The sequence below is a fragment of the Mytilus trossulus genome, chromosome 4 (assembly GCF_036588685.1).
Source record: "Mytilus trossulus isolate FHL-02 chromosome 4, PNRI_Mtr1.1.1.hap1, whole genome shotgun sequence".
NCBI classification, from domain to species: Eukaryota; Metazoa; Mollusca; class Bivalvia; order Mytilida; family Mytilidae; genus Mytilus; species Mytilus trossulus.
In genome coordinates, this window is record NC_086376.1 from 60,485,194 (window position 1) to 60,588,991 (window position 103,798).

The 103,798-nt window shown below is 31.7% G+C and overlaps 2 protein-coding genes and 1 long non-coding RNA gene across 3 annotated transcripts in view; 1 reads left to right on the plus strand and 2 right to left on the minus strand.

Moving 5' to 3' along the window:
* Positions 1–19,253: 19,253 nt before the first annotated feature.
* On the minus strand, positions 19,254–23,525 carry LOC134716712 (uncharacterized). The gene is made up of 2 exons (XM_063579716.1): positions 22,590–23,525; positions 19,254–20,332 (listed from the first exon to the last, which is right to left on the minus strand). The coding sequence occupies exons 1-2, from the start codon at positions 23,200–23,202 to the stop codon at positions 19,254–19,256; spliced, it is 1,692 nt and encodes a 563-aa protein (XP_063435786.1). The 5' UTR covers positions 23,203–23,525.
* Positions 23,526–25,897: 2,372 nt separating this feature from the next.
* Positions 25,898–73,968, minus strand: LOC134715669 (zwei Ig domain protein zig-8-like). The gene is made up of 7 exons (XM_063578005.1): positions 73,405–73,968; positions 37,379–37,512; positions 35,345–35,558; positions 31,324–31,359; positions 29,430–29,717; positions 28,444–28,467; positions 25,898–27,597 (listed from the first exon to the last, which is right to left on the minus strand). Exons 1-7 carry the CDS (start codon positions 73,493–73,495, stop codon positions 27,458–27,460), a joined length of 927 nt encoding a protein of 308 aa, XP_063434075.1. The 5' UTR covers positions 73,496–73,968; the 3' UTR covers positions 25,898–27,457.
* A 29,222-nt stretch (positions 73,969–103,190) lies between these two features.
* Positions 103,191–103,798, plus strand: part of LOC134714045 (uncharacterized) — a 6,837-nt gene continuing 6,229 nt past the window's right edge. Inside the window, exon 1 of the long non-coding RNA XR_010106478.1 lies at positions 103,191–103,455. This is a non-coding gene — a long non-coding RNA (uncharacterized LOC134714045). The remainder of the gene's footprint in view (positions 103,456–103,798) is intronic.

Consider the following 103,798-nt stretch of genomic DNA (forward strand, 5'->3'; position numbering starts at 1 on the left):
TACATTGAGGCAAATGCCTCAAAATCTGGAATAAGCAACTAACTTGAGGACCCTCACCAATATATATATAATATATATTTAAGTACGTCTGTATATACATATAACTCATCTCCAATCAAGTTCAGCCCAACAATGTTAGTACTTCGATTCTGGAAATTTGCTTTCGCGATGTGTCCTCGATCATTTATTCCAATATCAGTGCAATAACTTTATATTGCACGGCTGGGTGTTTTAGTTTGATCTGTAGTATAGAGAATCATAGAAAGTATAGAGTAGTATACTACTCGAATGTTATATTTTGTACATTATTGTACGTAGTATAAAAGTTTACTCCGCTGACCGTTTGAAATCGGAAGAAAACCAAATAGGCCTGCTTCAGTGGTTGTCGTTTGTTGTTGTGTTATAATACATAATTATTTGTTTTTCATACATTTGTTTTTGTACATTAATTAGGCAGGTATTTTCTCGTATGAATTTTTCATTTCGAGATCTTTTATAGCTGACTTTGCGGTATGGGCTTTGCCTATAGTTAAAGGTCGTACGATGACCTATAGTTGTTAATGTCTGTATTATTTAGTCTCTTGTGAAGAGTTGTTTCATTGGAAATCATACCACATTTTCTTTTTTATATTGTTATGCCCGAACATCCTTCAGCTAATCAGAAAAACGAAATATTAATACGTTTTAGTCAATTTTAAACGAAACAATTTTATTTGAATTTTTTACTTTACATATTCGACTTTTGCCGGGGTTCGTGTCGCTCAAGCCTTCGTTTTCTTTGTAGGGTATTGTAGACGTTTGTTTGTCTTTCGATTGTCTTTCGTATGTTTGCCTTTACACTTTACTGTATGTTCGTTTTCTCTTCATGTGTTTCGCTATTCCATTGGTATCTTCCACCTTGCTTTTATATTGTTCTTTGAAGATGAAATGCCATGACTGGTGTCTAGCAGTCATGATTGATTTAATAAATAAAGCATAAAGCCTAAATGTTTTCAGTGTTCCTATTAAATTGTTAACTCCTTATATATTGACAGTAAAATTTCTTTATGAACTTGAAAGGCCATTTTCAATTATTGGATGTCTCAAACTTAGACGTCGGATAAAATTAAGTTACCTGGCTACTTTTCATTCTTATGATATGGGAACAAAAATCAAATAAAATTTAGAAAGGAAATGGGGAATGTGTCAAAGCGATAACAACCCGCCCATAGAGCAGACAACAGCCGAAGGCCACCAATGGGTCGTCAATGTAGCGAGAAAATCCCGCACCCGTAGGCGTTCTTCAGCTGGTCCTTTAAAAATATGTATACTAGTACAGTGATAAAGGACGTTATACTAAACTCCGAATTATACATAAGAAACTAAAATTAAAAATCATATAAAACTAAGAAAGGCCAGAGGCTCCTGACTTGGGACAGGTGCAAAATTGCGGCGGGGTTAAACATGTTTATGAGATCTCAACCCTCCCTCTATACAATACGCACAAAGACATTTTAATATAGTTGTAGGACGTGGGAAAGAAACGTTCTTCGAATACAAGCTGAATAAAACAGTCAGTTTTTTGTTTTTCGATAATTCAGTGTATGATCGATTACTGGTGGCTACAGTAGAAATCGTTCATTAATATTTTGATATCTGAGCTTGGCTGAGTTTCTATGGTTTCGCCCATGTGTCTCAATGGGAACAATTTATACATATTCTTGCAAAAGACACACCCTGACCCATATAATTGCTTGTATTTAAAGAGATTTGCCATATTCACAGAAGCTACCGTACCAAAAGTTTTTAGCTGTAAAGTTAAAGTATATAGTCTTTGAAATTGTTCTGAGAATCATCATTGCTTTTTTTAAAAGTTATTGGAGAATAATGATAAAATAAATATAGTAACAGTTCACTCTAATATATAACACTCATAGATTTATTAATGATGAGGGAAAATATTGATGAAATTTATATAGTTATATGAAAGCTCATCATAAAAAAATATTGAAAAGAAAATTGTTATATCCTGTGGGATGTAATTTCAATAAGACAAATAGCAGCATTAATGTTCCTAATGTAAAACTCTAATATGGTTCTTTATTGTACTATTTATAATCTTGTTTATGGTTTTGGTCGCCAGCAGAAGATACTTTTATTAGCTGATATTAATCTCGGTCTAAGTAACGTATTCAAACAGTTTCTGTGAATATATAATTATAGTAACTTCAGAGCATTCATTATTTTCAATTATATAATCATTATTGATAGATAATATCACAACTTATTGACCAAGAAGAAATTTTATCATCCTCTGAAGTCAGACAGACGTCTTGGATATGGAGAGAACTGTTAAAATATAATAGCAATCATACGAGTTAAATAACCTCTGACTGTTATGTATCAGTTATATAAGACTATAACAACACAGCATAGGGACTCGTTTAAATGTCTAGTGTTCTAGTCTGTTGTCGATACATAGAAACGATCAGAAACCTGGCACAATAAGCCCCCGGTTTATCGACGTCGCAAAAGAAGCCCAACTTGTGTAGTTAATAAATGATGTTAAGTTATATCTTCTAGCTTAGGAAAATCTACTTGAGTCAAAGTACGCCACTAGCGCAGTTATTCTACTATTATAGGTTAGGAAGTTGTGTGTGAATACTCCACTAGCACACTTAATAGAGGGTAATTGTATGAGCACGGTTGATACGGTGCTTTTTGTACGGGGCGCCGAATGGGACTCTTGTGGTTTTGTACTCAAAATTCAATTTTGTACGGACAAAAGTGACTTTTGTCCAACAAAAATGAGTTCAGTTTAACAAAATTTGTATCATACTACAAATTTGAAATTTTGTCATACAAAATTATCTATCAGCGGACAAAAGTCACTTTTGTCATGACAAAATTCATTTTTGTTACACAGACTTGACTTTTGTTACCTAATTTGAAAATTGAGCGACAAAAGTCAATTTTGTATTTAAATTAGTTTAGTTTGGTTTCTGTGAACAGTAATTTGCATACAAAATCGACTTTTGTTACACAAAATTGACTTTTGTTACACAAAAATTACTTTTGTTACACAAAAATTACTTTTGTTACACAAAATTGACTTTTGTTACACAAAATTGACTTTTGTGACACAAATTTGACTTTTGTGAGACAAAATTGACAAAATTGACTTTTGTCTCAACAAAATTGACAAAATTGAATTTTGTCTCAACAAAATTAACAAAATTGAATTTTGTCTCAACAAAATTGACAAAATTGAATTTTGTCTCAACAAAATTGACAAAATTGAATTTTGTCTCAACAAAATTAACAAAATTGAATTTTGTCTCAACAAAATTAACAAAATTGAATTTTGTCTCAACAAAATTGATTTTTGTCTCACGAAAGTCAATTTTGTCTCACGAAAGTCAATTTTGTCTCATAAAAGTCAATTTTGTTGTTACAAAATTGTATTTTGTCATCACAAAAATGAATTTTGTCGTCACAAAATTGACTTTTGTCTCAACAAAATTGACAAAATTGACTTTTGTCTCAACAAAATTGACAAAATTGACTTTTGTCTCAACAAAATTAACAAAATTGACTTTTGTCTGAACAAAATTTACAAAATTGACTTTTGTCTCAACAAAATTAACAAAATTGACTTTTGTCTCAACAAAAATGACAAAATTGAATTTTGTCTCAACAAAAATGACAAAATTGAATTTTGTCTCAACAAAAATGACAAAATTGAATTTTGTCTCACAAAGCTCAATTTAGTCTCACAAAAGTTAATTTTGTTTCACAAAAGTCAATTTTGTCTCACAAAATTGAATCTTACCGTACACAATTGACTTTTGTGATTTAATTTCCATATCAGGTAACAAAAGTCAATTTTGTATGAACATATTTGCATACCTTTAAGACAAAATTGACTTTTGTCATGACAAATATGAATTTTGTCTACAAAAATGAATTTTGTCATGACAAAAATGAATTTTGTCTACACAAATGAATTTTGTCATCACAAAATTGAAGTTCTCACAAAACAAGTCTGTAGCACATAGTTTTGTAAGACAAAAATGATTTTGTTATGACAGAATTGAATTTTGTACAAAACCACAAGAGTCCCATTCGGCGCCCCGTATTTTGTCCGCAATTTGCTTTTTGTCCGCTTTTGCTTTTTGTCCGATTATTTTGCTTTTTGTCCGTTTTGCTTTTTGTCCGATACTTTTGCTTTTTGTCCGATACTTTTGCTTTTTGTCCGTTTTGCTTTTTGTCCGATAATTTTGCTTTTTGTCCGACACTTTTGCTTTTGTCCGTTGCTTTTTGTCCGTTTTGCTTTTTAGCTCACCTGGACCATAGGACTAAGTGAGCTTTTCTCATTTTCTCATTATTCGTCGTCGTCATTAATTTTTACTAAAATCTTCTCTTCTGAAACTATTGGCAAAATTAAAGCAAACATGGCCAAAATCATCCTTAGGGTATTTAGTTTCAAAAAAGTATCCGATGACCCCGCCCAATAATTAAGATGGTCGCAATGTCTAAAAATAGAACATCGCATTAAATGTAGATTTTGGCTTATATATCTGATATCTGAAACAAAACCATAGAGACAATCTAACAAGGGATAAGAACATTTCGCCTCATAAAATTATGTGGACCAGTCAGAACTTTTCATGTGGGACAATATGAGCTCTTAATTTAAAAAAAAGTGGGACAATCGGGAATAAGCCCTACATACTTGAGCAATTCTAAAATAAACACTGTTGATGTATCTCTTTTAAATTTTCGATTAAAAAGTGTTTACGAATGCACTATATTGTATCTGTATCTAAAATATTAAACGCATTTATTTCGTGATAGAAATTAAGTAAATGCTGAAGTAACCATTTTATTACATTTCCCTCTCTTTTCGAGTTTGTCAAACAAAAATAAACTACTTTGTTGAAAATGCTGTTGTGTTAACCAAAGTTTCCTTAATCTTAATACTTGAATAACCTCGAACTTCCTCGTCATTTGGATATAGTTGCTAAATAATTCCGAAATGTATGGATTAATACAGTTTATCTAAATAAATAGCTATACATGTATTACGTAAACTTTGTGATAGTGTTCCAAAAATGAAGTTTGTTTGTTTGTTATATTTGTAATATTTGTAATTTTTAAGAAAAATAAAGTTGTTGGAAATATGACGAAAATATTACCAGACTTAAAAATGTTTTTTTTTAACTGAAATGTTGCAAAATATTTTGGAGCGACTGTCAATCAGCCATTCGCGTATAAGTGCAAATGGTGACTATATATTATTAGCGGGAAGAAGAAACTGTGCGTTTAAGCAATACCATGTCGTAAATGTGTGCACTTCCACATGTAGCAAACGCCGACACCATTTAACATAATGATAAAACTATTCAAACGAGAAAACCATTGATTTACAAAACACTATACGACAAACAAATACAGAAACAAACAACAACTATTGAATTACAGATTGAAACTCCGTTCCTGACTTATTCGTATGATTATCTTATATAATATTTAGCGCGGTTAAACATCAATTTAGAATTTCAATAACGAAACCATCACTCAAGGATTATTTGATTTGATAAATTTCTAAACTATTCTAAAGTTTCGAGCATATAAAAAAGAAGATGTGGTATGATTGCCAATGAGACAACTATCCACAAAAGACCAAAATGACACAAACATTAACAACTATAGGTCACCGTACGACCTTCAACAATGAGCAAAGCCCATACCGCATAGTCAGCTATAAAAGGCCCCGATAAGACAATGTAACACAATTCAAACGAGAAAACTAACGGCCTTATTTAAGTAAAAAAATGAACGAAAAACAAATATGTAACACATAAACAAACGACAACCACTGAATTACAGGCTCCTGACTTGGGACAGGCACAGATTTAAATAATTTGCCGTAGTTAAACATATTAGCGGGATCCCATCCCTCCCCCTAACCTGGGACAGTGGTATAACAGTACATAAGAACGAACTATAAAAATCAGTTGAAAAAGGCTTAACTCATCAGATAGACACAAATACAAGTGGACGTGGCCGGGTACTTATACATCCCGACACAAAAAGACACAATGATTAGATCTGAGAGTACTCGCAGTTATCTGACAGCTATTTCAAAGCCACTAACAACTAATAAAAAGTCATGCCTCTGAGACTTAACGTTCGTTTAAGTCTTTGAATATCCCATGTATTCTACAAATTGGTGTACGTACACCATTGCTCACACGTTTGAGGATGAAAGACTAACTTACGACGAGAATGAATAAGAATTAGTCTATATAACAAGATCTAAAATATTTCTAGTGTAAAAGACTTTAACCTCGCCACATTATTTATGTATGTGCCTGAAATTTCTTTGTTTAGCCAGCGGGCAACAGTTTATTTCAACTTCGTTATATACCGGGGTAATTCATCCCCCTTTTAACTCATTGTTGACAAACTCGTTCGGGTCTATAGCATAAGTGCTATGAGCCATTTTTAAGAGAATGACTACTCCAACATCTAGTATAAGGGCGCACCTAAAAATGTCTTAGTTTGGGCAGCCGTCACTATTTTTGGTGGACTGTGAGATATACTAGAGTATTCCCCTTACCCTCTTCTGACCAACTCGTACGGGTCGAGGGCGTAAGTGCCATGGCCCATGGACCATTTAAGAGGCACTGCCTACCTATACCTCTGGTATAATGGCCAACTTGGAGAATCTCTTAGTTTGAAGAGCTGGCAATAATGAGGTGTATTTTTACTTCGTGATATACCGGCGAAACTCATGCCCCTTTTAATTCGTTGCTGATAAACTCGTGTAGATCCAGGACATAAGTGCTATAAGCCATTTATAAGGGTTTGACTACCTCTACTTCTGGTATAATGGCCTACTTGGAGTATGTCTTAGTTTAGCCAGCTTTCAATAGTTGTTTTTTTAGACTTAGGGATATACAAGAGTATTCCCCTTGCCCTCTGTTGACCAACACCTACGGGTCTAGGATATTAGTGCTTCGAGCCATTTTAGAGGTAACGCGATATATTGTAAAAGACATGAAATTTCATGTACAAATCATTTATAATGTGAATATTGTCTGTATTTAACTCCTAAAAGGACATGGTATTTTGAAGTTCAAAATGAAACCTGCCAAAAACATACACATTTTATATCGGACATAAAGCAAAATTATCGGATAAAAAGCAAAACGGACAAAAAGCAACGGACAAAAAGCAAAAGTTTCGGACAAAAAGCAAAATAATCGGACAAAAGGCAAAACGGACAAAAAGCAACGGACAAAAAGCAAAAGTTTCGGACAAAAAGCAAAATAATCGGACAAAAGGCAAAACGGACAAAAAGCAACGGACAAAAAGCAAAAGATTCGGACAAAAAGCAAAATTATTGGACAAAAAGCAAAAGCGGACAAAAAGCGAATTGCGGACAAAAAGCACCGTATCACACGGTCAGTAGAAGTTCGAACATTTTCTTAACCTGCGAAATCAGTACACCATATAATGACGATATTCAAATCAAAATGAACAAAACATAACCTATGATCTATTAAACCTCCGGGTGAGGTTCAGTAATTGTATATTCATTACAGTTATTATAGCGCTCGGGATTACCTCCAAAAGTATGATAACAACGATCGAATGCTTTTATGAATCATTAATAGGACAAATATTTCGTTCGACTAAATCCTATGAAATTATCAGATGTACAGATACAAAATTAACAATGGTCACAATTAACAGCAAGAAATTTAAAAAAAACGCTTTCATAAGAAATTTCTTTGGTCGGGTTGTCTCTTTAAAACATTTCCCGTTTCCATAATCTATGTCTATCAGAACCACCCTAAGTGATCAGCCTGTGACAGCTCTACTCGAAGTGGTAGACGTTGAACAAAATTGATAATATGCATATGCGAGCGGAATTTACCACTGAATGTACAAGAATCTGCACGGCACAGTAAATAAAATACCAGGAACGTGTGTGGTATCGTTTTTCTTAATACTGTAGCAAAAAAAAACCCACCAATACTTCAGACTAAAGAAGACTTTAATGGGAGGTTATTGTCGTATGTTCTGTTCTGAAAAGCATCAATCATACATATCTTTGTACTTAGTTGGTACAGAATTTATGTCCCAAGGATTTTTGCATTCTGAATATCTCTCTTACATATTTATTTGATAAGTTATACAAACACAAGAATTAAAACTAGTTACATACAACTTTAAAGATTGGGGGAATATAAACTGTACTAAATGACACAAACACCGCAAGAATCTTAAGTAATTACACATTGTGCTGTGTTGAATTAAACGGATAGATTGTAATCCACCAGTTTGAAGTCAACAAACATAACGCCAAGTTATAAGATCTCGTTTTTTTTTATCTGGAAATACACAAAGAGGTTTTACTTACACGCACTAAAAATTTCTATATGATAGAGTTATAGTTACGTCGAAAAAAACAATAAGATATATTATTCTCTATAAACTAACTATGGAATTAATTCGATAAGATATGACTGTTTAATTAATTTCCAAATCTTGCAATCCAGCATGTTGGTCAAGTACTATGTAGGGTTCATGTTAAAGTTTGACATTAAATTCAATCAATCAATCAATTTATCTGTATAAACTTGTTTTTTTTAATTTCATTCAGAAAGCCGCATTATAATGATAAATATGTAAAAAAAAATAAAAAATAACAGAATAAGAATCATGGCATATTTTACAGTTAAGCTAGATAACCTGTTTTACAGACTGACAGAGACAATAATTACCCGAACCAATAGAAACAGAAACAATCAAACATGTTATTAGATCTTATCGTGAGTCGGTTATTTAGACAGCTATTTAATTTGTCCTAATATCAACTCTTAAATTTGTCGATCGTTGCAATATTACCATAAATATAAGGCCAATAATGACCATTGTTTATTACCAAATGCTGACCGTATCCTAAGTAGTACTTAGATAATATCTGTTAGACCTGAGGGCATCTTGATAAATACCACGACAGTCATCAGAATGAACGATCCGAACAAACGATTTATAACCGGGACAAGACTCTGTAATCATTTATTATATTGGATTCTAGTAATAAAAGAATTGACCGAAACATATTTCAGATAAAATCACACTTCTGTAAGAAAATTTATATCGTACATTGCAGTTATTCTGTTATATCAATAATGTAAAGTGTATCTCTGTAAAATTGTTATTATTTTTGTCAAACAAAGTGCACAATTGTTTTTTTATGATTCACTTTTGAGCTATGTTTGCCCATTTTTATTTCTTATTGTTGTAAAACTGAAAAACCTATCGATAATTTAATTGGTTTCTTTTGAAACTTATTTGAAATGTTTGTGGACTCGGGAGGATTATATAAAGTAAACTCATAAACAAACTAAACTCAAAGGAAAATTCAAAACTGAAAGTCCCTTATCAAATGGCAAAATCAAAAGTTTAAACACATCGAACAACTGGACAACAATTGTCATATTCCTGACTTTGTACAGGCATTTCCTTATGTAGAAAATAGTGGACAAAACCTGTATGTATAGCTAGCTAAACCTCTCACTTGTATGACAGTCGCATAAAATTCCACTATATTGACAACGATGTGTGAACAAAACAAACATACATAATAGGTAAAAATTTCAAAAATAGGGGTAAAGCAGTCAACATTGTGTTAAAATCACTATTAAAACCAACAAATATGTAAACAAAAAATTACCATTAGCATATTCACACAATGCCAGGATGTATAAGTACAGTGCAACGTCGTATGTAACAAAGAAACACAAAAAAGGCACATAGATAGCATATATCAAAAGTGTTTTTGGTATGCTTTAAAGAGACACACAACTACTTAGATAGCTAAAAGGTATTTAGAGATGAAAAGTAATAACTATCTAATATTGATAGGAAAGAAAACTAGCAGCAAAGCTTCTAGAGCTGAATGAAGAATTATCATTTTAACGGCCAGTTTTCAAATCTTTAAAAAAAAATATGAGACCAAGCAACATTTCAACGCTCACTAAATTGATGAAATGTTATATACTAATCCCATAACTAGAAACACTTTTAGAGCATGGCGCGGCCTTTAACAATCCACAACCATACTTTAAAATATGACTAAAAGAGAGTAGATATGGCAATTCAAGATTAACCATCATCTTTAAGTTTGGACAATTGGTCATCCACCTACTTTTATATCATCTTCCTCTGTTCCATCGATGTAAGCAGCAACATTTCGTATACGATCCATTAAAACGTTTAATCCCGCTGCAAATGTTTGCACCTGTCCTAAGTCAGGAATCTGATGTACAGTAGTTGTCGTTTGTTTATGTAATATATACGTGTTTCTCGTTTTGTTTATATAGATTAGACCGTTGGTTTTCCCGTTTGAATGGTTTTACACTAGTAATTTTGGGGCCCTTTATAGCTTGTTGTTCGGTGTGAGCCAAGGCTCCGTGTTGAAGGCCGTACTTTAACCTATAATGGTTTACTTTTTAAATTGTTATTTGGATGGAGAGTTGTCTCATTGGCACTCACACCACATCTTCCTATATCTATTTGAAATATCTATAGTAACGAAGAACAAGTACTGAATTGAATATGACAGCAACCATTGAATTACAAACAATAGACACAAAGAACCGCTTTACGAGAACATACAGTTACTGAAAGCTAGTTCAAAGCCAATTTCAACATATAAATAAATTATGTTCTGCTAGATTACAGTATCAATCAGTACGCATCTACTGGATTAAGTATCAGTTGGTATACATCCTACAGATTTAGTCTTTTTAGACGTCATACACTGTATGAGAAACATATGACCTTGTGCAATGTATAATAAAAGTAAAGCGTATCAACATGATGTAGAATCACTAGTCCATTTGTAAACCCTACCTGTCAAAATAAAAAATCTATTCAACATATCACAAAATGTATTTTGTTGAAGATTATTAAATTAAAATTTTACAAATATTGACTTCTATTTCTATTGAAACACTTTATCACTTTGGTATGTTCCAACTGCATTCTAGTTAAAATAGTTAAAATAGTATTTGAAACACACGAAGAGCTCCTTGACTCGTTCACATGTACGGAAATATGACAAAAATAGATATCTCGAATGATGAAATCAAAGAAAAGATCAGTGACATCAGACTTGATATAATTTTGATATATAATAAGAAAGTTTCGTGTTTGTAGCATTTTATAACTAACGGTTCGTTTGAAGTTTCTCCTATTTTCTGAATTCCAAAATTACAAATCACCGCCCAATCATCATCAGAGTAAATTATGTGTATATTTGAAATACAAATAAACTTGTTATTCTCTCAATTTAGATCCATTGACTAAGATGAGAACAATAATATACCATCCAGACAAACAATAATATAATAACCAGACAATATATAGATGTCAGTAATTGGTCAGATCTCTAGAAGAAGAAAGACCATTAAGATACAGTTCTCCAGCTAAAATTGATATAAATGTCGTAATTGGAACCTTTTTGTCAAAGAGGAAGAGAGAAATGAGTTGAATTATTCAATGCACAATTATGTTTGCCGTAGTTGTATTCTCTGTCTCTGGTTACTTTAGTAATCAGAAACTTTATAGAACATGGTTGTCTAGAAATCAACTTTGATAGGGTCGTTTCCGAAAGTAATCAAGAGAACAGTGTCATGTAAAGTCAATTTTCTCTCAATTCTAGACAACTGGCAACAGAGTAATTTGTTCCATTCAAACAAAACTGTTCACTAATATCAAAGATCGAAGATTGAGCCACAAATATCAGAAGTGTTGACTTGACTTGAGGTTGATTCTGTAATCTGACACCCACAACATTGCCAATGGTCGAATACTTCATTCAATCATACTAATATATAAACGGTGTTCTTTATACAATGTTGGTGCATGAAAACGCGAGGTGCTGTGATAATCGAATAAGAAAAGTACAGAGTAAATGTGACGACTATATTGAACGTGTTTCTTCGTTTTGTTTGTTTAAACCAGTGACTAATTCCTGAAAATAAAATGTCTTTATGGAACAAGGTATCTATCAAATTTGACTATCTATTGGAAAAGCCTTGGCCGAAGATTTCGAATTACGCAATTTGGCATTTCCAGATTAAAAAATCATTGTCATAATCTGTACAGATGACATAATTCTAGTTATACAGGAGGTAAAACTCTGTCAACTGAATTACAAAAACAATATTGCATTGCATTGTATTTAAAAGTAATATATCATATCGTTTAAGTGAGAGGTTTAAATAGCGCTTAAAAAACAGATAGGTTTAATCCACCATTTTCTAAATTTGAAAATGCGTGAACAAAGTCAGAAATATGTCAGTTCTTGTCCATTCCTTGTGTTTTTTTGTGTTTGATGTGTTTAGTCATTTGATTTTGGCATGTAATTATGGACTTTCCGATTGGAATCTCCTTTGAGTTCAGTATTTTTGTGATTTTTCTTTTTAAAATATTTATGCATATATCAATCTGTGACCGTGTCACAATTGTTTTTTAATCTAAAGAGACAGCTAGGGTATACAAGTCATCACTAGACACGTTTCCATCAAACAGCAACACTCGTTTTACTGAGCAGGATGACTTGAAAAGCAGCAATGGCCGATCCGATCATCCTCGTTCACACACACTGCACGTAAACACACAATTTGACAAATCTCATTGAGTGGTTCATAGGATGACTAAATATTTGCACATAAGCCTATACTCCGGTCTTCTAGTGACAGTCGAACACCCTGTTTTTCACCCTACTTTGCACGACCTAACTACTTGGTTTATTGCTTTCTTTTTCTCACTATGCATGAAATATTTACCAATATAAGTTAGCAACAATCAATCAATCATATATGTTTAAGATAAACATTAAAATTCAATTCAAGACACATGTGTACTTGATCTTTGCCTGTTTGAAAATGAATGGTCTAAGACAAAGATACCCTAACTATGAAACATCGTCATTCGGTTTTGCTTCCTTATGAAAAAAGTATTTTGTATTTGCCATACATGATACAACACTGATAAATAGATATGATTGAAGTACACAAGCAACTATACGTGTTTCTGTGCATGTTGGTCCAACTGTTCGGACCTATTACCCTCAACTGAATGTTTATTGTTCAGTGACCATTTCACATAATGTCTGATTCGAAACTGCTGACATTTCATTTGTATAATTATAACTACATTACAATTTATTTGAAAAGTCATTAGCAGAAATTCTATCCGGAAAACGTTCCTTTCTATCATATTCGATCAAAGGCTAGAATTATACAACTTGTAATAAAACAACAATAAGTGCATTGGATGATTGGAATGACACGTTATAACCAGTACTAAATCAGATTTTAATTGCAAAATTTCACTTGTTGTGATATCATTAATAATTTAAGGGCACTTATTTGAAATTAATTGCAATTTCTTTTATGGCTGAGTCATATTAATTCTTGGCGAGGTTATAATTACAAAATATAGTTGTCAACATCCTATAGAAAGGTTATACATATCAACAGTTTCATAACGGTATTACACGAAAAAGTTCGGTATAGGACTATAGTTAAATGATAATAATAACATAAACGGTACCAAATTTCCTGCACCAGATGCTCATTTTGACAATACCTGTCTCTTCAATGATCCTGGGGGCCAAAATATTTGAAATCCAAAGCTTGTATAAAAGATCAGGAGCTATAATCCAAAAAGTCCAAAAAGTATAGCCAAATCCGTGAATGGAATCAGAGCTTTGCATGAGGAAGATACATTCCTTAATTTATAAGTTGTTACTACCCCCACCACCAAGAACACGAGTAGCATAGAAAGATACAAGTTTGGAGATATATTCGTCATATTGAGTAAGCTTACTGAAAAAATGGAAATTCAAAACAGACTGAATTGAAATCGTCTTTTTGTCGTATGTTGACTTTTTCAAAATCATTCTTAAAGTCAACTTTGCCATGAGAAAAACATACCAAGAAATAAAAAGGAAAGATCAAAACGCTAAGAATCGCCATAAAGTACCAACTTTAACACCAAACATAACTTCTGAATAACATTTCATCATCAACAATATACCGAAATTCCAAAAAGCATTTGTTTCAAACTTTTGCTAGAAAATGTGAATAGGAATAAGTCAACCGGTCATTTTCTGGGAGTATCGTCGACATTAATTTCCTACAATCGTCCTTGCCATTGTCTGAAATCTACGATAGCTTTAAGAAATAATTAATCTAGTTGCTTTAAAATTGTATATTACTTTGAGTTTGTTTAAATGTCTGTTAGATAGCCGCATTAGTTACTTTCAGCTTATTGTATAGAATTAACCCTTAGTATATGTAATTCAACGATTATATGCCAAAGATGAACTTAGTCAATATTTGACATAATTATGGTGTTAGACCTAAAGGCACCTTCCTACACTATTGATCTATGACAGTCATTAAATGAAAGATTTATAAGGTAGAGAATTAGCTATTATAATGAAGCAAACCACTCTAGTGAAGAAGAGTCATTTGTATCAACACAATTGTTCATAATATATATGTTGTAAAATAAGATAAGCGCTAGTTTGTTCTTTGAACAGAAAACTTCTGTCTTCTGGTAGTGTTCTCTACTCTACCGCAAAAAGAAACGAGTTATGTCCCATTAGGGTCAAACAAAAAAATATTTTGAAATGGATACTTTGCTTCACGTCAGTTTAGTCCGTTGAAAAAGCACAAGTACATCCATCCATGAGAAACTACTTTACAAGTTTACAACTAAAAAAACACTAAGTGAATAACACAATAACGTTTCGCAAATTAAAAAATCAAGAAGGGAAAAACAAAGTGTTCAAAGCAGCTACATCAACAGTAACTGTATTTTGGAGGGACTTAGATGATTAAATCCAGTATGTCTTTGATCTGTTTGATGTGAGGAAAAATGTAAATGACATAATTAAAGATACATTAATGTGTTATTTTTATATTACATGTTGCTTGTTATAAATATTAAATCTTTATATCTCATTGGGTAATATGCATATTGCATGTTGCTTGCAAAACATATTAGACTTGATATCCAATTATATAATTCATCATGCAAGTGTTTCCTTAAAGTCTCTTTAAAGCATGATAATTGTTCGGTGTGAGCCAAGGTTCCGTGATGAAGGCCTTACATTGGCCTATAACTGTTATTGTGACTTGGATGGAGAGTTGTCTCATTGTCTCGTGAATTGAGATAGGCGCATACATGCGGCGGGGTTAGTTTAAACATATTGATTTATGGTTGATTGGGAAACAAGTAATTACAACTGCGAGTGCTGCCTTGTAGCGGCATTAAACTGCTCTTTTTCGAAATTTATAAGGGTGTCTCCTATGTGCAAGATATATTGCACATGTCTCGCGAGATCTCAAACCTCATTTATATCTCTAGCCAATGTAAAATAAACAAAAAAAACACAGCAATATGCATAGTTAAACTAAGTTTTAAAAAGTACGAGTTCGTTGTTTGAATATGTAACAGCAGAAAGATGAAAAAAATTACAATGACCAACATAGATTAACAAAAGGGTTCTAACAGGAACTGTTACGGACATGCCAGCTCCAGACATCAATTAATCGGATCGAAAGATTATCATGTACTATTATATGAGGAATTGTAGACATGATAACAAATGTTTCAAGAAGGACATAGTACATAGGAGAAAAAACCCGCATTTTTTAAATTAGTTATTACTAACGATACCAATGCCGAAGTTCGAACTCAGGGACTATGTATGCTAAGTGTAGACAGAGTTTTTGGAATGTAACTGGGATTTTTTAAAGGATTTCTTGCTTTTTGCTTTTCGCATATTAAATGACTAAATGTACCCTTACTGTACTCTTTCATTCACTCTTGTCAATTGGGATCCCGTCTGTATGATTTCACAGTCAAATCTTATTTTGGCACAAGCCAAGACTATTGCTGCATTGACTGATTAATAAATCTGACAGCTTGTTTCACGTATACACACAACTCATCTCTTATTGAATACCTACCATACAGTTTTCGTAGAAAGACCGGAAAACGTGTATCCCCTTTAGGTTTGTAATTTTTGTAAATGTGTTTTTAACTGTCAATTGTTATTTTGCGGTTCTTTGGCATTAATTTGTCATTTTTTTGCCCTAGCATATGTTTGTCTTTTTTGGATGAAGTTCTGTTTACCTTTATGTAATATTTCACTGTCCCTATGCAATGATTACCGTTTTGTGTAAGAAAATAGTTATTTTAGGACATACACCTTGTGTGGTACAAAGTTATTCTCCATCCACATATTGCAAAAGGTTATTACATTCAGCATAAGTACGCCATGTTTTTTCTATCTTCTGAACTGGTCATTGTCATAGATAAACTTTTTGTTTTTCTACTTATACCAAATGAAAGTTAAAAGCCTGGACTGTTATGCATAACACCTCTCACGTTAGATCCAATCGTTCTACTAATATATTGTATGAATTATAAAAAATCTGTCAATTCGGAACATATCTTTATCATTGGGTAATATGAAATCGCATGCTACTTGTAAAAAATATTAGACTTGATATCAAATTATAAAATTCACCATTCAAGGGTTTCCAAAAAAAACCTCTTTAAAACATAGTACTTATATCAAGTGATCTATAAATGTCTCCTTCCAAACACACGAATGATATCAAGTGTTTTAAACAGCGGTAATCTTTTGTTGCCTTTATTTCTAATTGATAGGATTAAAATTTCAAGGGTTTCAGAAAAATATCCCAATAAAGCATAATAATTCCATCAAGTGGTCCAGGAAGGTTCATCTTTAAATCGCATATATATGAAAGAGAAAATGTTTTTTTTAGACAAGTATCCCTCCAAAAGTTTAGACCCTTATCAAGTGATTCTGAAAATGTTTCTGTTACAAGCATAGGTACGATATCAAGTGTTTCAGAAAGATTTCCCTTTAAAACAGAAACATATCTATCAAGTGATTTATATGTGTCCCCTTTAAGGCATGGGAAAGATATATAGTAATTTCAGGAAAGTATCCCTTTAAATAGAATACAGAATGGAAAGGGGGAATGTGTTAAAGAGTAAACAATCCTAACAGGAAACAGCCAAAGGCTTCAAATGGGTCTTCAACGCAGGGATTAAATCCCGCTTTCGATCGTAAGCATTCAGCTTTCTCCTGACAATAACTTATACTAGTTCAGTTAAATGAACGCCCGACTAAACTAGGTAATATATAAGTTTAATAAAATACACAAGACTAACAAAGGGAAGATGTTCATGACTTGAGACAGACGCATAAATGGTCGGGGTTAAACATGTCTTGTGAGATATTTAACCTCCCTACACATCTAGCCAATGTGGAATAAACAAAACCACAGCAATATGCACAGTAAAACACAGTGTAAAAGAAGTACGAATACTATCTTAGAATATATAACAGAAGAAACTAAGCAAATTAACAATAATCAACATACATTAACAAAAGACTACTAACAGTCTAGGACGTGTCAGCTCACGACCTGAACTAAACCGATCGAATGATTATGACAATTATTACATGAAGTAGTATAGGAATGATATCAAATGTTTCTTGAAGGACACTGGTTTAAGGAAGTCTCATTGCTTTCTATGTTAAATTTCTCAATTTCAAGCAGATACGGCTCTTTTATTTTAAGTCCAAATAAAGGGACATTCATTGCATGTCAATTCTTTATGTTATCTAGTACTGAAAAAATCGACATACCTTTAATGGTATATAAGAAAGAACTGGATACCGGAACTTCGGATATACCAAAAGAGGTACTTCAGATCTGATAAACAGGCAAAATGTACCCTCTTTTCAAAATTTGGTGCAGTTTTTTAAATATCCAAAATTCTAAGTAAAAAAGTGTTTTACAATGATCACCATTTATTCAGCTTTCATTTGATATAAAAAAATACGTAAATATTCTACATATTTAGAAAGTTACACTCGTGCGTAGAGACTGTTTTGTGTTTATACCACAAAGTTTCTCCATGAAGGTATACTATAAATAACTACGTTGTGACATAGTTAAGGACTCATTGATTACCGTCTGTAGGTTACAACTGGTATACACTTGTAATTGACCTTAATGACCTGTACCAAGTCTGTAATTAAGTGGCTGGTGGTGCTATAACAGAGACAAAATGCCTGACTGAAACGAATACATTTCAACAGAGAAAAACTGACAAATATAAAAGATATATAAATTTATTACAAAAAATAAAATTATATAAGTATTGCTCTTGGGAAATCATCTCAGCTAATTTTGAAAATATTTTTGCTAATTATGAAAATATTTTCCCGTCGAATTCCCTGAATCCTGAGCTGTTGTAAAGCGTAGTTTGCGCGAACTATTGATGCTTGCGAAACAGTGGTTGACAGGAAATTCGACGTGACTTGTCCTATCAACTGTAGTATAACTAATGAAATGTGAGTTGTAAGTTGATAGAACTTGGGGGATAAAAAATTGTCATTTAAAAGACTGACCAGTGATAAAAAATGCAATGAATGGCCATTGCTCAGATTATATGAAAAATTATATTAAAATAAATATATGAGCTGAGAAATCCCCCAAGTGGTAAGATTTTAAGTGAGGTGGAATTCAAAAGGGGGTATAAAGGGAGCCTTCAAGTCGCATGTGCTGAAAAAGTATTAGAGAGAGAGAGAGAGAGAAACAAAATGAATATATACAAATATGATGCACAAAACATAACTGTAAAGTTTGAATGTATCTAGAAAAATAAATCAGCAACTCGTCACATGGCTAAATATTAAGAAAATTATAAGGTTCACATGTGTTTCTTTTCACATTCCAAGCAGGCTCTAAATTGAAATACGCGTTTTTTGGCAAAAAACTCAATGACACAAGTTCTGTAAACACAGTGAAATATAAATCCAACATGTATCAGGTGAAAACAGCAACTCTTCGAACGGCTGAATATTCTATGAAATCGGTAAATTCGAATTCAAATAATTGTCACTATATAGATAAGACTTAAAGTTAAAATACATTGTTTCTTCTGCTAAACGTACAAATATAAGTCCAAGTGTATCGCAAGACAAACAGCAACTCTTCGTATGGCTGAATACTTCATAACAAGTATAGTAATAGTAGTTCTGTAATGGTCAACAAGTTCACATTAAAGTTCATTGTCCTTGGTAATCCATTCAAGTTCGATAATGTCCACATATCAAATATCACTCAGGTATTTTTAGACAATGTCAAAGACTTCTGTGCTTTTCGAATAGTGTCATAGGAAATACGAATATAACGACAATAACTGTCTGATGTCCACCGACCAAGTGTTTTGATAAGATGATCTTGAATATTAACGGATCCTGCCGATGTACTGGCACCAATTCTAAAGGAATGACCATTGTATAAGCTTGAGTTGTACCCACAAATATCTAGTACATGTCTTAGACTTCTGATGAAAAAGTCCCGGTCTAAAGCGTTACCATTCTCTTTGACAAACAATGGATCTGAAAAACAAAAAGATGCTTCTCTACCCTTCCTGATTGCAATATACTTTTGGACAGCAGAGAAAGGACAAATGGTATGATCGGATTTGTGAAGCTGTATACTGACACCTTTACGAAAAGGATCTATTTTTGAGGTTTTAAGGTGTAAAATAGCATAAGAATCGAGAATCTCAACATCCGTTACACTTAGATTTACAGTAGAATCAAAATGTTTTGAAACTGTAAATTCACCACATCTAAGAAATCCAAAAAAGGCTACTGTACAGGCCGTTTCTAACATACAATCAGTAAAGGTAGAGAAAACACCTGCTCTAAGAGAATTGCAAATTCTCCCAAGTACCTGAAAAGTAATAGGAAGACGTGGTTTTGAATTATGCTCTCCTTGTATACGTTTGATGGCGCGCATTATCATATTGAGTCTAAGGAGTGTCGATTCATTTGTATAATCAAATGGATGGTCACAGTTACTTTGGATATAATAAAACCGAATTCCACATAAATACAATTTAATGGTTGTATGTAAAAGTCTCAAGTTTTTGTAACAATGTGCGACAAAATAAATCAAAATATCCTCAGAAATCGGAGGCATAGGTTTACCTAACCAGACAACCCCGTTATTAGCCAGAAAAGCAGTATAAGCTCGATATCCAACTTTATACGTCTGAGATGTTCTAGTTGATAACACATGTCGCCATAAATCCGATACTGTAGACTTTAATGCCACATTACTCGTGAGACTGGCGGGCACTTGTGAGGTACTTTGTCCGCTAAAGGTGCAAGTATCTTGAACCGCTCTAGCTGTAAACGAGAAAGAGAGTCACTGATATTATTCTGAACTCCAGGAACGTGTTCGGCGCGAAAACAAAAATTATTTATACAGGCATACAAAGTAAGAGTTCTCATAAGTTTCATTATCAATAAACATCTGGATCGGCCTTTATTAACAATATGTACGGTGGCTTCATTGTCACATCGAAATAAGATTCTTTTAGTTGTCCATGAATGACCCCATAAGATGGCTGCAACGACTATAGGATAGAGTTCTAGAAAAGCCATGGAAAATTTCTTTTCGCATGGATAATTTAAATCATCCGGCCAAGGAGAACAAAACCATTTTCCCTTGAAATAGCCACCATAACCAATGGTAGAAGCCGCATCTGTATATAGTTCGATATCCCTAACACTAGTATAGTCAGAATCATAAAACATATTAATGCCATTCCAGTTTACCAAAAACGAGTACCAAAAACGCAAATCGGTACGACATTCATCGGTCAAATATATTTTGTCTTTGAGATCCTTGACAGTTGTTGATAAAGATATTAGGTATGAGACAAAAGAAAGACCCGGAATTATAACCCGCATAGCAAAATTTAAATGCCCTAACAATTGTAGAAGTTCACGTTTAGTACAAGATTGTCTGTTTAAAAACTTCTTGATAAATTCACTTATGCGACTTGTTTTATCTAAAGGCAAGCGGGTCTCCATCTTTTCCGTATCAAGTATAATACCCAAATATTCGATAACTGTACAAGGGCCTACAACCTTGTGTTTAGCCAGTGGAATATTAAGTCTTTTAAAAAGAGTAGTCATTAATGCCATAGTTCTCTCTGCGCAAGAATCAGGTTTATCTATAGTCAAGAAATCGTCTAAAAGATGAAATATATATTCAATTTTGTAGATATTAGTAGCAATCCAACAAATCGCTCTGGATAAGTTATCGAAAATAATTGGCGAGCTTCTACAACCAAACGCTAGTCTATTAAAGAAAAAGTATTCTTTACACCATTTAATGCAAAATAAATGCCACTGGTCCTTTCTTATACCTAATTGTTGAAAGCGGCCTCTATATCGAACTTTGAACACAATGAAAAACGACCTAATTTTCGTATAACTTTGATCGCATCATCTATTCTGACATACGTCATTGAACAATCTTCCTTACTGATCAAGTCGTTAATACTACAATTATCATCATCGTCATGTGGGGCTGATAAATCCAATATAAGACGCTTTTTCCCGGAGTACTTTCCGACAGCAAGTCCCAAAGGGCTGACTCGATAATAGTTAAACGGTGGAATTTTATACGGACCTGACAAGAAACCTTTTTCACATTCTTTGTTAATAAGTTCCCGCACAGATAAAGGTTGAGAGCGAGCAGAAAAGTTATTCTTACATTCAAGTGTCGGTAAATCAGTACATTTAATCATAGTGTCAAAACCCTCGTTAATACCACTACAAAGATAATTAACAAAATTTATATCTGGATGCGTTTGCAATAAATCACGTAACAAGTTAACATTGATAGGTGAATTTTCGATAACAGGAATTGTTACTAGTCATTTTGTATTTTCGTTGATTGTAGTCGACCCTCTAGAAGATTTGTTCCTTTGAGTATCTTTGTTGCAGTTAAAGGCGGAATGAAAAGCGAAACAAGAACTGCAAATATGAGTTAAAGAACAACCCCGTCTGGCACACCCCCTTGCCGTGTTATAGTTATTGCAGACCTCTTTCCCATCGTGCAAAACTCGTGTTCTGCCCCTCCTATCGACGCGATCGGAAGATGGTCTATTCCTCGGATAAGTACTACGTTCTACTGATTGAGAAGAAAGAGGACAAAAATTTGTTCCGTGATCAATAGCGTAACAAAGTCTACAAACTTCTGGCCTTGCATGAGGTGCTAAAAGCGTAAGAATGTCATTGTCTTTAACTCCCCAGTCAAATTTAACTTTGAAATCGCGAAGTGCAGTTGCAGCTTTGGCAGCAAAAAGCTTATGATATTCGTAAAATTTTTCACCGTAGCTAGATTCAATTTGTAAAATGTTAGCTAAGTAACAATCTAATTCTTCATTGCGTTGAGGAAAAACCCTACACATGACGCGTTTATATTTGCCAAAAGCGCAAACGAACTCTTTAATAGTGAGTGTTCTATGTAGCCGGATATCCTTTTTTCCTGGCAAATTAATTTCAAGACCACTGCTAGTAAGTAAAGTACTAGCTGCCTGAACGGATTCGTAATCTTTCATGAGTAATCCGGCTAAATTAACGTCCCTACCTTCAATAATTTGCTTTTTAAGCGCTGGTGAAATTATATCCAAAAAAGGAACAGATGATGACGGCACTCCGTTAATAGTAGCTGTAGATGTGTTAAGGGTGGGATTTATCCCGCAATCGCTTTCACTAGGAGAAACACCGTACCATTTGTATAATGAAAACACATGCTCATCTGCTGTGTGCGCTTGTTGAAATCTATTTCGTCTTGTATCTTGTATATTCCCGGAAAAATCCGCTGATAAAGAAGTATTAGAATTATTCCTATTGGTGTTAGAATTCATTGAATCCCTTAATCCTATAACAACTTCTGTCAAATTTCCGATCAAAAGTGGAAGCTCATTAGACGAATTACTGGTCACATTAGGTAAAGTTGGCGAGACTTCCTGGTCTTCATTTGACAATTGTTCAGGTTCGGAAACTGATTTGAGATTATCAAAATAAATTTGTTGTAACACTGTTTTACTTAATTTTGAAGTAATGTTTATTCCAATATGTGTCAGTTCTTCCTTGAACTTCTTAACTGTCCAAGACGAACAGTCACTTTCTTGTCTGCTGATTTCAATTGAATCCGGAGAAAACCGACTTGTAGATTTCCTTTTTCTCCGAGAAGCCATAATGTTAAGTAATCCGTAAAAACATTCAAGAGTTAAAAACTAAACTTTGCATATATTTTTGGTAAGACAAGAACTGCTAACGAAACTGATCAAAAGAAGAAGACAGCGTTATCTATCAAAATAATTTCAATAATGATTATTTTAACGCCTATGGTCTGACCGCTATCTGACTGCTAGGCTATAAAATCTCGACGAGACACAGAAACAAAAACAATCACCCGAAAGTCGTTATGGATCATTAAGAGAAGAACTTCTCAAACAAGCAATAAAATGCAGCTGTCGAAACAATTATAAACCAAATTATATGCTATATATTCAAATAATTTAACATTAAAAACGCACTACTTTCTTGTGATTTGCTTTCAGGCCGGGCGAAAAATAGTGATGTTACCCTTAAAGAACATTTGAAAAATATAGGAGTCAGTTTTTATCATTAATCACTACCGATACCAATGGCAAAGCTCAGGCTCCAGAACAATGTATGCTAATTGTAACTTACCAGATTCTTTTGAATGTAACTTGGTTTTGTGAATGACTTATTGCTTTTTGCATTCTACACGATATAATGAACCCTTTCACTCACTCTTGTAAATTGGGATCCCGACTGTCTGATTACCCAGTCAAGTCTTATTTTATTTGACTTATACGAACGAGTACCTACCATACAGTTGTCGGTGCAAGACCAGAAAACGTATATCCCCTGTAGGTTTGTGAATTTTTAAAATGTTTAAAATGAAGTTCCTGATCAAATGGTAAAGATCAAACAAATTAAACTGTCATATTCCTGACTTGGTACAGACATTTTGGATTAAACCTGGATTAAACAGGTAGCATAATCTCTCACATGGATGACAAACGCATCAAATTCCTTTATATTGACAACGATGTGTGAACAAAACAAACAGAAATAATAGGTCAAAATAGGGGTACAGCAGTCGTCATTGTGGTATAATCGTATTTACTGTAAAACAAACAAATTTGTAATAAAGCAGCACAAAACATATAGACAAAGTATATTAGCAAAAAATGAAAGACAAAAATACAATAGCACAATAACATAATAACGGGATGTATAAGTTCAGTGTCACGTCATATGTATCAAAGGAACACAAAAAGGCATAAAGACAAAGAACATTAGCAAAAATGAAACACAAGAATACAAAAATTATCCTAGAACAATCACACAATGACGGGATGTATAAATCCAGAGTCACGTCATATGTATCAAAGAAACACAAAAAAGGCATATAGACAAAACACATTAGTAAAAATGAAAGACAAGAATGCAAAAAATATTAGAACAATAACACAATGAGGGATAAATAAGTCCAGAGTCACGTCTACTGGCTATCACTAAAACCAGACTAAACAGTAAAGTGATGTTTTTAAAGACAAACATGGGAATAATATAACACGTTATTGAACACAATAAGAAAAGTACGGATTGTTAATGGAAGGAACATCATCAATATGACTGAATGGGAAATTAAAGAACTTGCCTTTTTTGATCTTCTTGTTTTTGACAAGTGTCTGAAGGAATTCTGATTCATATGAAAATAAAAAAAAAAGGTCGATAAGGAGAGACGCATAGTTCGTTCCTATAGAAATGCCGGCAATTTGTTGAAAAAGTCTACCTCCAAATTCAACAAACATGGTGTCAATAAGAAACTCCAACATACTGATCACTTGTTCCCTTGTCTAGCAAGTCTTACCATTTTGATCATTAAGTACATACAGTTGTTTTCGAACTTAACCTTATATAATGCACAACATTATTCCTTTTCACCACATATATTATCCAATATATTGCACAGGGTTTATTTAGTTCAACATGAGTCATGGTTTCCCCCCCCCAGTATATATATTTTTTAAACTAAGAGAAATTTAAAAAAAACTAACAGAATAAAATAAAAGCCTGACTTCCAAACACTGGTTTCACATCATCAAAAATTCATCTCCCTATCCTAGTTACAATGTAATGTATTGTAATTAATTAGATGAGTTTTGATGGTAGACATTTTTTTACACATGAAGCCTTAATTAAATATATTCACGCCTTTTCCTAACTCAGACCGATTTAGAGCTTTAAATATATTATAACTATATGTTTTTAGTCGTTAGTTGACCTCTAAATGCCATTTGGTCTTGAGTGTATATCTCATAAAAGTTGCTGTCTCATTGACGTATACCTCTGGACGTATACGTGACATGTTTTTTTTTAATTTGTATTCAATATTCCTGAAAGCCATGGAATGTGTTTCTACGATCGTGACGGTTTTCATTGTATGTATTTATAGATATAAGAAGATGTGGTATGATTGCAAGTGACAACTCTCCATCCAAATAACAATTTGTAAAAGTAACCCTTTAAAGATCAAAGTATGACCTTTAAAACGGACCTATAAAGGGCCCCAATAATGACAGGAAAAACGAGAAACGAGAAACACTTATAAACCACATCAACTATCTATTACCATTGAACATTAGGTTCTTAGTTTATAGAACAGGTGAAAACAAATGCAGCGGGTTTTAAAGTTTTATCTGGCGTCATGTGTGTAGTGTATTGTTTCGAGTAATCTATATTATTTTGTATGATACTTTTCTAAAAATTAAGATTGAACTAATTCAAAGGAATTTGAAGGAATATGGGTTTGATCCCATCATGGAAAAATGCATAGAAAGAAATGAAATTAAAACATGTTTTTGCTTTTATTTGTAGGCAAAGAGGTACAACAGGATCAATAATTTGTCCCCTGAAACTACAAAAGTAGTATAACTCTAGTTCTACTAAAAATCAAGTAAATTGTTTTTGCTAAGCATAGGCCAAAATAATGCAAATATATTGACATAATATTGAGATCTTTTAGACATCTGTAAGATGTTAATTGTCAGATTTATAATAATCCTAAATTTGCGATTTCAAGGACCAAAGCAGTTACCTCGTTATACCTGCTACTTTTCACAATGAAAAACAATACTAGTATACAATAAAATAAAATGATGAAGAGGTATAATCAATTTAACTGAGTGAAAAATAAAACAATAAAACCAACAATATAACAACATCAATTTTTCCTTTTATGTTCTTAGATGGATGATTTTTAAGTTTTTATATTGTCCCATATAGTGTATAATATATAGACAGGATTCTAAAGAAGTATACTGTTTTCTATATGTTTAACCCGGTATCTCTAATGTTTGCAAATTTGTATCCCTAAACAGACAATTTTTCGGCCATCTAATTGTTTTCTGTCAGGCATTTTGCAGAGTCTAAAAAAATATTGAAAAAGGAAATGTACCACGCAAAAAAATTGAAAAAATAAATAAATAAACAAAACATATAGTAAAGATTTTGTTTTAATTTTTTATTGTAACATTTCGAAAAAATAGTCTTCACCATTCTATAAATAAAGTATGTTATGCACTTCTACAAAGTAGACATAAATTTAAGGTAGCCTCTGGGTTGAAGAAAAGCTTGATGACTTTGAAATCGATCATATCTTCCCCATAAAATTAACAACGTTGAATGTACAATGTACAAATCTACTAATTATTGATAACAAAGAACGTTACGACATAAGTAATTTCGTAAAGCAACATTATAATTATCTAGTGTCATTTGTTTTTAAAACATTTTCTGATATTAGAAATAAAAGTACAAGTGAAGTCAACATGTAGCTGAGTCATCCCATAGCTGATTAATTAACAAGAACCCATAATGTTTAAAAATACTTTCTCCTTAAGCCAAATTCTTATTTTGCCTAAGACATACCGTATAGCGGGTTATTTTCGCGGGGTGTAAATTTTCGCTTATTTTCGCGGATAGAACAAAATCGCCAAAATAAATTCCGCCAATTTAAAAGTGTGCATGCAAAGGTAATGTAACAAATGTTGAATCCGCCAAAATAATAACCGCCAAAATATTTCGTATACCTTATTCAATGAAAATCGCGAAATTTTACACCCGCGAAAATAACCCGCTATACGGTAAATTGCAAATTAATTTGTTATTAAGTTCTACGTTTATCACATAAACATCAACAAAGAAATTCTATCATATAAAGTGGTGTGTTTTTGTTGTTGTTGTGGATATTGATGACACACGTGACTGCTGACTTTACTATTTAACAATCGAGTTCTGTCTTTGATCATGTGATGTACAGAATTTATGAATGCTGCTTAGACAATGTCAGAAGCTTCAGACAAGAAGCCAAATAGTGTCATCATGTGACACTTAGATCATAAAAGGTGAAGGTCAAATGAAACTGTCTTTAATCTGCACAAACCACGCGATCAGAATAAAGTATATGATTGGAAAGTTGATAGAAACACATGATGAGGTATTACTTTTCTGACCGGATGTTGACGATTCCCTCCCTAAAGATTCTGAAATAACTGAAAAAGAGAGAAAAAAACCCACACCAAATATTAATACATAACAAACATAGATTTATGATATAACAAATGAAAATGAAATCTCCTTCCTTATGTAGGTTCATGTAAATAATCAATATACAGTTGAAATGAATTAAAATTACTCTCATTTGCTTTTAATACTTAAAGAGTTGTGTGTTCATACTTCCCTTCTTTCCCTTTTCACATATGCTGCTCCAATGTTTAGATATGTTCTCAAAACTTCTGTATATGGCTCGAGGTATATGGTAAATATTTACAAACTTCATAATGTGAAACAAATACAATCTGTATATAAAAATGGAAGCAACTCTTTTTAAATTTCATGCGTTCGAAAAGCGTTCATCAGGAACTCCCAATGCCGAAATTTGAAAGCCAATGATGTATAAGGACCAAACACCTTGAAAAGCTATGAACCAAAAATGACTTAAAAATACAGCTTAATTCATCTCAGGCCAACTTTGCCTGATGGAGTTGAAAGCTAAGTTTCTGGATAATTTCAAAATCTATTAATCGGCAATTTTATAGCAACTCGACGGGTGCCACATGTGGAGCAGATTCTGCTTAACCTTTAAGAGCACTTGACATGGCGTTGCCAAGTTTATTTTCGATTTATGAGTTTGAATGTTCCTCTTGTATCTTTCGCCCCTCTTGTACATAATTTGTAGAAGACACATAACTGTAAAGGTACACTCTCGATGTTAAAATCATTCAAAAGTCAATTCAAGACAAACATAGCAGTCAACACTAATTCATAAAATGGACATCATCGGAATATTATAACATAACATTAAACGTGTAATGCCATACATATATAACTTTACATACCTCTTTTCTTATTATTTGTTTTCACTGAAATATAAGAAAAATACTAAATTTACTGTTTTTTCATTAACATTAACCTATCATTCATAGCTACTAACACTTATGTTTGATTCAAAATAATTTATCTAGTGTTATGGAACTGTTAGACAATTTATTTACATTTAAATTCCATGCGACTTCTTTGGGATGTATCAATGATGGAGTCGTTTATATATCAGTGTACTGTACATTTAATATTTTTTTCTGAGTTCTTACAAAAAAGAAAATCGATGCTGAGAAAAGGTAAATATAACTGTTTTATTTGAGAAGTTGTAACGTAACGGTTTCTAACGTTTGTCTTATAAGCCTCCATCTATGCCTCAAATTTTAAATTATTACTGTAATAACATTAACTAAAAATACGTTTTAATACCATCCTGAAATGACACTTGGAAGCATGTGTTTTAATTCAGTTGCAAATGTTTGCACCTGTCCTCAGTCAGGAATCGGATATACAGTTGTTTTCGTTTGTTTATGTAATTTATACGTCTTTCTCGTTTCTCATTTTTATATAGATTAAACCGTCTGTTTTCCCGTTTGAATGGTTTTACAATAGCATTTTGCGGCTCTTTATAGCGTGTTGTTCGGTGAGAGCCAAGGCTTCGTGTTGAAGGCCGTAAATTGACCTATAATGGTTTACTTATATAAATTGTTATTTGGGTGGAGAATTGTCTCATTGGCACTCACACCACATCTTCCAATATCTATTTATCGCAAAAAGTGCTATTCAGAACTTCTAATATATAAAAGTTTGCTACAAATGATAAAGACAATTAAAACTAAAGTTGTACAAAACACATTTAGTAGGATATCTTTGGAAATATCATTACCTAGCCTAATACACCTTTCTATCAGAATTCGAGTACGTGCTACAGATTGAAAAATTCTACAACATCCGGTATATTGCACTCGTCAACCAAAATGTAATGCTATTTGTGAATTCAACTCACCATCACTGAGAACCGTTATTCTGTATTCCTTTACATATTGATCTGCAGATCTACAAGTATATGTACCGGAACTGGACATGGTGGCCTTCTTTATTTGCAGTGTACTATGTATTGTCTTTGAAACACTTGAAAATCTGTCCTTAATTGAAATTCCTTCTTCAATACTTGACTGTAACAGATACCCATCAAAGAACCAATCAATGCTAGCCACTCCAATGTAGGTGGCGCTGCATTTTATTACCAATGTATCACCTACATGCGTCAGATCAGGACCTGATATCGAAATGACTGAAAAAAGGAAAACTAATGAATTGATTTTGTGTTAAAGATTTATATTGTTTTAACATAATCATACTGAATGAGTCTCAACAGAATAATTTATTATGTGATATACTTGTATGCATGAATATATGTACTGTGGATTCATTAATATTCGTGGGATACCAATTTTCGTGGCATTCGTGGGTTAATGTTAACCACGAAATAAGATATTCAACGAAATAGAAATTTTCTATACGTTGATATGCAGACATTTGAAAAACCACGAAATTAAATATTCACGAAAGCATTATTTTTCCACAATCCACGAAAATTGGTACCCACGAAAATAAATGAATCTACAGTATGTGTTTTGTTATCACAACATTCGGTATTCATCATTACAAACATGGAGCATAACGTATAGCTGTGCATATATTCTTTTCATGTTTTGTGTTCGATAGTTGCTGTTTAATCAATATCATACCCTTGGGAATGTGTATATAAGACAACTAGTCAGTGCTATGGATATTATTATGATGATATTTTTTTCCTGAAACCTAGATACTTTCAGTGCCTGTAAATTTTTTTATGTTTATAAAAGCAGTTGAGTTCACAACAAGCAGACACTTGATACTAAACCCCAAAAGGGAAGGATTGTGCCTGATGTTCATATGATGAAATCATAATCTTACAGTCAGTTTAAGTTACTGCAAGTAGTCTGGTTTTTTTTTTATGTATTATTGTCATTTTGTTTATTTTGTTTGGTTACATCTTCTGACATCAGACTCGGACTTCTCTTGAACTGAATTTTAATGTGCGTATTGTTATATAGAGGTATAGGGGAGGGTTGAGATCTCACAAACATGTTTAACCCCGCCGCATTTTTGCGCCTGTCCCAAGTCAGGAGCCTCTGGCCTTTGTTGGTCTTGTATTATTTTAATTTTAGTTTCTTGTGTACAATTTGGAAATTAGTATGGCGTTCATTATCACTGAACTAGTATATATTTGTTTAGGGGCCAGCTGAAGGACGCCTCCGGGTGCGGGAATTTTTCGCTACATTGAAGACCTGTTTGTGACCTTCTGCTGTTGTTTTTATATTTGGTCGGGTTGTTGTCTCTTTGACACATTCCCCATTTCCATTCTCAATTTTACTTATTTGATAGACTTTGATTTAACATTAGTTCAGTTCATTCATGCGCCATTTACAAAAATATTCCAATGCTCTTTTCAAACTTCATAAGTATTCAAAAGTAATTTAAAAAAAAGGTATTCATTTTTTGCAGATATCCATACTGAAAACAAATGTTAAAGATTTTTCCAAAGATAAAGTTAAACCTCATTTGTAGCTGTCTCAGGCGTACAAGACCAGCGGTACCCTCTTATAGCAGATCAGTTCAATTATTATTTAATCTCTTATTTGCTTTAATGTCTGATATAAACACATGGAAACCCAAATTTACGACAAAGTGATGTCTTGTATTTTGTTGGTTTACTGTTGGTCTACAAACCATAAATGACTGATTAAAATAATGTAAAATTATTAAAAATAGTGCTCATATATAATTTGACAGATTACAGTCATTCTAAAATGTAGACGAATTCTCAGAACAGAAAGATATTTTACAATATATACCTGGTGGAGGTTCTGTCTTGTCTACTTTTGGACGTGCTGAAACGAAAGAATTATTATAAGAAACAAATACATTACTGTAGCGTTGATTTATCGTTAAGAAATAGTACTAAATACAAAGAAGAGGAGAATAAAACAGGCTTTTCTATTGCTCTTCATTTATGTACGCCAACTTCTAGATTTGAAATGTCTATGAGTAATTCAGTCGTGTACAGTCTATCAGTCAATTTTCAGACTTAATCACTGTGGTAAATTCAGGACTGTCCAGACAAACACATCAAACGAACAACTTTCATATATCTACTTGGTACAGACATTTTGTAAATGTAGAAAATTCAGGATTAAACCTGGTTTGTTCGCTAGCTAAAAATCTAACTTGTATGATAGTTGAATATTATTTCATTATGTTTACAACAATTTGTGAACAATACAGTCATCATAGATAAAAATGTAAAAAATAGGGGTATGGCAGTCAACATTGTGTTATAATCTTAATTACAATGAAACAAAAAAAGTCAACAAAGAAACACAAAGAGACATAACATTCGGATTCGAAGTTGATTGCAATCGTACGTGTTGCAATATTCTTTACTTTGAAAGACTTCTTCATTTCAGAACTGTCGTTAATATCCCCCCTCCCGTGAACAGGCATGCTATATAAAGTTTTTATCGGTGTTTGATTTACAAAACAATAGCAATTCACTTGTAAGGGAAGTACGATTAGTGTTTTTTTATTTTCTTCAATAGAAAAGTTTGAACTATGAATAACTAAGTCATGGTTTTATAAATAATCACTGTATATAAACTTATCAAAGATTACATTCATTAATGCTCAGCAGTTTCAGTACTGTTCAAGGACTTTTTAGACAGGTATGCTGTAAAAGTGTAAATGTTAATTACAACTTCTGAAAAAAGTCTGAACCACACATAGACTAAAATGTCTTATTTAATGCAATCAAAAAGTTGAAAATTACTTTTTAGTTTCATGTTCAGTCAATAGACCACTTTCGAGTTCATCCGTTACCGGAAAAAACTCGTCAATTATACGCGCCTTTATCACCGTCATCTGTGCGTTTAAGGGCGTCGTCACTTCCTTACAATGTTGAGCGAGTGGTTGGAAAATTATAATTCTAAATTGTACGAATTATTCGGCAAATTAAATTCTGAAAATAGACAATCAACACTGCTGTCATTAGGGAATTGTCAGTAAGTACCTACAGAGCAACCATTATTTCTAGTTTATCCTGCACAAAAACGATCACTTAGACGCTTGATGAACGTAAATAGTGCAGGGATACAGGCGAGCCCCTCTATCTGGTAAATGACGTCATAAAGGCGTGCATAATTGACGAGTTTCTGCCGGTAACGGATGAACTCGAAAGTGGTCTATTAAAGTCTGTTCACCACAAAATTACCGTTTCCGATATAAATTGGTTTACTAAATATTAGTACACCCTTAATGAACGTTCTCATGAAAGTATCGTGCAGTACCTACATGTATATATACACAAAGTGTTCCAATATGTAAGAAACAGCAAATGCTTGATACAACATCTGAAGAATTATTCGAATCCTTAAAATTTAACTGCGATGTGCTATGACAATTATCCAGTCTACCCATAATCATATAACTGATGAAATTAGTGTGTTGTACTATTTTTAGCAATTAAGTCCATCCCTTTGTACCATTCATTGAATAATAACTCAAATGTAAATGCCGTGCCAACTTTGTCAATAGAAAAAACACTGTCTATCAAGAGATTTATCTCGCAAATCACAGAAGCAATTGCTTTTAAATAAACACAAGATCGTCATCTTGAGAAGATGTGTTTTATAGCACGGGGATTAAAATGAACCAATAAAACATTTGATAACTTCTCCAACCCTATCACGCTTTATTTTGTAAGAAATTCCTTCGATTAGAATTCAGTTAAGTGATCAGCTTTGCCATGTCATTATTCCTCCCACTATTGTGATACTGTGTCGTTTGAGAAATAAAACGGTACATTAAACAATAATACATTAATTCTATTAATGTAATGCTAGGTTAACACCAGTTACACAATAATCCGAAAACGTCACAACAATCCAAGGTCAACACAACCTAAATATTCGAACGTGATGCGTGAGTAACTTTATACTTCTGTTACAGCAACATTTAATTAAAAGGGGGCGCGAGTAACCTTATACTGTTTTGCCAGTGACATTTAATTTAATCTGTAGTATAAAAATATATCATTGTCAACAGGAAGACAAGTCGGTCATACTTTAAATTTGTGATTTTGTTCATTGTCGTATTAATTTTTGTTTCAAACTGTCTTTTTTGTCTATTTATTTCGAAGCTTCAGTTATTTCAAAGGAAATGGTTTTCAAATTCATTTATAACAACTTGGCTCATTGCAGAGAAATACACCCGAGGAAAAAGACAAATACTGCACAAATAGAGACTTTCACCAGAAATATGTATAAATGTAAATCTATGTGTAAATGCTCAGACCCTACACGAATAAACCTGTGTTATTGTTTAATTTATATATACCCCCGTTGGTATTGGTGGGCAAATATTATCCCGATGTTATTGGTCGGCAGTTATATAATGTTCCTGTTATTGGTCGGCAGATATAATGTCTGTGATATATGTCGACGGATATTCATGTTTAATCCTCGTGTTATTGGTCTGCATATATATAATCCCTGTGTTATTGGTCGGCAGATATATAATCCCTGTGTTATTGGTCGGCAGATATATAATCCCGATGTTATTGGTCGGCAGTTATATAATGTTCCTGTTATTGGTCGGCAGATATAATGTCTGTGGTATTTGTCGACGGATATTCATGTTTAATCCCCGTGTTATTGGTCGTCAGATATATAATCCCTGTGTTATTGGTCGGCAGATATATAATCCCTGAGGCTGTGTTATTGGTCGGCAGATATATAATCCCGGTGTAATTTGTCGACGGATATTCATATTTCATCATCGTGTTATTGGTAATCGAATATATTATCCCCTAATTATTTCTTTACAGATATATCATCCATGTGTTATTGCTCTGTGGATATAGAAATTTTATGATACTGATCGGCGAATATGTAATCCTCATTTCTCATTCTGTGGATATATATTCCCAGTGTCATTAATCGGCGATTCTAACATGACGTCCTTCAAACGCTTTTCAAACGGGAAAATACACGCTTCTGATACCGAAAATCATCACAACAAGGAAACGTAGACAAACGATGCTCAAATGTGGTATAAACCCATTTTTTTTTATACATAGAAGACATATAAGTAAATTATCATTAAAATTCATCTAAATACGTTATTAGAAAATAGTTTGAGCATGTCACTTATTCTGGTTGCTCCGTTGTTTACGCTAATCTCAAAGTGCGTTAATTTATAGGAACGGCAAATATTTGCCTCCACATAGAGCGCTTCGATCCAAAACAAATGCCGTTTTTGTCCTATTAGAATCGAAATAATTCATGGGGGCTTGAATATATCTAGATTTTACCACGGGTTGTCCCTTTATGACGATATTTTACCCCTCGCTATCGCTCAGGGTAAAATATTTCTCATAAAGGGCCAACCCGTGGTAAAATAACGATATATTCAAGCCACCATGAATTATTTCTTAATTATATAATGCACGTGTTATAAGTCGACAGATAAAATATTCCCTTTGATATTGCTTGGTTAATACATAATACCCGTGTTGATGTTCAGCGGATAATTCATTAAAACCTCACATGAAAAAGGAATGTTTATAATTAAGATAAAAGAACTAAACACATGACCACTTTTAATATAGGATCTTAGTCAGCATGTCAACCGATTCAAGTAGGACCTCACGTTATCTTAACACTCTAGTTGACAGTATTTTGTAAGCAAATCATTAGAAAGATAACATTGCAGCATTTTTGACGTTAACAACATAGGTACATTCTTTTAATAAAAAGTATAGTTATGTTATGAAATATTTCAAGAGAAAGACATTCAAACAATCCTGGAGTCCAAACTTACATTTAACTCGAAGAAATATATGTTGTCTTATATTTTTATCTTTTGAAGGAACCTGACATTCATATGTCCCCGTATCTCCGAATGTCAAATCATCTATTTTCAAATCCCAGTTATTTCGTTCTGAATTATGGTTTACGGAGAAACGATCATCTTGTGTAAATAACCTTTCACCAACAGTTATAGGACTTTCCTCAGGAAGTTTACGCCAAATAACCTGAAATAATAAATGTTCTAAACAGACGAAAGCAAACTTAATACACAATAATAGACAAACATAAAGCAGTTTGATTTTAGCGACACTTTATGTCCACGCAAAGTTAAATATGCTTTTTTTAGGCTGATTTTGATTTATTGTATGTTCTTTCTGTCTTTATAACGATATCAAAGAGGTTTTTAAGTACCAAACCAACTTGATTGACCCAGTAACTCCAAATCAAGAAACTCGCCAATGCTTAAATTTATCAATAATCTGTTTAAAGGATGTTCGTAGACAGGATTTCTGTTTGTGTCAGATCGTCATCTGTATTTCATTCATGAACATATTGTCCCGATAACTTTAAACGTGTCACATGTTATAGACATTATGCCATTTAAAGAACGGGAATTGGTTATTGAGTATTTGTATTAAAGTTTAAGAGTTGGCATCAATATTGCTTTGATTTCAATTGAGGTGGAATATAGACGTTCAGTTCCGTTTAAATCGCATATGCATGGTATCAAATTTTCTCTCCTGGGTATAATTATATATATAGTCACATATGGTATGTAACATGACGGCAACACTCAATCAAAAGATATGACAAACAGTCACCGGTCTTTTTAAGATTTTTTTCATTTTTTATTACTTTCTCCAATACAAATCAGGAGATGTGGTATCACAACTCCCAAAGACCAAAACACAAAGATGTTTAAAATTGCATGTGCTCTTGATTTCTTCTTATCCTTGAAAGACAATCCTTTAAAAGTTTTATTAAAAAGGAATAACGCACATTTCATATTTTCTTTTTTTTTGGTTACAATATTTAATAATGACACGAAAAAGATAGAAAATGACGTTGTGTTTTTAATCCTGATAGAAAAATGATGGAAGATAACACAAACAGAAGATGGAAAGTCGCGAAAAATAGATAATGATTTGCCAAGTCTTAGAAGAATAGCCTTAAACGAAATGAATATGATTGACGAGAATACATATATTTCCTTAAAACCAAAGGACAACTACGTTTAAAAGTAAGCTTTTATATTTTTGTAATTAAAAATTAAGAAAATCATAATCTGACGCTAATACCGGTTGATATTGATGATGTAAATGTCCACCTCATTTAGTAAATGAAATGGCTGGAAAACAAAATTAACTTAATGGCAATTGACAATTTCTCAAGATTCATAAAAAAATTATCAGCTAATATCTGATAGTCTCATTATTGTAGTCGTCTGGTTGTCGCCCCGTTTCGTGTCAATTTCTATAGTGTAAATTTACATTGCAGTCACACTCTGTGTTTCATTAATAAACATCGATTACATGTCATCACCAAACACATTTGAATTATTAAGGAAATCCGGGCAAACTACAAAACTACATCAGAAGTTCAGATGATCCGATGTCATAATTCTACCATAGACATTTGAAACTATGTATAATTACGTTCTTTTTTACTTTAAAACCAAACATTGACATATCTTTTTGACTTTATGAGACCAATAATTATATGATTATATATGTACATGGTTTTCAAATCTGAGTACCCAAAACCGATGAGTAAACAGTCAAACGCAAAAGTTAACACTCAAAGGCATAGATGTGTTTCCCTCAGATTTGGGTTGAAATCCGGATTGGTTTTTCCTCAATCGGTTTATGATTTTTGAACACCGACATACGTCTGTTGCCTTTATTTGCCGTAGTCAAAGTAAGTACAACTTTTAGGACGATTTGGTTTTCAATATTCTTCAACTTAGTTAATAATGTCATCGATTAAATACATGTCATATGTTAATATCATGTGATCCATCATTAGTGATTGAAGTCTGACTCACGTGTCTGGCACCTAGGTTTTCAATCACACATGATAAATTAGCAGTTGCGCCAACAAAAAAACTTATGTTCCCTGAAGCTGACTTAAACCTGGGTGTTTGGTGTCTTCTTCTGTAACCGTAGTCTGTGTTACGACCTGCAAAATATTTAATTTGATTACTTTCAGGTCTAAGGTTATTTATTTTTGGCGTTCTATATATTGCATGACGGCATTCAGTCTGTATTATAAATATCTTAAAATTTTAAATCTATCAAATCTATAAATATTGCAAATTAAACTATAATGATGCATCCACCAACAATTCCTATTACATGATGTCATATCAAGAGGAAAACTCCATATATAATCATTGTTGGATTTGGTTGGTGAACTCAATATCAAATATTGCTATGTACTTTTTATATCTATTCCAGTTCAGTTTCCATAATATGATAAAAAGATGATAAAAGCAGATGTGACGTATCTTTAATTGTACAGCAACCCCAAGCCACAAATTACCTCAATAAATTAAAGATACAATCATCAACAATAAACAGGTGTCTATACAAAATGTGACGATCTATATAGTATCGAGTCTAAAATAAAGTACATGTATTTACTAAAGTTTTCGTAATTTGTTCAATTTCGTGCCGAGTAACATTTTGTTAGTGTTGTATTTCGATAGGAGTCTTCTGCGCTAAGATAGGTTGTGATTCTCCCAACACGATACATCAGTGAACATCGAGAGTGTGGCACATTCCCAAACTCGACTCATCGGTTGTATATGTCCATCGAAATGGGTTATGTTCAGTTTGAGCTTAAAAGCATATTTATTTACCATGCAAATTATCGGAGTTAAAATATTACATAAAATAATGTGCTCTTTTGGAATAGTTTCTAGCACATTAAGAAAAACAAAATGTGTTTGAATATCAATTAAATGTATACGTTTTACCATCTGATGGATGTTAACAATTCTTATTGTGATATATGCTTTGATATAACCAGCTATAACACTATAAATTGTGTTTGATTAACAAGAGCAGAAACATTGATAAATGTTTGCAAGTAATACTTTGGAATGATTTAGTGTAAAAATTCTTTTGATAAACCGTTGAAACATCTGATCAACTAAATAAAAAAATATATTTTTTAGAAACTACATTCTTTGTTCAGAATTACAGTTCATTTTAATTCGAGAACTGATATTACACACCACATCTAACAGAGTTTACTTTATCAATTTCATGAGTCGACTATGTTTACAGGCAATTTAAGGTAAATACATGTAAATTAAACTATATATCCCATATAACGGATCATTTCAAGTAGCACAATAATTGCCGACATCCACAAAGAATACTTAACATTACAGTAGAATACGAGTTTCAAATATAAATGGATAAAGTATATATCTTTCAAGGTGGAATGACTGCAGTGTCGATATAAAACCAAACACAAGAGGGGTTGGACTGACTGTCGATATAATAACATAAAGAGGAACGAGAAATGACTATCGAGAAGAAGCCATAACAGGAGGGAGGAAATGAAATAATTATCGAGAAGAAGCCATAACAAGAGGGAGGAAATAAAATGACTATCGTGAAGAAGCCATAACAAGAGGGAGGAAATGAAATGACTATCGTGAAGAAGCCATAACAAGAGGGAGGAAATGAAATGATTATCGAGACGAAGTCATAACAAGAGGGAGGACATGAAATGACTATCGAGAAAAAGCCATAACAAGAGGGAGGAAATGAAATGATTATCGAGAAAAAGCCATAACAAGAGGGAGGAAATGAAATGATTATCGAGAAGAAGCCATAACAAGAGGGAGGAAATGAAATGATTATCGAGAAGAAGCCATAGCAAGAGGGAGGAAATGAAATGACTATCGTGAAGAAGCCATAACAAGAGGGAGGAAATGAAATGATTATCGAGAAGAAGCCATAACAAGAGGGAGGAAATGAAATGATTATCGAGAAGAAGCCATAACAAGAGGGAGGAAATGAAATGATTATCGAGAAGAAGCCATAACAAGAGGGAGGAAATGAAATGACTATTGAGAAGAAGCCATAACAAGAGGGAGGAAATGAAATGACTATCGAGAAGAAGCCATAACAAGAGGGAGGAAATGAAATGATTATCGAGAAGAAGCCATAACAAGAGGGAGGAAATGAAATGATTATCGAGAAGAAGCCATAACAAGAGGGAGAAAATGAAATGATTATCGAGAAGAAGCCATAACAAGAGGGAGGAAATGAAATGACTATCGTGAAGAAGCCATAACAAGAGGGAGGAAATGAAATGATTATCGAGACGAAGTCATAACAAGAGGGAGGAAATGAAATGACTATCGAGAAAAAGCCATAACAAGAGGGAGGAAATGAAATGATTATCGAGAAAAAGCCATAACAAGAGGGAGGAAATGAAATGATTATCGAGAAGAAGCCATAACAAGAGGGAGGAAATGAAATGACTATCGTGAAGAAGCCATAACAAGAGGGTGGAAAGGAAATGACTATCGTGAAGAAGCCATAACAAGAGGGAGGAAATGAAATGACTATCGTGAAGAAGCCATAACAAGAGGGAGGAAATGAAATGACTATCGTGAAGAAGCCATAACAAGAGGGAGGAAATGAAATGACTATCGTGAAGAAGCCATAACAAGAGGGAGGAAATGAAATGATTATCGAGAAGAAGCCAGAACAAGAGGGAGGAAATGAAATGATTATCGAGAAGAAGCCATAACAAGAGGGAGGAAATGAAATGACTGTCGAAAGAAAAGCGTTACAAAAGTAAAATAAGATGATTGTACAATAAAAACAAAAGCGAGGTAGGCTGACTGTCTAGATATATTCTTTACATGAAGGAGGTAAAAACTAAATAAACCAAATACAAAAGGAAGATTAATCCACAGTAAATGGGAATTAAACTGAAATTTCGAGAAATGACTGTTGTATTAAAGTCCCACAAGCGGTGATTGAAATTACAGTCGAGACGAAGCCACAACGGGGAGGTAAAATGACTTCGAAAATCAACAAGAGGGACATTCATTTCCTTTTGAGAGAAAGCCCATGAAAAGGAGGATCTTAACAAACTTTAATGTTAAAGCCAACAAAAGAAGAAGGATAACTGACATGCAAATAAAGCTACCACAAGAGAGAGTAAAAAGTACTGTCGAGTAATAGCCCCTACTTGTCAGAGTAAATTACAGTCAAACAAAAACTAACACAATATTGATAACAAACTAATGTTCTTTATCAAGCTTCAGAAAAACGTTAATAGTTATCAAAGGCACCAGACTTAATATTTATTACGTCAGACGCGCGTCAGAGACGCTCAGATAAAAATATTTAGAAAGCCAGACAAGTAAAATGTTGAAAAGCATTGCTGACTCAAAATTCCAAAAGGTTGTGGCCATATACGGTTACGGTTAAAGATAAGGTTTAACACGACATTACATTTTTATAGCTATATGTCTAACGAAGTTGTGCGTGGTACAACAGACATTATTCGAACCTTATAATTAAACTTTTATTCTAAAACCTATTATTTCGACCTATTTTAGAACGTTTATTAGGTGCTCGATATTATGCAACGCCAATGAAAAATTGATTGTGTGTTCACATATATGTCAATATTTTGACGATAATTGATATACTGTTATCGATATATGTCTGTTTTATCGATGGAAGACGTGTTGATGAAGTGTTAATTGAAGTAGATACATTGATCCCTTAATTAGGTTTTTCAGGAATGCGAAAATGACAAGAAAAATTTGTTTAAAAAACATTGCTTAGTGTAGGTGGAAAACATGGAATAGTTCAGTATTCGAACATATCAAGGGCGGGTCAGAACTATATGTTACATTAGTCCGAGGATAAACTGTTATTTATGATCTCTTCCCACAACTCCACAAAAAGGCACATATGAATGAAGAAAAAGCATCAATTTACCAAATACATGCTTATTTATTTATCAAATAAGGACGGCTAAATACCATACAAGGACCATTTTTACCGTGCAATGACATCATTGTACCATGATATGCCATCAATGTACCATTTACTAGACATAGACAATCAAGAATAACCAAAACCATGCAAGGACACCGTTATACCATACCGAAACATCTATTTACCATGCATAAATATCAATTTACCTGCATAAGGACACTCATAAACGATATACCACGCTAGTACATCCATTTTGCATGCAATGAAATCTATTTGTCCGTTAATGACATCAATTCATCGTGCAACAATGACAAGGGAACTATTATCTTAAAATTAAAAAAGTGAACGTTGTATCTAAAATTCAAAAAGGGGACACCAGTTTTAGATTTGAAAAGGAAACAATATATTCTTAAATTAAAAAAGAGAACGTATTAATCGTATGCTTTAAAATATTCGATAGATCACATAACAATACGAACGTATTGTTTTATTTTGAATTTTTAAATGAGTTAAACTGCAGAATCTAATTGTAGATGCACTAATGGCGAACCACTGTGTTGTTTTAGAAAATAAAGACATTTGATTTAGAGCAACGTGTAACACTGATTTAAACAAGATATTTACTAATCAATTGGCACTGTTTTATTAACAGTAAACATGTATTTTCGTGTAAATATATAAACAACGTGTTTACCAGAACATACATTTAGCAATAAAAGAAAAGTTCAACTAAACATTAAATGTATTTTATCAAAATAGTTTATTGCTTATTTGCTAGAATTAACAATTTTATTTTCTAACTAATCTTAATTAAAGCTTGTTTCTTATTTATTCACTTTTTATCATATTGGTATATTACATTTAATTACTACATGTTTTCAAGTATTTTTCTTTGGTTTGTATTCGACATTATCTTTCACTTATCATGGTTCTGTGTGTTAAGTCGATGTGTATTGAAGTTATTGAAATCAATACTTTTCTTACTTCTGACGGTATTGTGTGTTTAACCGATGTCTTTGGTAGTATTCTTTTACTTGAATCCGACATTTCCATTCACTTATCGTGGTACTGTGTGTTTAGTCGATGTGTATTGAAGTTATTGAAACCAATACTTCTCTTACTTCTGACGGTATTTTGTGTTTAACCGATGTCTTTGGTAGTATTCTTTTACTTGAATCCGACATTTCCATTCACTTATCATGGTAATGTGTGTTTAGTCGATGTGTATTGAAGTTATTGAAACCAATACTTCTCTTACTTCTGACGGTATTTTGTGTTTAACCGATGTCTTTGGTAGTATTCTTTTACTTGAATCCGACATTTCCATTCACTTATCATGGTACTGTGTGTTTAGTCGATGTGTATTGAAGTTATCGAAACCAATACTTCTCTTACTTCTGACGGTATTTTGTGTTTAACCGATGTCTTTGGTAGTATTCTTTTACTTGAATCCGACATTTCCATTCACTTATCATGGTAATGTGTGTTTAGTCGATGTGTATTGAAGTTATTGAAACCAATACTTCTCTTACTTCTGACGGTATTTTGTGTTTAACCGATGTCTTTGGTAGTATTCTTTTACTTGAATCCGACATTTCCATTCACTTATCATGGTAATGTGTGTTTAGTCGATGTGTATTGAAGTTATTGAAACCAATACTTCTCTTACTTCTGAAGGTATTTTGTGTTTAACCGATGTCTTTGCTAGTATTCTTTTACTTGAATCCGACATTTTCTCTGACTTCTGGTGGTAATGTTTGTTTAATCGATGGATTTTGTAGCATTAGTGATGTGTGTTACCGATATATCCTCTGACGTTTGATAATATTGTCTATAAGCGATGGCTTTGGTAGTATTATTGATGTATTATTGATAAATATCTCTGACTTTTGGTAATATAACGTGTTTAATCGATGGATTTTGTAGCATTATTGATGTGTGGCCGATATTTCCTCTGACTTCTGATAATATTGTGTGTAAAGGTAGATCACCAGTATATATTTTTTGAGACAGAATTTATTTATAATTTGCCAAAATGAAGATTTTACTATGCTCTTTTCAAAAATTTAGTAAAAAGTATGGGTTACCGTGCTATTTTTTAAGCTATGAGTCGTTGAAAATTGCCAAAATTTGGTTAGTTTGTTCATGAAAAAACATATTAGTGTATAAAAAGAATTCTATGAGATAGAATTTTGAAATAAATTGTAAGAAGAAAGGTTTCATAATATATTTTAAGAAAATAAAAGGAAAACATGGTGTCACCGAACTTAATTTCTTGCTACGAGTAAAAATATAAAATATAAAAATCCCTATTAGCCCAGTATAAATTTTGTACTATAAGAGTTATCTCCCCTTAAATAGCTCATTTGAAAAAAAATGATTTTTAAACCCCCAAAAAATGATATTTGTTAAAATATTTTGTATAATACGATTAATTAACAAGTTTCCTTAAATAGAAAAAAAACAGTATAACCATTGAATTGCAAATCTGTCTCCAAATTTGCAGATTTAGGCAAATAACTAGACCGATTTTTTACTATGATTGTACAATCAAAATGGCGGTATACCATAAATCTACCTTAAATCGATGTATTTAGTAGTATAATTGATGTGTTGATGATAGTTCTTCGGATTTCTCCTAGTATTGTCTGTTTAAACGATGGCTTTGGTAGTATTGTTGATGTGTAACCGATATTTTCTCTGAATTTTGATTATATTATTTGTTTAATCATTGGCTTCGGTAGTATAATTTCCGTGTTACCGATAATTCCTCTGATTTCTTATAATATTGTTTGTTTAATCGATGGCTTAGGTAGTAAATTTAAGTGTTATTGAGTGTTACCGATATTTTCATTTTTTTTTTATTGTTTGTTTTAATCGATTGCTCTGGTATTATTATTGTACCCGATATTTCCTCTGGCTTCTCAATGAACTATATCTTTAATCGACGATAAAGGTAATATCATTGATTTGAATTCGATATTGATTCTGACTTGTAAGAAATCACGTTTTTAGTCGACAACTTATTAAGTATTATACAATTACTGTCTTTTGATGAGGTAAATATGCGGTTTTATTGACTTTTGAAAAACTGATATTCATTGAGGCCAACGGCGGAAGCGAATATTAGTTTTTCAAAAGTCAATTAAACCCCATATTTACCAAAAAAAAAGACAGTAATTGTTTTATTCCATATTCCGAGAAAAGAAAATGTATTTGATGACAAACATATACCAATTTTTTTTTACATGAAACATTTTAACATATCGTTGCATGTAAAAGCGTGGAAAAGTTTACGTTTACGTTTAGCGCGGTGAATAACACTTTCACAGGTGAATATGCTTTTTTTTATTCAAAATCCAATTCATATAGAGAAACCTACTAAAATAATACCAATATGGTTAATCTGTATTGTTCACTGGTTTACTTATTATGTATTCTCGATATTTTGTTTGACTTTTTAGGGTAAAATGATTAAGCTAGTAACATTAACTGGAACAATCAGTCAGAATCCCCCTAATAAGTCTGTTTTTCTTAGTTCCTTAAGATAGACACACATCTGCAGTAATGCAATGAATTTTGTTTTCTTATATGTTCAGTTCTGTCAAATAATCATTTTAAGAAAGTATGTCTGCATTATTGAATGAGTATTTTGTAATCACTAAAATCGGGGCGATGAAACAAGGTTTTATACGCTGAGAGACCCTGAAATTAACATGAATACAATCAAGCATGCGCAGTTTATATGGTTTCATGATATTGACCTCACATATTCTTATTTAAATATGACAAAGGTATGTACGAACTTTTTTGCCGACATCTGATTGGATACAAGAGAGATTAGAAAGAATTGATGTTTGTCATGTTACCCGATTTTAGATTCAATGTGATCATAATGGCTGCGTTTGCAGAGCCTCGTTTTTCTCGACTTATTAATTTCTGATATTCTACATCTTCTCCGTTCAATCAACAACTACAACTTTTTTGCTGAGTCATTCCAGCTAATTAAACAGTTTAGTCAATAAATAAATGTTTCAGACAGGTGGTAAACGTTCTTAGGTGTCATTCTCATGTAAAAAATCACTTATCAAATAAAAAATCATTCAATTCAAACTAACCAATCTGTACATTGCAATATTAGATGCCCCATCATTTATCTGGCCCTTGTTAGAAGAATTAAGATGATTTTGACAGATGTGGAGTTAAACCTACAATTTTTTTTCTTAAGACACTTTCCTTGCAAAATATCCACTTTTGTTTGGATTTATAATAATACATCTAATATGGTTTGTTTTCATAAAACAAAATAATACGCCAGACGCACGAAACGTCCACCAGCAGTGGCATCGACCCAGTGGTGATAATAGTTATCAAAGGTACCAGGATTATAATTTAGTACGCCAGACGCGCGTTTCGTCTACATTAGACTCATCAGTGACGCTCAAATCAAAATATTCAATAAACAAAACAAATACAAAGTTGAAGAGCATTGAGGACCCAAATTCTAAAAAGTTTTGCCAAATACGGTTAAGGTTAATTATGCCTGGGGTACGAAAATCCTTAGTATTTCGACAAATTCATACATTTGTAAACAGGAAATATATGAAAATGACCATATAATTGATATGCATGTCAACACCGAAGTGCTGACTTTACGTTTATATAAACTATCTTTAAAAAAAAGATGTAGTTGATAGCCAATAAGACAACTCTTCAGAAGAGACCATATGTCAAAGAAATAAACAACAATAGGCCACCGTAAGGCATTTAACAATGAGAAAAGCCAATACCAAATAGTCAGCTATAAAATAAGCTGATAGGATGGCACTCTTTGCGCTCTGTTGAAAATATTACACTAAAATACATTAAATCGAAAGATGGCAACATAGATGACATTCGCACATCTAATCAACACAATGATATATAATGGTTGATGCATAATGATAGCTTTCCATGCCTTTCAGAAAATATTGTTAAAAGATAAGGCATGGTAAATGCATGATATCGAATTTCATATAGTTACAGGAGATATTAGATCATCGTGAATCAGATACAACGACCAAATACAACATATAAATCCGTTATCTTAATTTGTTTGCAGAACTGTTGAACGGAAAAATATATGCAATTTTTCGAAATTTATTTTAATGCAGACGCCGAAAAAATAATTATTGTTAGAAAAACACTCAAGAAAAAATGTCGATAATCCTAAAGTGTAAACGTGAATGAGCCATGAGTCAAAACGGCACTATAAAAATAACGCGAATTACACTAGAAGGACATTATCAATCCTGAATGTTTCAGATGCAGAAAACGTCCAAAATGACCTACTTTGTTCAGTATAATTTTGTAATGGATATATCTTTGTGTTTAACAAAGTAGATATTAGATGACAATAAAATAGTTAGTGTTTGATATATCAATTACGTCCACAGTAGGTACCACAAGCAGTTATTTCCTAAGTTCATAAAAATCTACGCCAATTTGAATTGTGAATGACTCTGTTTAATGTTATTGTTAAAATCCCTGATATTTCCAATATACATCAAACAAACAGGAAATACCAAAATTGGAATCCCAACACGTTATAGTTTAGTTAAAACAATATTAATACTTTAAATCATATTAATTGTTTTTTGCCAGATACATTAAGTAAGTAAGTAAGTAAATGTTTATTATAGTGACATGTGTAATCACATTTCAATAAAGTACAAATATATTACATACACAATAAAATACACCCGACCCATTGGGTCTATAAGTCACTTTCAAATAATAAAATATAATTCTTTTATCACGGATTTCAAACAAATTAATGAAAAGTAAGATTAAGCTAAATTTCAACATAATCAATTAATAATGAAAAATTCAAACTTATATAAATAAATAATTAAAAATGAAGTTATTAGAAGATCGATTTAATAAATGTCAAGTTGAATGCATAATTAATTAATAATGAAAAATTCAAACTTATATAAAAAATGAAGTTATGAGAAAATCGATTTAGTAAATGTCAAGTTGAATGCATAATAAATTAATTTTTATAATAAAGAAACTGGAAACATATCCATAACTTGAGACTTGTTATTAGAATATTCTTGAACTTATAACAGTGAAATTATTAAAAAGTTCATTATATTCATGCTATATATATTTCTCATTCATAGCAGGCCGTTTATTTAGATATAGTGTGTCTTGTTTTAATAGTTAAAGTTACACAAAATGTTATACATCTTGACATTAGATTTTTAGGGGGAAAATTATATAATTTCGATTTTAGTTTGCAATCGTATTTCTTATTCGTATAAGTCTGTGATAATTCAGGAAAGAAACATGATTGTATAGCGTACTCACTCCAGCTCAGATAAGCAATAGAGATAAAATGGATAAGCGTTGGTTCGTTATAAAGGTTTTACGAGCACGGAGGGCGAATAGTTATTTATCCAACGATCCAACGCTTATCTGAGAAAACTGAGAGTATGAACCAACCATAATCAGCTTCGATACCATGTTCTTTATATAGGTCAAATATCACAATGCTACATATATCTACCAACGTCAGCTACAATGTATTTATCCTTCTATTTACGTCAAATCTAGTAGTTCTAGGCGCATGTCAGCTATTGTATGTCTTGTTATACGTCAAAGCAAAATTCATATACGACTTGTGAGACAGAAGTACTTGTATTTGTTAACAATTTCATTTGATTATAAAAAATAATAGTATTTTAATCTTTTGAAAAATGTAGCAACACCTCAATAAATAACGGTACTTATATAGTAAACACACTTTTCAGTTTTCAATCCATTTATCTAGAATAGTTAAATGCTCTTTTAAAACGAGTGGAATGAGTTTATGACAACAATATTGTCACTTTTGTTAAGTGCAATTGTCGATAATTGACACATTTTCTATTGAAAAAAACATATACTGTACGCATTTGTCAACATTTATACAAACAAACGAAGTTCCATCTGACACTTTTTGTAAATAGAATTTATACTTATATTACTAGTTTGGATTAAACAAAGGCAAGTTTTTGAAGTTCTTGAAAAAAGATAAACAAATAGTCCAATCACGACTTGATAACAGGTCAGCGATACCACCTCATAAAAAGCGCTGTCAGAGAAGGAATGCTAAAGTTATTAGTATTCGAATAAAGCAAATCAATACCAGGTATAAGAACATAACAATATACGTTCAAGACAAATATAAAACAACAAGACGTAAGGTACAGGGACAATATACGAAAATGACCCAAAATAAATAACAACTAGAAAAGTAAAAGGTTGACAAAATCCTTCAAAAATATGGATGAAACGACGAACATTGTCACCATTCAATATTTATGAACAAGGGGCAATCCAAAGCAAAATAAAACGTGTGCTGCAGGACAATATCCTAACATATAAATCTAATGCAACAAGACAGGTGTGGTTCGATGCCACTGATGTTGGACGTATCGTCCCCCCTTGAGGGTATCACCAGCCCAGTAGTCAGGTGTTGACATGAATATCAATTATATGGTCATTTGATAAATTTCCTGTTTACAAAACTTTTTTGATAAACTAAGGATTTTCTTATCCCAGGAGTAGATAATCTTAGCCGTATTTGGCATCTCTTTATTTGGAATTTTGGGTTCTCAATGCTCTTGAACTTTGTACGTGTTTGGCTTTTTAACTCTTTTGATCTGAGCGTCACTTATATGTCGTATGTAGACGAAATGCGCTCTGGCGTATCAAATTATTATCCTAGTACCTTTGATAACTATATATCAAACATGACAAATATAGAGCAACAAGGGAAATAGATCATATATGTTAATTCACTTTTTTAAATAATAAACTAGGCTGTTCGTTTTCTAGATTGAATGGTATTGTATTTGTCATGTTGGGACTTTTTTTATTGCTGGCTATGCGGTGTGGGTTTTTTGCATTGTTATAAATAAATGCAACAGTAGTATACCGCTGTCCGAAACTCATAAATCGACAACGAGAACAAAGACACAACAGAAACACAACATTAAAATGTAACACACACAGAAACGAGCTACAATATTACAATGGCCATTTTCCTGACTTGGTACAGGAGTTTTATAGATATTGTTTTCTTAAAATGATGGGTTGAACCTGTTAGAGGCCATACACAGAAACCTGCTGTTGCTTAAAATTATATCTATGCAAAGTGCAATAAAATTTTGATTAATTTGAAGAAAAAAATATATCTAGTATGTTATTAGATCTGTGTTGATAGTTATCTATCGTTCCTGATCTACTTTTATATATGCATCTATAGTCGAAAGTACATCGGAACACATTTTTTTCTATTGCCTTCATAAGTTACTTGTCCTCAAGATATGTTCACCATAATGAAAACACAACCACAAAGTACACACGTGTGAATGTCATAAGTAAAGCTAAGCTATTACATGAAAGAAACTGGCAAAAGATGCTGGCATATGACAAAAGTATGGACAGGAAAACACGTGGTAATAATCAAAAAGAAATTAATATAAAGACAGTTCACAGATAATAATTACAAAGAACTTCTCTTACTGTTCCCTTTGATCATTTGATTAAAATCTTCTTTATATTAAGAGCTCAAAATGTTTGCAGATACTATTTCTATTCTATTCATATACAATAAAAATTTATTACATTCCTAACTAAAATGGCTTTTTAATTAATACATTCCTTGTAAAATTATACTAAAACTAATTGATACGGAATCGCTAGTCTAAGACTGTCGAATATTTTGTTCTATTATCGATATAATCTATTATCGCCTATAGGAAATCCATTTGTATTAACATTTATTAAATGCTAATTAAACTTGATTGTTAATCTGGTTTCCTAATTATTGAGGGACTGTTAACACTTAGAGGAGACAATTTTATGGTTAGTGCAGTAAACTTACTTATAATTGTCATACTGAATCTTTTCAAGCTGCGAAAAACTGATAATATGTTTGTTTTCTGCCAATAGTTACATTAAAGAAGAATTCATTTCATTAATCGTAAATAGAAACATATTACTGCCCATGAATATTTTACAAATTTATACTTTACGATAAAAAAAAAATCCCACTATGACTCAAATATCAAATCAGTGGCAATTTCAGAATTCAGAGAAAAATAGTTGGACTTTGTTCTCAAAAATAATACAGACATTTAATTTAAATAATTCTATGCAATAAAAAAATAATAAAAATGAGGCCGAACGCTCTAAACGCCTTCTGAATCTGCGAATGTGAACTTGTACAGTAATTTATACAAATAACAAAATAATGAATAAATATTAAATGACAGTCAATAATATTCATAGCACATTAACTTGCAAGACATCGGTATTTGTAGTTTGGCTTTCAGCACCTTATTGTATTTAATGCATAACTGCAAAACTGCAAAAAAGCAAAACTGCAATACACAACACTTTTTTTAATATCATTTCCCATTTATTTAGAGAGGCCTCGGTGACGAATGGTATAAGGTAGTCAAACTATTGTATCGCTAGCCTGTCATCACTGAAATTGTTAGTTCGAATTCGTCAAATGAAAGGTTCGACAAAATTGTTTTCAAGCCACGATTATACTTCAGTACTTAAAATCTTTCAATCCTTTATGGATGGATTTAACATAGATAAATAAAATCGTATAATAGAAAAGCAAAATGAGGATGTTAGATTTGATATATACCTTTTAGTGTTTCTTTGTTACATTTATTTGTTTTTATAGTGATTAGGATTATAATACTGTTGACTGCTGTACACTTATTCTATACACTTTTACGTATTGTGTCTGTTTGTTTTGTTCACGCATCGTTGTCAAAATAATGGAATTTGATGAGAATGTCATACAAGGGAGAGGTTAATCTAGCTATAAACTAGATTCAGTCCACCATTTTCCACATAAGAAAATGCCTGCATTAAATCAGGAATATGACAGTTGTTTGACGATAATTGTGTTTGAGCTTTGGAATTTGCCATTTGATTAAGAACTTTTCCTTTTAAATTTCCGTCGGAGTTCAGTATTCTTACGATTTTACTTTTGACTCAATATTTGACTAGGATTGGTTTTTTTTTCTACTGAAGGTAGTCGGTTCCTAACAAATTGCTACGAAATATGACAATACTGCTCAAAGTGTCAATGAACACTAATCAATCAATCATTTATTTAGATATAAGCCAGAGTCTAACATAAAATTAAAAGATTTTCTGTTCATTGATAGCTTATACAAAGATAGCAATAAGGTAAAATATAATTATTAATGAAGCTATGGGTTTTTTTCTTGTTTGGCAAACGCTATGAGTAGAATGACGTGTGCGTTAAATATTTCAATATCAACAAGTTTATGTCATAGAAATTATACCACTTTATCTAGGGAATACACAAAATTTTAAAATAGATGTATTTCATTTTGGCCAATGGCAGTGTTAATCATTCACATGATAATTTAGAGGAAATCCCTTGAAGAACATAACTCCATATATATTCTAATTAAAATCTGTATAACTTTGGAGGTTATTATAAATTCAAGAATTTTCTTACACAGAATTGTAAAGTTCACAAATGAAAAATTGTAATAATCTATTTTATCTTATTAAAAAGGTTTATTTATCTCAACTTCATAATTAAATGGTTATCAATTATACAAATTGTACATGGAAAAAAATAATATTTTCATGTTCTTCATTTGTTACACTTCGCATTACAATTTACATTGGAGTTTATGAAGTAGCTAACAGTAGGTGGTAGTATTGACACTGTAATTCTTCAAATGGTTGTGTTGTAATAAATAGTACTTTAGGAAAATAAATCTTATTATTTATTATAATGAAATTGTTACAAATTTCCTGAAAAAGTGCAAATAAATGATTCACAGCAAGTAACAATATTAACACAGAGCTTAGTCAATAGATGATAAAATTACGACAAGATGAATTGACAGCAACGATTGATATTCTGATTTTTTCTGTAATTCAATTCAAAGGTAAAGTGCTTGTTGTATTCTTAAATCCAAAAATCTAACATATTGTAGGCTTTACTAAAATAACCCAAACATTTATGAGTTTTATTATTATCCTGAAGGCCAAAAAGACTAAACTTACAAAAGCCACCAGTGAGATATTATTCTATATGCAAAACAAGATTCAGAAAAGCCAAGAGTATTAACTATTATTTATTAGATCAAACAAGACCAATGTCAAAAAAGCCAGATGTGATTTCTATTAAAATGCCTAGATAGAACAAACCACAAAGTTATAAGTTTTAAAAGTATTATGTAGACCAAAAAGACTAAACCTTACAAAAGCCACCAGTGATATACATTATTCATTAGACCAAACAGGACCAATCGCACAAAAGCCAGGAGTCACTTCTTGTGTTATGTAGGCCAAACTAAATAAACTCATCACAGATACGAGGACCAAATTTAGCATATACGCCAGACGCGCGTTTCGTCTACAAAAGAATCATCAGTGACGCTCGAATCCAAAAAAGTCAAAAAGCCAAATAAAGTACGAAGTTGAAGAGCATTGAGGACCAAATTTCCTAAAAGTTTTGTCAAATACAGCTAAGGTAATCTATGCCTGAGGTAGAAAAGCCTATGTATTTCAAAAAACAGTAAATTTATAGATATAACCATACCATATCAATGACAATTCATGTCAGCACAAAAAGGGCTGACTACTGGACTTGTGATACCCTCGGGGAAATAAATCTCAACCGACAGTGGCATCGCCCCAGTAGTTGTAAATGAACTCATCACAGATACCAGGACCAAATTTAGCATATACGCCAGACGAGCGTTTCGTCTACAATAAGACACCAGGAGATGTATCTATTGTTTTGTAGGGCAAACTAGACCAAACCAACAAAAGCAAGTGATGACATATTTTCTTCTGTATTACAAACCAGACCAATCAAACAAAAGCCAGTTCTATTTTGTAGTCCTTACTGGAATAAACTAACAAAAGCGTGAGTGATATCAATAAAAAAAATTCCTGTATGACAAACCAGAACTGCTCTTAAAAAACGTGGAGGGCTAATTAATGAAATAAACGGTACAATTTTTTCAGCTGCAGTATTCTCTACGACAAACTAAACCCACCCTTAAAAAGTTATGGGTGATATATGCTATTCTACAATCATAACGGAACTAATCTTACAAACACAAAACGTGATAGTTATTATTCATTGGGCTTAACTAGGTCATTCTTGCAAAAACCATGAGTAATATTTAATATTCTTTTAGCCAACATAGACCAATGTTGTCAAAGCTATGATTGATATCTATTATAATGTAGGCAAATTTAAAGAAACCCCACAGAAGCCAGATTTAATATCCATCATTTATTAGACCAAACAAGACCAATCGCACAAAAGCCAGATTTCTAGTATTCTGTATGTCAATCTAAAACAACCTTAGGACATCAGGAGTGATATCTACTGTTTTGTAAGGCAAGTAAGACCAAACCAGGAGTGATATCATGTAGGAATAACTAGACTATTTTTGAAAATAACAAACTCTGGTATCTTGGTAATTGAAATAGATGAAATAGTCGATATAATTAAAACTTTAGATCCTAATAAGGCATCTGGTCCAGATGTCATAAGCCATAAAATGTTGAAAATCTGTCCTGAAAAAATAGCAATTCCCTTAAAAATAATATTTAATAAATCCCTACAACAATGCAAATATCCCACCAGCTGGAAGATTGCTAATGTAATAGCATTTTTTAAAAAGGGGGATAGTTCGTTACCATCTAACTATAGGCCAATATCGCTTATAAGTTGTGTAGGGAAAATAATGGAGCGAGTTGTTTATAAACATGTCTTCAATCACCTACACAGAAATAAGTTAATATATGAATACCAGTCTGGTTTTCTGCCAAAATATTCGACAGTTCATCAGCTTTTAGAAATTTATAATTCTATATTAAATTCATTAGAAAATAAAGAAATTAGCTGTTTTGTTTTTTGTGACTTTTCTAGAGCATTCGATAAAGTTTGGCATAAAGGATTGATACATAAAATGAAGTCATACGGTGTTGACGGAAATTTATTAAATTGGTTTCAAAGTTACTTAAACAACAGACAACAGCGAGTTGTTATTAAACAATCTTCCTCTGAACTTTGCAGTATTTCAGCTGGTGTCCCACAGGGTTCTGTTTTGGGACCGCTGTTATTTATTATCTATATTAACGATATTGCTGAACACTTGATTTCTTTATGTAGATTATTTGCAGATGATACATCTCTGGGCTACTCTAGTCGTGACACGACACAAATACAATCAGTGATCAGTCACGACCTGAGTGAGCTCAGCGAATGGTCAAAGAAATGGCTGATGTCCTTTAACCCAGCAAAAACAGAAATAATGTTGTTTTCATACATTGAAACTCCAGAAATGAATTTCACTTTCAATGATAAGAGGATTGAAGTTACAGACTTCCACAAACACTTGGGTGTTACATTTAGTAAAGATGCTAAATGGAACACCCATGTGGATAATATCATAAAAAATGTATCTAAACATTTAAATGTACTTAGAAAATTAAAGTACAGGATAAGTAGGAGCAACTTAGAAAAGCTTTACTTGACTTTGATTAGACCGCTTCTCGAATATGCATGTGAAGTTTGGGATAATATGGGTGTGGGTTATTGTAAAAAAATTAGAACAGCTGCAGCTTGAGGCAGCCAGAATTGTAACAGGTCTTCCTATTTTTACAAGTAATAGAATTATTTATGATGAGATTGGTTGGGAAACTCTAGCTGAACGAAGAGAAAGAAGGAAATTACAATTATTCTATAATATTCAGCATAATAATGCACCAGCCTATCTTTGCAATTTAATTCCACCAACAATCCAAAGTACAGCTGTTTATCCATTACGTAATGGGAATGATTTAATATACCCTTTTTGTAGACTTTCATTAACCCAAGAGTCCTTCATACCTTCAACAATACGACTGTGGAATAACCTTAATGTGGTGACACGTAACATTGACTCTTTAGGTAAATTTAAAACCGAACTAAAAAATCTTAAATTAAATTCAAAAGCCCAAGTACCAAAACATTATGACTTTGGCAATCGTAAACTCAATATTATATTGACACAACTTAGGTGCTCAGCTTCTTTTTTGAACTATGATCTTAACAGAGTCAACATTATTTCAGATCCGTCTTGTAGTTGTGGTGCTAAGTTCGAAGATTCACGTCACTTCTTTTTTTATTGTCCTAAATATTCGAATATAAGAACCAAATTATTTAATAATCTAAATTGGTTACCAGACAACTCTCTACTAAATTTAAACACCTTAACCTCCGGCGATAAGTCTTTAACTAATGTTGAAAATGAAAGAATTATAAAGAATGTATATGAATTTATTAAAGAGTCTAAGAGGTTTCTAATTGTGTAATGTAACATATTATTAAGTGCAAATACATGCATATTGTGTATTACCACTCACATCACCACACACCACCTTTTCAGAGTTCAAATAATTTATATATATATACATAATGTATTGTTTGTATGCATGCTTTGTAAATATTCTAATGTTATAAATTGTTATAGGAGAAGACTTTATAAGTTTGATTAACTTGTGTCTCATCCCTTTTGCACATTTACGCAAATAAAATATGTTTAAACTAAACTCTGGTATCTTACAATACATGATACTTAGATGATTTAAATATGACAATCAATTTAGTTATATAGCTCAGTGAAACAAGTTTTATATGTTACACTGTAAAGTAAGGACTTAGGTTATACAAAGAATGAGTGGATCTATATAGTACTGTTTCACTACTGTCCCTGGATAAGGAGGATTAAACGCTCACCCATATGTTTAACCATGCCACACTCTTTATTTGTCGGTCTCCAGCTAAGAGTCTAGTGGTTGTTAATGTGTAGTGTCTGCCATAATTTTTTTTCATTTAAAATTATTAGATTATATCAGACGAGTGAATTTTTTCTCGAATCGCTTCTTATGTTGTATTTGTATAATTGGGATCTTTTTTAATTTACTTTATATGAATTTAGCTCATTGATGAAGGCCGTACACACAGGTTCGAGACGAAATTTGTTATAAATAAATATGGTATATTAAGCATATGCATATATTCAAATATCGCACCTGTTGCTGTACAGTGAGTGACCTGCAGTTTACAATTGGTATGTATATTTGCCTCATTGGTAATCATACCACATATCCTTATTTACATGCTCTTTTCAAATGACAAGAACAGTTCAAGTGTATGCAATAACCTTCCTTATATACAGAAACAAAAAGTAATCATCTGTTATACTGCTTAATTCAATTGTTTCCGGTGGGTGAAATTACTTAATACAATTACGTACGTCAAACGAACATGGAGTCGTCATTCCTTTTTACGGCATTGATTCAACGTCAAAGCATGTTACTCTAATTATCACACATGATTTCACTTGAAGTGTCAAATACACAGAATTACATGGGGTTGTTACAATGAAATATGTAAACATCCTTGGAACGAAGAAGCCATTCATAAAAGTTCCTTTTGAGTTTAGAATATCATTCTTGAAACGTAGAAGCCATTCATAAAAAATTAACGAGAATTATACCTCATCCTTGGAACAAAGGAGTCATTCATAAAAGTTTCTTTTGAGTTTAATACATGTATATCATCCTTGAAACGTAGAAGCCATTCATAAGACTTTCTTACGAGTAATTCTTGATTTTTATAAAGTAGAACAAAAATCACAAACTGTGACAAAAACTAAAAAAAAACAGATATAAAAGATATATACTAACAGAAAAATCGTAATGATGTTGTTAACGCCAATTTAGTTTGGCACATTGAATAAGAAATAATTAAAATGAAGAAGAAAAATCGGTTTAACATTAGTTTTACTAATTTTTACATTTACTTCTGCTTTTAGAAACTACGAGCAGTCTTCTAATATTATTTCATACCGATCACAAACATTGCAGAGTGGTTATTCTCCACTTATCTTTATCAAATGGTCTTTTATCGAGCTTTACATTCTTTTAGTTAACAAAAAAAATGTTTTAATAAAATTTACGGTACCAATTTTCTTGCACCAGATGCGCATTTCGACAATACATGTCTCTTCAGTGATGCTCTGAAATTTTAAATTTCTGTCCAAAGTCCAGAACCTGTTTCGCGAGTTGTCTTCAGCTGATACTAGCATAACACATGTACTATAGTAGTCTCAATCTTTAGTAATATCTTCAGTTTCGTTTCCAAAAGGGATTTGGGTTCAAATGGCAGATGACAAATAGGCTATACAATATAAAAGAAGATGTAGTATTATAATTATTTTTCAGACAACTATCCAAAATGGCGCAAATAAGGAAGATATAAGCAAAACGTGTTTATTCGGTATCGAAGAACGTCATGCCGACATCTAAAAAGAGTTTACGTTTGTTATTTTTTCTCTTTTTTTTCTTTTATCTGGTATCATAGTGAATATTTTGCGTGTTACAACATTTAAACCTGTTTACATAAGTTTAGCTTGGAATAAATAAACGAAAATTGATAAACCGTAAGTTTTATCCTAAACATTATGCAAACTGGTTGCTTCTTATCAGCCCCTTCTATACTTGATCATAGTAAGTGAAATAACAGGTTGTTTTAATCTCTAAATTGATTTGCCATTATTTATGATATTTATTTATCATCAACAAATGTTCTATTTTCATTTTAAACCTGTAAATGAACAGTTATAACATTTAGAACACTAAAAATTGTTAAGAGAAATATAATTCTATATTGATTTGATAAAAACATATTTATTTAGGGATACTAGCATCACTTTATTAAAGAAAATCATTATATGATGATATCTCCTATATTGTCAAACAAGGGAAAACACGTTTAATTTCCACTTTCATTTCCTTATTAACCGGATATGGAATGTATTAAAATAGAATACCATTCCAATCCCTATTGGTTTTAACATTAAGTTTAATAGTCGTGTAGAACATATTGATGATATGGTTATCTTTATACTGGAAATACATTTTAAATCGGACCTATTAAAAAAATAAGGACACGAAAGTGCACCCATATAATCATTAATGTTTAGTCGTGTAGAACACATTTATGATATTATTGTTATCTTTATACTGGAAAAACATTTTAAATCGGACCGATTAGAAAAAGAAAGGACAGCCGCCATATAATACCGGCGTCACACATCAGCGTTTAGCTCTGACGTACTCCGGGCGTGTTAAAAAAATCATGTTCACTGCCAATACGCTAATAATTGTGGATGCATTGAACCTGTCAGTCATATCTGTATCATGTGCACAACGAGCTTTACGCGTGTATTGGGCGTACGAGACGCGTACATAAGTGTTTATCAGGCGTTCAAGTAACGTACGTTGGCGTATGCCTGGCGATTGAATGCACACTACGAAGGAAAAAATATCTCTTCAACGTATTTAAGACTCGTCCCGGTCGTATCTGGGACGATAATCCGTGCTTTTGGCGTAACTGGCACGGTTTATTATGGGGTGTTTGTGACAAACACACCCGAATACGTTAAAGTCGATTGTTTCTGGAGTTATAGCGTTCACCAAGCGTATACCTTTGCATTTAGACATACTTCAAACTTATGCAACATGCGTTAAACGAAGACGTTCCTGTGACGTGCAACTAACGAATACCGACTTTGTCAATTTTCTCTCTACGTCTTGTGCACACCGGTCTATACGCCAATGTGTGACGCCGGCATAGCCATGAATATTAAAATGGTCGTGTAAAACATATTGATGATATTGTTATCTTTTTGCTAAAAATAAAATGTAATTTATAGGATCGATTTTATTTTAAAAAGGACACGAAAGTACAGCCATGTATTCATTATTTTTTAAAATTCTTTTGTCGAAATATAATCCGGTAATAATGCTTAGTATGATTATATCTTTTGTACTTTGTTCCTTTAATATAAATTCTATTAACATTCATTTTCGGGAATATTGAAGAACAATGTAATGGCTACATTGATTCTTGTTACTTTAATCGCTAACTTTAAAAAAAAAGTGAATATAAACAACAAGGTCTTCTCTTTGATTTTGATTTTGGGTTTGAATTTTTTTTTTAAATTCTTACGGTTTCTCTATGTTGAAAGGCAATTATCTTTCAGTATATATGTATTTCGTTACCAGGATACTAGGATGATATGACCCTTAAGTTAGACTTGTAGATTCGAAGCTTACAGAACCTGCAAAACCCTCATGGAAATACATTCGTTGCTTATAAATAATTCAGGACGACTTTGCTAGACCCTTCAGAATAGTCATTTATTGACTTTATAATACCAATTCCACAAGGCCATAACAGAGTCTTTAAACACCCTGCAGTGAAACTTTGAGATGTCATAATTAATGCATCTGAAAATTGAAATATGTGAAATACATGTGTTTTCAAGTACTGTTTGGTAATAAATCATGTTGAACTGTTTATAAAACTATGACGAATTTTGCAAAATACACTTACAGTAAGACACTCGTTCTATCTTTGTTTCAATGTAAACAGTCTAAAATTATTTAGTTATTCAGGTTGGAGTAATTGAAGAATGATTAAGTGCTTCATGTCAAATTTGAGCGGGCACTTTTATAGCAATTTGAAATAACAAAAAGGTAGCACTCATTTCTAAAGCTTTCTTTTTATGCTACAGCAATATCTTAAATAGTGAGTTAGATTGACTATGCATTTCGTTTGTTTTTCTATGCATTGTTGTCATATCTGTAATGGAGTGTATGTTGTTGTAATTTATGTAAGAAGAACAGAATGCTTTTAAAAAAAAAAACCTTATTGGGTGAAAATGTGTTAACATAGAACATTTTGTATGAAGCGCCGAGGAAGTCTCCATTCTTACTACGTGCGTATGGATAATGCTTTTATAAACCAATGAAATTATAAAAAAATGTAGCATATTTAAATCTAAAAAAAAAAGAAGGCGTAAAATATTTTAAACCGAAATTAGGTATCCAATAATCATATTGGCCAATGGTCGAAAATATGTATTAACTTTATGATGTCATCAGAACTAGGAGTATTATAACCGATTTAATTTAATCAAACATTTAGTAAACATATATTAATTATACATATTAAAAAGGCTATCATTGTTAAAAGTGGGCAATACTCCGATATATTGCATTAGAAAAGAATGAAATACTCGTATTCGATGATCATTTTGTTATTATCACATGGTAATAAAATAAATTGTATTTTTGTCCGACGAATTTAAGTTACATTCAGTGCTGACTAATTTATACCCTCGTTCATTCATTAGATCATGTTTACAAAATATTGCCATTCTAATGTAATGGGTTTAGAAAACGATATATATAGAACCTTTTTTCCGCTCTAATGTACGTAAATGTCATTTGTAAATTGAAATGTAATTGTTTTAACTTGCTAATAGTTTTAAAAGTAGTAATTTGACATGATCTCTAACAAGCTATCTTACTTTTCAAGGAAATAGAATAATGTCTATCAACTTTTAAACCATGCAATAATCAAGTTCTCACGTCGTAAAATATTTGTAGTGTTTTGTAAATAGTTGGAACTTTTTCTCGGAGGGATCATTGATATGAGAAACTTGATTTTGAGTTAGTAGAAAACTGTACAGTTCACATCATTACCCCCTCTTACATAAACATTGAAAAGTAGAAACCACCTGGTTACGCCTATGCTTTGAAATAATATGTTCAATAAATGTATTAATTATATAGTCTAGGACTATTCATTTACATGTATATCTATTTATACCAGGTATAAACTATAGTAACAGAATTTCATAATTACCGGATCCTTAACGCAACCCAAAGGAACCAAGGTGAAATGTGTTAAACTGACCTTCTTTTTTTTTAACTCAGAAAAGTGCATGATACCCCGAATCTATGTATTTTTGTCGGCATAACTGATCTCAGCGGGACAATGAACGTTCAGTTGTACAAGCATGTAACGTCTGTATATTTGACTGTAACGAACGTTTATGTTGATTGCTTTAATGTAGTTCGTAATTAGAAACAAACACAGGTAGTTGCATAGACACGCCCGTCCTTTTAACATGTCACGCCGTAATGTATGAAAATTATGAATAGTAATTAATAAAGAATACTTAAAAAACATTTAGTTCTAATGGTTAAACCGATGAGGACTGGTGTTCTGAAATTCAGAAAACATTAAATCAAAAACTAAATTAACAGCAAAAACGTTTGAAAAAGATGTCGATTAAAAAACACAGTTGTATCAAGTAAACTTTTATAATTACTTCTCTATGTAGGAATTATGCGATCTTTAAATAGTCATGATATCAAAGCATTCGATACAATAGTGCTCCAGAATACATTAGCCATGACACTCACTATAGCATACTAGCCATGACACTCACTATAGCATACAACACAATTATGCTGTATAATACAATAGCCATGATACCATAGCATACGATATAATGATGCTTCAGAATACAATAGTCACGACACCATAGCATACGATATAATGATGATTCAGTATACAATAGTCATGATACCATAGCATACGATATAATGATGATTCAGTATACAATAGTCATGATACCATAGCATACGATATAATGATACTTCAGTATACAATAGTCATGATACCATAGCATACGATATAATGATGCTTCAGAATACAATAGTCATGATACCGTAGCATACGATATAATGATACTTCAGTATACAATAGTCATGATACCATATATAGCATACGATAAAATGATACTTCTGAACATTATTGTAATGATAGCATAGCATACGATAGAGTGATGTTTCAACATATATTAATGTAAATACCAGACCATACGATATAATTATGCTTCAGAATTCAGTGGTTGTCGTGTGTTGCTGGATATCATATTTGTTTTTCTTTTATTTTGTATATTAATATTAATATTAAGAGGTTCTAAACACAATGCTGATAAATACTGTAATTTCACAATATCTTTCACTAAACTTTGTCAGATATTAGAAATGATCTCCTGCCTTAGCAAATATTAGGCCTATAAGATATGGTTTAAGTTATTTTGCAGCCTGTTTGAAGTTTATGTAATAGCTATTTATTGTACCGAGCACATAACAACTACCTGTAAACAGTCTCTTTATATCAATACAACCTGTACAGTTTACAAATATACACATCTGTACCTGATGCTCTTCATTTTATATTAAGTGAAACATAATCTATTAGATATGTTAGATTAAAAATAAAATTGTTTATGAAATAGTTTTCATTAAAAGCCGTTAACAAAGCCATTTATTTGAAATAACAAGATAATTTGATAAATAGGTGTAAGTGTATCAATCCTGACGCATCTAATTTTTAATTTATCTGTAGCATGCTGAAAATCTTAAAGATTTATCAGATAAAGTTATTAAACTAGTGGCAGAAGGTGAAACGTAGATATTTTTTAATGACAGAATCGTCATTTTTTTCTTGTAAGTTTTACGGTGTTGGAATTTGAATATCCTGCATATGTTCAATCACAAGTAGTGCAACATGCATTTATAGGACGCCCAGCTTAGACTTTATGTCTGAGGTAATTAACATGGTGACCGAAATATGGATGTTTGATCAGAAGTGCTTATGACAAAATATGAAACAATTTAAAGAAAAATTCAACGGCCTAATTTATGGTGAAACTGCTTACGAAAAACAAATTCAGCAGATATCAATTCAAAAAGTCATGGGCTCCTGATTTTGTACGGGCACATAGGAATGTTGCTGGGTTAAATATGTTTGAGAGCAATTAAACCCTCCTTTGCACGAAAAAAAACAAAATGAAGGAATAATTTTCCAAGCGTAATTATTCGACTCACTGTGTGAGTTATGATTTAAGGGTTAAACTTACTTGTAGAAGCACAACCCACCTCCTGACCTGGAATAGTGGGGTAACAGCACACAAGTTGCTTTGCTCATTGTTGAAGGCCGTACGATGACCGATAGCTGTTAATTTCTGTGTCATTTTGGTCTCTTGTGGACAGTTGTATTATTGGCAATCATACCACATCTTCTTTTTTTATACGTATAACAATAACTAGAGACCGAGATAACACGATATTTAACAAGCTGTAGTACCATTTAGTGACACAATTGTTATTACAGATACAACCCCAGCACTGCTGACTGGGAAGCATGACAACCTCCGCAAGGAAGAGAAGTGATAAGCTGGTACTATATAATAGATGTTAATTGAGTGCAACTTTAACAACAGGACTTGTCAGCAGCAACTGTGTACACTATCAAAGTTTTCTGATTATATTTATACGGCGTTCGACATTCCATTTATATTTCTCGTAATTAAGTATAAATGTTTCATTAAAAGCAAATGTGCAATTAATTTCAAGTAATACATTATAATGCTTTCAACAGAATCTTTCATTACATGATCAGAGTAAAAGTACATTCAAACTTGAGAGCAACTTAATATAAATATCACAAGTAATTAATTACAAACGAGCAAACAAGCAGACAAACATGATATTGAAAAATCATTGCCCAATTTTTTACTCCAATTGCAACGAAACTGATATTTTTTACGTGGCACATGTCATTCCAACAAAGATTTATTTTTCGATTTATTAATTGTCGGTGTTTAACTCCACTTTTAGCACTAATGAATTCATCGGGATATCATATTTTTTAAATTGGTGGTGGAATCCTAAGTAAATGAGTCGACCATTGGTAGGAAATCCTTGCCAATAAGTCGAACGCACCTACCACGTTTTTGTGAGGGGTTCGAACTCACAACCTGAGTGACGACAGGTTAATGATACAATATATGTACTACTTCGACCACTTGACCATCGAAGCCCCTCCAAACTGAGTTTACTGTGCGTTTAGCTGTGTGTTTTTTTTTTTAATTTTACTTTGGATAGAGGTATATGGGGAGAACTGAGATCTCACAAAACATTCTAACCCCGCCGCACTGTTGCGCCTGTCCCATGTCAGGAGCCTCTGGCCTTTGTTAGTCTTTTATGCTATTTTTTCAGTTAATTTATATGTTTTGGAGTTTAGTTTGACATGCATTTTCATTGAACTGGTACACATATTTAGGAGCTAGCTGAGGTCCGCTTCCGGGTGCAGAATTTTCTCGCTGCGTTTAAGATCCATTTGTGCATTCGGCAGTGTTCTGCTCTTTGATCGGGATTTTGTGTCTGTAACATATTTCCCATTTCCATTCTCAGTTTGTTTTTATTGTTTTTGTTAAAATGGAAGCCGTTTAAGACTACTATCACATGCTAATTTTTCTTTACAAATACAAAAATGTTAAGAAAAGTCGATTGCAAAAGTATACACGAAATAACAACATATTTAGGATTCTAATCGCATTAAAGGGGAACATTGTCAAGTATTTTAACGTTTTAAGTAATACAAACATTTATTCGATAACTTGTTAATATGAAATGCCTGCATATACTAAAATTGAACATCATTTTAAGATACGTGATATAATTGGAAATAAGGTACCGTTTCATCTAGAAGTACAGGATGATTAAACGTAAAAGAAGAAATGGATATATTTCTCATTTGGGTTATTTCAGTTTCTGCCCTCTATCAACAATAGAAGCAGACATTAATTTGCATGTCAGGTATTTATTCAAGTGTTCCTTTTGAAGCATACTTTTATTAAAATATGAAACATTAATTTTAAGTATTCATTATACATTATATAGAAAAGTCAAACACCATTTCGCCTTTCCTCGGTTCTGGTGTAGATTTCATTATTCCGTTGTAAGAGATAACAACTTTATTTACCGTATACGTATTCATAAATAAAACATAAAACGATTCATTCATTTAATTCACAGTGGGTGCATAAGCCAATAATCTCTTTGATCTCCTCAGTGTTAAAACATGTGTCATTTGTGTTGTACCAATTTAATCAGAACTTGTATTTTGTGGTCATTAAGTTACAACTTGATTCATGTTTTATATCCGTATTATAGATAGCATTGATTAATCATTCTTGTTCGACCATAAAACATATACGGATTAAAATACGGACATACATTTGTTAATCGTAAGAGAGTGCCAAAGTGTTTCTATACAAATAAAATTTCATATATATGTTATTTGAGAGGCATATAGCTGTAATATCAAAACATGGAAATACAATTTATTTATTTTACTTCCATACATATGATCAAACTGAGCGAGCTTTGGCAAACCATTGCGAACAAAGTGAAACAAAACACGAACAAATAATGTAAAAAACAATATGACGCATTACAAATATCGTAATACCAACGTGCTCCATCACAATGATTTTCAAAATCGTAGTTTTTCATTCGTCGTTTCATAAGTCATTTAGAAGCTTGAGTTTTGGCCAGTTTTCGTTGGTTTTTTTTAAAGAAGCCTTTTGCATCTCAGTTATTTGATTAAATTTATGTTTCTCATTTTAGTGTGACGTCAATTGTCAATGAACTAGTATATATTATTGTCAAGTAGTCAGCTGAAGCCCATCTCCGGGTGCGGGATACCCTCGTTGTGATGAAGACCCTTTGGTGGCCTTGAGTCAGTTTGTTGTCTTTATACACATTCACCTTTTTCATTCTCAATTTTATCAAATGGTATGGTAATTCCCACTAAAAAACCTATTTTAACTTTTTTTTATCCTTTGACGACACTGATAGTTCTCTATTTTTGAACTTCCAAAACATACACTTTCTTAATATGATTTTCTTGCCAATGATTGTAGCGAAAATAATAATTGATATACAAAAATCCTATGTAATTGGAATCTTTTTTTTTCTCTAATGTTTGTGTTTCATCTTAATTTATTACTCGACTGTATAATTATGAATTCCAAATCAAAATAACATGGTACCATTTACATGAATTAGTACAATTATACAACAGGTGCTTTTTATTTCAGGGTAAACAGAACCTATACAGTGCTTTTATATTTGAGGTCGGAAAAATATTTCAAATCAGTATAGTCATTTCAAAAACCTTTATTATTATGAAAATCACTATTTCAAAAAAAAAACTATAACGGTTCACCCTTCCTCCGACAAAAGACTGGAAATGGAAAATAGAAATGGGGAATATGTCAAATAAACTCATCATAGATATCAGGACTAAATTTAGTATATACGCCAGACGCGCATTTCGTCTACAATAGACTCATCAGTGACGCTCGAATCCAAAAAAGTTAAAAAGGCCAAATAGTGTACGAAGTTGAAGAGCATTGAGAACCAAAATTCCCATAAGTTTTGCCAAATACAAATAAGGTAATCAGAGACAACAATCCAATCAAAAAGCAGATAACAGCCAAAAGCCACCAATGAGTTTTCAACCTTCAAATCAGGTAATTAATTTTAACGAAATCATTTTGGGATCATCCAGTCTGAGACTTGCCTTTTAAGTAACACTGCAGCTGTGTTACGCCAGTTTCCCTCTATTCTCATGATCACACAGTTTTTACGAGTAACACCTTTTCTTTTTTAGATGTTATGATAATCCCAAAAATATCAATGTTTGTCTCATCTCTTATCATTAAATATTTATTTTCTTAAAGAATTATGTTATATGAGTAATGAAAATAAAAACATCACTGATTGTATATTTTGAATTATTTCTGAGATCCAGATTATCTTCATTTGATGAGTTTAACTTATTACACAGATCTGAATTTCAGGTACAAATATGTTGTTAGATATCTTAATGAAACATGACATGGCTGACTTGGCATAGTGTATTGTTACGTCAATTCATAGGGGAAAGAAAACAATAAATCTATATTCTACATGTATATACAATAGATAAGTCATACCGTTTATCTACTATACAACATGTCGTGTTCCAGTTATGTTGGTATTGTTGCATTTCTATTTTTGATCAAAGTCAACAGTCTTTAATATTTTTTTGGAGGGATAGGGACATTGTTCCTTATTCATCAACAAAACAAGATGTTTTAAGCAAGAGATAATATTTTTTTAACATTAGCAGGGCAGAATATTGGAAAACAAATTATTGATTTGGACATATCTTCCTCTTAAAGAATTTTTAAAACTGAGATTGTTATTTACCAACGGCGCCTCAAATGAACATGTGTGCAATCAGTTCATTGAGTTTACGACTGTTTGAATAAAGTTACTGGGATATTCTAAATGTTCATAATAAGACAATACAACTCAGATATATTTTTGCGAAGGGATTTAACAAATATACATTAATATATATGTTTTTTTTTAATAGTTATTTCTGACCTTTCACAACTGTTGAAATTTTTTATCATTTACATTTGCTTAAATGATGAAAAGGGACCAGCAGTCCCAATTGTACCCTTTGGGATTAGAGAATTCACAAGCATTAAATGAAGTGCCATTTATTCTAGATATACTTCAATAGTTATATTTTCACTGCTCAATTTTAAGATTCATTGAACAAACTCACAAAAGGAAAAGCTAATTTTAAATACTAGTATCAGATAATTAAAAAAAAAGCGTATTCCGATATTAAAAAAAATAATTATTTCGGTTATAAGTTAAACATGTAAAGTTTATTAGATTTTTTTATTTGTTTTCCCTTATTATCTGTTTACTGGTTTTTTTTAAAAAGGGACACTAGCTGTCAAATTCGTGCTCACCGATTTGACTCAAATTCTCATATTTGATTTATAATAATGTAAAACATTTATCAAAACTACCAAAAGTATAAAATAAACAGTTTACAGAGCATAGGGTAGATAATATATAGGTTCGTTTCGTGTGTATTTTAGTTCAGACGCCATCTAATTAACTATCGATTTGACCTCAGATGACCATATAAGCGATGTAAACATGAATAAAATATGAATAGATTAAACCCACACGTGCAATTGGATTTTTTTAGGTCTGTTTGAGTTTATTTTATAGATAAAAAATATATGTTTCTCATTGTTTTTAACCTGATAAGAATGATTTTATATGGATCGATTAGTAATCCAATGAATTACCGTAGTTTCCCTTTCATTGTTGACATTCTTTTTCTTGAAATAACCAGTACACGTACAACGCATGCGTTGTCAATCTCTAGCAATGAATACGGATTTAATGAGGTCGGGTAATTCACTTGCAAGTGAATGAGAAATTATCAATGTTTCTTCGCTTAATATGACAAAATTGAACCATTTTGGCTGCTAAAAGCGAATTATTATTTCACTATTTCACTTTCATTATTGATTGAACAAAAAAAAAATCTTACTTTAGTTTTTTATATATCTCGTAGCTAGATCCCCTTTAAAAATGTATATCTGTTATCATTTAATCAAAGGTGATCATTACAAATATCATGTATATATGTTACAACAATTTGAAATATTATTAAGACACTGATGTTTTATCTATATCATTTGGAAGCATCATGGAGTGATGATGAAAACTACATGATTTTGTGATATCTGCTGCCTATCAATCTTAACATGTTTAGTGATATTCTTAACCTTCTAATAGGTATAACATTCTCCAATGTTTGCTAAATACCAATTAAAACACAGAAAAAATCAAACAACAAAGCAACAGAAGTGTTGTTAGGACTCAACATAGAATAACAAATATCGATTTCACATTAAAAAAAAAGTTCTTTTAAATATCGGATACAGAATTGGGATGCTTGCTGATCTTAATTTTCAGAATTATCCGTATGTCATGATCGGTTAATATTTACATACTATTTCATATTGTTTGAAAGTAGGGTATCGTCAATAAAACAAGATGCATCGGTATAAGGATATTGAATCTGGAAAATAAGCAAGACTGTATTGTCTCCATTATTGAGCGAACAATATCGTGTTTGTTTGAAAACTACACCAATTCTTAAATATAATACCTGAGAGGTGAACATTATTCATAAACAGATAAACGTTATACTCCAACAATAATCTATATTAGAATATAGAACCAAAATGTTATCTGGTCACCTATCACCTTTATTTCACAAAATTTATGAATATGTGATGACACGAACTTTCACAGAGTCTTTAAAGTTGGAATGACACAGGATGGCATGCTATTCTGACAGTGTCCCATATAGTCGTATATATAATAAAAAGAACGATGGAACCTATACAGTGCTTTTATAATTGATATATAGAAAAGTTTCAATCATTATAGTCATTTCAAAAAGCTTAATTGTTACCAAAATCCGCCAAAATCACCAGAAAAAAATAATCTACAACGGTTATTTCTTACTCCGACAAAAGAGTTAAAATTGAGAATGGATATGGGGTATATGTCAAAGATACAATACACCAACCCGAATAAAAAGCAGGTAATAGCCGAAGACCACTAATAAAACTTCAACCTTCAAATCAAATAATTAATTTGAACAAAATCATTTCGGAATCCTTCAGTCTTAGACTTGCCTTTTGAGTAACACTGCAGCTGTGTTACTCCAGTTTCCCGCTTTTCTCATGATCACACAGTTTTTGAGAGTAACACATTTTCTTTTTTCTATGTTAAGATAATCCAAAAATTAATAATGTTTGTCTCATCTCTTATCGTTAAATATTTAACTTTTTTAAAGAACTATGTAATATGAGTAATGAGAATAAAAACTTCACTGATTGTACATTTTGAATTATTTCTTTTATCCTGATAATCTTCATTTGATGAGTTTAACTTATTACACAGATCGGAGTTTCAGATACAACTATGCTGTTAAATGTCTTAATGAAACATGACATTGCTGGCTTAGCATAGTGTACTGTTACGTCAATTCATAGGGGAAAGAAAGCAATAAATATATATTCTACATGTATATACAATGAATAAGTCATTCCGTTTATCTACTATACAACATGTCTTCGTGTTCCAGTTATGTTGGTGTTGTTGCACTTTTAGTTTTAAACAAAGTTAAAAATCATACACAATCAGTTTACGATTGTGTGAATAATAGAGCTGGGATAGTCAGTCAAATAACAAAAACAACACAATTCAGATATATTGTAGCTGAGAGTTTTATCAAATGAACATTATATGTTTTTATTAAGTTTAGTCTATAGTAAGAAAGACCTATCCCAACTGTTGATTTATTTAGAGTATGATGATTCTCATTTACAATTGCTGAACTAATTTGAAGATACCATCAGCTCTTATTCAACCCTTTGGGACTACAGAAATCACAAGCATTAAATGAAGTGCCATCTATAATACATATACTTCAATAGTTATATGTTCACTGCTCAATTTTAAGATTCATTGAACACATCTCGCAAAAGGAAAACAATTTTGAATTACTAGTATCAGATAATTTAAAAAAAAAATTCGTATCCCGATAATGATATTTGTTTCGGTTATAATTTTAACAAGTTAAGTTTATTTGAGTTATTTTCTTTGTTTGCCCTTATTTCCTGTTTGATGGAGTGCTTTTTATAGCTTTTATCGTTAAATCAAAGATGATCTTAACATATATTTGTTACATCAATTTAAAATATTATTAAGACACTGATGTTTTATCTATATCATTTGGAAGCATCATAGAGTGATGATGTAAACTACATGATTTTGTGATATCTGCTGCCCGTCAATCTTAACATAGTTACTGAGATTTATAACCTTCCTTCTGATAGGTATAACATTCTCCAATGATTGCTAAATACCAATTAAAAAACAGAAAACAAGATGCATCGTTATAAGGATATTGAATCTAGAAAATAATCAATGCTGTATTGTCTTAAATATTATGCGAACAATATCGTTTTTGTTTTGAATACTACACCAATTCTTAAACAAAAGAACTGAAAGGGCTGAGGTTGACATTATCGATAAACAGATAAAACGTTATGCTTTACACTTACCTTAATTAAAATTATACTTTAACTTTTAATACACTAAATTATAAATATATGTTGACACAACCGAGTCTTAAAAGTTGGAAGGCCATTCTTTCAACACTTTGACATTAAATTATGACAACACGAATGTCCCAATTTCGATAGACATTCTTGTAACAGGTTGACATGTCTATTTAGCTGCGTCCTAAGTTGGACTCGCACTTAAAAAATTACGTGTTTACCTATTATGTGACTGTTTACTAGGTTGACAGAGTTTTTATTCATGCCGAGTGTTTCTGTCATTCTGACTAAACTTACTGGTAGACAGAAGGGTCTTAGGGCAGTATTCTGGTCTCCATCATGAAGTTTGTTTGAATCGTCTGATAGTGATGTATTGTTTATCAATAGAAGTTATGTACTTTAGTTTAATAACTAAGTTTACGTCTTAAAACGTTTCATAATTGCAAGTCATGAAATTTAAATAAGATGACTTGGGTTAAATGAAAATCTGAAATAGGCTTATCTCAATAATGATTTGTATATTCAGATGGATGCATAGTTTGACTGTCAGTCTGGCTGTATACTGATCATTACATGCAATTGACAAGACGGCAGGTGCCACATCAAAAATTTTGTAGACCAACCCTTCTGAAACCCCTAATATAAACCAAAGTTCTCATACATTTTGAGGTCTTTAGATATTGAATTTTATTTTGATTTTCGCTGTTCTTCTTGTAGATGCGTTTGTTTAAAATCACCCCCGTCACGTTCTTGTAAATTATAGCGTTCACATGTATTGTCTTTTAAATTGTTATCCCTTTTATCTAGCAGATTAGGTATTTTTTACCACTTTGTGTCGTATTAAAGATGTAGTACTATACAGTTATTACCACTATAACTGTTCTTTTTTTATTACGAGTAAACCATGTGCAACTTGTATGGTCGTATAAATCATACATAGAACGATGGAATAATTGTCACCAATAAGCCTTCAATAAAAGACCAGGTGTATTGTTTCCATATGGAGTGGATAAATGCAAGACTGATGATAGTTACAATCTTATAAAAGGTTACTTGGGATATTTCATAAACGTTTGTTGTTCAAGCAAAAATTTACCAGATCAATGTAAATGTTACTCAAATTCAATCGGACTTATTAACTAGATATAGGAAGATGTGGTGTGAGTGCCAATGAGATAACTCTCCATCTTAGCTACGGATTTTTACATATTATTCTTGCCATGAATCCTATATTGATACAGGGTTGCATAATGAACAACAATTATGATCAAAACATTGAAGTCACTGAAAAAATTAAAACATCCATAGTGATTATAAGAAAACTTTGTATCCAACACAATCTGATACTTTGATAACGTTTTCAAAGAATAAGTTGCGAATGTCTATTATAAAAAAAATATCAAATACATGCTATTATTTGAATGTGGTCTGACTGTTTCAGTACTTAAGTTTCGTAAATTATTATACAAAGGCGTTTAGTACTCATGTGTTCTTTTGGATGTTCTAGTTGACTTATTTCTATAAGTAATTAATGAACTAATGAAATATTTACACAACATGTTATAAAATCTAGCCGTTATTACCCCATAAACCACTTTTGATCGTTAATATCTGCTAAAATACTTAAAACAAGTTATCAAGTTCAGTATCATCATTAATTCATAAAAGATCCGAACTTCATTAATTTTCAATGTTCATAACCTTCAAAACGTTTCTTTTGTGTGAAATACTTGTTACTTAATTTTCTTTCAGTTTTATCATTGAATATCCATTGAAATGGTCGAATCCTTCTTATACCAAAATGTGTATAGTTTTTTACAATGTACAATGTGCCGGTCATGTTGAAAATACGTTCATTTAGGGTCACATTTGTTATCTTGAATATGCTACAACTCTATGAGTTAATAATTACATTGCATTCGTGGATTTGCAAGAACATCTTGGTAACCCGGAAGAAAATAGCGTAAACTCAAATTGATAATAATATTTCAAAAACTTTTAATTACAAAACTTGTACATCATACCTATTTCCATAATCTATGGTATTATCCTAGACGAGTGTAAAACAACATCTTTCGTATCCAACTAAATTAAATATGTCTTCTACGTTTTGCTTTTGGCTTTTAAAAAGATTTGTATCATAATTATGAATAAAATGCAATATGCATCACATAGAACAAACAAATTAATAAATAATGAATTAACACAAAAAACGATTAATTAAACAAAACAAAAAAATATAAGGAAATGAAAGTTGCACTTACCTAAAGCTGAACAAAGTAATATCCATAAACAGATTAATTTACCAGTAAAATTATCTACAAATCCATTATTTACTCTCAATTTCAACCACATGTCTTTCCCGTCATTTTAGAACTAACACTCTAAATAAAATTGCAATTAATTAATCCAATGAAAATAATGGTAACATAATTAATTACCCACACAAACAGCCAATAAACGGTTATAATGTCCTCAAAGTACAGAGCCGTTATCAAATATGCGACTATAGGAAAAACAGTATTTGATTTGGGACATACCACTGTATTATATTCACTTAACAGTTAGCGTAGGGATTCCTTTTCGATATTAGCATTGAACGTGATTTATTAAATAGCGTACATTGTATATCTCATCTCTCGGGTAAAGAGATTTCTTATCATTTAACTCCTGTCGTATATGCATTTACATAATTGATGATTTTGCTTGTAAAGTTTAACACACTGATTCATACAAGTTAGGACCGATTTTAAAAACGTACATAAAGAAAATGCCTAATGGATTTTTTGTCAAGATGTGATGGTGTATTTCCTTTAAACCAGGGAATGTATCGTTATTCAAATATTTACTTAGTGATTTAAGTAAAATAAACGCAAATCTGATTTGAAATTAATTAGCCATAGGAGATTACAGAGCAATTAAACTATAATCCCCTGCATTGTTGTAATCTTGCTCTTTATAAAGGTCGACTTATTTAAATACACATATATTATTAAATAACTTACTTACAGATATATCAAATATTTGAAAAGTCACTTAAGATATGATTTATAACAGCAAAAAAAAGCCGAAGTCAAATTATAAGACAACGAGGCAGAGCCACCAAACATATTTTTGAATACTATAATTTGTTCCCTTAAACAGTTAAAACAAAGCGTTGTTGATGTTAAAAATAACATACATTCAACTCTTTAAATATTTGCAGACGCCCTCATAACTAAGTTGGTCTAAGGAATATCTATACCATGCATATCCTATTATTCCCTTACTTTTTCAACCGACGTAGTGACCATAAAACAAGTATACAACAATAACCACACACCAGATGATTTGATCAGTAACATGAATACCTATGAATATATAACCAGTATTATTATTATACAATATGTATAATTAATTTGTAAAATTGAATGTATATCCTATAAGCTGTACTTGCTTTTGGAATACAGTATTATATAAACATAAACAAAGCCACAATTGACTTTATATCCATTTAAAAGGAATAATGGCAAATTTACTATATAACCGGCAAATAGATTGATTATAACATAAACATGAATAACGTCAAATTTAACAATATGACCAGTAAATAGGAATAAAGTCATATTTGACTCTTTAACAAGTAAACAGGAATAATGTCACACTTGACTATATAACCAGTAAGCAGGAAAACATCACATTTGAATGTAAGCTGTAAAAGCGAAAGACCACGTGCCTTACCATATTACCCGTATTCATTTATTTCATCATAAGGCACTCTGTATATTATGATTAAGCCCTGTTCAGTAATGTCTAATTTGACCATTTGACTGAGTAGTGTCTCACTGTACCATTTAACCAGTAAACAGGAATAATGTCACACTTGACTATATAACCAGTAAGCAGGAAAACATCACACTTGAATGTAAGCTGTAAAATCGAAAGACCACGTGCTTACCATATTACCCGTATTCATTTATTTCATCATAAGGCACTCTGTATATTATGATTAAGTCCTGTTCAGTAATGTCTAATTTGACCATTTGACTGAGTAGTATCTCACTGTACCATTTAACCAGTAAACAGGAATAATGTCACACTTGACTATATTACCAGTAAGCAGGAATAACGTCACACTTGACTATATTACCAGTAAACAGGAATAACGTCACACTTGACTATATTACCAGTAAACAGGAATAACATCACACTTGACTATATTACCAGTAAACAGGAATAACGTCACACTTGACTATATTACCAGTAAACAGGAATAACGTCACACTTGACTATATTACCAGTAAACAGGAATAACGTCACACTTGACTATATTACCAGTAAACAGGAATAACGTCACACTTGACTATATTACCAGTAAACAGGAATAACGTCACACTTGACTATATTACCAGTAAACAGGAATAACGTCAAAATTTGACAATATAAGGAATTACTGTAATTGAAAATATATTCGGGATTCAAAATGTAACCAGTGAAAAAAAAAAAAAGTAACCACAGGAATACATTTACATATTTGACCATATATAAATTTACAGGAATAACGCCATACTCGACCATACAATAGGTAAATAATCACCGTTACAACCATTATCAGGAACACCGAACAAATGACCATAACACTATTAACACGAATAACACATGCCTCACTAGATCAACAGTTACAATATTACACAAGGCAACATAAACAAATACAGGACTAAATCACACATGATCTTAAAAGCAGTAAATCAGGAATATTCGCAACTAGATACTAAAAACGCTAAAAAGTAATAATAACACATCTGTAGATATAAACAAATAACAGAAATAACTGCACACATGACTGTAAAGAGTAAACAGGGAAAAGGAACTTTTGGTTTTGGCATTTATAAAGGACTTTCCGTTTTGAATTTCCCTTCGAGTTCGGTATTTTTGTTATTTTACCTTTTTCTGACCATATACCTTCCAATAAATAAAATTTATCAAAAACATACGATAAAGCAGTATACAGGAATGACAACACGAGTCCTAACCATATAATAAGGTATAACCACATCCCTGATCATATAACCAGGAATAACCACATCCTTGATCGTACAACCAGGAATAACCGTAAAGCAGACTGTGTAACAATAAAGAAGAATTTGTTACATATCTAACCATATAACCAGTTTACATGATTGACAATACATGTGATTATATGACAAATGACAGGAATGCTAGTAATCATTAACCTGATTATACAAACATTTTAGTAGCAAACTAGAGTATAAGATGTAAATAATCAGGCGGAAACCAAGTTGAAATAAAACAAAAGAATCGAAGATTTTTGTTAGAGAAGGCGATAAATACTTAATGTAATGTTTACTATAGTAACAAGCATTTTAAAGTTAATATAATTAAATAAAATGACAGCTTTCGGCTAAATTACTAAGTATTTTATCATAAAAACACCATTCGCATACGTTCTCAATTGATGTATTACGTAATTAAGCAGAACAATAAGATATCAAGTTGACGACACGGGTGTTTATTTAGTTGGATCTAAAAAAAAAAGCATTACCACCGATTTAAAAAAAATATCTCGGACAGAAAACATATCAATATATTTGTAACATAATTTGAGTTTCTGCTATTATGTGACTCTTGAAAATATACTAAAAATGGGTGATAATTGCATCATGAAGAGAAAATAAAGTGCACCTTTTTAAGAGAGTAAGATAGGGCGTGTTTGAATTGAAACCTTTTGTGTTGAAAATGTAAAATGTAAAAGTATTTGATACATCATATCGTTTCAGATTTTATCATTTTTATATCACAAAGCTACAGGTCGACTTTATAACATAGAAATTTCACAGTACTAAAAAATTAAATATTTGGGTCAAGTAAAATACCTTTCTTATGAATCACAAACACAGAGTAGGTGTGTTCGAATTGCAAATTTTACTAAAAGTATTTGACGACAGACTTTTAAGTTGGATCTTAAAAATGCATAATTAAAAAAAAACACTTCATTTTTTGTGAGTTATGTCTAGGGTGTATAGTCTTCAACCACTGAAAATTTTGAAGTCTGCCCTTCCACGAGATATTGAATTAGATTTTTTGTTTAAGGGAGCTACCATTTGATTTTTATGGGGGGGGGGGGGGGGGGGGGGGCTAGGATGAAATTTGGAAAAAAATAGGCAGGACAGGAGTTTTGAGTAAAAAAAAAGGCAGGATAAGACACTTGCAAAACATGAACAGGCGCAATGGGGAAATAATTATGACGAAGTAGTATCCTGACTGCAATGCACTCTGAGGTTTGATTATATTTTTTTATAATTTTCATTTTGTAATGTTGATCGTTTAACTGTATTCGAATCTTTTATCAGTGGGAAAATCATACCCAAGGTTAACAAATGTGGACCCAATAACTGTATTTACAGAAATTTCACCAAAGTTAACGAACGATTTCTAAACGTGTTACATAAATATTTAATCGAGAAAATTAATAAATATTGCTTTTATCCGTACAAGGCTCATTAGGAATCATTGCCATTGATGGAACATTTGAAATGACAATTTATAGAAAATGAATCATTGAATTTCAGACTACTTGTGAGACGAATGTTGTTGCATGAATTATTATGCTATAATTTTAACTGAATACAATAGCAATTCTTTGATTGATACTGTGATATAAAACTCTGTGTTCAGTCTGATAGTAGTTAATGCAATATTAAATCTTTGATTGAAACTATGATTTCATTTATGTGACAGTTAATACAATATTGCTGCTTTGATTTGATCTTCGTTTCATACAATGCTTAAATGCTTGTTCCTTAAAACAAATATAATATATCATTTATTACGCTCGGGATAAGCTCGTCAACATTTATGACCACAATTCCAGAATAGAAATAATTGGGATTGTTCTAGTATTTACATATTACTCATGTGAAATTCTAGAACCGTTTTATGTTTGGAAGAAAACTGTATTTGATATTTTCAAAACACCTAATTGCTAATAACTTTCTAGTAAATGGATTACCTTCTTTTTACAAAATCCTTGAATAAAGTAAAAAGGTCATCCAACATTAAACAATAACGGTTTGTTTCATAACGGGATGTGGTCAAGTATAAAATAAAATAATAAGCTTATGATTTAAATGAGTGATTATTTAATTCATTTCACCTTATGCAATTGTGACAGTGTTTTCTGTTATTTGGTCGGGTTGTTGTCTCTTTTACACATTTCCCCATTTCAATTCTTAACTTTATTTCATAATTATCTTACCTGACTTTGCATTTGTGTCTAACATGAGTAATCATTATCCCGCCTGTTACATGTTTTGTACACACAAGTTTCATCCTTTTACTGTTTGACCCCACGCCCATTATCAACATGACGAGTATATGAGTAGAGGAACAAGTGATCAGTATGCTGGAGTTTCTTATTGAAAACATAGCTGTTGAACTTGGAGGTAGATTTTTTCAACAAATTGTCGGCATTCCTATGTGCACCTCTCCTGACCGACCTCTTCTAATTTTTATGTAAATCTGAATGCCTTCAGAAACGTTTTAAAACAAGAAGACGAAAAAAGGACAGGCCATTAATTTCACATTCAGATATATTGATGATGTTCGTTTCATTAACAGTCCAAACTTTTCTGATTGGGGTCCATTAAAATATATCCCCCAGAACTAAAAGAATAAAAGAAACAATAGACACGGCTTCTTCTTTCTGATTGTTGGACTTTTACCTTAAATTTGACATACATGATCATCTCCGTACAGCGTTTTATGAAAAGCGAGATGATTTTAATTATGCAATTATCTGTTTCATCATCTAAGTAGCAATAGCCAATCTTCACTTTTTAATGGGATACACATTTCCCAACTTATTTAGTACTCAGGAGCTTGTATATAGCTCCAGTTCGACTTTATAAAAAATCACCTGTGTTTCAACAGAAGGTACGAAAACTTTGTTGATAAATATTCTGTATCAAATCCACATACACGATTGTCTTGGAGTATATATTCTTGGTACTGACGTTGTTAATTATCTTAATTAATTATCTTAATAATATTCCATTGTAAATATAACGGAATTTGATGAGACTGTCAACAAAGTGAGAGGGTTAGCGGTTTAATTCACCATTTTCTACGATTGAAAATGCCTGTACCAAGTCAGGTATATGCCAGTTCTTATCCATTCGTTTTTGATGTGTTTTGTCTTTTGATTTTGCCATGTGATTATGGACTTTCCGATTGGATTTTCCTCTCAGTTCAATATTTTTGTAGATTTTAATTTTTTATATACTCCTCTAATTGTCTTTATGAATACAAAAACAAACGACAATGCAACATACATAAAAACGAACTATTAGATAACAACTGCCATTTTCCTGACTTGGTGTATCTCATTTTAAGAAAAAAAGGTGAGTTGAACGTGGTTTTGTGGTTGCCAAACTTCGCTCTTTTATGGCAATGTTAAATTTACCGCTAAAGTGACATCAAATGACAGGAACACAGTATGAACAAACGCAAAATCATTCAGGTAGAGACATACACATATAAACAATACAATTGTACATTTAGACATGTCAACCACAGATAAATACGACTACGTAAATTCATTCAACACAGTCCACAAAAACAGCCTAATAAAATTACGAACTGTCTGTCACACGAATTTATACTATTGTTACCTTTTTTTACCGTGACTTGAGATATGATCCCAAATAAACTGTAATCAAAAATGGAAATTATGATGGTAGTTGATGTTGAAATCAGGACACTCCAGAATGATATTGTTATTCATGTTTTACAGGGGATATAGTCTCATACTCAGAAAGTGTTGCAACAGGCTATGCAAATTGAATATTTTACACACTTACAGAGAATTTGAGGCCATATACTTTGTGAAAATCACGCATTAAAGTTACATGGTATACTATACTTCTTTCTAATTTAGAACGCTAATCAAAACAATTTTTACATTGGAACATGAATATATATATACATTTGTCATATATAACGTACATCTTTTGATTTGAGTTGGTATGCTTCGTTTTAGCAATCCAAATCTTCTCGCAGTGTTGGTTTTAGAAATATTGAAACCGAAATTAGCTGTCCGACTGCAGTCCTGTCAAGACTGACACGAGAGGTCATACAGACAGTAAAATCAAACCGGGATCATGGTCATAGTACATCAAAGCAGTAGTCCACAAATTATAGTAATATCTAAAGGAAAACACACAACCATGTTTGTCAAGGAAATTCGTTTTATTTCTCTGGTTTAAAAGCAATCTCCTGAGTTCTAATACAATTATATATGACATGAAACAGATTTTTATTATTCTCTTGATCTTTACTTTATTCTATAACAAAATAGCTTTACAATAGTCCATTATTGCATGTTATCGAACATATATATGTTTGATGCAGCGATTTTTTGCTATTGAATAATATTTGGAGTGTTTTATAGAATTGATGGTCATTGTGGTTCGAATAAAGTGCCGATACCGTGAAGCCAATTACGTTATACGTTACCAGTGTACTGAGTATTATATACTTTTTTCTAATCATTTCTTATCATTCTCGCTGGTCTGTCATTTACCATTTGACGTAAGTAAGAAAATTAGGCTTAAGTTATAACAATAAGAATTATGCAATCAGATTAGTGTCGATTATACTGTTTTTCATTAAGTTATAACATCACGAATTAGATTCCGCGAACAGCAATAGATATAAAGCTATTTGTTATGAAACATGATTTAAAACAATAAAAACAAAAGAAGGTAATGAAAATTCTCTGCTATATTATTATTTATTTGCTTCATAATTCGAGTGGGTTGCCCGTTATGGAACATTTGTTTTACAGATGACTTTACAGATATGATGTTCAATTCTTTCCAACCAATTCCAAAATCTTTTCTTTGATGGGAAAAGATTAAATGGCACTTTTTATCAAAATTTATACTTACATATGCAACACGACGGGTGCCACAAAACAGTGAGAGTGATATGAGGTCCTGCAAGTACGTCTTTACTTCTACTTCTACTATGTAATGACCGCCTTCAACACGTTGAAGTTTACGTCACTTGTACTGCGCATTGATTTATCCGCCGGAGTACCCGATATCACCTTCCGTGTTTGTTTTGGATGTTCATGTAGCTCAGTCTTTTATTTATTATTATTACATTTACTGTTGAGTCTGTTGTTTGTTATATCAACTTTATGTGACTATGCATGTATGTATACCTTCATACTTTGAACGACAAAATTATTTTTATGTCTACCTGTGCGAATTTCAAACGCGCAATTTTACACCAGCAATGAAAACCATCTATTCTTTACGGGTAGACTTTATATAGATGAATTAAGTGGTATAAGAAAAGCATAATGAGTATAATAAATTTGATGTATGCCTTTGTGTGCTTCTTCGTTACATTTGTTGTTTTTATAGTGATGCGAGTATGTTTGTTTTGTTCATACTTTTAACGACAAAATTATTTTTATGTCTACCTGTACGAATTTCAAACGCGCATTTTTACACCAGCAATGAAAACCTTCTTTCCTTTACGGGTAGACTTTTTATATACATACATTAATTGGTACAAGAAAAGAAAAATGAGTATGATAAATTTGATGTATGCCTTTTTGTGATTCTTCGTTACATTTGTTGTTTTTATTGTGATATTAAGATGATAACACAATATTGACTGCTGTACCCCTATTTTTGACATTTTTACTCTTTGAGTATGTTTGTTTTGTTCATACATCGTTGACAATGTAATGGAATTTCATGCGACTGTCATACAAGTGAGAGGTTTAGCTAGCTATAAAACCAGGTTCAATCCACCATTTTCTACATTAGAAAATGCCTGTACCAAGTCAGGAATATGACAGTTGTTATCCATTCGTTTGATGTGTTTGGACTTTTGATTTTGCCTTTTGATTTTGGATTTTCCTTTTTGAATTTTCCTCGGAGTTCGGTATTTTTGTGATTTTACTTTTTATTGCCTATCTTGTGTTTTGTAGACTGCAGTTTGTCTTTTCATGTTTTCATGTTTTAATGATTTGACAAAGCGTTAGCAGTTTGTCTCCCGCTTTAGCATTTAATTATCTGCTTGGTATTTTCACTTCTCTTTTAAGTAGAAATATATTAACTGCATCATTTCTTCCTTAGTTCTGATAATTGGGTAATGGATAAATATTTCAGTAGTACAAACCTTCCAATTTATCATAGGCCAGAGATGACGTTTTTGAGTGGTCATGTTTGGTGTTAAGCTGCCGGCGAACTTGCATTCCAAAACAGTTATTGAAATCGGCGTTTTGTCTTGTCCTGGTACAAACGCGTTTTTGATGGGGTTCGTGTTGCCCAGTCTTTGGTTTCGATGTTGTTTCTTGTGTACTATTATTCGTTTGTTTGTCTTTTTCATGTTTAGCCATGACGTTGTCAGTTAATTTTCAATTTATGAGTTTGGCTGTTCCTCTGGTATCTTTCGTCCCTCTTTCGAGCATAAATGAATAGTAAAAAAAAGAAGAAAAAAACCAACGGTTTAGTTGATACCAAGATTTAGAAAACTCACCGTCTCCTACACATGTATTATACATTTATTCATTGTTTGGGTAACAATAAATGTCATCGATTTAACCTCTATCATGTTAAATAATAAATGCAATTGCTTTTTTACATTACTTTTTTTTAAAGGAATTCGTCAATTTGCCTAGTAATAGATGTCCTTGAATTAACATTGACGAAAGGTTAAGTGAAATGGAATTAAGATCTCAGGAGGAAAAAAAACACTCGAATATAAACACTTGTAATGACATTTCACAAAATAATGCCAAGTGTTGATACACTGTTGGTGAGATCATTACAATTCATCTAGAGAAATAAATTGTTCGACAGCCACGAGCATCACTGAAGAGACATGTATTGTCGAAATGCGCATCTGGTGCAAGAAAATTAGTACCGTTAATTTTATTACTAGTAACTTTTCTTTTATTTTTTTTCTGAATTGCTATTTACTTATCTTGTGTCCACCGTCTTTTTAACTAAACATGTCTTTTTAATTCGCTTAGATCTTGAAGGACTGCAAAACATTACTCGTTTACATGTAAAGACCAACATGGATCCGTACCACTTGCAATTTTAAACCACTTTTGAAAAGTTGAGTTCTTTTTTTTTAATTATTTTTGTGTCATTGTTGGATTTGGTTTTACTTGAATTGAACTTTTGATGACACTTTCTTACGATGTCTTTCTACCACGAATCTTTACAAAATGATGTAAGTAGCCCATTTCAACTCAATAATCTTAATGCATAATTAAGATTTATATGGAAGAAAATCAACATAACACTATATTTACAAGGCACAAGATTAGATATAGAGAATTTATAGTTCCCAAGATGGCAACAACCTTTAATTGATATTAGCAACAATGTTTTATGTTATGCATGACAATACATTTTATGTTAACCAATTCGTTACTTGACTATCTGTTTATTATTGATGTTTCCTCCAAATTCATGTCTTTAGATATTTTTAAGTTGAGATGAGATGTAGGTTGCAAAATTTATAATTTTAAATGAATGCCTTTTGATGCTTGGAATACTTATATCAGAGGACTAGTTAAGTATTTTATATCTTAATCGAACAGAACATTATGTTTTAAAACGATAACAAAGCCCTGCATTCGCTACTTTTTCATCAGGATGACAATTCCTTTTCATTACTTCCAAAGGAGTGGTCAATGAGTCACTGTAATCACCACGCATGCTTTAGATTTTCACAAATGAGCAAATTAAGGTAACAGTAATGTTGTCGACGGTTCATCTATTTATATTTGAAAACATCAGCTTTTTCTGATCTCATTTTTTAGTATCATTCAACAAATCCAGACTTTACGCTCTGTCGAAGTGTCCTTGGCAAATTTAGACTGTTTATGATATTTTGTTCTTCATTTCTTAATATATACTCATTTGTCATGCAATATCCCTTCCCTTTTTGTATTTTTGTAATTATAGCTGGTCTACTGTTAATCAATTTTATCTACGTTTTTAGTTAGGTACTAGATAAAAAAGAAATCAGTAAAGGATCGATTGACCTATTTTGTCTGTCTCCATATGAAATGTATTCTTGTTCCATATACTATAATATTTGCCTTAAAGTTTTTGTTTTTATGCTCCAAGCATCTCAATCGAATCCAGAGTGCTCCTCGTGGACTTTAGAGGATGAGAGTCTCCATCTTTAGACGCTAGACTCTTATTGACCATGATCCTAACTACAGCACTAAAGAATAATTCCCTAACATATTATTTTTTTTATATTCATAAATCAAAATCAAACAAACTTATTACTTCGGATTTCAATTTCTGAATTTACATTGACACATGCAGATGTCATTCTTTTATATATTGTATCTTGACTATTTATCCTATAAACCATGATTTTTAGATACTTATGACGATTCGCATCACAACGAGTTCTTTTCAGATATTCGTTAGAATGTCTTTCTTTGCGATAATTAATCTATATGTGTGTCTTTGATCATCTGAAAGAACAATATTTCAGTGCTACTTTTATAATTTCAATCATTGTAAAAATTAATTTAATTCCTGTTTTAACAAAAGATATATTAAGATAAATTTTGATGCTCTTTGTTAGATTCGATATAACTTCAATCAGGACTATGACAGTTGTTATCCATTCGTTTAATGTGTTTGAGCTTTTGATTTTGCCATTTGATTATGTACTTTCCGTTTTGAATTTTCCTCAGAGTTCCTTAGTCTTGTTATTTTACTTTTTACTTTAGTTATCTGTGAAATAAAGAAACATTATAATTACTTATAAGTTTGCGAAAGAGTTGGTATTTCTCTTACGTTCGCCGTAGGAAACAGCATAACTTAAAGACTATTAGTTTTACATTCTCTACAGGACCGTATTGCATTAAACTTTTGTGAACATTTAGTTTTATGGTTTCTTTCGCTTTACTCTGGTATTCTTTATTTGCAAGAGTCTTACAGATTACGTGTTTAATCTATGAACAATTTATTTCTATTTCTTTAGATATGAGATGCTGAGAAGATAAGTAAAGTTTAACATAGGTGATAAATAAATTTCATCGTCATCAATCTCAGTGTAAAACCTTTCTACAACCTGCTGATAAATTCATTTAAAATAGTTATCAAAATGAAGATGAAAAATATATATACAGTAGTGTAAAGTGGATGTTAATCTAATACCAGCAAGTTGTTACAAATTATGTCTGTTAGGATCTGATGTGAGATATCTTAATGAGGCATGACATTACGCCACTTTCTTACGTCGACACCTCTGGCAGGGAAAGCACGTTATGTCGCTTAATATACATTTTTGTTTCCAATTCGGTTTAGAAATACATATATAATAACAAAAACAAGAAAATTCATACATTATCAAAAATGATTTACTCTGACGAATGGTTATGAAATTTGTTGATTAAAAGTTATTGGTTAATTAATATATCACACTAGTTTTAAAAGTAACATAAGCCTAAACATACATCGTATGCTCATTGCTGTGTCAAATCTTTTTTTTTAATTTAGGGACTGGATAACGAAACATGGCATTGTGTCTTTTATCTAGTTCAGTTTTTGTCTAATACAATGTCACCTAAGTGCGAATTAAAGAAGGCTCTTTACATTTCTTTCTGGTGTTAATCACTGCAGTTAGATAATAACTGCTGAAACATAATTTGAAGGTATTGTGAATTTTAATTGTAAACAGGTTATTAACGAAATGAAAATAAACACTGTTAATAATTAAAACACTTTGGTCAGTTTTAAAAACTTAAGGATTTTGTTTCAGAGTAACAAAACTAAAATGACATCTTGTAATAACTAACTGTTCACCTTGTGATACAGACTTCCAACATCTTGGCGTTTTATTTCAGTTGTCTGTCAACATGATCTTCTGAAATAAATATCAAGCTTGGGGGTTATAGTATTGTCACACAAGGTATTCTCAATGTTAAAGGAAGATAACAATGGTTATGTCACGCAAAGCTTTTAGAAGGTAATCGCTACAGGGGTCTTTTAATCAGTTAAGGTACGCATCTGAATTATTCGAAAATAATTTAGCAGATACTAAACAATTTCTGGATCAAAAATGAGTTTTTCAAAATTAGATAAAAAAAGTCCAAAAATTAGTCAACCGATGACGATCTTTTTGAAGCAAATACTGCTTCCAGTATCTGATCGACATGTAAAAGTAGGTAACCTACTATAAAATTAATTCAAACCATGGTATCTTATGCTGTAGTATCGGCACATGTGCTAAGGAGGATATATCATAACTTGCTCAGAACTATAGCATGTACACAATTAAAAGGAGAGTTACTAGGGGAACATTTCAGTCTCCAAGTTGCTTCATTCTTTAGATTAGAAACGGATAGTCATCCGAACATAGTAGACTTATATCTCCTCGTATATACACATTTGAAAGTTTTATGCAAAACAAACAAAAAGAAAAAAAAAAGAAAAAGAAAGAAATAAAAGTTATTTCACTGTACAACACTGCAGCTTGTATCAATTAGAATATTTAATTGATAGATGGTAACTTAAATCATCAAAGGAAATAAGCCGATTTTATTAGGCATAAAATAATTCACAAACAGTTTGTCGTAAATTTTGAAATGTTATATCTAAAGTTTTGTTATTAGTTTAATTATGATCGTAAACAGCGTGATTTCATTAACCTTGACGTGTCTTCCAGTAACCTCTAACCGTCTGTAAGTGTTATACATTTACCATTATAACTAAACCATCTCAGTGTTCTAATGGTAGCGTGTTCACCTCGAGTGCGGGTGGTCGTGGGTTTCGAACTCCAGCCGTGTTAACCTAAAGACATTAAAGTGGGTATCTGCTGCTTCTTTGCTAAGCACGCGGCATTAAGGAGTAAGTGCAAAGTGGGGTTGGCTCGGAGTCAGGATAATTTGTCCGGTCAAAGTGACGTGTCTTCTTGCGGACTGTAAAATTGTGAACTAGCACGTTACAATCCGGTTCAGCGTGTTGGTCTAGTCCGAAGCAGTATATATTTTAATATGATATTAAAAAGTTCTCATCCTGATGAATATGCATATTTATTTGCCGCTGGACGTATAGCAGCCATCCATCCACATCGTCTATATTACATTTGTTTTATGTGTATAATATATACTTGGGTATTTGGGTACATCTATGTTATGTTGTGTCTGTTGAGCAGTTTTCTCATTGGCAATCATACCACATCTTAGAAATTATATTTTTCTTTTTTATTGACTCGCTCGAAAGTGTCATCTTTTTTAGCATAGTATATTTTATTCTATTATTCTGTCCTGAACGGACATAAAGATACGATCGATAGACACGTGAACTACGATTAAGTGTCCGTTCCAGGTCATAAACATATGATGTCTTGATGACCCACGATTAAGTGTCTGTCCTATGTCAGGACCATATAATGTCTCTATGTTGACCTTGCTTGTATTGTTGTTTGATATAATATAGTGTTGACACAAACTTTTCTGGTCAACGCTATTGGTCGATTACGGAAGTATGAGGTTAATAAAAATAGAAAAAATATTCAGATCAACTACCACACGTGTACAAAAACAGAAACATTATTGTCTCATGGGTGCATATGTAACACTTCAGATATATCGAATGCTGTTTTATCAAAGGGACGCTCTATATGCAGCAATCCCGTTTATGAAATAGCGAGTAATTACAAAACCCTTCTAAACCTTCTCATATTTTTCTTAACAATATAAATGATTAAGCCGCAAGTCGCCATCAAGCCCTAATATAGATTAACAATACAAATCTGTACGTTTCTTTTCAGATATAATCAAAGTAGACGATCTTATTCAAATTAGCACTAATTTATTAAATTCATAGCATGCCGTGAATAAAACTTTAAATCATTAATTGTGTTCTCACATGGCGAAATCCATGTCAACAAGCAAGGCTTAAAATCGTTAATTATTCTTAAGATATAGATCACCGTGCCCCAGACTAGCACTTAAAAATTATGATGTAACCATTTGGGTTGGTATTTGCATGTTTCTTACTGAATTATATGATACAACTATGCTTTCTTTTATGATATAAAGAATGCCAATAGTGCTTAAATATTAGATTGGCTTATCATTCTTCTATATTTTAAAATTCGTCGGAAAAGCATGAGATTATGACTACAGCCTATTTGACCGCTGTAATGAAAGTGGTAATGTACGTCACAATAAAATTAGATTTTTCAAAGGGTATATTATACATTTTTTATATTGATTACATTTTTTCACAGATGCGATTAATACTACGTATTACGTGGAATATAGTGATTATTATTAAATAGATTGATGAGTAAATCAAACTTTACTTATAAGGTATAAAAATGAATAGCTACTGTAAAAGTAATTAGAAAACGGAAGAAATCAGACAGTTGTAATGTAAGTTGTAACAGACAAATAATGTGTGTCAAAAGCGAGTCTTGCTTCATGTTTTATGTATTATAAACTGTTGGTTTTCCTGTTTGAATTGTTTTACAATAGTGATTATTGTGGCCTTTTACAGCTTGCAATTCGTAGTAAGCCAATGCTCCGTGTTAAAGGCATTACTTTGACATATGATTGGTTTCTTTTTACAAATTGTGACTTGGATGGAGAGTCGTCTCATTGGCACTCATACCTCATCTTCTAATATATATATCTAAATAACAACAGCTAAAGAACGGCTTATCATGTGTCTAACTTTGGTAAGTATAGTATAATACCCCTCCATAAAAATCACGACAATATTTCTTATAATATGAAAACGTAATTTGCTTGACTACAATCTTCATGTGTACTATCTTTGTTGTTCCAACCTTAAAAATTTAAGAAAATATGTTGTGTTAAATGAATCGGTAGACCTTAAAGTATGATAAGTGAAAATATATCGGATGCCGGAAGAATGATTACCAATTTCAATAATCAAGGAGACCATAAAAAACTCATTGTCCTGATACTCCTTTTTTACTGGTCTATTCTTTGTAACAAGAAAAAAAACTGCATGGTTCAGCAATAAATGTTTTCAACATAAAAAAAGCAATTTTCATTGATTTACAATGTTTTCGTGTCTAGTGGTAATAATAAGATAATAAATAAGAAATAATATTGTCTGTTTATAGCTTCCGTTCAGTATGTGTAGACAAATTCTGAATTGAAATTACTTATATAATGAGACTACAAACTATCAGAAAGTATCATAGTCATAACACTCTATTAACTATAATTTGTCTAACTTAAAGTATACATCGTCACGGAAGAGATTCTTCCGTAAAAATTGGCTCTTATGAATAAGGAATTATTGTGTTAAAGATATATAGACTGACCAAGGTACTATATAATAATAGTTTGATGTTATACTAGCAGAATCATTGGTACATGTAATATCAGAGCCGCAGATGTGGGCAGTTTAAAGATCTTTAAAAGCGGAAGTCAATACAAATGTCATAAGAGTAGTCTTTTTATCACGAGAATGCTCTTATTGTATCGTAATATTAAGTTCATTGAAGTAGATAAGAATTTTTAGAGAAAGAAGAGTCGTCACTAAACATTCTCAGAAATATGGCACCAACATATATGTAGATTTTTTCAGTCGTGAAAATGTTATGCATCATTTTATTATCTGTCATTTTAAGGGGAAAAAATCTTTACTGAAAGTTAAATCATCTAGAGTAATCAAATAACAGTTACTAACTTAAAATACCACTTGTACATCTTACTCTTTCACTGACAGGTTTTGACAAATAAATATGCAAGTGTCTGAATAAATCATAAACAAAATTTCCATTTGAACACCAACGTTATTTCTTAATTTATTCTCTCAAATTGTTTCTTCTGTTTAACAACTGATATCGTGTCGAAGTAATATAATGCTACTGCCGAATCTACGGGGCGCCGAATGGGACTCTTATGGTTTTGTACAAAATTCAATTTTGTCATAACAAAATCATTTTTGTCTTACAAAACTATGTGCTACAGACTTGTTTTGTGAGAATTCAATTTTGTGATGACAAAATTCATTTGTGTAGACAAAATTCATTTTTGTCATTACAAAATTCATTTTTGTAGACAAAATTCATATTTGTCATGACAAAAGTCAATTTTGTCTAAAAGGTATGCAAATATAAACATATTTGCATACAAAATTGACTTTTGTTACCTGATATGGAAATTAAATCACAAAAGTCAATTGTGTGAGGTAAGATTCAATTTTGATCGACAAAATTAACTTTTGTGAGACAAAATTCAATTTTGTCAATTTTGTTGAGACAAAAGTGAATTTTGTTAATTTTGATGAGACAAAAGTGAATTTTGTCAATTTTGTTGAGACAAAAATCAATTTTGTCAATTTTGTTGAGACAAAAGTCAATTTTGTTAATTTTGTTGAGACAAAAGTCAATTTTGTCAATTTTGTTGAGACAAAAATCAATTTGGTCAATTTTGTTGAGACAAAAGTCAATTTTGTTAATTTTGTTGAGACAAAAGTCAATTTTGTCAATTTTGTTGAGACAAAAATCAATTTTGTCAATTTTGTTGAGACAAAAGTCAATTTTGTCAATTTTGTTGAGACAAAAGTCAATTTTTTGACGACAAAATTCATTTTTGTGACGACAAAATTCATTTTTGTGACGACAAAATTCATTTTTGTGACGACAAAATTCAATTTTGTAACAACAAAATTGACTTTTATGAGACAAAATTGAGTTTCGTGAGACAAAATTGACTTTCGTGAGACAAAAATCAATTTTGTTGAAACAAAATTCAATTTTGTTGAGACAAAATTCAATTTTGTCAATTTTGTTGAGACAAAAGTCAATTTTGTCTCACATTGGTCAATTTTGTCTCACAAAAGTCAATTTTGTCAATTTTGTTGAGACAAAAATCAATTTTGTCAATTTTGTTGAGACAAAAGTCAATTTTGTCAACTTTGTTGAGACAAAAGTCAATTTTGTCAATTTTGTTGAGACAAAAGTCAATTTTGTCAATTTTGTTGAGACAAAAGTCAATTTTGTGTAACAAAAGTCAATTTGTGTAACAAAAGTCAATTTTGTGTAACAAAAGTCAATTTTGTGTAACAAAAGTCGATTTTGTATGCAAATTAGTTCACAGAAACCAAACTTAACTAATTTGAATACAAAATTCACTTTTGTCGCCCAATTTTCAAATTAGGTAACAAAATTCAATTCTGTGTAACAAAAATGAATTTTGTCATGACAAAAGTGACTTTTGTCCGCTGATAGATAATTTTGTATGACAAAATTTTAAATTAGTAGTATGATACAAATTTTGTTAAACTGAACTCATTTTTGTTGAACAAAAGTCACTTTTGTCCGTACAAAATTGAATTTTGAGTACAAAACCACAAGAGTCCCATTCGGCGCCCCGTAGAATCAGGCTTTGAGATCGATATCAAAATTCAGAGAGTTTCAAAAACGACATTGTTTTTTTTTTCTTGACACGCATGTTTTACTTTTATTTATAAACTGCAAACAGTTACATTGTCTTACGGGGCGCCGAATAGGACTCTTGTGGTTTTGTACTCAAAATTCAATTTTGTACGGACAAAAGTGACTTTTGTTCAACAAAAATGAGTTCAGTTTAACAAAATTTGTATCATACTACAAAATTATCTATCAGCGGACAAAAGTCACTTTTGTCATGACAAAATTCATTTTTGTTACACAGACTTGACTTTTGTTACCTAATTTGAAAATTGAGCGACAAAAGTCAATTTTGTATTTAAATTAGTTTAGTTTGGTTTCTGTGAACTAATTTGCATACAAAATCGACTTTTGTTACACAAAATTGACTTTTGTTACACAAAATTGACTTTTGTTACACAAAATTGACTTTTGTTACACAAAATTGACTTTTGTTACACAAAAATTACTTTTGTTACACAAAATTGACTTTTGTTACACAAAAATTACTTTTGTTACACAAAATTGACTTTTGTTACACAAAATTGACTTTTGTCTCAACAAAATTGACAAAATTGACAAAATTGACTTTTGTCTCAACAAAATTGACAAAATTGAATTTTGTCTCAACAAGATTAACAAAATTGAATTTTGTCTCAACAAAATTGACAAAATTGAATTTTGTCTCAACAAAATTGACAAAATTGAATTTTGTCTCAACAAAATTAACAAAATTGAATTTTGTCTCAACAAAATTGACAAAATTGAGACAAAATAATTTTGTCTCAACAAAATTGACAAAATTGTTTTTTGTCTCAACAAAATTGAATTTTGTCTCAACAAAATTGACAAAATTGAATTTTGTCTCAACAAAATTAACAAAATTGAATTTTGTCTCAACAAAATTGATTTTTGTCTCACGAAAGTCAATTTTGTCTCACGAAAGTCAAATTTGTCTCATAAAAGTCAATTTTGTTGTTACAAAATTGAATTTTGTCACCACAAAAATGAATTTTGTCGTCACAAAATTGACTTTTGTCTCAACAAAATTGACAAAATTGACTTTAGTCTCAACAAAATTGACAAAATTGAATTTTGTCTCAACAAAATTAACAAAATTGAATTTTGTCTCAACAAAATTGACAAAATTGACTTTTGTCTCAACAAAATTAACAAAATTGACTTTTGTCTCAACAAAATTTACAAAATTGACTTTTGTCTCATCAAAATTAACAAAATTAACTTTTGTCTCACAAAAATGACAAAATTGAATTTTGTCTCAACAAAAATGACAAAATTGAATTTTGTCTCAACAAAAATGACAAAATTGAATTTTGTCTCACAAAAGTCAATTTTGTCTCACAAAAGTCAATTTTGTCTCACAAAAGTCAATTTTGTCTCACAAAAGTTAATTTTGTTTCACAAAAGTCAATTTTGTCTCACAAAATTGAATCTTACCGTACACAATTGACTTTTGTGATTTAATTTCCATATCAGGTAACAAAAGTCAATTTTGTATGCAAATATGTTTATATTTGCATACCTTTAAGACAAAATTGACTTTTGTCATGACAAATATGAATTTTGTCTACAAAAATGAATTTTGTCTACAAAAATGAATTTTGTCATGACAAAAATGAATTTTGTCTACACAAATGAATTTTGTCATCACAAAATTGAATTCTCACAAAACAAGTCTGTAGCACATAGTTTTGTAAGACAAAAATGATTTTGTTATGACAGAATTGAATTTTGTACAAAACCACAAGAGTCCCATTCGGCGCCCCGTATGTCTATTGTTTGTGATAATATATGCGTGATTAAAATGTTAATAACCATTTCTGTGTCGGGAAAATTAAGATTTTTTGCAAGGTGAAATGCATAGTTTGTAACTGTTACTTAAGAAATGACTGTAATATTTTTTTCCCTGTCTATGAAGATATAACATTAAAATGTGGTGCACACTAAAAAACGTGCGTAGCGGGTTATTTTCAATTGTGCACCACTTTTTTTTTTATGTTACTTCGAATAGAAAGAAAAAATATTACAGTTATTTCTTATAATTTAATTCTAAATTCCATTTTAAACCGGAGAAAACCTTAATATATAACGTCGATTACGTCACGGTCACATGACTATATTATGTCTATGAGCTGATAAAAAACAACGCCAGCCAATTAGAAGACGCGTTACATCCAAAATTAAATTATTTCTAGATAAAAGCATGTTTTATAGATAAATTATGCATATGTATTTATACAAATATTTTGTAAACTGGAAACTTCAAAATATTATAACAGATCACATAAACGCCAATGAGATAGCAACCTAAAGAAACCAAACCAAAACAAAACGTATTATATTGCAATATTAATATGTGAAAGGGTTAAACTATTTTTTTGGGGATTTCAATTATTGCTTTTTAATGTTCAACAGTGGACTTACAAAACATGCAATACAAAAAGCACTTTAAAACTCTAAACAAAAACATCGATATATCAAACAAACAAATAGCAGATAACAAACGCACACGTACATGTACACACGAAAGAGCAAAAGACAATAATATTTAAACGTACATTGTAACAAAGAATATGCTCAGCTACTGATAGAATGCACAAAGTACATGTCATAACCCTGCTCATTTGAAATCTTGTCGACCTTTGTTCGAACTTGTCCCCGTTCCGTGCGTTCTAATATCAGCGACTGTACTTTGTGGGATATTTCATACAACATCGTCTTACAAATACAGGGAGACAGGATCATATGTTAATATCAGAGTAAACTATTTCAACATCATTTCATTTGTTTTAAGAATGTTGCAAGGTAATGATTGTAAAATTAATTTGTATAATGTTTTGATATTCCTGTTTAATTATTATAGCTCAGTCCTTATAAAGAACAATGTGAGGATGATAATAGTTTAGACCGTATATTTATTCATTTTTAATTTTCTTCTTGAGAATTGAAACGGGAAATGTATCAAAAAGATTACAATCCAAACAAATAGCAGAAACACAGACCAAGGTCTCCAACACAGAGAGAAAATCCCGCACCCGGAGTTTATCTTCAGCTTGACCCAAACAGACTCATAAATTTGAAATCACTTAAGATAACAAGAGGTTAATTAAAATATTGCTAAAATCATCAATATGTTGCTTGTGTCCCTTACACGTTAAAAAGCAACTTTGCTGTTCCGATTTTGATACGTTGTCTCTAATAAGCGGCCACTCTATGTACTGGTTGGAACAAAACAAACAAAATAAACACACTCACAATTCTAAATAAACAAAGATGAAAAATAATCAAAGGAAGAGAAACAAACATGCAGCAAATGCTAATCGAAATAGTCAATAAAGTATTGAAATATGCTGGAAAAAGACATTTCCTCTAAAAGGCTTTACTGGTATCTATGTGAACTTGTACAGCTATACGAGAGTTTATCGATTGCTCCTATCTTTAGCGCAAAGTGCATCATTTCATCTTGGCATATACAAATGCATCAAGTCTAATTTTCTTTACACAAATGGAAGTCTGAAAATATTTTATTAACTTAACTTTAGCGAAATTGTACTTTTATTAGAAAATGACATTATTGGTTATTTAAATTTGATTGTGGGGAAGTATGATTTATATTCATATTGTCTGTAAACTCATTTCTGTGTTATCATCAAATCTGATTTATACTTAAGGTGACTTGCCTATCATATATATAATGCATTGTATAAATTGGAAATAACCATAGCAGATGGCAAAGTGTGCTCTAAAAACAATCCGTATAACCTATTATTGGAGTCGAACCTGACGGCAATGCACTCTATCTACTTATTTTGCATTATTTGATTAGTTATATTTTTTGTCAGAATAACAGTTTTGTATATATATAACATAAATGATAATCTCATAATGTAAAAATTCTCGGAGTTTCAATTTTAAGTCTTCTCCATTGAACATTTTGTCTACTTTAAAGAAAAAAAAGCGCAAAGTACCGTTATATAGCACAAACATGATTGATTTTGTATCGTGTTTTCACATGTGTATAGACTAAGTTTTGTTATTGTCTCCACGGATTTTCTACGCTAGTGTAGAAAGTTCCTGTAACTAGTAAAGAAAGTTCCTGTTGTATCTAAATGATTCAAAAGACGTTCACAACGACTAACGATATTTTGATTCCAGCAAGTCTGGTTATATATTGCATTTGGCAGGGCATAAATTACGTGGTGTGGCATGCAATGGATCTATAACAAACCTGGTCTTCTATTGATCTGGACAGGCCTGAGCATAAATGATATAATGTGACTTACCTTAATATACTTAAGTGCCGGACCATATAAAAAAAGAAGATGTGGTATGATTGCCAATGAAACAACTCTCCACAAGAGACCAAATGACACAGAAATTAAAAACTATATATAGGCCACCTAAATGCCTTAAAAAATGAGCAAATCCCATACCGCATAGTCAGCTATAAAAGACCACAAAATGACAAATGCAAAACAATCCAAACAAGAAAACTAACGTCCTAATTTATGTTAAAAAAAGAACGAAAAACAAATATGTAACACATTAACAATTTAAACGACATCCACTTAGTTACAGGCACCTGACTTGAGACAGGCACAAACATTCAGAATGCGGCGGTCTTAAACATATTAGCTAGATCCCAACCCTCGACCTAACATGGGACAGCGGTGTAACAGTACACCATTTAAACGAACTATGAAAATCAGTTGGAAAAGGCTTAACTCATCAGATGGATACACATAGAAATACATTTAACAAACGTAGTGGACGAAGCCAGGTTCTTGTATATCCAAATAAAAAAAAGATATATAATAGTATATTTAAAGTTCTAGTTTAAATGAATTATTTCATAGTGAACGGGAGATAACTCAGTTCTTCTATGCCCATCATAAATGCTCTATAGATAGATAGATAGATAATTTTTTATTTCCAATAGAGGACCCATTATAGCCATAATCAGTACATTGATTCTCACACCATTGCAATTATTATTATAGAAAATATACAACTGAAAAAAACGTAAACTACATAGGGTATATATATAAAAGAAAATGTGGTATGATTTCCAATAGACAACTCTCCACAAGCTTACTCTCCACAAACTTACTTACTTATATTGGGATCACCGAACAGATTAGTAATTGCTAGCAAAATGTCATTTACCGAATATAATTTATAAGAGAGTATATGTTCGAAGTGGGAGATTGAAAAAGGGGGAAAAACATGAAATAAATGTAGTTTGACAATTTTTTTTCACAAAGTCGATCGTGTTTTTCGCTAGTAGAATGGTGTTTAAAGCAAAATATACTCTCTAAGTAATTACTGAAGACCACTTAAATCAAATGATGATGTACCCTAACCAAAGTTTACCCAATCATGGAGATTTTTGCAGTAGATACCATACTAGGTGCAGTTGTTAAGGGAATGCATCAATGAATGCAACACGTTGAGGTCAATGTTCCAATGTGCGTACAGGTAGTTGCTATGAACATCGGCGAGTCCCTGAAGTTACTCAAAGTTCCATTTCCTCGTGTGCTAATAGTCGTTAAAATAATTCAAAATGTCCTCAATTTCCGGTTTTATCATATCATAGTCTTTTGTGGGTAATACTGTGTCATTTGTTAGCCATATACGTTGTGAGCGCGGGTATGTACATGTAGATCATATCATAGGACGCATTCTGTCATGTATCATATTTAGCCTTACCGTGTCCACTGATATCATTGCAATAACTTTCCTGTTGCCTAAAATACATTTGTTTGTATGTTTTTACTCACGCATCGTTGTCAATATAATGGAATTTGATGCGACTGTCATACAAGTGAGAGGTTTAGACATTTGATTAGGGACTTTCCGTTTTGAATATACACGGAGTTCAGTATTTTGTGATTTTGCCTTTTTCATCAGTATACAATTGAGTTAAACAAAAAAACGTTTGACAACTCTAGTTGAGAAACACTAATAATAAGAACAAATCTCAGATTTTGATATTCCAAGTTTTACAAACTATTTTCAGAAATCCAAGTGCTGTATTCAACCTGTAATTCCAGTATGATGCGGTCCATGCGTAGTCAGTCTTTTACATTAGAACAAGTGTTGTGGTTTGTGTGTAATGGAAAAGGTAGTGGTTAGAGTGGGAGATAAAACAAAAAAATATCAACGATTATAGTTTGGTGCGCATAACACACGTTACGTTTAAATCAGACCCATCAGTTGTGCTCGAATTAAAACAGTTTTAAGCCAAATCAAATTGAAGAACATTTACCAAAGGGACATTCAAACTCAAAATAAAGATTTCAAGATTTCAAGATTTTATTTGAACACTCAGACACAGATACATGTGTAACATGAGGTCATACATAATAGCATTATATAAACATGACGAAGTAATTATGTGGTATCAATGACATAGTATAAAGATATAACAATAACATACAACATGTTTTTTTTTAACATTTTCAGAACATATTTGCAATGTTTTTGATAAATACAGAAAGACGTTTATACAGTTGTACATTACATATTGAAAGGAGACCTTCCATTTTTTTATAATTAGGGTTCACTGTGTAATAGCTTGGCAGAAACTTTTCCCTTAATACAACAATATTTTGATAAGTACACTTAAATAGCAAATGAAATTCATCACCAATATTACTCTTACACAAAGTACATATTCTATCATGCCTCGGGATATTTTGCCATCTGCCTGTTTCTATAGGCAGACGCAGATTTGAACACCTAAAGTGTGTGATCCAAAGCCTGTAATATTCGGGAAGTTTTAGCAGATATGTTTCTAAAGTAAAATCTTTTTTAAATATTGAGTAGAATTGACCTCGTGATGAATTTTCAATATTACTAAACCACTGTTGTACAAATTGATCACAAAGTATCTGTTTTAAGTACATTTTATCACAGTAGCCTGTTTGATTGGCAAAAATATATCCAATGCCAGTATCGTTTAATATTGCTTCTATACAATTTACCCATTTAAAGGTGTATTTAGATTTAGGCCTTAAACCAAGCATCAGTCTATACAATAAACTGCATAGTTTTGATTCATTATTTACAATTTTACACCAATATATAATCATTCTAATTTTCACCTTTATTTCAAGAGGAAATCTACCCAATTCTCCGTACACCATAAAATTAGGCGTAGTGTTTCTAACTTTCAGCGCCCTTTTGCAGAATTTCAAGTGAGTTTTTTCGATAATTTTCAGGTTTTCAAAGCCCCAAACTTCAGAACCATACAGTAAGATAGGTTCTATCATAGAATCAAAGAGTTTAAATTGTAGATCAATTGGTAAAGATTCATTCCGTATAATTTTGTAAATATAAAACAGTGCCTTTTGGGCTTGATCTACAAGTTTCTTTTTGGTATCAAAAAATGTACCATTATATTTAAAAATGACACCCAAATACGAATATGTATCAACAATTTCAAGTAAATCATTCTGCAGTGTAAATTTCAGATTTTGTTTAGTTTTCCTCTTGCTAAATACCATAACTTTGGTTTTCTTAACATTCACCTTCAATTTCCAATTTTCACAGTACAACTGGAAAATATCTAAGGAATGTTGCAAGCCTTCTTTAGTTTCTGATAAGATTACTGTATCATCAGCATACAGAATTACGAACAATTCAAAAAATATATGAAGTTCGTTTTCAAATTTTTCCTTTAAAAGTTCTAAAGGAATACCATCTAAATTTCTAAAATATTGTTCCAAATCGTTCAAGAAAATAGAAAATAAAAAAGGAGACAAGTTTTCCCCTTGCCTAACACCAATCAGACATGGAAAAAATTCTGATTGTTCACCATTATATTGAACACAAGATTTAATACCTTGATACATATTAAAGATAACTTTGAAACATTTCCCCTTGATTTCACTAAGATGTAGTTTTTGCCATAATCCAGTTCTTAAAACAGTGTCAAAAGCTTTTCTAAAGTCAATAAATGTACAAAAAAGTTTTTTTCCAAATGAAAAATATAATTCTACAAGTGCATGTAACACAAAAATATTATCTGTTGTTGCATATCCTTTCCTAAAACCAGCTTGATTTTCTGATATAAGCGAAATTTCATTCGCAAAAAAATTTAGTCTAGTATTAATAATAGAAGTGAATAATTTTCCCAAACAGCTGATAAGAGTAATAGCTCTAAAATTATCAGGATCTGTAGGATTGCCTTTATTTTTGAACACAGGTTTAATAATGCCATTTGTCCAAGAGTCTGGAATAATTCCAGTATCTAATACAATATTAAATAATTTACAATACAATGACATAAAAAAAGGTGGTGAATTTTTCAAAAATTCATTAAGTATTTTATCAGAACCAGGTGCCTTGTTATTTTTTAAATTTTTCATGGCTTCCAAGACTTCCAGTTCAGTAATACTTCCATTCAATATTTCATCATAAATGGGGTTACTAGATATCTGATTAATGTCAAGATCGGGTGCATGTATATCATCTTCTTCACCCGCGTTTAAATCCTTAAAATAATCGTAAAATGTATTTATATCTATTGGTGGAGATTCTTTTTTAGTGTAAGACATTTTTTTTAGTGTTTTCCAAAATCCCTTTGTGTCATGCTTTGACAATGTTCTCAGCTCATTTGAACATTTGTCTTTATATTTGCGATAATTAACTTGTAGAATTTTTTTATATTCTCGAGCTGTGTCATTTAATACGGTTTTGTTTGCATCTGATTTTGCTTTATTGTATGTACTTTTGCTTTTATGAAATGCATCTCGTTTGATTCGACATTCTTTATTGAACCATGGTTTATTTTCATGGTCGGGGTTGTGTAGTTTCTTTTTTGATTTACCAAATACAGTCTCAGCCGTGTCTAAAAGTACACGACCTAGGTCATTTACTAGACCGTTAACACTTTCACTGGTGGCTGTGTCAATTTCAATACTATTCAGAATATCATTTAACTGTTGTAATGAGCTACCTGTATCGTTTGTCAACACCTGAGTGAAATCTTCTGTTTTTGTACTGTCCCACCTGATGTAAGTATTACTGTTTATTGTGTGATTATGCGAATTGTTTAATGAATTGCTCGAGGGAAACGAAAATGAAAAATATAATCTATTGTGAACATCAGAAAACATAGGATTAAAATCAACAATACCGAAATCTGATGTTATATCAAACATACATGGAGACATAATTAAATAATCTACTAAACTTGCATCTTTACAAGTTGTACAACCAATATGTTTATCAGCAAATAATCTGCCATTACAAATATAAATACCACTTCTTTTACAAAGTTCTATTAACATATTACCATATTTATTTACTCTACCACGATCTTTACTACACCTCTCAAGAGGGATATCTTTATCTTTAAGATGAAGGTATGAAAAAATATTATCATCATTATCATAAAAATCATTGACATCTAAAATTTCTAATAAGTTTTCGTCAGGAATAATGTAATCTGAGACAGTAGAAGTTCTGGCGTTAAAATCACCAATTAATGCAATATTTTTTGTATCAGTTGAGTATTTAATTAATTCATCTTCAATATCCAAAAACGACTCTTCAGAAGTATATCGTGTATTTTCGGGGGGTATATAAATACAACCTAGCAAAATGTTTTCTCGCAAGTTTGATAAATTCTTTGAAATTTCTACCCACTGAACAAATTCAGATTCAGAATTTATAAAATTTAAAAATTTCGACAGGTGTTTTCTATAAACAACAACAATACCACCTGATTTCTTTTTACATTTTTTTCTATGTTTTGCATAAAAAGTATAATCGTGTGGTAATTTCAAGTCATCTAGATCATCAGTTTTAGTTTCAGTAAATATAAGAATGTCATAACTCTTTATTAATGTAGCAAAATCTGGATTCAGCAATTTAGAATTAATACCACAAACGTTAAGATAGGTAAATTTTAAATTGTCAACTGTCCAATTTAAAGGTCCATGATTGTCTGATGTGTTGTCCTAACTGTAATTTCCTCTACCGTTGTGTATTGGATTAGGAGGCTCGTCACGGGATGGATTATAAGGTTGTCCGTCTACCATTATTTGGTCGTAAATTAAGGAAGCTTTTGTACCTCGGCGTTGGAGTTCTTTAAGTTTAGGAATCAACGCTTTACGGCGATTGCTAATTTCGGTTGGATACTGTTGGTTTACTGAGAATTGTGGTTTTGTTTTAAGTTTATTGGGCACAGATTTACGTACACGTTCGTGGTCACGGTAATTTGTAAATCTAGCGATAATATTGCGAGGTTTTCCATCACGACGTTTTCTTAGTCTGTGCACGTTTTGAAATTGAATAGCATCTGCATTTGGGATTTCCAGTTCTTTTTCTATAAAGTTTTTAATCACTGCTTCTGTGTCTTCGTGATCATCATCGAGGGTCTGTTGGATTCCGCCAAAAATAAGGTTATACTTCATAGAGTGACTCTGAAGTTTTAAGAAATCTTCTCTGACATTGTTTGAATCAATTTCTATATCTTGTGTATAGTTTTCTACCACTCGCATTCTATCAGAAATTTCGTGATGATGTTTTTCTTCAGTTTTTAAAATTTCATCATGCATTTTCTGTGTCTCCTTAATTTCATCTATCTCTTGCCTCATCCCTGTTAAATTTTGATCTATTGCTCCGAAACGTTCATCTAATTTTTTGTCAAGTTGAGAGAAGCGGTTAGTAAATTCCAAATCAAACCTTTCAAATCTTTGATTCATCACATTTATTGACGAGAACAACATTTCCATAGTTATATGGGTACGTACACTATCACTTGAGACGGGAAATGGTTGGGATGCAAACGGAGGTTGTGGATTGTGATATGCAGGATATGTAATGTCTGTTGGTATACTTGTACATTCAAACGTCTGGTTCATAGGATTATGTTGATATTGTGGTGGAATGGGCACACTTCTGTTAGATAAATTATGAGGTGTGCTAGTATGCAGAGTGTCATGAGCTTGGTTCAGTACTTGTGAAAAACTTTGTTGTTGTTGTTGAAAGGGCGACGCCATATTTGATTTTGTTTTGTTTGGAGGTGTAAAACCTGTTTGGCTACCAGTGCTCCTTGTTCTCTTTTGCCCCATTTAGATCAAGATGCATATTAAATGTTCAGTATATATCACTTTCGAAAACAAAATTCGTTTCAAATTCATGTTTTTCAATCAATTCAGTCGAAATTTTGCGGGAGCTCTTGCATACCGACCTACTCACTCCGCCATGTTGTAATATTCTTAAACAATGTCAGTTAAGATACTACAAAATCAGAATCTCTTAAATTAATATTGAAAGACGTTGTTCAAACAAAATCAATTCGTTCATTCAGGTTTTGAGAAAACAATATCTGTTTGTTTACACGTTTGTATGTATGACATTGAAATTTTATGATAAATATAATCATAAAATTGCAAATAGAACAATATAAAAATCAATTTTGATTGATATTTAGTAATGATGTATTGAAACCATCGGGGTTTGAATACTCTGGTTTTAATTTAGTAAATCAAACCACAAATTACTTAAGGTCAATATTGTATCAATGCAAATTGTTCTATCTTTCAATCAAATGCCTAAACAGACATAAGTTTACAGAAATCGACTAGGGAAAATTTAGAGCCAGCTTCAATCGCAATATTATTATTAGTAGCTTGTATTGGGTTGATGTGACTTCACAACTGTGAAGGTAAAATGAATACACACTATTGCACAGGCTAGTTTAAATTTCACTTTGGAGAAGAAGAAACAAACAAGATATCACTATTGGTGACTTAAGTCATTCCTGCCTCCTCCAAAGATGGGAATGTTCATGTTATTGTGGATTGTATTTTCGTCAAACGCAGGTTAGACAAGTAAAAAGAAGAACCAATTCTCAAGTATTTATTTTAATGGATCAATGATATATATATATATATTTATTTTATTGGAATTTGTTAATCTTTTTAGTGATGTTCGTTGTTGATTGGATTTGTTCATTTTTGTTCGGAGGAGTCGAATGTTGTTGGTTGATGTGCTCTGTTGAACTTTCCAGTATTTTTGTTTTTTTTCCTGTTATCGTTTTTGTATTATCATGTTACAGTAAGCATTGGAATTAGAAGAATCCTCATATTTTATCTTGTTATTCAAACATTTCTACTAAAAAGAACTCGAAATTCTTATAAATACATATTCGAAATTTTTATAAAT

Excerpts from the sequence above, each read along its gene's own strand:
- LOC134716712 (XM_063579716.1), bottom strand. The coding sequence starts at position 23,202 with ATGGCTTCTCGGAGAAAAAGGAAATCTACAAGTCGGTTTTCTCCGGAT. Across the intron at positions 20,333-22,589 it reads TAAAAAGCAAATTATTGAAG|CTAGAGCGGTTCAAGATACT; the intron begins GTAGGGACGTTA and ends TCTCGTTTACAG.
- LOC134715669 (XM_063578005.1), bottom strand. The coding sequence starts at position 73,495 with ATGTGGTTGAAATTGAGAGTAAATAATGGATTTGTAGATAATTTTACT. Across the intron at positions 31,360-35,344 it reads TATATTTCTTCGAGTTAAAT|CACGTCCAAAAGTAGACAAG; the intron begins GTAAGTTTGGAC and ends CTTTCGTTTCAG. Across the intron at positions 28,468-29,429 it reads AATAACGGTTCTCAGTGATG|TGAAAACAAATAATAAGAAA; the intron begins GTGAGTTGAATT and ends CTTATATTTCAG.